The 102,575-nt window shown below is 37.6% G+C and overlaps 10 protein-coding genes and 1 pseudogene across 26 annotated transcripts; 8 read left to right on the top strand and 3 right to left on the bottom strand.

Moving 5' to 3' along the window:
- Positions 1 to 4,676: 4,676 nt before the first annotated feature.
- LOC140004146 (uncharacterized) lies at positions 4,677 to 8,547 on the top strand. 4 transcript variants are annotated; one of them, XM_072073306.1, is made up of 4 exons: positions 4,692 to 5,158; positions 6,496 to 6,993; positions 7,743 to 7,892; positions 8,208 to 8,547. In XM_072073306.1, exons 1-4 carry the CDS (start codon positions 5,054 to 5,056, stop codon positions 8,298 to 8,300), a joined length of 846 nt encoding a protein of 281 aa, XP_071929407.1. In that variant the 5' UTR covers positions 4,692 to 5,053; the 3' UTR covers positions 8,301 to 8,547. The 4 variants fall into 4 exon arrangements, with proteins under 4 accessions (XP_071929410.1, XP_071929409.1, XP_071929407.1 ...); XM_072073307.1 differs by lacking the exon at positions 4,692 to 5,158 and adding an exon at positions 5,523 to 6,420; XM_072073309.1 differs by lacking the exon at positions 8,208 to 8,547 and having other exon boundaries at positions 4,677 to 5,158; positions 6,496 to 7,117; positions 7,702 to 7,867.
- A 4,705-nt stretch (positions 8,548 to 13,252) lies between these two features.
- LOC113724892 (histone-lysine N-methyltransferase ATX4) lies at positions 13,253 to 22,715 on the top strand. Its single transcript, XM_027247772.2, has 23 exons — positions 13,253 to 14,914; positions 15,054 to 15,109; positions 15,193 to 15,406; positions 15,628 to 15,753; positions 15,839 to 15,907; positions 16,061 to 16,129; positions 16,235 to 16,326; positions 16,415 to 16,498; positions 17,207 to 17,342; positions 17,665 to 17,770; positions 17,871 to 17,970; positions 18,209 to 18,333; positions 18,857 to 19,002; positions 19,278 to 19,382; positions 19,623 to 19,687; positions 19,973 to 20,180; positions 20,452 to 20,544; positions 20,623 to 20,679; positions 20,769 to 20,858; positions 21,480 to 21,566; positions 21,691 to 21,765; positions 22,044 to 22,144; positions 22,302 to 22,715. The coding sequence occupies exons 1-23, from the start codon at positions 13,961 to 13,963 to the stop codon at positions 22,390 to 22,392; spliced, it is 3,249 nt and encodes a 1,082-aa protein (XP_027103573.1). The 5' UTR covers positions 13,253 to 13,960; the 3' UTR covers positions 22,393 to 22,715.
- Positions 22,716 to 23,091: 376 nt separating this feature from the next.
- Positions 23,092 to 29,002, top strand: LOC113724893 (probable plastid-lipid-associated protein 14, chloroplastic). 6 transcript variants are annotated; one of them, XM_072073313.1, is made up of 13 exons: positions 23,092 to 24,324; positions 24,404 to 24,447; positions 24,582 to 24,660; positions 24,746 to 24,862; positions 25,215 to 25,397; positions 25,503 to 25,589; positions 26,039 to 26,139; positions 26,225 to 26,330; positions 26,407 to 26,487; positions 26,573 to 26,649; positions 27,119 to 27,212; positions 28,100 to 28,171; positions 28,256 to 29,002. In XM_072073313.1, exons 1-13 carry the CDS (start codon positions 23,842 to 23,844, stop codon positions 28,889 to 28,891), a joined length of 2,160 nt encoding a protein of 719 aa, XP_071929414.1. In that variant the 5' UTR covers positions 23,092 to 23,841; the 3' UTR covers positions 28,892 to 29,002. The 6 variants fall into 6 exon arrangements, with proteins under 6 accessions (XP_071929414.1, XP_071929411.1, XP_071929413.1 ...); XM_072073310.1 differs by having other exon boundaries at positions 23,102 to 24,324; positions 27,077 to 27,212; XM_072073312.1 differs by having other exon boundaries at positions 23,105 to 24,324; positions 26,225 to 26,312; positions 27,077 to 27,212.
- A 79-nt stretch (positions 29,003 to 29,081) lies between these two features.
- On the bottom strand, positions 29,082 to 36,360 carry LOC113724894 (splicing factor SF3a60 homolog). 2 transcript variants are annotated; one of them, XM_072073315.1, is made up of 13 exons: positions 35,966 to 36,360; positions 35,742 to 35,855; positions 35,084 to 35,188; positions 34,601 to 34,743; positions 33,813 to 33,909; positions 32,996 to 33,169; positions 32,498 to 32,569; positions 31,712 to 31,870; positions 31,475 to 31,552; positions 30,780 to 30,908; positions 29,986 to 30,132; positions 29,468 to 29,632; positions 29,082 to 29,321 (listed from the first exon to the last, which is right to left on the bottom strand). In XM_072073315.1, exons 1-12 carry the CDS (start codon positions 36,137 to 36,139, stop codon positions 29,486 to 29,488), a joined length of 1,539 nt encoding a protein of 512 aa, XP_071929416.1. In that variant the 5' UTR covers positions 36,140 to 36,360; the 3' UTR covers positions 29,082 to 29,321; positions 29,468 to 29,485. The 2 variants fall into 2 exon arrangements, with proteins under 2 accessions (XP_071929416.1, XP_027103575.1); XM_027247774.2 differs by having other exon boundaries at positions 29,082 to 29,360.
- A 5,411-nt stretch (positions 36,361 to 41,771) lies between these two features.
- LOC113728268 (uncharacterized) lies at positions 41,772 to 43,266 on the top strand. The gene is made up of 3 exons (XM_027252821.1): positions 41,772 to 42,299; positions 42,437 to 42,668; positions 42,854 to 43,266. The coding sequence occupies exons 1-3, from the start codon at positions 41,772 to 41,774 to the stop codon at positions 43,264 to 43,266; spliced, it is 1,173 nt and encodes a 390-aa protein (XP_027108622.1).
- A 4,246-nt stretch (positions 43,267 to 47,512) lies between these two features.
- On the top strand, positions 47,513 to 51,758 carry LOC113724896 (uncharacterized). The gene is made up of 6 exons (XM_027247775.2): positions 47,513 to 47,732; positions 47,836 to 47,889; positions 48,778 to 48,851; positions 49,063 to 49,180; positions 49,649 to 49,707; positions 51,097 to 51,758. Exons 1-6 carry the CDS (start codon positions 47,634 to 47,636, stop codon positions 51,173 to 51,175), a joined length of 483 nt encoding a protein of 160 aa, XP_027103576.1. The 5' UTR covers positions 47,513 to 47,633; the 3' UTR covers positions 51,176 to 51,758.
- A 5,510-nt stretch (positions 51,759 to 57,268) lies between these two features.
- On the bottom strand, positions 57,269 to 62,294 carry LOC113724897 (uncharacterized). Of its 4 annotated transcripts, none has more exons than XM_072073317.1 (5): positions 62,009 to 62,294; positions 58,194 to 59,977; positions 57,896 to 58,100; positions 57,624 to 57,793; positions 57,269 to 57,530 (listed from the first exon to the last, which is right to left on the bottom strand). In XM_072073317.1, exons 2-5 carry the CDS (start codon positions 59,971 to 59,973, stop codon positions 57,409 to 57,411), a joined length of 2,277 nt encoding a protein of 758 aa, XP_071929418.1. In that variant the 5' UTR covers positions 59,974 to 59,977; positions 62,009 to 62,294; the 3' UTR covers positions 57,269 to 57,408. The 4 variants fall into 4 exon arrangements, 3 of the variants coding, with proteins under 3 accessions (XP_071929418.1, XP_071929417.1, XP_071929419.1); XM_072073316.1 differs by lacking the exon at positions 62,009 to 62,294 and adding an exon at positions 61,597 to 61,739; XM_072073318.1 differs by lacking the exon at positions 62,009 to 62,294 and adding an exon at positions 61,597 to 61,738 and having other exon boundaries at positions 57,944 to 58,100.
- Positions 62,295 to 72,333: 10,039 nt separating this feature from the next.
- LOC113724898 (glutamate synthase [NADH], amyloplastic) lies at positions 72,334 to 84,651 on the top strand. Of its 4 annotated transcripts, none has more exons than XM_027247778.2 (23): positions 72,334 to 72,509; positions 73,209 to 73,611; positions 73,736 to 73,855; positions 74,236 to 74,349; positions 74,460 to 74,612; positions 74,720 to 74,820; positions 74,908 to 75,004; positions 75,495 to 75,604; positions 76,386 to 76,489; positions 76,703 to 76,882; positions 76,968 to 77,311; positions 77,405 to 77,475; positions 77,569 to 78,038; positions 78,132 to 79,001; positions 79,133 to 79,287; positions 79,569 to 79,730; positions 79,869 to 81,470; positions 82,022 to 82,237; positions 82,350 to 82,618; positions 82,735 to 83,040; positions 83,123 to 83,390; positions 83,595 to 83,852; positions 83,976 to 84,651. In XM_027247778.2, exons 2-23 carry the CDS (start codon positions 73,210 to 73,212, stop codon positions 84,252 to 84,254), a joined length of 6,651 nt encoding a protein of 2,216 aa, XP_027103579.1. In that variant the 5' UTR covers positions 72,334 to 72,509; position 73,209; the 3' UTR covers positions 84,255 to 84,651. The 4 variants fall into 4 exon arrangements, with proteins under 4 accessions (XP_027103579.1, XP_071929420.1, XP_027103581.1 ...); XM_072073319.1 differs by having other exon boundaries at positions 72,395 to 72,531; XM_027247780.2 differs by lacking the exons at positions 72,334 to 72,509; positions 73,209 to 73,611; positions 73,736 to 73,855; ... (1 more) ...; positions 74,460 to 74,612; positions 74,720 to 74,820 and adding an exon at positions 75,067 to 75,210 and having other exon boundaries at positions 74,908 to 74,982.
- A 4,213-nt stretch (positions 84,652 to 88,864) lies between these two features.
- LOC113724899 (putative RING-H2 finger protein ATL21A) lies at positions 88,865 to 92,766 on the top strand. Of its 2 annotated transcripts, none has more exons than XM_027247782.2 (2): positions 88,865 to 89,701; positions 92,014 to 92,766. In XM_027247782.2, the coding sequence occupies exons 1-2, from the start codon at positions 88,996 to 88,998 to the stop codon at positions 92,466 to 92,468; spliced, it is 1,161 nt and encodes a 386-aa protein (XP_027103583.1). In that variant the 5' UTR covers positions 88,865 to 88,995; the 3' UTR covers positions 92,469 to 92,766. The 2 variants fall into 2 exon arrangements, with proteins under 2 accessions (XP_027103583.1, XP_027103582.1); XM_027247781.2 differs by having other exon boundaries at positions 88,870 to 89,701; positions 92,011 to 92,766.
- An 833-nt stretch (positions 92,767 to 93,599) lies between these two features.
- On the bottom strand, positions 93,600 to 95,672 carry LOC113728269 (rust resistance kinase Lr10-like; annotated as a pseudogene).
- Positions 95,673 to 96,901: 1,229 nt separating this feature from the next.
- Positions 96,902 to 100,374, top strand: LOC113724900 (rust resistance kinase Lr10-like). The gene is made up of 3 exons (XM_027247783.2): positions 96,902 to 97,893; positions 98,711 to 98,764; positions 98,940 to 100,374. Exons 1-3 carry the CDS (start codon positions 97,086 to 97,088, stop codon positions 100,046 to 100,048), a joined length of 1,971 nt encoding a protein of 656 aa, XP_027103584.1. The 5' UTR covers positions 96,902 to 97,085; the 3' UTR covers positions 100,049 to 100,374.
- Positions 100,375 to 102,575: the final 2,201 nt, after the last annotated feature.

Raw genomic sequence — 102,575 nt, forward strand, 5'->3', positions numbered from 1 at the left:
TGATCGATCAAGAAGCAATAATAGACCTGATCTGTTACTGTTGCTCGGACATGTTTGACCGTTCTCTTCTCGAACCGAAAAGTATGTAGTAATTAATACGTACAGAGCTAAACAACTAGAATTCCATCATCACAAGTTCGAACGCGCCCTTTTGCGTGTCTATATTAGGGATACAAGCGAGTCGAATCGAGTAGCTCGCGAGTAGTTCGGTCAACGGCTTGACTTGAACTCGGTCAGTCTACAAGTCGAGTCTCGAGCTACTCGATTGTAATTCGAGTCGAGTTTCGAGCCAATATTTTGAGGCTCGAGACTTGTCGAGTCGGGGGCATTTAAATAATATATTTATAATTTAAATAATATATATGTATTATAATTATAAAATGACCATTATAGGTATAAATTTTACAGAATTTACATTCGAATCGAGTCAAAAAACTTGATTAGACTCGGTTTGATAAGGTTTGACTAAAGTTTGAGCCTTATCGAGTCGAGTCTCGAGTTTCAAGCGAGTTCCTCGAATCAAGTTTCGAGAATCGATTTTTTATACTCGATTGAACTCTAGGTATATATGAGTCGAGTCGAGTCGAGTTCGAGTATAGCAATGCTCGAGCTTGACTTGACTTGATTACATCCCTAGTCTATATATACATATAATCTATATATACACACACACACACTGATTGCATTCCAAAAGTGGGGTTGCTGCCGCCCTCAGAACTGAGGAGCTTTCTTGTTCAGTAATTATACGGGAATACGAGTACGTGACTAGATCCACTTCATCTATCTTTTCCTCACCGTCGGCCAGTGTAAAACTTCTATTAAGTGGTTTCACAGTTTGGGTTTGGCTACAATTCTCTTCAATGGCATCGTCATAATTTTTTTTTTCCCTTTGAGTGAGTATCATACTATATTTATTTTATTTAAACATCAGAAGTTGAACCGTAATTTAGATTATATATATGTCGTGTGAGTCGTATGTCTATATTTTTTTCTTTAAGATTTTCCTTTCCTAAAATATCAACGAGATCACCTACATTTTGAGTTGTGGCTCATAAGCCAGAGAGTATCTCAATTTTGTTAGATTAATCTTCTGGTGCCTGACCACCTCGCCCTCCAAAAATATATGAACGATAAAGAGGCGACTCGAACACACTATCTCGAAATCTAACTAGACTATCTCGAAACCATCCATCCGAAGGAGCATTCCGACTTAACTTAAGAGGCATATAATTTGTAATTGACAAATATTGGATGGGAAATCTGGTATCACGCATGCATGTAGCTAGTTCGATAGTGCTACAGTAGTATGTGCTTTCCTGCACTTGTTCGGCTGCTCAGTGGAGCTGGGTGCCAAATGCTGTAACAAAGAAGCAACAGATGGAACGCAGTGATAGGACACAAGGAAATTTGGACACGACGGACCCTAAAAAGTGTGCTCATCTACGGATGATGAGTAGGTAGATTTGAAGCTGGTTGTAACGCTGAAAAGTACTTATTTCGTTTTTTTTTTTTTTTTTGTTTTTCCTAATGTGGGAATTTAAGGTATGTAAAAATACCCATCTGCCGTCGTGGAGCCATTCCAAAGTGCACATTTTTGGCTCCCGACATGTATTTCGTAGACCAAAAGTGGGCATATACTCCACCCTTCAAGTCTCTTCTTGTCTATTGGAGGAGCTTTTAATCATGTTTGAAATTCCTTCCGCCTTTTCCCCGCACTTTACAGCCGATCCCAATGCCCCCTCCGCCAGTCTCCATGAGTGTGTTTGGATTGTAAGTTATTTGAAATATTTTTACTGTAGCACTTTTTGTGATGTGATGTATGTGAGATAAAAAGGTAATTGGAAAGATAAAAAGGTGTATTGGAAATTGTAATGGTGATGTCAGCAAATATATTTGGCCAAATAATTGGCTGTCCAAACACACTCCATATTCTTCACCATTCATTCATCACACTCTCTGACTCCGTCATAATACTACTTACTGTCTTCTACTTCCGTATCTGGAATCCCTCGGTGGGCTTTTCCTATTTGAGGATATTAACTGTGTTTTTTCACTTCTTTCTTTTTGGCATGGAGGAGAAATTTGACACTTTTTTATTATTCGCATGTTGCCTGCAAATTCTGTGTTTTGCTCTGAGTTAGAGTGCTTCCTTTAATTAAAAAAGTTAAAACCAACAAATAGAATGTGTCAATGGGAGTGCATGGGGCTCTTTTTTTTTTTTTTTTTTTTTTATGCTCGGAAAACGACAAAAGTAAACTTTGAACCATTCACACTTTCAAGGTACGTGCATTTTCTTCCTTTCTTTTCGAGGTACGTGTAGTGTAAAACTGTAAAATGCTAATGCTACCACGCAAGGATATATTCTACACGTTTGAGCATGAACATGTTTTCATCCAGCTGGAGCACGGCGTCTCCTCGATTGAGAAATCGTAGTTGTCGTTTAATTTCTCTAAAATACTCTCGTTTAATGCAAAAAAAAAAACTGCATAATTTTATTCTTTGAACTTCATTTTTTTTCTTTTTTAAGAATAATAATGAATGAGTGCTGTACAATGATTGCATCCTCCATGACGTACGGAACTCCTCGGTAACATTTTTTTGATACATTTGTAGTTCCATGTTCATTGCAAGAATTAGGTTGAAACTTCATGTTGTGCTGGGCTTTAGAGCCCCGGCTGAACAGATTGCGGTGGTCTGCTTCCGCATCCACAGAGGGAAAGTAGCCGCGGTTCAATGTTAGAAATATATTTGTCCGTACAAGTTGGTTCGATCGCTTTGTCGTAAAAAAATCGCACGTTCATTCAACTCTTTCTCTGTTGTTAGCGTGAGATGTGTGTTGATTGATTTTTTTTGTCAGCAACGATACATTTGAGCCTAAGGAGGCTGTTGCAGGGACTAGTGGGCATACAGATTCAACTAGGGACTAGTGGGTATATAGATTCAACTAGATCAAAAGAGTGTTATGGCACAACCCTTAAATTTTTTTCGCTGCTGATAAAATTTAAACCCTCATTAACAGTCCAAGGAGGGACTTAAGTCCCTCCCTGGTGGCCACTGAGCCATTGGGCCAGTGGCTGAGATGTGTATTGATTGATGGACCAACAAATATCAAAGTTTGCACTTGCACATGACTGAGACAAGCCTCTTAAAGGAAAAAACAATCACAAAGAAATAATAATAATGCACGTACGATCCTACCCTACCCTCCCCCCCCCCCCCCCCACACAAATATATATGTATATATAATGCACGTATGACAGCCTAGTTTGGTGCATTAATCTGTGCAAGTACATTAACCCCTAGAAAATGCAAAATCCCAACACATACTATAATATTGAGCATGATGGGAGTGATGGGGTCGCTGCACATAGTAAACTGATGTTGATGTCCCTCTAGCTTTCGCAACAGTGCCCCATCTTTTCATCTATTTTTCATTCTTATATAGAATCGAATGCAAAGACAAAGTTCTAATAATGACAAATGGTTGTAGGGCTCATTTGTGAAGTTTGGTCACATTTACTTAAAAGTCCATTCCATCCTGCTTTGTTTACTCGAGGAAACCACAGACCGCACCCCCATTAATCTCCTCAATTAGGTCAAGTGTCAGATTATTTTATCAACTTTTTAATTTAATCCCTCGGGTTAATTAGATTAACACACCACAACGACCTTGACAAGTTTCTAACTTTTTGTTTTTTCAATTTAAATGATCTCGACAACCCTGTAGCCCTTAATTTAAGCAAAAACTTTTCGTGCTACTCTGCATCCGATATTATTATTTATTACATCACTAAGGGAACGAAATGTACCTTAGGAGCCATCTGATTATCCGATGATGAATCAATAATGTTTGCATCCTACGCCTTGTGAAATCTACATTTAAGTACTAATGGTAAGTTCATCAATGCTAATGATGCAAGTCATTGCTGTGTTTAAAAATTAAGGTGTTGAACTATATTGGAGGGCATGTAATGTATGCCCTCATTTTTCGAAATAGGTATCCTTTATTCGATATTCAAATAAAAGGGAATCTTTTTTGTTTTGGTTCGGTGTAAATTCACACACATTCAAATTAATCTCTATTTGATAACTCAAGTTAGTACTTAAATTTAATAGATTTAGACTTTAATATTTTTCAGACGTGTTTGATAACCAAAAGTATAATACCTTAATTAATTAAGTGACTCTAAATTGTTTAGACAAAACTCACTCAAAACAATAAGTGACGGGGCACCCTCGATATACCTTTGCATCAATCATGCTACAATTTTCACTAAGACCTGTGACATGTGAATTTAGAAGCATCCCATTTCTATTACGTGCTACATGTAGATAATGTACAAAACCAAATCTAGGGCTTTGTTTGAATTGCTTCTTTTCTACAATTTTTTTTTTGAATTTCTTGAGAATATTCTCATAATACATATTTTAACTACTTTCTTTTTTTTTTCTTAATTTTACATATACATCTAAAAAATGTATTATAGCGTTAATGACTAAAAAAAAAGCTCTTCAAAAAATACAACCCACAGGAGTTCTAAGTATATAAGAAGGATAATCCCTATTTAGCATCATCCAAAAATATAAGACATTTTTTAAGTGAGAGGTCTGAATATAATTCGCTATCCTCGCTTACGCCCCCTTTCCCCATATCACTTGGCCCATCCCTCCTCCCCCTAGAATATAAGAAGAAAGAAAATAAGAAGAAAAGAAAGGGATGGAGAGTGGAGCCATATGCGAAGTACCTGATTAAATTTGATATATTAAATTCTCTCACCTAATGAAGACCCCAAGAACCAACCAAAAGGAGATTCTTTTTCAGGCCCTCACTTTCTCTGTCTTCATTACGGCTGTCTCTCTCTGCAGCAGCTGCTCTCCTTTGCACTGCTCTGTTTTTCACTCTTGCTCGTTTGACATCTATAAGAAGGGCCTCTTTCCCCATTAGTGCTCTCCTCTATCAAAATTATGCATATCGGACAGGGAGACACAAAAGTTGTGATAGCAGACTACTAATTTTTCTCAACAATCTACAAAGAGGTGGGAAGGCAAACAAATGTACGCAGAGACTGGGATGATGTTCCCTTACTGTCAGAGCTACCCTCAAGAAATTCAGCAGCTTCCAGACTTCTATTTTGCTCAGAAACCCAATGTTTTAGCGGTATCCATTTCTGCCCTTTTCTTGGCCTCTTGGTTTACTGAATTTACATTTTTTCTTGCTTATTAAACTTTGGTTCTGGGTTGAAATGGGGCTCTATACCGCTTGCCTTTCTAGCCCCTTTATACATGGCTTCTTATTTATGTAAATGAGGCAAAATTAAGCTCTTTCTGGGTTTTTTTTGGCAATTTAAACAATGGTTTTTAGTTATTTTCACAATATTCTGTTTATTTGGTGCAAAATTTTGTTTTAGTTACTTTTGCGACATCGTTTACCTGGCGCAAAATTTGGGGGTTTTTTGGGTTGGGTTGGGGGGGTGGGGAGGGGACGAGGTGTGCAAAAACCCAATCTTGGTTAACACAGTTTTTGCCTGTCAGTCGATTAAAATGTCCAATTGTAGCATCTGGGACTTGTGAGTGACCAAGTAAGTTGATAGGATGCTTGAACTCGTTGAAGAAAGGCTTAAAAAGTGGATTCTTTCAGTTCGAAAGAATTGCTTATTTTGTATTCTTTTAGAAACGGTGGTGGAGTAATAGAAAGTACATATATAGAAAGAGTTTAAGTCCTCTTTTGTGTGCTGGATCTGTAAATATGGAAGAAAAGGAATGCAATGTATCACAATCAGAAGTTCCGTGCTCCATACTCCTCTTCCTTTTCTTCCCCTTAAAAAGACCTTATTGGCCACTGTTTCACTCCCCGTCGGCTTCTCTTTCTTAACTATTTTCAACTATTCTGATGCCTCCTTGTTGTTCAGGATTTACTTTTAACCGCACTTTATATAAACGAAAAGAAGCAAAAGTTGGAGAAAAAGCAAAAGCTAAAAGCTACCCCTTTTCATTATTTTTCCAGTGTCTTTAGTTATTTATCTTTGTTCCTTTGGAAAAGTCACACTGAACTTATTACTTGCTGAGCGTTGGAAGATTTTGTACTTCATACACCTTTTGAGTGCTTGGAGGCTGAGATTCTTTTTTCATTTTAGGGTGTTGAAGTCAACTACATGGCATTTGCTTGTTGAGAGAAAGATCTAGGAGAATAATAACATCAACTCAGTTCTCTTTTAAATAGGCAACTGACAGCAACAAGGAGTTATAGACGCTCGTATTCTCTGCAGTTTTGTATTAATTAGTTTTACAGGTCTAGTAACCAATATTTGGTCATAAGCTGGCTGGTAGTTGCCACCATAGCTTTTCCTTCAAAAAATGGTATTATCTATCGAGCAGTCGACATCTCCAAAATACCTGTCCAGCACAGGGTTGATACAAACGGTTTCTCCAATGATCTTGGTACTTCTTGCTTCCCATATGTCTCTACTGAATTTCTGATTATGAATTCTGATGCAGGGTAACCTGATTCAGTCATCCTCGATCTCTGAGTATGACCTTGGGGCAGAAGGCGATCTATTTAAGGCTCCAGAACCCATAATTGAAGAGCCAATTATGGGCCTTGATCCAATGGCAGCTGCAATTTCAATGATCTCTTGTGGTGGAGATGTTATTGCTTCTCAAGACCTCAAGGTGTCGGATATTGAATCATCAATAGATAATGGACAACTTCTCAGTGAGGTTTTTTACGAGTGCAAGAAGGACATTTTAGCAAAAGAAGCTACAGAAGCAACATTCTCTGAAGTTCTGGATGTCAAAGTTCCTGAAGAAAAGTTGATTGCAGGTGGAGATTTTCTTTCTCAAGGATCATTCCAGAAAAGTGTTAGTTCAGGGTGTCTAAGCTCAATGCAATGGATTCATGGTGCTCCAATGAGGCCTAATTTCCTTGATTTTCCTGGATTGGACCTGGGGGCTGTCTATGGTATGCGAAGAGCATACAGTGAAGGAGACATAAAGGTCAAGTTTAATTACTCTTTTCCATACTGTCTTCCTTCCAGTATTGATCATATCAAAATTTCCCCGATATTCAATCCAGTTGGAGTGAGTGAGGATGTCTAGGATGTTCTTCTTGGCAAAGAAGGTAAATAAGGTCGTCCACACTTCGAAATGGGATGGGAACATAATCTTAACTTAATGAATCAAGTAGGGCATTAGAAGCATAATTTGCACGCATAGCAATTTAATTGTCCTGGCATTGGTTATTTAAGACTGGCTGATTCAAGACCTTCATCTATTAGTCTTGCGTTGTTATTATTGCTGTTTTATAGTTATTTGATTCCTGCTTGCCAAGTGAGGGTGCTTTACTCAAGCAGTAACTGCATCAATGGCCTCATTTTTAATTTTGCTCATATAGTACCTGGAGGCTGATTCGTTCAACAGACCTGTGCTATAAGAAATCACCACAGCCATACTCTTTGCCCTTCATCTTTGACACAAATGTGTATAAGAAATCACCAGACCTGTGCTATTTAGAAGCAAATTTGTGTGTTGGACCTGGTATGGCTGGCTAAAATGGTACTTGTCTAGATTATCCGGTCCACCTAGAAATGGCACTAATGAAACTACTCCACTTGAATTCTGCTTATGATTGCTCCCCACGCATGCATTGCTTCCATGGTGTAGTCTACAAACTGAGAAATGTTTAGATGTTTCTCGCCTTTTCAGCAGGATGGGGCTGGGTCATTGATACTGAGTTTTTATGACAGACTCTTGGTAATGGCAGCATAAACCTATTCCATTCTCCAGCGGGACAACAACCACCAATCATTACCAGTTGCACATCTGAAGATCGCCAGGAAAAGCTCTCTAGATACAGGAATAAGAAGACAAAGAGGAACTTTGGGAGAAAAATAAAGGTAAGTTGCAAATAAATTTGACTGTTGTATTGCAATTAATGTCTGTGCTACTACTAGCAATTGACTTGGATGGGTATCATCAGCTGCAAAGCGTTCAAATCGGATGCGTCTTCTGCTAGACGCCTTCTTTTGGGTTGTATTTGTCAGGGGGGAGGAAAAAAACTTGGATGTCATCCGCAGTTTTGAGGCCTAGTTTAGGCATTTTCAATTCATCCTAATCCGTCTTTGAATAGTTTGACATTTGAGTTCCCTCCATCACACTATGTCTTGTACAGATAATTAATGTGGAGTGCGCTCATGATTTTTGTACTCCAGTACGCTTGCAGGAAAGCTTTGGCAGACAGTCAGCCAAGGATCCGTGGAAGATTTGCAAAAACGGAAGAAACAGATTCTTCCAAGAAGCAATAGCTGTTAATACATGACAAACTAAGAAAAAAGTGTAGAAAGGTAGCAGTTTAGTAGTTAGAGACCTGATGAAGCTATGAGGAGATTCGTTGTAATATTTTAGTAGCTGGTGTTAGATAATGTATGGGGAAGCAGGAACGGTTGGATCCTAAAATGTTTGTAAACTGAGGTGATCTCTTCCAAAGGTGAAATATCCTATTGAAGCTGTATATAGTTTGTTGAATAAAAAATCAGTAAAGTTATTTATGTATCAACGGTCCTTCTTTTAAAGCTTTGCGAGCTTTTCCCTCCTTATTAGAAGCCTTTTCGGAAGAGTGTGCGTATTTCTGCTACGCCCTCTGGAAAAGTTTGAGTCTTGGATTCTTTTGACTGCAGGAGGTTGGGTTACTTTTTTACGGAATTTTTATTTTGTGTGGTCTGGTCGTGTAGGCGATTATGAACTCTTATTTACGTTTCTCTGATTAACAAAAAAAAAATGCACCAGTAATTTTTCCTTGAGGTTTCGGTAGGTTGAATGGGGTGTGGAACTGATTTTGATTCCTTTAAATTGGAAAATTCCCCCCCCGCCCTCTTTTGGGTACAGAGGAGAGCCAAAGGCTCTAAAACATTTGTCACTGGTCTGGACGTGGTTGCATCATTGACAGGCTGCAAACAAATCGATACATTCGTGAGTCGATTGCGAGCGGGTCAAGTACGACTCGACTTGATCTGGTCAATATCGAGATCGAATTGAGTTTAAATTGATCAAATCAAACTCAAATTTAAAAATATTAAACTCCGAGTTCGATTATATATATATGTGTATATTTTTATTTTTTATTTTAATAATAAAATTACTTATATATTTTTATATTAAGAAAAATTATTATTTTATTTATTTTTAAAAATAAAATAATTATTTTATTTTATTTTTTAAGTTCGAGCTTGACATTTGACCTCGTTGAGCTCGAGTTCGAGTTTCGTAAAATTAAGTTGAGACTCGACTCGATTAGATTAAAATTCGATTCGACTCATTTGCACCCGTACTTATTGATTTAAGACTATTGCAGGTGCTCCACAAGCCGAATTCCAATTAGTCTCGAATACTCAGTGCTAAACGCAAAAAAAAAAAAGGGTTGGAACTTAATGCCCTCAGTTCTAAAATGTTTTGCTCCTCTTTGTCCTCCTCGATGGCATTGGCATCCCACCTCAAGGTTCAAATTTTCATACCCGATGCTGGTTTACGAGTCTTTAAGTCACCAAGGAAGATTCGTTCCCGGATAACTAAAAGTGAATTTCCGTTGGGAGTTGCATTACAAAAAATATACGGAAAATGTAACTATCTTTAAATTGGCTTGAGAGACAACAAAAAATTACCATGGTAAATGTGTGTGGATATCAAAGTTGGGCATGTGAATACACTATCATTTTCCAAAATATATAGCCCCCAAGACATGGCACTATCATTTACTTGTTCCAAAAAAGATGTTAGCACCTCAAACTTTAAGTTTCTCCCTTTTTTTTTTTTAGGTCCAAAGTCTCAAACTTAAGACCTATCACTCTTCCTTCCTCTTAGCACCTCAAACCTATTAATTACAACATTCCTTCCCCTTATACCATCCAACCTATCACTCTTCCTAAAAATTCTAGTTAATCTTTTCCTTATCTAAATTTTTTCATTTTTTGAAAAATTTTAAGTTAACGGTACCATTCATATTCAAAAACTAAATAAACCATTAAAATGCAAGATTGACTAGAGAATAATTCTTCTACCAAGAACCAGTCTACAGTCATGAATGAGTCTGTTTAAACAGTGAATTAGTAACATAAATTTATTTGCTTACGTCATTAATATATTTTTCAATCACTCTCTTATTTCGTATAAATTACATTAAAAATGTAGTATAATATTTTTTTTTAAAAAAATTATCTCAAATAACGTACCATCCAAATAAATACTCCCTTCGTCCCACTTTGATAGTCTTGTATTCCTTTTTTATCTGTCCCAAATTGTAGTCCACTTTCCAATTGAAAAATGTAGTTGTATTTTAATTTTTCTAAAATACCCTTATTCAATGTAAGTAGTTGTTACTATAAACTTATCCCATTTAATGAGAGTTGATTCTTTTTTACCATCAATTCAAGCTCCCATAAAGTTGTACCATATTTAATGTGAGGGTATTTTAGGAAAATAGCAATCTAAATTTATTTTTTCAATAAAGTTAACTACTTTTTCTTAAACTGTGTGAAAAAAGAAACAGGACTATCAAAGTGGGACGGAGGGAGTAATAAGGAGTCTGTTTGGATTTAGACTTTTCTCTAAATACAAATTTTCACCTAAATGCTACAACAACACACCCCAAGAACACTCCAAATATCTCACGAGTACACTTAACCAAAAAAAAAAAAGTCCTACGACCTCTTTCTTCTTCTACCCACCACAATCGCGATCGCGGCCACCACCCCCTTCGCCTCCTCTCTCATTACTCACCATCGCCCCTTCCTCCTCTCTCCTTCATGTTTAAAGAGCCTCCCCTCTATAGTTCTGTTTAAAGTGTCTCTGTCCAATGTCTATACTGGTTGTTACCTCCTCAGGGATGCAAAGCATAATAAATTCAACCCGTCGACTCTTTCTTCACAGTAATCTTTCCTAGTGCCAGGCTGCTTGGTTGTTGGGTTGTGTCAGCCTCAGCCTCAGCCTCTGGCAGGCCTCACTTCCTCACCATTACTGCAACTGGGCATTCCGGAAACTTTTACCACTACCTTGCAGTACAGTACTACTAAGTAGGAGTACCACGTTGCTACTAAGCCAGCCGCCCATTAGTAGAAGAAAATGGAACACTAAAATTATCCACAACATCCGCTTTCTGCATTAGTCTAAAGGCTGCTGCACAAATCTCCCGTTCAAAAGCAGTTGAAAATTCCCAAAAATAAAAAAAAAAACCCTCCAAAATCCTTTTACTGCCGATCTATCTGTAACCACCGCATCCCGGAATACATCTACCAACTACGGCTTCGCTCTACGGCTTACCTTTCTTCTTGTACTCCTTTTACAGGCTTCAGCCCAGAATCCGTTCTTTTGCTCAGACATCTCTCTGCAACCAAGACGAATTTAGTCCAGCACTGACAAAGGGCAAGCCACGGAAGAAGAAGAAGCGGTTTCACCCAGTCCCCGGCTCAATTATCAAAAGCCAGAGTCATCAGATATTACTACCATCATCCTCTGCGACCAAAAAAAAAAAAAAAATTTTTTTTTTCCAAAAAATTAATAATAAAATGTAAGGATGGATTAAGCAAAGAGACAGAATCCCCTACTAATCAATATTTCTGAGTCCTGGCCAAATCTACATTACAACTGGCCATTCGTCAGACGTACGGTTCAGCATTCAAGAACAAGAACCAAAGAAAGACCACCCCAACTTTAGCCACCATTCAATTTGGGGGCTGCTGCTTGCTTGGTGTCATCCACGGATTTTATTATCTGCAAGTTACCTCACCTGACCTCTGTAGAAATCATCCTCCATAGTACAAATCGAAATTACTCCCTCAAAAAAAAAAAACCTCGCTTCTCGACAAATTACGTAATTATTCATCTTGGTCAATAGCCACTTAATCTCATGCACGATTGATTAAAACTCGCACTCAAGTGACTCAAAACCACAGAAAACTCCGGTCAAAAGCGGAAGAGCCGCCCGGGTGGTGGCCCCTCCTCTTTCTTCAATACACCATCGCTTTATTTATTTCTAGTGCAGCATAAATCTTGGCTGTTACCGTAGACTAGTAGACCGCCACCATGGCCAACTTACAAGCCCACTAATGGCTAAGGAGGCTCTCCTGAATCGAACCATTTCCGCCCCATTAGACAAAATCAGAGCTTCTCCGGACAATTAAAATTATTAATTGTAACGCTACAGAGATTTATCTAAAGCACCTCCGATGCTGCTCCAAATTTCTAGACCAATGAAAGGAGACCATCCACGAGAAAACAAAATCGAAGGAAAAAAAGGGGGGTAATTCAACATCAAATTTTTTTGCTCCGAGCAGCAGTATCAAAAAGATTGATGATGATTTTACCTCGCCTTGGTCGTCCAAGCTAGTAGTAGTCTGGTGGCTGGCAACTTGGCACCATTTCTTTCTCAGACCGGCAGACACCAACTCCGGCATGATCCCATCCTATGCTTGAAGACAGATAGACAGATAGATGCCCAAACCCTTCCGCCCCAAAGAAAAAGACTGAAGAATACTCGAATCTATCGTACCATAGAGCCGTGCCTCTTTCCAACATGAATGAAAATGGTCGAAATAATTCCTCCATGTTCCTGGCTACTGGCACCCAACAGGCGTCTCTAATCCTCGTACAGAACACGAATTATTCAACATAGAAAGCTAAAAAAAAAAAGAACGAAAAAAAAAAAACCCAAACGAACCGATAGGATGAGTTTCCCGACAAAATTCGACGAGGGATCCAACCATAATCGATTGTCCAATCTACCCGACTCCATAATCAATCGATTCATGTCCTATTTCTTGTACGAATAAAGTTCATCAATTAAATCTCAAGAAACCAGAGAAGCCAAAGTTATTTATCACCACCATAAAGGAGAAAAGTTAAAACCCAAAAAAAAAGAAAGAGAAAGAGAAGCGGGAAAAATAAAAAAAAGAGGTATCGTCAAAAAAGAATTTGAAAAAAAAAAAAAATTAAGCATCCAAATATCTATCTTCCATTAGCGACCATTCTCCAACATCCTCGGAACATGCTCTCGAGCAATCCTCTGCAAAAACCGAAAATAAAAGAAACACACTCCTCCAGTCCACACAACCAAACTCACCACCATGTCTAACGTTAATCCCAAGCCATGTTTGCTACTGCACCAGAATTTGGTCTCACTCCCACCCCAACGTGGCACTTCAGTCGCAACATACCACAATTTTTGTCAGACTATAAATGAGCTCATCAGCCAGTCAGCCCCTCCCTCCTTCGATCAGCACCAACTCCAGGCCCAAATCCGTCATCCTCATTCCTCGCGCATATTCTTTTCTTTTCTTTTTCTGTTTTTTTTCCCCTTTTCAATCTCCCGCACCCGCAGCAGACTCATAGTAGGTGCATTAACATACACAAAATCTCTCTCTCTCTCTCTACATATATATATATATATATATATCACCCCTTGCTTTCACGAGAAAATCTTTCCAAAAAGAAAAGGAAAATTAAAATATTGCATCATTATTTCAATTCGAGTATACCAAGGCTACCTACACTTCCATTCGCGACAATTTATACATAGTATTTGTGTGTTTTTTTCGGTCTCTCCTTCTCTCACATGAGTAGTTGCTTGTTGTAGAGAGAGAGAGAAAGAAAGAAAGCTGCGCGGAACAGAGATCCCCTATTCAGACACACCAAACCTCTCTGCAATTGCGACGTCTCCCTCTATTCTTCTATTAATTCGAAGCCGATATTTTCACCCAGTTTCGATTCTTTAATTCGATTGCTCGTATTATTCTATTTGCTATTTTTTCCCCGAGGGAAATAATTCAGTGTTTCTCGCTTGCGAGCCAAGTTTCTCTGCTATATCTATATGCATATTCCAGTATTTAGGGTTCGAAGTATGGAAAATTAGGGCATCCGAGGATAGATTGGGAGTTGGAATTGGGGCCTGAACTGGTGATTGAGGTAATTGAGGAAGATGATAATCAAGAGGAACTTGAAATCGGTAATGCCGACTTTGAAACGCTGCCGAGTCGCTGACTCGGGTGCAGAGGACGACGAAAGTTCTGGGAATCGGAAGAAACGGAAACCTAATAACGGCTACTATCCTCTGCGTCTTCTCCGTGACGTTGCCGCAGGTGTAATTCCTTTCAGTGGATATGGTATCCAGAGTATTCTAGCACAAGGGCGCGTTGCCGGAGTTGCTGCTGCGCCCACGGCCGCTTCCTGGTGTAATGGAGGTTCGTTATGCCCGGCTGAGGCGGAGTCAAAATTGAAGGGTATTGACAGCGGCGATAGAATAGTGCAGGAGGCTCCTCGCCCGCCCCTGGTGAGGACTTCCAGAGGGCGAGTTCAGGTTCTACCTTCTCGATTTAATGACTCAGTTCTTGATAATTGGCGGAAAGAGAAGAGTAAAACTAGTGCGAAGGAATCAGCATTGGATCCTGAATTCAATCCCTATAAAGAAAGAGCCAATCTCAAAAACTCCAAGCTTCGTGGAGATACTAAGGATAAGGTTAACTACCGATGTCGTGAGGTTCCTCCATATCCGGGGGATGAAACGGAAGAATTGGGGTCTCAAAGGTCCAAGAGATACGGTGTTAGGAAGTGTTCTAGCTCGCGGAGTACATTAACTTCTTTGCATGAGCAGCAAGCAGAGATCGAGGAGGATGGAGAATTAGAAGAGTGTATATATTTGAGTGGCATTAATGAATACGTTAAGGAGGAGGTGGAAAAGAAACGCAGGATATATGGTCCCAATGACTTTGTTTCAGGTGATATAGTTTGGGCCATATCCGGGAGGCGTTGCCCTGCCTGGCCAGCTATTGTCCTTGATACGGAAACACAAACTCCTCAACAAGTTCTGAATTTCCGTGTTGCTGGTGCAATTTGCGTGATGTTTTTTGGTTATTCTGGTAATGGGACGCAAAGGGTAAGTTTATGCTTGTTATCTTATCTACCATATTTGGTGTGCTGAGTTTTTGCTCTTGGGCACTTGTATGTGTGTGTGGTAAGTACATGCTCTTGCTAGGATCTTTGTATTTATGGACATTGAATATGTTGATGAGCAGGATTATGCATGGGTTAAACGAGGGATGATATTTCCTTTTGTAGACTATGTAGATAGGTACGTGCTTCTTGCATTTGCTGATTCCAGTCGCCAACTAATTTTTTCATGCCATAATTGTGGTGGGATTTTTGTTGGTTTAGTTTTCAGGGACAGACAGAGTTGAATGATGGAAAGCCCAGTGATCTGCGTACTGCCATAGAGGAGGCATTTCTGGCTGAAAATGGATTTAACGAGATGTTGATGGTTGAAATCAATGCAGCAGCGGGCAATTTAGAATATCTCCAGTCTCTGACGAGAGGGGTATATGAGGCATCTGATTCAAACCAGGATCAGGAGTGTAATTCATTGAATAAGGCGAGTCCTATTTTAGTTACAATGTCACAGTAATTTCTGGATGGATGGGGAACAGTTGGTCTCAACAATAAAATATTGATGCCTTCTGCATTAAACTCTCAAAATTTACCATTTTTCCAGCACTTCAAAGCCAATTCAGCTTCTATTTGCCTTCATAGCAATGGTTTGATACAGCTAAATACTGCTCCTTCTAATTCTTAATCTTTACTTCCCTTGTGCAGGAGCGGCTCAGAAAGAAAGGGATAGAATCCTGTGAGGCCTGTGGCTTGAGTATGTCTCCTAAAATGCCAAAGAAACTGAATGATTCAAATCTTGGAAGCAGTCGTCTGTGTCCTTCTTGCGCTCGGGTTGGTTAAATGCCTTTGCCTACAGGTTTACAAAATTATAATTTGGTATTCTGTCTTTTCATGTGTTTTTGTTTCCACATGGCAGTTAAAGAAAATGAAGCATTACTGTGCCATATGCAAGAAGATTTGGAATCAGTCAGATAGCGGTACTTGGGTAAGACAATCAAACTATATCCACATTGTTCCAATTCCTTTCACGCACACGCACACAGAACATCTATAAATCATGCCTTTATATACTTTGTTTTCTTCATTTTCTTTTTCTTTTCTCTCTTATATCACAATTTGTAATTCCTTGACCAATTAGGTACGTTGTGATGGCTGTAAAGTTTGGGTGCATGCCGAGTGTGACAAAATTTCAAACAGTAGTTATAAGGTCATCTCTTCATTCACTGTCTCTAAATTTGCCCCTATTCGAACAAATTGGCAAATCTATCTGGTTCTCAATGAGAATTTAACATGTTTGTTATACTGTTTCTAGGATCTGGGAACCACCGAATATTATTGTCCTGAATGCAAAGCAAGGTTTAATTTTGAATTATCTGACTCCGAAAATCTGGTCTCTAAAACCAAGTAAGTCTGTGTTGTCTATCATTTGTATGTTTATGCATTCTGTAGTTTGGTCTCTGAACATCAAATGGGGATGTTGTTCTTGACTCAGACATAACAAGAAGAATGGTCTGCCTGATAAAGTCAGTGTTGTCTGCTCTGGGGTGGAAGGCATCTATTTTCCTAGCCTTCACTTGTAAGTATTTGTTGTGATCTCAAATTTATTTTGCTGGCAGTGGTTGTCGCCTTTCGATGCCTAGTTATTTCATACATGGAAAGTCGAATGTAAGTAATTTTATTAGAGCAGAAATCATAATGAAAATGTCTATCTGACTTGTCAGAAATGCATTTTTTTTCCTGGATGGTGTTGCAATATCATCAGATTTTGTTCAGATGTTTTCCAGTTTTTTTTGTCCTCTTTCGTTCTACCTTTTAAAGTCTGCTACTAAACATGGTTTCGAATATTATTTTCTCCATCCAAGGGAGTTTGAATGATTATAGGGTATTGCACCATACAATTGTATGGTCCCTCCCTCTGTTTAAATTGATTTTCTTGCTCCGTTTTGTTGATGATTATGCGTAGATGTGATCATAAAGAACTATTTTTGTTGTAAGTTAAATTGGATATTAATGAGGCTCTCGCATGCTTTATATGTTGTAACTTATGAAAGAGAAAGAAAGATGAGGAAGAAAGCAAGATGATAGAAAAAAGATTCAATGTGCTTGTATTGTACAAAAACCTCTAAATTTTTGAGTTGTTGAATGAAACTAACTACTGAAAGCAATAATGCGAAGCACTCAGTTACTGATTTCTTAGATATTTCAGAGCAGTCAGTGTGATATCTCTGATTTCTGTAAATTTTTATGATCTGAACTTTGTCAAATTTTTTGATCTATATTGTAGAGTTGTTTGCAAGTGTGGCTCTTGTGGAACTCAGAAGCAGGCACTAAGTGAGTGGGAACGACATACAGGTTGCAAAACTAAAAACTGGAAGACTAGCATCAGGGTGAAAGGGTCCATGATACCACTCGAGCAATGGGTTTGTATCTTATTGAATGCCTTAAATGTCATTTATGCTCTATGCTTTACTTGAAGATCAAGTGTGCCAGTCTGGTTCAAGCGCATTATTTCACTTCTTACATTTCATCGGTTTATTTAGGAACTTATGTTCTGCTTCTTTGATGTTAATGCACTATTGGGTTCTGTTTTAATGAACCTGAATCATCTCATCCGAAATGTGTATACATATATTTTCGTTTAAATCATCAATGTAAAATAAGCTGATACTCCCAGTGATTGATGATTGTTCATTCATATTATCTCTCCAATGAATTTCTAACAGGATCCATTTGGTTTTGCAGATGCTGAAGGTAGCTGAGTATCATTCACGCAATGTGGTTCCTGGAAAATCTCTTAAACGTCCTTCCATTAAAGTCAGGAGACAGAAATTGCTTGCTTTTCTTCAAGGTATTTCCTTTCCTGAGTAGTTAGTGTTATTCTTTGATGGAACAATTCACTTTGTTAAAATGAGGGGGTAGGATTTGACTTGTATTTGTAATCTAAACAGAGAAATATGAACCTGTTTATGCGAAGTGGACGACAGAAAGGTGTGCAGTATGCCGATGGGTTGAAGATTGGGATTACAACAAAATCATCATATGCAACAGGTGAGTGTTAAGGTAGAGCTTCATTTACTGAGGGCTAAATAGTCATATCTTTTCTTCTTCTTTATTTTTGCGTCCTGTGATTTGTTTGCATATATTTCTCCAAGAAGTTTGTGGGATTAAGCTAAGAAAGTTTAATGAGCAAAGTAGTGCTGATATGTGTATATAACTAATATTGCTTTGTATGAGCAAATAAAAGATGTTAGAAAGGTGTTGTTGATGTTCTTATGGTTTCTACCAGATGTCAAATAGCTGTTCATCAAGAATGCTATGGTGCAAGAAATGTTCAGGATTTCACTTCATGGGTCTGTAGATCCTGTGAGACACCTGATGTTGAGCGGGACTGCTGCCTCTGCCCTGTCAAAGGCATGAACTCTCCTTAAATTCTCATCTCCAGAGTTATTGTGGTTTTTGAATTCTGGTATCGGGAAAAATATGTTTTTATGCACTTGTTTTGTTTTATTACACATTGGATGAGCTAGTAAGCCGTAAAAGATCTTCTGCTAAAAAATTGAGGGGTCAAGAAGATTTTTATTTCCCTTTAAATGGTTAACCAAAATTTCCAGATCTCTGAAAAATATTTTATCCATTAGGAGTTGTTAGTCATTGCTAGCATCGCTACCTCATTCTCTTTGTCAAATGAACGCATGTTAGTACTGGTGAATCATGCCTCATTGTGCAGAATGTGTTGAGTTGTCCTTTCTACTCAACTTTGATTTTACAGAGACTTGCATAGGGTGAAGCATGTTTTGGGGTATCAAAAGTATGTGCTATCATGGGAATAGGCTAACTGTCAGTAAAAGTGCTTATAATGGATCACTGGGGACTCTGTTGAATTATTGATATGAACTTTTATTTCTCTTAACTCATAACTGCTTGGAAAATGTAGGTGGTGCTATGAAGCCTACTGATATTCCGCCTCTATGGGTTCATATTACATGTGCTTGGTTTCAACCGGAAGTTTGTTTTGCAAGTGAGGAAAAGATGGAACCTGCCATCGGCATCCTTAGGATTCCTTCAAATTCCTTTGTCAAGGTAGAATAATATTTTGCTTAAATTTTGCAGAAGAACACATCTAGTTTCTGCTTGACATTCAAATTTAAAAATTCAACCATTCTACTTTAGTTGATGAACTCTGACATTGTTAACTAGGGCTAGGTTTTTTAGAGGGACTAAGTTCTTTTATTTGTTGGTATGTTGCACCAATGAAGGCTTGCTTTTTGCTTATATATGTCATAGTGTTATCTGATTCAGTCACACGAAGCTTTTACTGTGAGCACTAGAACTGGTATTGATTTTTTATCTTCCAGATCTGTGTAGTTTGCAAGCAAATTCATGGCTCCTGTACACAATGTTCCAAGTGTTCCACTTATTACCATGCAACATGTGCATCAAGGGCTGGCTATCGCATGGAGGTGAGGTTATTTGTACCAATTGTTGTTAGAGCTTTGTCATATACTACTCTTTTATGGGTTTGAGTACCAAATAAGACAAATTAGTGTGAAATGTGTATTAAGAAAGTTCAAAAGGTTGAACATGATAATCAATCTGATTTTGAAGCATTTAGATTAAAAGCTCTAATAGATTGTGCTCTTTTTTTTTTTTTCTTGTTATCAGTACCAAGGCTATAAAGTCTTTATTTTCTAAACTTGCAGTTGCATTGCTTGGAGAAAAATGGGAAACAGATCACCAAAATGGTTTCCTATTGCGCTTACCACAGGTACTGTTCTGGAGGCTGTGCAAGTCTTAAAAAGGAAGAGGGGTAAAGGGTCTTCCTGCATTACATTTTTCTTATCTGAGGCATCCTTGGCATATTAAGCATCATTCTGAAAGCAGTAATAGGAGGGAATGTTTAGCACAGTTGGATGGGTTGACCGGTGTCTTTGTCAAATTAATTAGAATCTCATGGGTGAATTGTAAATGCGAGGGGAATGGAAGGATGGATGGGGGGTGGATAATGTGATTTTTCTGTTATTTAGCCTCATGGCTATACATTTTGGTACAGGGCTCCAAATCCAGATAATGTTTTGATTATTCAGACTCCTAAAGGTACTTACTCTACAAAAGGTCTTCTCCAGAACAAGAAGAATACCTGTTCTAGGTTAATTTCATCAAACAGATTGAAACTTGAGGAAGCCCCAAGTACGGAGGTTACTGATGTTGAGCCTCTCTCTGCTGCAAGATGCCGGATTTACAAGAGATTGAATAATAAGGTACTTAAAACATTCAAATCACAGAGATGAAATCATTTTTCTGTCGTTTGTTGGTTTTCTGAAACCTTGAAATGACAGACCTTTCTGATGAGTAAATCATGTGTTATAGTGTTTCTATAAATCATTTAATGATGCCATTCCTGTCAGGATACATGGTTTTCACTTACAATGTGCTATGCTATTGTTATCTTGTACAATTGTTTTAATGGTTGAACAATTGCAGATTTGTAACTTGGCTAATCTTTGACCTTCTTGATCTCTGCTTTGCCAGGGCCAGAGAACGAGCGAAGAGGCTGTTTTCCACAGAGTAATGGGACCTTGCCATCACTCTCTAAATGCAATACAGAGCCTGAATATCATCAAAGTGAGCTTCTTATCATTGTTTTGCACATAGGAATCTAGAGTTTATACTTAAATGCTTAATTCTTTCTCCGTCTTTCAGGAAACAGAAGAGCCTAAGACCTTTTCTACTTTCCGCGAACGTCTTCGCCATTTACAGGCAATTTTTTTTTTTGGATTTCTTACTCAAGTGGTTATGAGTGGCTCGATTCAAGTTCTCACATTATGATAGCTAATTTACTACTGTAGAGAACGGAAATGGAACGTGTTTGTTTTGGTAGATCTGGAATCCATGGATGGGGCCTCTTTGCTCGTAGGAATATCCTAGAAGGAGAAATGGTATGTGTTTTAAACATCATAGAAAGTTGGTTGTTATTTTCATGAAGGATCTCTATTTGGCACACATTGGAACAATGGGGATATGTGGATGCTTCTTGGGTAATCTGTAACTTGTCTGATGATTATCTAGAATGGCATCGATATGAAACGAACCTATAACAGTGATTGGCAATAACTGCATACCAGTATGGGTACGAGAGTACATGTCACCAGAGTTTGTGCTTATTCTGAACTATAAAAAGAAGAGTTCAGGCTAATGAAACTTGTTAGGGACATTTAATGAATGAGTGTCTAGGAAGCATCTGCTTTTGCAATTGATCTCCGCATGTTTAACTCCTTTGAGTTGGTTTCAACTTATTTCACTGGTCAACACAATTTTGTAGTCATGTCAAGAATTTATTGTGTTTCGTTCACTCATTTGGTCTGAGCTTATTACTTCTTCATTGACATATCATATTTCGGTCCTTTGATGATTGTACAGAAGCCCATCCTTCTTGCTTTAGACTTGCTTCATAAATTCCATTATGTGGAGGACCTTCTTTTGACATGATTAAGTAGTTGTATTTCTCGTATTTACTATGTTTTAGTTGCTAAAAACGATATGTGCTGTGTTGCCCCCAGGTTCTTGAGTATCGCGGAGAGCAGGTCAGGCGCAGTATTGCAGATCTGAGGGAGGCCCAGTATCGCAATAAGGGCAAAGATTGCTATGTACGCGAATCTACCACCATTGGCTTACAGTGCTATGTTTTCCATTTTTTTGAATATCTTTGGTAAAACCTTTGTAGTCAACCCTCTCAAACTTAAAAACGGTTGTGACAACTCTCTCATGCAGCTTTTTAAGATCAGTGAAGAAGTCGTAGTAGACGCCACGGATAAGGGAAACATTGCGCGGTTAATTAACCATTCAGTGAGTACATTTGGGCTTTTTCATATATACGGTGCAATGAAGAAGGAAAAAAAAAAAAGATTAAGAAAATGCAGAAAGGGTTTATACGGTGAAACTGGTAGGGGATTAAATGGAAGGGAAAAACAAGGAGAATATGAAATACGTGAATATGGTTTAATTAGATTGAAATGGAATATGAGTAGATTTACCTTGGCTGGGAGGGATCTTATCTGTCTCTTGATTAGCAGTTATTATAGCTGATTAGCGCTTAGTCATTTGGGTTTGCTTGGTGGGAACAGTGCATGCCGAACTGCTATGCAAGGATCATGAGCGTAGGTGATGACGAGAGCCGGATAGTGCTTATTGCCAAGACAAATGTCTCTGCTGGTGATGAATTAACGTAAACTCTCTCTCTCTCTCTCTCTCTCTCTCTCTCTCTTTATGTGCGTGTCTGTGCGGGTGTGGTGGTGGTGGTGGTTGTGCGCTTGATACATTGTAGAGAGGAGAAGAAGCAGACTGACCAGCTATGAATTCTTTCTTTGGCCACATTGTTGCAGGTACGATTACTTGTTCGATCCTGACGAGTGCGATGAATTCAGAGTCCCTTGTCTGTGTAAAGCTCCAAATTGTCGAAAGTTCATGAATTAGTTTTGTAGTAGACACAAAAGTTACAGGCATTATATATATTATTGTTTCTCCGCAAAGGAGCTCTAACCATTGGTTTCTCTCCTATCGGACCTCACAGCTGGATCACTATTTTTTTTTTTTTTCCTTTCCGGTCGAAAAGGGGAATATATATTTTCTTATCCCTTTTCGCTTTTAGTCTTTTCACTTTTGGTAGTCTCTCCAAAGTGTAATAATTGCTCTGACTTCCTTAAAATGGTAGGTTAGGCATTGGGCAGCTTTTGTATAGCTTTGGATAATACTTACAATCTAATGCTTTTGTTTAAATCCCAAATCAATTAACTTTACTTTGGTATTAGTAGACTAATTATACCAGTTGGAGATAGTCAGAGTCTACATTATTTTGGCAACTCAACTGCTTCTTCTTGCTGTGTTTGTCCCTCTTCAATTTCTTTATATATATATATATATGTATGTATGTTGTGTAGAAAAAAAAATTTTTTTTTTTTGCTTTTCTCTCACCCTGTGTTTTGCTTAAAGAGAAGAAAGAAAATGAAAGCTATAGAATTGGGAAAGATGTGGTTATTTTGATTCCATGTGGCTGTTGTATTATACATTAATATGTTGTTCCAGACTTCTCACTTATTAAAAAAAAAATAAAATCACTTTCCTTTTCTCCAATTAAAGAAAAATTAAAAGCACTTAGAATTTGTTTGATGCTTCAAAATTCAGGGGAGTGGTTTTGGTTTGGTTGGATGGATAGGGGGAGGAGTTGTTGGGCATTGGGATGGGACCCCCTGACAGGGATGTAATACTCCTCTAGTTAACTAAGAAGAGAGGAGGGAGGGGTGTGGGCGTTGCGAGGAGACCCGTGCGTAGACGCAGCAAATCCTCCTCCACCACGCTACTCTCACGCGTCACGCTTCCTTTGCCCGCCTTCTCTATCCGGCTATCCCTATGCTATAATATAGGAATGAGAATGAGTACGACTCAGCAACAAGACAGGACTACAGAATCATTCATTCGAGTCAGAGAGTTGCAACAACCTCCCTCCGGCTCCTCGCCTCGCTCATACTCATATTTCACACACGCGCACGCGCGCGCGCACTACTACAGGTAGAAGAGGTACAGGTGAAAAAGACGACTTTGTAGTTTGTATGGATGGATGGATCATTTGATGATGGCAAGTGAATCCGTTTAAAACATGTGAAGAAGTGTATGTTGTGTGTGGCTAATCCAATCCGCTCTGGAATTTTTGGTGTTCGTTCATGGACATATGCAGCAGCAGCGCCAGTATTGCTAGCCAGCACATCGATCGACACCGGCACTAGCTACTGCACCCATCCATCCAACCTTCATTTCTTTTTATTTCCTTATTATACTGCAGTTAGTAGCAAGCGATTATTCAACCAAAACCCCTCTCTCTCCCTCTCCCCCACCCCTGTGGCTCTTCTGTTGGTGGATGATGAATAGATGACACAGATGATGGAGTTGATTGGAATTTGCTGCTCAAGTCTGAGTCCGGAATGTGCTGTTGAATTACTACCCTCGCGCTTCAGCTTCATCAATTCGTCCCCAACACCTAGCCACCACCGCCGTCGTCATCATCATCATCATCTTTTCAGTCGGCCTCCCATCCACGCTACAACTTACCACTCCTTCCGTAATCCTCCTCCTACTAGTGCTACCACTTCTTCTACTTGTTATACGCCCCGGCGGCGGAGCAGCAGATCAAAATTTGCCTGTTGTTCTTCGCTGCCTAGACCACAGCCTCCTGCTGCTGCTGCCGCCTCGGAATTCCAGGGGGACAGCGGCAGTGCTTCTAGTAGTCCCGATGATTCCTCCGTTGCTGCTGCTGCTCCTGCTGCGGAGGAGGACGATTTTAGTCACGTCATCAAGTTCAACATGTCCGACTTCAACATCTCTGACCGCGTCAGCGTTGGCCTTACCAGCCGGGTACCCACTCCCCTACCCCGGTCCTCCTCCACTCCTCTTTTCTCTCAATTACCTAATATTTTTCCCTTCATTCATTCAGGCGGACGAGGTTATCTTCGAAGCTACTGTCAAGGATGTTAATAAGTAAGTAGATTTTCAGCTACCACCCACCACCTTGTAAAGCAATAAATCGAGGAGGTTTCCAATTTTATTTGTTTGTATTATTTTCTTTTGGACTTGTTGTTTTAGGTTTTAATATACATTTTGTACATTTGCAGTCCATTACATAACACCAAAGTTGTGCTTCGGAGGCTCACAAGTGCTCACGCTAAGCGCAGAGGACGGAGAGCCATAGAGGTTGCTTGATTCTTGAAAACCGCTCCAATTTCATTTTACGCTTTGTTAGGCGCTAGTCTTTAATTTTTCTGCATTCTGATTTTAGGTGTTGAGGAGATTGGCTCGTCGTAGATTAATGTACCATTCTTACTCGATGCAAGTTTATGGATATGTCTCTTCGTCTTCCACTGGTGACACTGGCGCATTTACGCTAGTCCATGGGGTAGGTTGCTTTTTGTTGAGCAATTGTACGTGTTTTTATAAACCTGCACTGCTTGTGGAACTAAGAATGCTGCAATCAAGTTATTTAGTGTTCTCAGTTTAACCCCCCTTTGGATTGAAAATTTGTGGAGCTCATTCAAAATATGAAGTAAGTTCTTACACAATGAGTATGTTTTTCTGCTAACGATTGTATCTCCCATGTCCTTCTAAAGGAGACCAGATGCAGTTTTAATGTGCAGACTGAATGCTGTCATGCTCTTAATGACTTGATCTTTTAGATGCTTTTGACTCAACTGTAAGCCTCTGTGTCTGACTTTGTAACAATATTCACTCTTGGTCTTTTCCTTTTTCAGTATCATGGCAGTTTTTCTTTGAGACATTGGCTCCAACAATCTGACTGGTTTCCCACTTTGGAAGCTACTCTTGCTCTAGATGAGGAGTCTGCAAGGAAAGTGGGTGACGATACTATTGGTGGGCCTGCCGTTTCTCGACAATTGCGACTTATTCGGGTTTTGATGAGGGATCTTTTGATTGGGGTGCGTTATTTGTGCACTTTTTGTATTATCCACAATCACAGTTCAGTTTGTGTTGCTTACTCCATTTCTATGTTAATAAGTGCTTTTATTGCATCCCCACCTCAGGTCAATTACTTGCACAGCCATGGACTTGCCCATACAGAGTTGAGACTTGAAAATTTGCATATTAGCCCTGTGGATAAACATATCAAAGTGAGATTATGCTCTTTTCCTCGTTATACTGGTAAAGAAGCTAAGAGCTTTAGTACTGTATTTCGACTTTTACTGACGTTTATGAGATTTTAGTTAGCATGTCTGTGCACTTGCACCTCTTCGGACAAGGACTTTGGCAAGATAACTATTTAGTATTGCTGAACTCTGGACTGAAAATGTGAAAACATCCAGTTCTCTTCTAAGCTTATGTAGACTACTTGGTTCGCTGTAACCACGTAAACATTCGTGTCTTATATATGAGCATATACATATTTGTGCATTCCTCGAAAGAATACCCTTAGATATGGACATAGATACCTATATTGAAAGCCACCACAGTTGTCATGTTCTTAAAAATCACCCAATTCACAAAGCTTGTTTTCAAGCATTTTCTTCTATATCTTAGTAACCTCCTGAAATTATATATTGCCCAATTTTATTTTTCTTAGGTGGGGATACTGGGAAATGCTGCTGATCTTTATGAGAGCTGTTCGGAGACATTAAATAGCAAAATCGATCGGCGAGAGATGATGATTGCATTTGACATGAGGTAAAACAGCTCTGATGCCTTTTGTCATTTTTTGTCAGTACAGGCATTTTCATGGATTTGCTTTTAATTTATCGGGATTTTTTAGGTGTGTCGGGTACATTATGGCTAAAATGGTGCTGACGGAACTCATGGATTCATCGGTATTTATGAAGTTTAAAGCATTCCTCACCAAGGTACAAAAGGCTTTCATGGTAAAAACTCTTTAGACAATGAATTTCTTTTTTTTTTTACTTTCATTCTTAGTGATAAATTCCCATTCCATGTTAGGGAAATGATTCCTCCTGCTTGCGTGAGTTCCTATTGCCTACTATCTATAGGAATTCCTCATCTGGAAATACTGGACTCCAAGTTAGTTCAATTCCCTTCTCCAAAGTCGCTGCACTTCTGCTCTTTTGCACCCTGAGAACAACGTGCTAAAATATCTTTCTTGCAGATACTTGATAGAAATTGGGGTGCAGGTTGGAACTTACTCTCACTTCTCCTAGCAACCAAACCTTCACAGAGAATAAGGTAGGCTAGCTTATAGAATCTCCAACGTTTTCATATTGATGTTAGTTGTGAGGGAAGAAGCTGTAAAAATAATTATTGGGATCTTATAGCTCGCATCTTGCTTTGCCACGAGGACATCAAATGCTTTTCTCATCCAGCTTTACCGCTGCTGTGATCTCTGTGGAGGACAGATATATATAGGATATCATGGAATAGAATTGATTTTCGAAGTAGGATACAAGACTATGACCAGCAGCATTTCATATTTTCTGCTATACTTATTTTGTCAGTAGTTTGAATGGGGATTCAGTACCATCACTAATAGCCATTCCATTCGCTCTAATCTAATTTTTCTAATTAGTAAATGATTATCAGTAATCCCCTTGCCTAGGAGTTGAACGTTTTTCATGCCATCTCATGGTACTGTTCATTATATACTGTACAACAGTTGCTTAAAAGCCTTGAGACATCCTTTCTTATGTGGACCAAGATGGAGGATAGACCCATCAATGGACATTATCAAATGGAACCTCGGTTCAACTGCAGTTCGAATCACAGAGGAGTACATCTATAACCAGCAGCAGGTCTGTAATATTTGTTCCTCTGTGACTCATCTTAATCTGTCTTTGTCAGGTGTAATCTTAAAGTTTCTTCATCTCTGAAAACGTGGTTAATATATGTCTTTATCTTTTAATCAATTCATGATTAGATCCTTTTAGAAATTGTGTAAATGGAGAATCTGAGTCTTGATCTGCAAATCATGATGACTGATTATTTTGGAAACCCACTTTATACCCTTAAAAACACACACCTGGATCTATATATGTCGCACAAAGATTTGCTTCATTGTACTTTCTCAAATTATGATTTGAGTTGCATTGTTATTACATCGGCTCAAGGAATTGCCACATAAAACAGTTTCAGAAATTTCTTACCAGCCATTTCAGCTTATTTTTTTATTGCAACGTGATTGTTGGAAACTGCTATCAGTATAGCAGTCAAACCAACCCAATTGTCACACTTTGTACATTCTTTTTTTTTTTTTTTTTTTTACACTTTTTACTTTCCAATATTCACTGTAACAAATAAAAGAGTAAAGTATATTTGTTTCTTCTAGGGGGATGGAGTTTTTGTTTTTAAATTGAGGAAAACAAGAGGTCTTCTTTGACTTTTGAATAGAAATACATTTGTTTGAATATTAAATTATTTTAAATAATACTTCGCTTACATTATAATCACATTTCCCAATTCATCTTTTTATTTTACATGCATCACATCACAAAAAGTATTTCAAATAATACTTTATCCAAACAGTTTTCTGCGAAGGACATTCACCTGCCGGGAGTAAAATATTGTCAGCAAACAAGTGCTTTCCAATATTAATTGTTGATAGTCTTACCTTGTGCATGTTGGGCGGGTACGACTTTAAATTTGAATTTTACTGAGAAGTTGCGTCTTTTTTGTGTTCCAGCGGAGAAGGCTTGCCCATTTTATCGAATTAATGGAGATGTTGAATCTGCATTCAAAACCAAGGGTAACTTGTGTCCGTCATCTTCTTACCATTGCAATATTGAATATCTCTATTGCTGTCATACTAATTACTGATGCAATTTCTGTCAAATCGCAGCATTGGTTGGAATTACTTCCTGGAAAATGGCGATTTTTGTACTCCACTGGTCGGCACATTGGCTTGACCCTTCGTCAGCCTCCTAGTCGTGTTCTTATTGGCGATGTCCGCCTTACAGTGTCTAAAGCTTCAATGCCAAACGCAAACTTCTCAGTTGTCTCTGATGTTGAATTTACTGTTATGGTTGGCCGTGATTGGCCACATAACAAGGTTGGAGTGAGTGGAAAACTGCAAGTGGAGTCCCTCTTTAGATTAAAATCTGGGAGAAGGATGTACTTGGATGCGGAAGACTCTCCAAAAAGATTTCCATCATTAACAGGGAGTGCTGAGGGTTCGGTTCTGAAAATTTTATCCAGTAAAAAGTGGAAGAAGATCATTCCGATAAAGGAATTTCCTTCCAGCCTTCCAGTTGTAAAGCTTGTGTCTGGTGATATTGGGCTGACAATGATGCTAAATGGCCCGTTGGGAAGTGATGTTGAAAAGGCACAGCAGGTAATACATGAACTGCGCACACAAATTCCGCCTGAAATATTTGATCTTTCAAAAATTGTTTGTGGAACATACGTGGATTCTAGGTTGCTTATTCTCAGGAGTGTCAATGGGTCGGCCTTGCTCTTAACAAGGTCGTGTAAATGATGAAATTCACCATTAGGCCACATGTAAATGTAAATATAGTTGTATTTTGTTTAATTGTGTTAAAAACTTTTCTCTTTCCTCCGTAATGCAGCAATCTTCCCATTGTTTCGAGTCGTAGGAGACCCGATCAACTGACTCTCGCACATCGAACCAAACAAATAAAGCCAAATCTCAAAGTGCTAAGCCGGGCTCGCAAACAGAGAGATGAATTTTAATGTTATATAGTTGCTCCAATGGAATTGCGACAAGCCTACTAACAGTAGTGAACCACAAAGATAACTTGGCATGATAGGCCCACAAGACTCTCGGCATCCTTTTTTGACGAGCTATGCTTCTTGTTCATGTACCGATAGCACCTGCAACGCAATTTCCTCGAAGAGCTTTCTGGAGACCTAAAGCATTCCGTCCCCGCAATCTTGTAGACACAAGCCTTTGATAAGAATGGCAATGGAGACACCAAAGCACCACCCTTCAGTTGAAAGTGATGGACCATGTGATGATCAAAATAAAAAGCATCCACAGTTCAACAAATCTACATCTACATCTGAAAAAGGATCCAAGGATTTCAACTAAAACCTGGAAGCATTATGTTATCTAAAGAAGACCCTGGCGTTGCAGATCGGTGTATGTCTTTTTGTTGTAGATGTTACCCTCTTGATCTTCATATTCTTCTTCAAGATCAGGGCGCCACTTGTTCAATCCCTGCCTTTGCTGGATTCTCTCCCAAAGTTGCTTAGCTTCCTACACGCCCAACAATTGAAAAAAAAAAAATGAGCTGCAGACCAGAATACGAGTACCACACAGCAGAGAAAGCAAAAACCCCTTGTAATACACAAACAAGCTATAAATTATGGCACCAATCTCTAGTCTACATTTCGCCCTTCAGTCTGAATACAAATCCGGAAAAGATGAAAGACGCAAAGGATTTGTCCCTTTTTTTTTGGGGGGGTTGGGGGGTAGTGTTGTGTGGGGGTGGAGAGATGCATGCAGATGGTTACTAAAGATGCAACCACTCACACTCCCAGACTTTTATTTCCTTTTTTTGTTTCCATGTTACTATGAGATGACAATAAAGAAAAAATTAAGGCACTGACCTCAATTGATGTGATCTCATTGAAATTTTTTGTATTTGGAATACCAAGGCATCTCATTCCATGCTGATGCCTCCATTCCTTGAAATGCCGCTCATATGCTCTGCGACCCCAGTAGCTGTAATTCCCACAAATCTCACATTTGAATTCCTGACAAAGGATTCAGAAGATGCAATTAGAACTTACCACACGAGTATTAACAACTGACTAATAGATATGGCACAGGCACATTATGTAGACATTGTTGTGTTGTAACTACCTTAGCAAGGTAATGCTGTCTCTTGTAAAATATGATGTGCAAAGTTAAGCCCATTAAGGAGTCCATTCGAGGAAAAAGCCAATTCTTTCCAGTTCATGCTTTAAGACTCTGTTTCCTTTGTTTTACTTTTCCCTTAAGAAAAGATTAACACTTACAGTTGGCATTGTTTTTGACTCAGAAAAAAGAATGCATACTGCAGAATTGTACATATTCACCATATATAACACATCAGAGCTATTTAAACTTCATATGGTTCTAATATTTTCAAACTCATCTTAAGGACCTCAAAATAAAATGGACAAGGCCACAAATAGCAAAAGAGAAGGAAACAACTCATGGTAAATACAAAATGTAAGAAATATGACACCTCAAAATGCGACCAACTTCTGATTAAAATATTTAACATTTGCTTGATATGTCTCGTATGTAATAACCATTTAAGGACCCTGTAACAGGGGATGTTCCCCCCTTGATTGGTTTCATTAATACGATGATCATTAGAAAAAAAAAAACATTTACCAAACTTCAGAGAAATCACCTGACCAAGCCCGTGAAGTTTATATAACCAGTATGGTATAGGTTTCCCATCCCAACCCATGGGCAGCTTGAGTGGATTATAAATCTGCTGTTCCTCGTCATCACTTTCAGATTCTGCTTGTACCTCCTCCTGTTTCAAAAGTTCAAAACAAGTTCAATTTTAATTCAATAGGAAACAACTAAAAAAACAGCAAATGGATACTAAGACTAAATTACTTGACCAAAATTAGGAATTGCAACTCAAAACAGCAATTCAACAGAAAACATAGAGAGGGAAAGCATCCCTACATGACACTTAACCCTTTGAAAGGGGAACCAGCTAATGGTATTTAGAAAGAACTGAAAAACAATGCTGAAAGTACACAACATACCACAAAAGAATAAGAAGTTCAAAAACCTAAGAGGAAAGGCAACTTGAGAGCAAGAAAGTCACATCATGTCAAGTTTTAATCATATAGAATAAAACCCCATGCACTATTCACATTGTAGTTGGAACTGATAATAGCAATCCACATGAGTTTATAGTAGATCTAAGGCACTCATCGTCCAACCAAATTAAGAAGATTCGACACAATGCCCTAGTTAGCAAAACTAATAGCGACTGACAACATCTCCGTCAAACAGAACAATGGTATCCAGATCCTAAAGTTTACTTTTGAAGGGCATAAGGGGTTGAAGCAAGAATATATGCATTACCTCTTCACGTTCTGCTTCCATTTCCTCGTATGTCAAAGCCTGCTTTTTCACTACATTTTCTTTTGTCCGTACAATATTCTGCACAAGTTCAAAAAGGTATTACTAGTACTAGTAATTAAAATACTATTCCATTCAAGTTAGAAAAATGATGTACTAGCAAGTCAACAGCTTAATCACAAATAATACACAAAATAAGAGATGACGTGCTCTTTACTCAAAGAAGCAATTAAAACATACTTCATCCAACAAGTCACAGAGCTTGCTCACTTTGGCTTCCATCAGCGCAATCTCTTTGGCATCTTTACCTGACAGTGGAGTTGAAAGAACACCATTCAGATCTGATTGATGAGAAGCTTTGGCAAAATTTTTCCTGTCCAACTCTTCAAGAGGCTTATCCTGCAACATGAAGATGTAAGAAAACAACTTTAGCAATCAAAACTGAGATAAAAGGACAAAATAATATGCAACTATTTGTATCTTAAAGCAAGGCCAGTTTCTCTCCTCTATGACATTTGTGAAATAGCAGTATATTCTGACTTTTTTTCTGAAATAGAAAGTTAATAGGAAACCTCTACTTCCTGAAAGAGCTAATACACAGAGACAAAATTCTAGAACTTTTATCTCCTCTTTTCCTTTTCTTTGACCTTCTCTTTCTAGTTAGTGACTGCAAGAATTTCTAAGTGCAGGCATAGCTTTAATGTCAAGCAAAATAGTGGACCTTGAAATAGCGATGAACATTTCTGAGACTCGACATGTCACTTCTAAAACTAAGCTTCTTAAGCATTTGACATAGAGAAAACAATATTTATTACTTTCAATAAGGAAGGTTATATAATCATATGCCTTGCACCAAAACAACAAGCCTTTGACAAGCGCAAACCAAATACATAGCATAGGACACAGCAGATTAGAGCATGACAGCAGGAATGAAAACAAAAATGAAGTCGGGGCATTCGCCATGCTATCATATTCAATTATTCATAAAAATAGAACTCTATAAGGAGAAATTCACAGCACGCTCACCTTGGTAAGGAAGAGCCTCTTTGCACGCTCCTCAACTGTACCTCCTGTCTTCAGACCCAGTGCAGCCAAGGCCTACAGTGAGATAATATCGCGCTATCAGTTGGACTTGATATACATGTATACAAATCATATCCAGTTATAAAAGCAGAAACAAAGGATTTTTTTGGGGTTGCGGGGAAGAGGAGGGGGGAAGGGGAATACAAGTTTGAATTTTGATAGTCCACTGGAGAATCACAATAACATTCACTTTGCATGTAATGACCTTCATGGGATACTCAAACCATATTATGCTTGTCAAAAGCAAATTGAAAAAGACTACCTGCCACCCAATTAACCCTGCCAATTAACCATGCATGACATTTCATATCAAAACATAAATGCTTTAGTTTTCAAAACCAGGTTCTAATCCATCATTAACATTAATGTAAGAAAGAAAATCAAATAATCCAATCAAAGCATTAAAAACCATATAAAAGTCATCCAGCTATCTTCTCATACCTTCTTTAACTTCTCAGGTCCCACTTCGCTGTCTCTGATCAACTCTTCAACTGTACTATATTTCCCAAGATCAATCACAGGATGCTCGTCTGGAGCGTGTCCATTTTCTTGACTCTCATTCTCCCATCCTTCTACATTGCCACTTGTCCATTGCTCTTCAAATTCTGTAGTAACCTATGAGAAACTAAAAACTTCAGGAAACAGAAGATATGGAAAATTGCAATAAGATAGAGGGCAATCAACTTTCATCTCTAACTGGAAGTCGACAAAGCCTAATCTCAAGTGACTGAACACTCTAAGGTGTAATAAACATATGATTCTAATTAAACACGTACAACAATACCACCCGGAAAAAAAAACTCATTCAGATATTGCCACTCATCACCAACTTGAACCCCTAACCTTTGTGTGATGCTTCTTGGACTGCCTTGATGATGCATTGAATTGCATTGCATAGGAAACATCATGTTTAGTACCTAGAACAAAGCTCTCAGCTGTAGTAAGACTAATCCTCCTCCATGTTTTATTAATCATGTGTGCATTGTAAGCCAGCTCTTTAATGCTTTAGACGAACTGAGTATTGTAACTTGCACACATCTACTAGAATATAGTCCATCTCAACTGTGAAATACTAATGCCCTTATCAATCAAAAATCTCACTTAAATAATTAGTGGGTAGCCAAGGAGATAAGGGGTCAGAAATATGGTGAATACAAATCTCATGCCAATGTTAAATCCATGATCTCATAACAACCTTCTCAATCCAAAAGAGTTACAGATTCCCAAATATGTGTTATGTGAGGGAAAGAGAGCATACCTTCGAAAATATTCTGCCAAGATCTTGCAAAGGTTCCGTTCGCTCAAAAAAATACACAAGGTACTCTAATAGTTTCTGCAAATATTCCCTGTATTGCCTGTGCACGAGGTCAAGACATATTAACCAGATTACAGATTTACACAAAGCAAAACATAGGCAAGGGATGTAAGTAAAAATCACACATAAGACCCCTAGCCAAAAGAATGTGGCCCATAAAACAACCAAGAAAAGGTTGTCATCCTAAAGCTACTCTAATAAGGTTGCCAAAGAAATTGACGACTTTTGCCAAATAAACAAGGGCAGAGTAAGTTCCAAACCATGTGCACTGTCAGATTAAACACCACAATGTCCTAATTACTAAACCAGAAGAGTTACCCTTTCTGTATTTATCCCAGAATACCCAGAAAATATAATTAGGAACCATAACATTGACCCATTTATTTTTCCTTGGCACAATGTCTAAGCCTCAAAAACCACTTTTGATGCTACATCTTAAAAGTTTATGTTAGCTGGTATTGCACCAAAATATAATTTAGTTTCGTCAGAAAATTAGTTATTGTATAGAGTGTAAAATGATGATTAAAAGCATGTGTTACAAGAGAGGACCTCTCACCCCAACAAGGGTAAGAGAGTGAGTTTGCTGTTTCGCTACCATTCAATTCATGTTCCTGTATTCCAATATTCAGAGAAATATATCATGTCAAAAATCACAGGGGACCTCAACTAGAATTGATAAGTTAAACAACAACAGATACAGATGTAAAACAAATGAAATACAAGCGCTGTACCTCATAAACTTGAGCTTCTGAGGAATCTTATGTGGCTGTGAAAAAACATCAAGATAAGCAGTGTATTCAATTCTCTCTCCAAATTTAGAGTTAAGATAATCATTGTACAACTCGTGCAAATCAAGGTATCGTCCCGAAGCTTCCTGGAAAACATAACAGGCATTTACTCAATAAATGGCAAACATAAACAAGAATTGTCATACATTTCATTTTCAGTAATTCCTATCACTGAGCACTCCACTTATATAAACAACATTTATTTGAATAGTGTACAATAATAATTTCATGTTTCTGGAACCAATGGAAAGCCTGGCAACTACAAGGTTTGCAGCTATAGGCATGTTCCCCGTCAAATGAAAACCTTAATTATCCAGGGATTTAAACACTCTGATTATATGCTCTACAAGAGGTGCCCAATTCTTCTTCCCCTCCACACAAACACACACACACCCTCAAGAAAGAAAGAATAGAAGAACAACTTACCTCCCCACTAAACTCAATTTGAGGCTCTTCTCTGAGAATCTGTTCATACTCATCATTGGCATCTATAACACGGGCAGCAGGATGCCGTCTATGGTATTCGCGAATCTGCATAGATAAGAGACATAGACTTCAAAGTCAAGACCACTTACAAAACTATAATTGAGGTTTAGGACTGTCCCAAACTAAACGTAGTCTCGGTGCTTTAATATCATCAAAACAACAAATTCTGTTATGATGCTTACATCGCTGACCTCCTAGGTTAAAATGGAATATAGAGGCTCAAAGCCGCTACAGTTGAAGGATCTCCATGAAAAACGTGTAATACTAAATCCACAGCCATATCTTCGTCAAACTTAAAGCAACGCGTTTTTCTTTAAGTATCGCTTGTTAAAATGGCAAGAGAACAACGTCTCCACAGGATCTAAAACACTAATGTAACAACTTTTCCATTGATTATAAAAACAAAGAATCTCTGGATTTCTCGACACTAAATTGTCTCATGGTTCAAACAATTCTCTTATAAGGTAAATGCAATCGTCTTCAGGCAGTTGTTACTGTTAAATTTAATCCGTTACCAAAAACTTGTATACATTAATCGTGGCACATAAGGTTTTCAGTGAGAGAATCTAAAGGGAGAAAAAACGCTAAAGAGTTTTACCTCTTTTAATCTATCATAGAATGCACTGAAAACGTTAGTCCCAGTCGCAGTCTGGCCACCAAGCGCCGCAATCTCATCCTTCCTCGCATTGTCTTTATCTTCATAAATCTCAACCTATTACAAAAACCGCCGAGCACGAACAAACTCATTCAATTTCTCCAAAATAAATTTTACGAAATTGCGGTGAATTTGCTTGAAGTAAAGAGGAGGTTTAGAGAAATTACAAGTTTGTTAGTGGTTTCAGTAATTTGTTCGATCATATTGCGAACGCGGTGGCTCTGGTAAAGGCGTTCCCTGGCGGTAGGCGGTTCCGTCTGGAGATCCTTGACGATAAGCCTTTCTAACCGTTCCACCTCCTCGTGCGATGCACGCGTCACCTCCAACAAGGTCGATGACATTCTTGTGTTGTCCTCTGTTCTTTAAGGTGTTAATTCGGCAAACTAGGGTTTTGCAGAGGCTGTCAGAAGAATGGAAAAAATGGCTGAATGCCTAAGAAATCGTTGGATGCGGCGTCGTTGAGTTAAGAGCAGTAATAAGGACACAGTTGCACACTTGCACGATGTCGATGATCTAGTCTCTTCTCACTACTAATAGTACCTAGTTGTTGTGGCGGTCACCAGTGTTTCTGACGGTTGAAAATTTTCCCATAGTACCGCAATTTATAGAGAAAAAAAAAAAAAAAGACCTTACCGGATCATAAATTGTAAAAATATTTCAAATGAGTTTTTTAAAAATAAGTAATTAACCAACTCTTTATTGTTTCTGTTTTCTGCTTATCTAATAAAACTCAACGAGTATAATCCTTTTGACATACGAGTAAAATAGAATTATGATATATTAGCTTGCTTTATTTGTAAAGATATGCCTCACAAAGCTTATGCTCCACTAAACTTTGTAAATATAATTTGTTTCAATTGACTCAATTAGGTTCTATCCATTTTTATCAATTGTAAATGTTTTCAGGGGTCAATTGTAATTAAACAACAATTTGTTAAAGTAATATACCGAAATGAAAAATATACTTATTCAATGACATAATATATTTACTAGTGCTCAATGCACACCCGTTGTATGCGCAATCAAAAAATACATAATATGTTTGGTCATGTATTTTAAACAAAATTTTTATTACTTAAGCAAACTTTAATCTTTTAAATATTTTTCATAAAATAATTTTATATTGGTAGTTATAATGTTTAGGGGTAATTATGTTGAAAATATTTAGTTAAATAGTTAAAAGTAAAAATAGTCATAAGTAATTATAGATAGTTAAAGTAAAAAATAGTTTTATAGGGGGGGGGAAAGAAAATTCATAAAGTCATGGTAAATGTTAATCCCAATGTTAATTTCAAATCCCTTTCTCGGCTTTTTATATAGTATAGGTACTCTATATAAAGAAAAAAAACTTTAGACTTTGTATAAACAAATTTTTGTTAATTCTTAATTTTTTACTTTTATCATTACAAAAATTAAATTTTGCCTCCACAACAATCAAATTGTTATCTAAACACCAAAGCACACATTGCCAATATAATTACCCATAAACATTGTAACTACTAACATAACTATAGTTTTAAAGGAAAGAAATCTTTAAAAAATCATATATTCACGTAACAATGAAAATTTTATGTAAAATAAATTCATACAAAACTATTTTAATTTAAATCGCAAACATACTAAGGCTCTGCTTGGATTGCATTTTCCATCCGAAAATGCTATTTTCTGCAGAATGGGTCCCACAAATTTTCAACGGAAAGCATCCAACATTTTTCACAGCGTCGGAAATTACCCACCAAAAAACACTTGAACGTTACTACTGTAGCAGACAAGACATATAACTGTGAAAGCCTCACTTTATTTCCTTTCTGCTAAACGGTCAGGAATATTGCAACATCACCCATTTGGCTTAACTTTTGAATCAAAAGATAGCCTTTGAACCGTATTGCTTCTCTGCATCTAATTACTTTCCTCTTTGGAGATCTTGGCATCATTCACATCCCAAGATTTGCCTATCCAAATGCATCAGACTAGCAACCATTAAGCTTGGTCGGCTGTAGATTGTGCCGGGTGGAGCGTACTGAGATTCTCGTGCGCTTGCTGCTATTGCTCATCAAACGTTGCTACGTGACGGCGGTGGCTCAAGGCTGTTTCTGCGGCGGAGATACTACATACTAGGTAGGTAGCCCTTTTACTTCCATTAGATCGAAAACCTTCATTGTTGCTGAAGAGAATTACAACATTGCTGCACAAAGTGCATTCAGTAATTGTGAAAACTGAATGGGGGTGTAATTTGGGGTTAGGTGTACGGAACCACCGAAATTGAAGGTCATGCTTACCTTGGTTGTTTGGCTGCAAAAATTGACGATCCGTTTAACCAATGCAATGAGATGAGATCTTTGTATTTGTGGGTAATTTGGAGTGCACATTGTACTGAATGCACCTACATTTATGCTATTTCCCTATTGGTTCGTGAAACAAAGCTCCCCACCCTGCTTAATCCCCCATAATTTTTGGTTAGTTTGTCGATTGGCTTGGGTGTACATATCAAACTGTGGGAGGGAAATTTGCTGGTTTGCTCTGTAGTAGCGCACGATAAAACTGAACCTATGTTTTGTTGTGGCCATGGGCTCTGACATACGAGTACCCCTTACGCGAGTGTGGTTACGGGTTGCAATTTTGTCTATGCTTTTCAGTACGAATCTTTTTGTTACAAAACACAGATATGAAGCTTGATACGTAGAGTAGATTTGATGCCTTTGTTTGCCATACTCTTGCTTCTGAACACTCCAATTAATGAGGTAAATCATGTTTTGTGTATTATGTGTGCCATGGATGTCCATTATTACTATCAATGCTTGTTAGCAAGTGTAAAGTAATACAACATTTTCATATCCTGAAATGTTAAAAAAAAATTAGCAGGTTTGAACTGTGGATTCCGTTAGTGGATCCAGTTTAAGGTATTTTACAAAGTTTTTGGTTTATTTATCCAAACCACTGTGTAATGCATATCGAAACAGGCCAGATGGTTGGTTAATACTACCAATGACGTCTTTTGTTTGATGCCTTTCGGCAACAGAAAACTTTTTTGCAACATCCTTGTTTTGGTTGCATTCCTTCCAGGCATTGGCATACCCTCTGATCTGTGCTGCATCTATTTCGATCGCCTGCACAACGTTTGATGTCTTCGAGTCCCCATAAAATAAAAGGTGAAATACTTACGTTTGCCTTGTATTCATTGGATGGGATAATTAGTTTGCTTGTATATAAGTCACTGCTTTGGGTCATATTTACACGTACTTAGCCTTATTTTTCCTAACAGTACCACCTATAATTTAGGAACCTCCCCTACGCCGTGTTCTAGTACGAGCATTTCTTGTCAATCAGAGAGTGGATCAAACGATCTTGACGGGTGCTTGAAGTACTATCACAATCGTACTTTAGTGCAGGTGTTTTAAAGACTGCCCTATTTGATTTGATTGATTTTTTAATGCCTTTGCATATTGCCACTAATGGTCGACTGATTCAGCTGTATTTGGAAATTACGTGTTAGATGGCCCGAGGCAAGACTAATGATAGTGGGGGTTCTAGTGCCATTGCCAAGTGAGAATACGAAATAGAGTGCTATTATGTTCAGTTGTTGCAGGAACACAAGGAAGTTGGCAACTTGTCCAAAAATAACATAAATGCCTGTGTGTTTGAGGATGTCCGGAATAGACTGAACATGAGATTTTGCCATAAGTCATACGACTGTGACCAAGTCAAAAGAAAGTACTACAGTTTCATGAGGGTTGCACGGCTATTCAAGGAAGTTGGTAACCAAACTGGCGTAGGGTGGAATGAAACATTAAAGTGCTTCTCTGCACCAGATTATGTTTGGAGATACTATGGCCAAGTTAGGGACTTGCACTTAGTCAATCCATTTTATCAAATTGGGCAATTCATCGTCTATGTCCTGTCCAAAAGTGTCTTAATTTGATTAATTACCATTTACGCCTAAGTTTCCACTTATATTTTGTTTAGGACAAAGATATAAGTCTTATCAAGAATCGGCCCAGCGACCATTACTGGAATTTGGTTGAACTTTTTGAAGATATTGGCGCCCTAGGAACTTACGGCCAGTCTTCCAATGACCCACCTGTAACTGGGGAAGAGGTCCAATCAAGGCAAATGAACTATGGTAGAAATGTCGGTGACTGCACAATAGGTACTGAGAGGTCTACGCCAGGGTTGGAAATTCCAATTGATGTAGACGCTGAGAACTGCGATGCAGTCTCTGACGAGGAGCCACAACGCCGGGGTGGCAAGAAGGGGAAGCAGAAGAATAGTCGAGGTACATCTTCTGTGCAAGAGGGTTCAAGGTCTTTGTCTGACAAGAGAAAGCGTGATGAAATATATGATCGTGCTTACGAGGAGTTTGGCCTTGTAGCTAAGGCAAAGCGTGAATACTACTCCAGTAAGTCTGGATCATATAATTCTCCTGACCCCAATTCTCAGGACTCCGCCGCCAACTGTGTTAAAGAAGTGGACAAATTAAAAACCTTCATTCTTGAAGGCCAGGCCAATAAGGCATACGGTTTCTTTAAGGAAGATGTATGGAGGCAGATGTTTATAGCAATGTCCCCTGATCAGAGGATTTCATGGATTAATAGCTTGTAACGTGATCTTTGAAATCATGTTATTCTCCAGACGGAACCAGTTTGGCATTGTACTTGAGAGCACTTGGTCTAGTTTTTAAATAGTCTGTTGTACGCTTATGTAGAACTGTCCCACGTACTAATTGGTGGTTTAGTCCAAACTTAGATGTTGTCCGAAGTTATTGTTCATTGCTTTGTATGTCAAAACAAAAGTTTTAGAATTGGCAATGAAAGAAACAGAAGGATGGTATCTTGTGGTTAACTTAATGGCATGACATGTTACACAATAAATACTTCTATTACTAATGCGCAGCTGACCTAATGAACTGGAGATGTAATGAATTTTTTCTTTTTTTTGGAGTTGAAAGTCCTTTCAACATTGTAACCAGAATATTATACAACAGTAGGACTTCCAAGAATATCTCTTCTTCTGGTTTTAAAAAAATCAGATAACTTCTACCTCTCTTGCCTCTAGCTCTCTTGGCACCGGTACTTTATGCTGTTAAATCACCCAAAACTTTGCTGAAGCTGAGGAATAGAAAGTAACTATTGTTACTATGAGTATGCTAGTGCTTAAGTAAAGCTCAGAGAGTTAGTAAGGATATATCCCCTGCCGTACAAGACAAACAAGAAAAACTGGTCCTATCATATGAAGTCTGGGCAAATGCTGATATAGATCCAGTGATTTTAAGGCCCAGCATTACAAGCTTAATATAATTTTCAGACTCTGTATACAAACAACTTTAAGGGATACAAAATAGTACTAGTTTACATGAGCTTGGTTGGTTCCTCAATTTGCTCGCTTCCATGATTTATAGGTTAGATTCAGTAGTCAAAACATTGTTAGATTTAGTTGGAATTAGGGACCCCGCATAGTTTATTTGGGTACTTAGGTAAAGACTATCAATATGACCAAAAAGAATAAACTTAGGATGCAAAATCTGTGTTCACAAATGGGTTGAGGCAATAGGACAAAACAAACTGAATAAAGGACTATATAACCGACTAAGGGTTGCAAGTTAACCACAAAATGTAAAGGACCACAGCTAGTACATTTCACAGTCAGTGGGGAACTGATTTTGATCCGAGCTACAACTATATAACTAAATGTGCAAGCTGTTTTCACATGTTGTTGCCTCTAGCTCTCATGGATTGCAATGTCCACATGTTGTAGGTTTAACTTACATATAAATAAATGTCCCACGAACTTGTTTTTATGGATTTCAGCATTGTCAGCTTGTACACTGGGTTTCCCTTTGTGCCTTATTTGTTCATCCAAAAACATCTTTTCATCTCTCTCGGTTGGATATCCTTCATCTGTTGAACCTTCCAACGCGTTCTGTTTAACTTTGTAGATGATAACCGGAGACCATATTGTTTGCAGATAAAAGCCACAATGCAGAATATAGTTGGAGAACAACATAGTGATTCATCGTCCGATGATGAAGAACTTGAGTTCTTAGCTTTGTTTGGTGTGAATGCACCTTTGAATGCACGCTACAATGTAGCTAGTGTGGGTGGCGAAAAGCGTCATTTTTATGACGGGGCAAAAAGTGGACAGGACTGGATCGATGAGCTTAAAGCAGGACATCATGACAGAATGCTAAATGCCATGAGGATGGATGTTCATTCTTTCTTAAAGCTATGTGAAATTTTAGTCAACGAAAATTTCATTAAACAAGATTATCGCAAAAGGGTTCAGGCTGAAGAGGCTATAGGCATGGCTCTACATTGTGTAAGCCATGATGAACGGCATCGAAATCTTGCCGAGAGGTTTCTCCACTCCACTGAAACGATCCACAGGAATATTAAGGAGGCATTGCAAGTTATTGTGCGTTTAGCCCCGATTCTACTACGGCCGAGGAATGAAACTGGTGTGCATCCCAAGATATACAACAGCAATGCCTTTTATCCATGGTTTAAGGTTAACAGCTTCTATTGTCCTTCCAATACCTTTTGTCCGTAGTCTTGCAAGCAATTGAACAGGATACTAGATTGTTTGTCTGTTGTTCCCCGCTTCTAATACTAATATACACTCTTTCACTTGTTTTCACATGGTAGGACTGTGTTGGCGCTATAGACGGAACTCTGATTCCCGCCAGTGCGCCACTAACTCGGCAACGTGCCTTTCGTAGTAGAAAAGGCGAAATTTCACAGAACGTGTTAGCTGCTTGTGACCACAACATGCGATCCACTTATATTTATGCTGGTGTTGAAGGGAGTGCTCATGATGCTAGAGTTTTTCAGCATGCTGTGTTGTCCCCTGATTCTTCATTTCCAATGCCGCCTGCAGGTTAAGTTATCCTTCCTAATGTTTGTCCTTTCTCAATACGAAACTGGTTTAAGTTCAACTGATTGTGTAAGCTCTCCGGGCCTAAGCAACATGGTTTCCCTTCATCTATGTCCTCAATTAGGTAAATACTATCTTGTTGACTCGGCTTACAAGAATATGCCTGATTTTTTTGGCCCCGCATAAAGGCCACAGATACCAACGAGACCAGTTTGGCGGGGGATCTGGTGGACCAAGAGGCAAGTATGAGCTTTTCAATCACCGTCACTCGCAACTCCGCAATGTCATTGAGCGGATCTTCGGCGTGCTAAAGGCTAGATTCCCAATCTTGAAAGGGCCAATGCCAAACTACTTGATGAATAGACAAGTAGAATTGGTAATTGCCTGTTGTGTATTACATAACTTTATCAGGGATGAGCATCCGCATGATGAGTTGTTTGCAAGGGAGTCCGGGGAAGATGAAGAAGATTATGCCGATCCGGGTGCACAACCCCAACAAATTGACTTATCTGCTGCGGCACAGCGCAATTGGAATAGTTTCCGGATGGCCATAACCGATCACATGTTCGACCACCGGAATGGGAGATATGTTCCACGCTAGTATGCTTGTGGTGTGCCAGTTTGATGCTCAAACTTAGCTTCAAGTGTTTCTGTACTATATGAAATATTTGTACGTAATGGCTAAAACTGTAACTTTCAACTGATGTGCCTTTTGCATTCCAATTTGACTTTATTTTGGATATTCTGGACTGATCGCTATGTCGTCGGGGTGTTAAGATATGTATTTTTCTCTGTTTACACAAGCCAAGTGGGGCGAAATGGACACGAAAATTAGTCACAAGCTATAATCTTTGTTTTTAGATTATTCTTTTGTAGCTAATGTGCTAGGCATATGTTACAAGTCTAACACAGTTGACAAGTCAATATATTGATTTGCTATATGACATTAGCGAGTAAAGGAATGTTGGTTATGAGCTACTGCATATCCTTGCTTTCATTTGTAGCCTTATAAATAGAGTTGCAATTTTACTCCGTACTATGGCCAGGTGTAGAATGTCATGATGCAATGGCTGAACCTAAGGTATGAATAGCATACATTGTTATTTCAATGTAGGTGTAGACACCAAATTTTTGGTTTCGAATTTTATTAGTTTAATTTTAGATTTTTTTGTTTCAATTTTAGGTTTATTTTGGTTGTTTCCTGTTTCATGTCTCTTATTGTATTTTAATTAGTATACGAGCATTTATTTTATCTACTAATTTGATTAAAAAAAGAGAGAGAAAAAGAAAAGAAAAAAATGAAAATGAAAAATGAAGGAAAAAAGATTGAAAAATGGCAACTTTGTTGTTTTTAGTTTGTATATTTTGATGTGATGTTACTTAAATTGTTGTTTTTTATTACTTAGTTTTATTATTAATTTTGTTAAATTATTATTCCAAAAAAAAAAAGGAAAAAATGAGAAAACCCGCATGCGGGTTTTAGGCAGTTTTGAGAGATCCTGAAAGAAAAAAAAAAAAAAAAAGCCGCATGCAGCGGCATAATAAAACAGGAAAAATGTGGTTGGCATCGGAGGGCTCTAAGATGCCCAGTAAAACTACCCTATTCGCTTGGCGTGCCATTGTTTTATGTTCTGGTTTTCATAAAAGGCTCATGCAGGAGAACTTGGATGCTGATTTTAATTTACTGCCCTCGTAGCCTTCACCTTTGCATATTATAGATCCGGATCATAGTCCCAATTCTCCTGACCGTTACAGCTTTTTATGTCTATTTTAAATCGCTTGCCGAGACTATGTTTCAGATAAGGCAGTTGATTGCCTAACCAACAATTATTAGGTTGGCGCCATATTTTCCAGTGAAATTTGCAGCAATCCAAACAACATACTTGAACAAGTGCAATCCAAACAAGTTTCCATGTTTTTCGTCAGAAAACAACAGTGATTTTCCATCGGAAAATCGCAATCCAAACGCCACCTAAGTGTGCCCTTAACACTGATAAGTAATAACAACAAAGTTAGCATCATTCAACTTTCTAATTAGGGGTGTGCAATCGGTGCAAATTCAGTAATTCGGTTATTTGAATTCGATTTTTTCGGTTATTTCATTTGTAAAACTCTAAACCGCTTTCAATTTCGAATTGAGAATAACCGAATTCATTTAGTTACCGAATTGAATTCGGAAACGGTTATAAAATCGGTTATAACCGAATTGGATAGTAATTTTCACATAATTAAATGGGACTCACTTGTGTAGTTGTATATACATTTAGTCACTTATAATTTACTAATGATGTATTGCATTACACTTACATTTATTTTTTTAATATAGTTTAAATGTTTAATTTGCAAATAACTTGATTGTTTTCGACGGTGAATGCTAATACACTAATATGTTGATATGCAATTCATATATATTCGCTTAAACCGCTTAATCATACTGTTTAGTTGTTTTCGTTTAAACAATATTAGTGATTAAAGAATATAAATTCACATATTGTATATGTAATGTAAATTTAAAGTATACTAATACTTGCAAGTTAAACATTACACATTCAAGTATTTAATAATCCAAACACGAATGATGAACCAAGTGTAAATTCTAATTACTAGTTATGTTTAATATTTAGTACTATACTTATATTTATTATCTAATTCTAGTTATGTATAAAGAGGTAAGTATTATAGTTATGTATTATTGTATTATTATAATCATATAGCAAATACTAAAATAGTATATTTTACATCATTATATATTTTTATTATTACAGGTACATGATAATACTATATATTATCTATTATTAATAGCCTTACCTATATAATGTATGAATAGTAAATAGCATTTATCTATATAATATATAAATTTATAAACTAATTTGGTATTCGATGTGGTAATACGGTACTCTGTTTTGTTTTATCGAATTTGAATTTGAAATCGGTTACTACCAAATTGATAATTTCATTACCTATTTCATACCACATTAGAATTCGGTGAATTTGGTAAATACCGTTTTTGTACCAAATTACCAAATACCCGATTTTAAATTACCAAATTGAATTTAAAATTAGGTATGAATTCGGTTTTTACCAAATTTGCTCACCCCTATTTCTAATATTTGACTGCGACAATGACATGAGTGCATGACTTGTGGAGGCAAACCGAGAATTAAATATTTAAATTCCAATTCCATGGCATTGTTACTTTTAAATCTGAATTGTTGTACTTATAATTAGCTTAGGAGATGAGATTCAAGCAAAAAAGAAAAGAAGGGAAGAGAGACCTAAGTGTTTCCAACGTTTGGAAGTTTCACAAAAAATCTTATGTCAAAAATGGACAAAAAATGAAGGAAAGTTGCAAAAAGCACACACAAAAATTTTAAATTACTCATTTTATTCTTAAAAAGTTATTGAATGAAATTTTATTGACCTATGTGTTCCAAAATCATGACCTTTCTTTCATAAACTCCCAAACAATTTAGTGTGTTTGGATTGTAAGTTATTTGAGATATTTTTACTGTAGCACTTTTTGTGATGTGATGTATGTGAGATAAAAAGGTAATTGAGAAGATAAAAAGGTGTATTGGAAATTGTAATGGTGATGTAAGCAAATATATTTGGACAAATAACTTACAATCCAAACACAATATTAAAATATTTTTCTTCTTTTCTTATCGTTTCTTTTATCTCATAACTTAACCTTTCTATTATTTTCTTTGGTATCCTCAACTTTTTCCCTTTTTTGTTGTGTGCCAAGTAATAATGGAGTATTTTTTAGTTTTTTAGCAAATTAGACAATGGTAGGGACTAGGGAGCGCTGCTGCTATTTTTTACCGTAAGGTGGACGCTTGAATTAATAATAGAATAAGGGGCTAATTATAGTTTGCTCACTTGAATTTGATTCTTTTTATCACACTGCCCCTTTTAACTTTAAATATATACACTTTACCCTTTTCATTGATTACGTCAAATGTAATGATAAATTCTCCATCCAAAAATTTATTAAAATAACGTTAATGTCCTTACATAATAGTTATAGAATAATGTTATACTTTTAATTGAAATATGAAACATTTTATTACAAAAAACACAAAGTCATATGATTTTTAAAAAATAAAAAAAGATGGTATAATACCAAAGAATTGAAAATTTTTATTGCGGAGAAAAAAGAATTTAAAAATTCAAAAAGCATCTACACAAGTTTTCTATTGCTTATCTTTCTTTATTTAATTTGTAAATAGATTAGTTTAGTAATTTGTAGCTTTCACAAGATTTTCATGCATTAATAATATGTTATTTGGTAATTTTATACCACATTCATACCTTGCTTTGTATTTTGTTTGCATTCTACAAAAAAAAAATTAAAATTCTCTAAATATATATTTCAATACATTTCTACTTTTAATCATGTTTTTATCAAATATAAAACACATTAAAAAGTGTCATAATAAAAAATATAAGCAAATAATTTTCATTCTAAATTCACTATTTAATATTATTTTATTTATAATAAGAATTGCTATGGAATTGAGATAATCACATGAGTTACTCAGAATTCTTTTTTGTGAATTATCTAATTAATTTTAGTGCTAAAACATCAAAATGCTTAGTGTAATTGTGTTTAAATACATTTGTTAACTATTAAAGAAATATATATTTATTATGTTATAATTATTATATGTGTTTAAGAATTAGTTAGGGATATTTTGGTTATAAAAAATTTAACTTCATCTTAATCCTATCAAAAAGTTGATCACAAGGGGTAAAGTGCATATATTTGTAGTTCAGGGGCAAAGTGTTATAAGGGTCCAAGTTCAGGGGAAAAAGTGTAATTAACCCAAGAATAAGAACATGATTCCCCGTCCAAAATCCCAGCACTCTGAACGCCCCTGTACCGCCCTTGTCTCTTCCAAGCGGTCATGATCTTTTTAGGGAGGCTTCAGCGATCAAGATAGCTAGCCGAGCCGAGATCCAAGAATGTGGAAGTCTATTTTAGGAGGAGACGAAGAGCAGCAGCAGCTGGAAGACAACTTGTTGGATGAACCTGAAGGCCTATTTTCACTTTCCCCCACGCAGGTCCGATCACCTGCCTTGTTATTTATCTCCAAATTTAGCACTGCTTATTCTTACCGGAAATCCGTGTTGATTTTCTTTTTCTTGTCGGGTTTTGGACGAACAGAGGGTCTACGCATTTGCTGCCTGTTTACTAGCTGGCTTGGTTTGTATGTTCCTGGTATATACCGTACCTTCAACTTTAATTGCCATGATAAATGTTTTCAAGCCCCGGAGCCGGGTGCCATGATAAGCTACGCAGTTTTCTTTAGTCGTCTGACAGAGTGCACCGAATAGAGTTAATTGCCATTTTAGTCCCGAAATTCTCTCTTAAAGTTAGAAAATGGTGCAAAACTAGTAGCACTTGAACTCATCGTTTAGCTAGATAGTATTGGACTTAAATTTGTGCAATGCCATCTTTTATTTGTTCATTTGTGCATTTGAAGAGCCTGAATTCCCTGGCGATAAAAGGATGCTCACGATTGGCTAAAGGACTATCATAGTTTCCAGTCATAGTAATGGTCCCATTCTTAGACTTTGCCAAGTACGTTGACATTTTCATTCATACTTGGGAAGAGGCTCTAATTCGATGCATAGGATAATCCGATGATTTAATTACTCTATTCCTACATTACATTTTGTTAACATTTTGTAAACCTACAAGTATGACATGTGTACTAAAATCACATTCGGAAAGCATATCTGCATATATAAAAATGTGTGGGAGAAGAGGAGTTTAATAATCACAAATACATAAAGTACACCGACTCTCATATTGAGAGCAGCATAACTCTCGGCAGAATTGCCCTTACAAAATTTTCCTCTCGCTGTTCTCGACTAAAAATCATAACTAGATACCCTAATAACAAGACTTGGTAATTAGGGAACTAACAAGAGAAGAAACTACTGAATAATCATTCTATACCTTAACCAAATAAACTACTAGAGTTTCAATAGACTTGAACTTCTAATTTAGAAATAAGAAACATCAACTATTAGGAAGTTTGGTTTAATTATACCAACAATATGAAATTTTCACTGATTTCTATTGTCTCATTCTTCTTTGCAGTCTATGATTGTTTTTGTCAAGCCCATCAAATTCGCTTTGCTATTTACATTTGGCAACATGTTAGCTGTTGGAAGGTAGGTTACTGCTTTCCTTGAATAAACCAGTAGGTATTAATTTGTCTAACAATTTGTACTCAGATAAGAAGTTGTCGCGATGCAATGCACTTTTACCAAAAAATGCGCCAGGATTGTTCACATACGTAATACATATACATGTAAAACGAACTCTATATGTTTCTTCTTGTTGTTCTTTGCGGAGATTCTTAATTGGGACGTACATTGGCAGCACAGCCTTCCTCATTGGACCTGGGCAGCAAATAAGGATGATGCTTGATCCTGTACGCATTTATGCTACAGCCATTTATGTTGGGTGTGTTGTTGTAGCTCTAATCTGTGCTCTTCTGGTAAGCTGGATGCTTTGACTGACGCATATCACAACGTTGATGATTTTCTGAGAGAAAAGCTGCATAAAATCATCAAGTGTTCACTCATAGTTTTGCAAAATTCTTATTGTTGGTTTGGAATCATTGTTAACGCAGCAATGCAATCACTGTACTACATTTTCATTTCATACAAAAAGTTAAAAAACTACATGTTATGGTCTTTCGCTATTTTATTATCTTTAATTGCCACAAAGAGTATGGGATTTTAGTTATTTATCTTTCTCATTGAGCTTAAGAGCTGTTGTCCTTTCAGCATTATATTTGGACATTAACTTGAGTTGGTAACTGGGATTTTTGCTTACTTTTACTAAGATGGTCTAACTTACTACACAACAGGAAGAAGAAATAGGCGGATGCAATCTGCTTCACTTTTCCTTCTTTTCTTCTTCATAATAGCATTTTTTTTTTTATCTTGGTGATACCTTGCAGATCCACAGTAAGATTTTAACGATAATAGCAATCATATGTGAGATTTGTGCCCTTGTCTGGTGAGTTTGTTTCACATCATTCTTCTTACAATAGTTTTGTATCTGTTCTGTTTTCCATCAGAATATCCTAGTGCATTTTTGCTATGAAGAGAAGTAGAATGGCTCTGAAAAATAAAGCTTTCTCATGAGTAAAAACTTGAAAGTAAGAGAATTCTGCAGGCCTATAAAATTTGCAGTTTAATATATTGCTTTCATGGGACAGGTAATAATTCACAGTGCACAGACTGTAAAATTTAAATACCTAACTGAATGATAGTCATTGTAGTTGCACATCTATATTCATTTTACTTTTCGTTTAATACTCAATTCAGCATGCTAGATTACATTTATCGCCAAAAAGTATTGGAACAAACTTTTGACATTTAAAGAAGATTCTTGACAATTATGCATTTTGTGGATCTTGAAGAAACAACAGGGCTTGAACTTGTTGCAGTTTGATGGGCCATAATCCGTTGACATTAGACGTTAAAACTACAGAAAGTCATATTAGAAATGAAAATTTTCTGGACTCTAATAGTTCACTACTATTTTTGCATGTCATCTTACTATAATTTAAGACGACTAAGTACACACTTTTGATGAGGAGAAAGATGAAAGCCTTGAAGAGCATGTGATGTATAGTGGCTAATGCTTTGTTGTGTGCAAATAACATTTTGAAAACTAAGAACTACTATGGACAGGAGGAGCTCAAAATTGATCTCTTACTTTTTTATCTGCGGGTTTTCCAGGGGGGCAGTGCGACATTTTAATTGATAACCAAGTCCTAATCCCACTTTTTTTTTGGCTGGTGAATGCAAAGAGTTGGACCTCTAGAACATAATTTTATGATAGAAACACAAAACTTGCACTTCAAGAGTGACTAAAACTCTGCTTGGAATATGATATTATTTTTCTATCAACTCTAAAGACCATCAATATCTCCAGATGGACAACTGCTCCCATGAAATGTCTTAGACTTTGTTTCTGGTTTCTGGTTGGGTTGGGGAAGATGATCATTGGTTGGGGATTTGGATTGTTGTAGGTTGGGCTTTGGAAGTGTGGGGAGATTTGAATTCACAAACTAAACATAATTTTGTGTCAAATAGGAGATACACTAGAGGTAGCCTTGAGTATGGCCCATGGTAACCCAATATTTTGAGCACTGATGCAATTGGCCCAATTTCACTTGATTAGAGAAAGCTATCTTGTCAGTGGGCTGATGTAGCAGAAAATGTTAATGGTTGTTTTGAGGGATCCTGGAGTCTAAATACTTTTCTCAGGTGTCCCATTGCGAACCATGCTATGTGCGGTGTGAATTATTTGGCTTGCTGGTACCATATATTTGCCTGTTTTAGTGACTCTAAATTATTTCAAGACGGCCTTTGAGACCACCTTTGTTTGCCATTTCAGGTATAGTTTAAGCTATATTCCTTTTGCTCGAAGGATGGTTTCCTCGGTGACGATCCGTCTATTTGACACTGAAATCTAAACAGTTCAACATACAAATGTGTGTTTGTGCAGCCATTGGCCAACGAAATTCTCTACAGAGTTGATTTACTCCAATTCTTTCTAATGAGAGTCGATTCTTTTTTTGGATTGCTGTGAAAAAGTGTTACCAACTTGGCTTTGATTTTTGGGCTGTTAAACTTTATGACGACTGAAATGCTACAATCTACATGCGATTCAGTCTCATCAAAGGGCAGTTACTCTATATATATATTTTTTGTCTACACAGAGGTATCTGGGTCCATGGATTAGTTACCGTATGACCCAACTAATCCTCTGCAGGTCGGGAGAGGCTGCCCAACATCACCAACCGTAGCACTCAGGATTCGAACCTTTGCGGTGGTACTCACCTAACTAGGCTACTACCACCAGCTCTAGCCCTGGGGGGGCATCAAAGGGCAGTTATTATTGATTCAACTGTCCTTTTGTGTTGCTGTTCACTCTGGTTTTAATTTCGCTGAAATGTCCTTTTGTGTTGCTGTTCACTCTGGTTTTAATTTCGCTGAAATACCATTTAAGTAGTTGTCTTCCTATATCAAATAATTATATCATTGTCTTTCAAAATGCCTTTCATGACTGGTGCAGATGCTGCATAATTTCGTGTTGGACTACTTTTTCTTCCCTGGCTACCTACCTACCATTTAAGCCTTTTTCCCAACAACCAAAATGGTGGGAGTGGCTAGTAAGCTTTGCCATTATTCTACCTAATCAGTCAGCATCCTCACCTCAAATGCCCGTCGATGTCCTAATAAAACGAGGTATCTTGACATGCTCTGAGATTCGGGTCTTCTGTTTTGCCTTGTTTTCCTGCTTTTTGGCAAAGTGCTGCTATTTTTACTTGATTACAGATTTAAAAAAAAAAAAAAAAAAAAAAGTAGCAAGTTAACTTATCATAGAACAATTCGTTGACTGTGTTGTTGTCAAGTTCGAGTTCAGACGTATCTTTTGTAGCTTCTACCATATTCAAGCAGAGGCCGAAACTGAATTACTTCTTAATCCAATTGGATCCTCCAGGCTAAAGTAGGAGTAGGAGTAGTATAAGAGTTGACAATTGACCAATATATATACAGAGAGACAGAGACAGAGACTTGTTCGGTCCTTAAACTTCACTAAATTTTGATGGGTCATCTCATCGACCACGGTCATGTGCTACATGACTTTTTAGCAGCTTAACGAAAAGATATGGGCCTCTAGCTGTGGACCCCAAGACAAAATAGGTAAAAGGGTTGGTGTGGGCTTGTGGCTTCACCAACTCCCGAAGGGACGAAGGAACCAATTTCAATACGAATGAAAAGGAGAAAAGCCTTTGTATATGTGCATTTATACAAGTTTGTTTTTGGTGGGGTTTTCTCTATGCCCCATGGGGCAGTACTTAATACTAAAGGTTGTTTGTCAGTATTAGTATTAAATTTAGATAAGCGTGTATCCATTGAAGACATTAATGAAGCTCAGCCACTCTTGCACGCACTTATTGTGTCATCATTTGCTAGCAAGTAGGTGAAGAGCCTGGGTTGACTTAAATGGCTGAAGTCATTATTCTCTCTCCAAAACTTGGTAGACCCGATCTTAAAAAATCCTATAGTGTTTGAATCCTTCAATTTTCAAAAAATAATTTTTTAAATATTATAAAAAAATTTTTAAAAAAATACTCTAACTGGTATTTTAAAAAGTAATCTAAATTTTTTAAATATTTTAAAAATTCTACTATTCTTAAATATTTCAAAATATTCTCTAAAAAAAATTTTAAAATATACTCTAAAAATTCTGTTGCAATAAAATTTTTCAAAAATACTTTCAAAAACATCTAATCTAAACGGAGTCATTATGATCCGAATTCTGCCACCTTATTCAAAAGATTCAATAATCATTGAATCTTTGAAAATTCATCGAATCCCTAATCTCTTTGGCAATATTTCAAGGTTGAACTCCCTTTGATACCCATGCAAACATCGTGACTTCTTTCGCAACGACGGATTTGGGACACAAATGGTTGTCAAGTCAACCATTGTGGCCAAACTTAGTTGGGTGGGTTGGTTGGTGTTTACGTGTGAATCAATAAATATTTTAGTAATTGAAAGCATTACAAACAATAGTAGTGTTTAGGGTAAAGGAGATTGGATGACATTGGTACCAATCAATCAGATTAGAGGAAGTGTTAATAAAAGCAAATAAGAAACTACGCAGTACTACTTGCAAAGTGCAAACATATACGAGTAGCAACTACGCAGTACTACTTGCACCGCTGTGAGAGAGAGAGGGGGGGATTTGGGAATCAAGGGTTAAATTCCGACCCTTTTTTCTCCGTGCAGCAGATAGTCACCCTTTGGAATCAAGGAGGAGTCGCAGAGGAGAGACTCAAGGACCCCTCCAATCATGCAACAGCCGCTCATCTGACCTCAATTCTTGCTACTCAATGATTCACTGCATCGGACCTCCAATTTAATACCCTCTCATTTTGTCGATCTTCGTCCTCCAATTAAATCTTATATTGCACCGTGAAGCGTAAACGGCAGGTTGAACGCCTAAACAGCCGCCGCCCGTGGATTCCAGGCTCCACACGCAGCATGACGTTAAATTACTCAACTTGCATCGTTGTTGCATGTGTGGCGTCTATAATTTCAATTACATCACGGCCTTGTTCTGATCTGACCCATTTTTATGATGATCAATGATTTTTTTTTTCTTTATTTTGCTTTTTGGTTTTGATTTTCTCGCCGGATGAGTTCTTGAAATTTGTTCCAAAGTTTGAACGGATTATATTTTCTGATCGGGCATGTCGTTGAGTCGTTCGTTCTGTCAACTAAACAATAGAGTGCAAAATAACTAAAGCTGATTTCCTCGCGGCAACCTGAACGGGTGACGTCTCCTGGTGATTTATAAGGTTCCTCCGTTAATCACTTTTTCCCCCCTTTAATTTAACAAAGAAACAAACTGTTGCCTTCAATTAGGATGCACAACCAAAAGAATTTGGCAACGTTTCCTTTTATTTTAGACGAGTCCCCTTGGCATCCATCCCGCCACCACCGTGCAAGTTGCAACAAGCCAAAGAAAATTGCTCCATTTTCCCAAACATCCTTCTCAAAACTAATATTCTATTTTAAAGACGCCCTAGTTAACAATGAGAATGATCTTTTAAATCCCTCATTCATTTGTGCATTACAAACTCGCGCACAAACCAACCACATTGGGGCTGTTGGCTAGGGATATGGTATTCTGTCTGACAGACTAGGGTTCGAACTTTATTGTTAGGTTTGGGAGTAGGGAGAGATTAGGGGAGGGAGGGAAGGATTAAAAAAACGAAAAAGTTCAATAAATCTTAGTGTCACGTTTTTTTCATAAAAGCGATGGTCTTTATTAACAATTTTTCACAATTTATAAAAACTTGTTATGAAGATATCTGCATTTGGACTGAAGGATTTAACAAGATTTGAAATCCGTTAAATTTTCTTAAGTTGTTTGAATAACTTGTAATATACCAATTATTTTAGTGTTTAAATACATCTAAATAATTGATGGATTGCAAACCCAATTACCTTCTAAATAATTCAAACAATCTAGAGTATTTGGGAAGATTTCAAATTTTTTGTCAAATTCCTCAGTCTAAACATGATGTCTAAACAAAAAAAATTAAATACTCTGACGTTAGGTATGACTAGAGGTCCAAGATTCAAATCTCCTTTTCCTACTTCTTGTTTCTTAAATCTCTCTCTTTTCTTATTAGAAAAAAAATAAATATTAGGAAAAAAGTATGACATGAAATACCTAAATCCCCCTTCTTTTTTTGCCATCGTGCACCTTTTTTTTTAAAAGGTTTGGTAAAGGGTTAGACAACCCCATTACATAGTTAACTAGTCTGGGTCTGGCAACACTTGGACTTTGCACTTAGCCGGGCACAGCAGAACGCTACCCGTCAAACGGAACAATTTCTCGAGGCGCTTCTGTTCTTGAAGTGCCCCTTCCCCTTGCATCAAAACAACGTTTTGTTTAGTACATCCATGGTCCAACCACGCTTTCTCCGCTCTCAAGAGACTCCGTCACAGATTCTTGTCGAGGGCAAAATGCTTCCAATCAACCCGATTTTGTGAGTCCCTCCTATTTCCGGCTTCGTCATCTAGCTTCGTAACAAACAATACGACAGTATAAATTCCGCGATGGCTAGTAACGTACTACTTGCCGGTTGCCATATTCAATTCGATTTTTTTTTCAAGCCATTAAATCATTAATCATATACCGCAGTACTCTATATTCTACTCAATAATGACTTCCTTAACGTTTTGCAGCTGTCATACTCAACTCTAATAAACAAACAAAAGCGCCCAACCGATTCTACCATCCAACCATTGAATACTTTTTATTTTTCACTTTTTTGCTAGGCTAGTAGTAGTAATTTTTTTTTGTCTTACTGTCCGTCCTTCAGGCTTCAACATCAATTGACAAATTAAACTAATTTCACGATCGATTACTTTACATAATTTCACAATATTAATTCTGTGACGCTCGGTCATTATTCAAGTAAACTCCATATATAATATAATAATTGCGTCCCCTGTTATCATATTTTACAAAGTACTAATTAATAGCAAATTATAACCTACTAATAACATGTTACGTCCCATGGAAACCACTAACTAATTGTGCTTACAATTATTCATGTCCCTTCCCGCCGGCCAAAGAAGCTTTAGATAATTACCGCTACTGCTTTTCTTTTTAATTTATTTGACAATTAAAGAATGAAGAGAGCTTACTTTAGTTTCTCTTTCCTTGTCGATTGTGTGATGCAGCACTTGACTTTATTTAGCGAATCAACAATGCCACGGAACGGATTCCCTTGTAGGAGCCATTACCAAAGCTTGGGTTCGGGATGATGTTCGTGTCAGGTTCGGATATTCACGAGTTTTAATACTTCTTCCCTTCTTTTATAACTGACGTTTAAGGTTTTGCACATCAATTAAGAAAAAATTTTCATTGTTTAAATCTATAAACTACTTTCCTTTTGTACCCTCATTAATTGTCCAATTCACTCATATTTTCTCTCACTAGAGTATTAAATGGTGCTGTTTTACTAGGCCAAAAGTAAAGAGAGAAGTAATAATTACTAGGAGTAGTAATTAAGAGCCATGTATTGGTAAAGAGAGATAAAAGGGTAAAATTGTGAAAAAATAATTAATGTTGCATGGGATAATACAACGACAGATAAAAGTACTTAAGAGCAAATTTCTTAAACGTCAGTTATAAAAAAAGGGAGGGAGTATTTTACTTGGGGAGAGAAGATAAATGCGTAAATATATATTTGGACATCTCAATAATATTATCCTCCCTTCATCTCACTTTGATTTTCCTTTTTTATCTGTCCAAAATTGTAGTTCACTTTCCAATTGAAAAATACAGTTATATTTTAATATTTCTAAAATACCCTTATTAAATATAAGTTATTGTTACTATAAATCTACTCCATTTAATGGGAGTTGATTCTTTTTTTTATCATCAATTCAAGTTCCCATAAAGTTGTAATGTGAGAGTATTTTAGAAAAATAACTAACTAAATTGATTGTTTCAATAAAGTTAATTATTATTTTTTTAAACTCAGAACTATCAAAATGGGACGGAAGGAGGAGTAATATGGGGTGTGTGTTTTGCGGTTGCAGCCGGGTTAGGTATGTACCTGTCCGTAAGGCCTAAGATGAGAATTTCTGTGGTTGGTTTGGTGGGTATCTCGCCCAACTTTTTGAAAATGATGCGTTTCCTTCCATAACCAAATATTGGTTTCCCCTCATTAATTACTTACGACCTATGTTTTCAAACTCGGACCGGGACTCGACTCGGCAGAGGTCGGGGGTCATGGGTCAATGGGTTCGACCGGGGTCGATAGGGGGTCGACTCGGATGACGTCATATATACGTCATATATTTATATATATATATATATATATATATATATATATATATATATATATATATATATATATATATATATATATTATATACACACACACATACCTGCAAATCAAATTTACAAAATATAACCAAAGAACCCAATTATCTAAATTTATATCTAATTCATCAAACAATTCACCAAATTCATCCAAACTCACAAATTTATAAAATAGAAATCCCATATATGTTCAATCATTAACAAATAGCAATCCAAATAAGGTAACAAGTTCATGTTCAAATGCTTGATAATATCAATCTAAATAAAACACCATGTTCCACAGAACTATCTAAGCCATTCTTCATCTTCATCCTCATCATCCTTATCTCCAATTTCATAACTTTCGAAGTCGATATCATCAACATCATCCTCATCATCAAGTTGCACAATATTTGTGTCTTTCTTATCTACAAATCATTTAAATACTCATAAATAAAAATATTCAAAAATAGACACAAATTAAAAAGAAACTTAAATAAAGTTAGCAAATATAAACTTACGTGATTGAGAGGCTTCATTCTCGCTAGTTTTGGGAAATTCTTCTTCAATCATTTCTTCTAACTCATCATAATCAAGCTCTCCTTCTTGTTCCTCATCAATTACCCAAAATTCAACTTTATCAATAGTTTCATAATCCACCGGATCATAAGACCTCTTTTTATATGAAAGCCTACAATGAAAAAAAGAGCAAAAAAAATAAAAGAAGTAAGTAATTTTAAAAAAGTAATAAATTTACAAAAGAAAGTAAGCATGTATAATAGTAATTCCATACCTATTCTTCAAACGTAAATTATAATGAATATAAACAAGATCATTCAACCTTTGATGCTCAAGTCTATTTCTCTTTTTGGTATGGATGCGTTCAAATACACTCCAATTGCGTTCACATCCCGAAGAAGAAGATGTTTGGCTCAAGAGTTTAATTGCCAACTTTTGTAAATGTGGAGCATCATTACCAAACAATTTCCACCACTCATCTATATTAGTAAGACATAATTAGTAATCTTTTTTTAAAAAAACCAACAAAAGTAATTCTTAACATAATCAATGTGAAATTAGAGTAGGCATACCTGGACGGGCAGTTTTGTGAGTATTTTGAGCAAATTCAAATCCAAAACTTTGATCCTTTGACCTAAACATTGATATTTCATCCATCATATATTGAAGTCCATCCATTTTTAGCTTTTGCATGACTTCTAAAACACTTTTCATAATCTCAGGCATGTGACAAGGGCTATCCTTATCATATTGAAAGGCCGGATTCAACCAAAAGGCAGCTGCATGAAGATCTTTTTTCAACATATTATCCCACCTCCTATCAATTATATCAATGTATGGACCATAGAACTTTTTCTTGTTCTTAAACAGCTCTTTAATGCCATTAACAACTCTCCACATGCCTTCATATACATAACCCAATGATGGTTTTTCATCAGAATCACAAATGCGCAACAAGCGCATAATTGGACCCATAATTCTCACAATAATCAAACAATTATTCCAAAACTTCCCATCAACAACAATTTGTTTGACTTCTTTACCTTTTTCATTTTTCAACTCTCTCTTGTATGCACTAGAAGTCACTAAAGCCTCCAAATGTTGTTTCAAATCATGAAGATTCTTCAAAGCAATAAAATTAGTACCAAATCGTGTTTCCGCAGGACGAAGAATCTCTCTCCAACCAGGCCTTTTTCTTAACCAACTAAGAATCCACTTTCGATTATGAACATACACAGTGACTCTTGAAGCAAGAGTAATTACATCTTTCACATGAGTCATTTCTCCAATATCTTTCATAATTAAATTCAAACAATGTGCTGCACAAGGAGACCAACTAATTGTAGGATATTTTTCAGAAAGTAATCGACCGGCAGCTTTATAATTACTTGCATTATCTGTGACCATGTGAACAACATTACTAGATCCAACAATCTCAACAATTTCTGAAAACAGATTGCACAAATATTCAGCATTAGACTCAAAATCTGAAGCATCAACAGATTTGATAAATGAGATCCCACTAGGACAATAGACCAAAAAATTGATCAAACTTCTTTGCCTATTATCCTTCCAGCCATCACCCATAATTGTGCAACCAGTTTCAGCCCATTTACTACGTAGATTGTCAACAATTAATTCAACTTGCTTCTTTGCATCTTTCAACAAAGTTACCCTTAAAGCATGATAACTAGGTCCTTGATAACCATGACCCATACTTGTTATTTTTCCAATTGCTTGTTGGTAATAGGGAGAATTACAAGCATTCATTGGAATACATGCATCATAAAACCACAAAGCTATAGCCATGTCAGTATCATGCCATCTCTCTTTACTTTGCATACAAGACTTGATACTCGGTTGAGAGTGATCAAGAGATTTACCTGTCATATAAGATTCAATGCCATGTGCCTTTCTTTTTCCCTTATTCCCACTCATGTTAGTTTGAGTCTTTGTTTTTGGATGAGGAATTTCTTGAATATCATCATCTTCAAATCCCGCTACACTTCGGCCCAATGGATTTCCAATTTCAAATATCCCTTTTTTCTCTTTTGCTTTTTTAACATTTTCGTTCAATGAATCTTCCATTATCTGCTGAACATCATTTGGCACATTTTTGCATGGAGCCACATTACCCTTTACTTTTGCAAGATGATGCTTCACTCGATTAATACCTCCCCCTCTAAAAATACTACTGCACCATTGACATATCAAAATTCTTCTACCTTGTGAATCTTGTCCTTCTATAGCATATCTCCAAGCTATATCAGTTTTTTGCCTAACATTTTCAGAACTTGACTTTGATGCCGATCCTTCATTTGTTGGTGTGGACTGTGAATCGGTACCTTCCATTGTCCTACATTAGAAAGAACATTGAAAATATTAAATAATTTAAAAAATCTCCTATAAATGAAAATCTACAGCAATTATGCATAGCCATATATGCACAGACATTAGCTATCATTAGCCATATGTGTACAGCCATTGAGTATGAGAAAAGAATATCAAAGCTAAAAGTATGTTGAAATTGAAGTCCGCAGGAACTATATGGTTTTTCAAAGGCTTGTTGGCAATGAATCCTGCTTGCTATGAATCCTGCTTGTTGGCAATGAATCCTGCTTGCTATGAATCCTGTTTTCAAACTCTATGAATCCTACTTGCTGCCACATGTAATAGATAAGCTTTACTTTTCTCTCTATTTGCCACTTGCATTATTCAATTCTGTTTAGGCCCTCGAGAAAGTTTTCATTTTCTGGTGTTCTATAGCCTATCAGAGGATGTGTTCTCCACTTATATAATTCTCATTAGTTTTTTCCTTCCAAAAAGAAAAGCAATTGTCTTATTCATTGTCAACTACTTGCTTTTCTATACTTAACTTTTTTTTTCTTCTCTATTCATTCAATTCAGAATGGGTTTTTCTATATTTACTTTCTTTTTTCTTCTGTATTCATTCAATACAGAATGGGTTTCCAAATTTAATTCTGATAAGGTTTTTTTTTTTTACATCAATCTTGTTCATTGTCAAACGGTAGCCGAAGTAGCTCAAGATTAATATGATAGCAGTCTCTGCAGTAGTATTTAAACATTCAATTGAAAGAAGGAATTCATAAAATGCGAATGTACTTTAGAGTGCTCTTAATGATTCGAGAAAATATGTATTGATAATTTAAGCAAGTGTCATGAAGCATTTCTTGTTAGATTTTTTCCACCCAAGAATTGCAATACAAAGTATAAACCAGAATATGAAGTTAAATGTTCAAATATCAAATACATATATAAACTAGTACCAGTTCACTTTCACTGTTAAATCATACATGTTAGTGATCGTTCACATTAGCTACTCATTGGGGGTTTTGCTCTTCCTAAGCCAGCCACATTGGATTTCTTTTTCACTCTTTTAAGTGTGATAAAACCCGGCCAGTCAACAAAACCTGATGGAACGTGGTTAAAATAACTGGGATTAAAGGTTGGGTTTTCTTATCATTTTGGTAAAGATGTTCCATTGATTTTTCCCAGGCTTAAGCGCGAACAATATGATCAATTGTTCTTTTTATCCTTGTTATGTTGCCATTCTTTTATCAAGTCTAATGAAAGTCTGAAAAGGAGGATGATAGATGAGAAATCGATCACCAAACCTGTGGAACTCCCTGTCCAGTAATATTTGTTTAAGCAGAAAAGCCTAACAATGGTGTCTTATGGCACGCAACCTGGAAACTTCCAATCAGTAACGGGGAAGGCCACATTTTGTCAGGCCAAAGTTTATATACCTTATTCCTATAAGCTAAGACAGGGTTCAGATTCATAAACCAGTAATGTAAAATCTCCAATTTAACGAAACATAATCAGTCAACATTTTATCGTTTTATAATGGATAAAACCATTAAAGCTCATGGTTAACAAAAATAGAAGGTCTAGCTATTAAAATGTGCATATGATTGGGGGTGCTAAATTATAGGACCTGGAGGTTTATCATACTTGTCTGTCCTCTCAAAATCATCTTCCATTCAAAGTAATCCTCATCCATTTCATCCCTTCCATGTAATCCTCATCCATTTCATCCATGTAAAAATGGTAGAAAGTTTTTAACATACGCCATAATAGTTTAGTTTTTGAAAAATCACAGGCGTCATATTCGGGCAACAATAAATTTGCAAACTGATACATTTGTCTTTCATCTAGGTGATTCAGTTAGCTGGAAAGGGAGAAACGTGCATAAAAGAAAGGGAGAGAACTGAGAACAGAGCACAACAGTTGTGGCCTTCGTATTAGTTTCACACCCGCAATATCCAATCCCGAAGGCCCAGCATAATGAATCAAAAAATTCCAGCCACATATCAACTTTAGCATAACAAATCAGCAATAATAGCCTTCAGATTGGAAAAATTACCAGATTTAGGCTTTAGCTTCAGTTCACCCGCTTGCTAACTACTTGTTTCTCTTGAAATCTGAACGAACTGGTGGTGTTGCGGCGGTGGAGGCCAGAGATTGAAGGCTGTGGATCTCAAGAGCGATGGAGGCCAGAGATCGGCGATGGATCTCAAGAGCGGCGGTGGTGGCTGAACTGCTGTGGTTATCGGCGAGGTTATTGCCTATCGGCTGAAGAAGAAACACTCAAACAGAAGCTCACGAAAGCTTTTGTCAATTTTGCTCTATTTTTTCAGTCAATTTTTAGCGTTTTTAGTTGGTCAATTTGTCAAAGTCTGACCCAAAAAAAGGCCGAAAATGGAAAAAAATAAAAAACCGGAGTTAACCAAAAATTCCGGTTCACCGGTCCAACCCGAGTTATGACCGAGTTTGACCGGTTTTTTAACAGCCGAGTTTTTTAGCTAGCTCGGACCGGATGCCTGGCCGGTTCCCGATCCAACCGGTCCGACCGGCCGGTCCGGTCCGAGCCTGAAAACACAGCTTACGACAACTTAGGCTTATTACCATTAATGGGGCCTTCTGGTGTTGCTTCAAGCAAGGTGAGATTATCATTGTTCAAATTCATGCTCCACAATCCCGGGTAATTATGTAGAGTATTTCTTCTTTCGAGTTTGGCTGGAGATATTATTAATTATGTATTTCTCGTTGTGCACGAGATATTAAGGGTGAATTGTCAGCAAATTGAACCCTGTCCATTAAGGGAGTGCAAGTAATGTAGATTCGACGTCGAAGATTCTAATTCTGTGCAAAGACTCTCCATAATTAAATAAATCTACTGACACCCATTTAAACTCTCTGTTTCATCGAATCTGAGTTGACGACTGGCCATTGAAAGTAGTGCTGAACTGAACAGTCAACAACGCATTGCAAGCCCCGTATTTGCATCTAAATAATTGATATTGCATGGTTTACAGATTAATGATTTCAGTCCTTGTTTTTTTTTTGGGAATACCAGCTGTGTTAGGTGGGATTTCCTTGTCGTTCTTGTGCATGCCGTTGTTTTTTAAAGAAAAAATTTGAATGACTTCGATTTTGATTATCATTATAGGTCAAGGGCATATTTTTCAGAATCGTAAGTTCTTTACAAAAATTTTTATCGATCACTTATCAAATACAGTTCTCGTATTGATAACGAGATTCGAATAAACGATCTTTCGTGACCCGTCCGTTCCAAGGTTAAGGAGCATGTGGACCAAGACACTGGCATTTCCATCCTTGACTTGTTCATCCCATCTCCCTTGATATGTGAAGACTACTTTTGCTAAAGCTGAATCCAACCACAACGGAAAAACGACAAAACAAAAGAGGTGAGCGCATCTTATGATATCTCACACCCTAAGCACGCTGTTAGTCTCCTTGTTGTATAACTGGAGATCCCATCCGCGATTCGTCCATTGCTATTTTTCCTCAAACGAAATTCGGAAGAATCGTGGGTTTGTTTGGTTAGGAGTTTATTTGGATGATTTATTTGAAATAATTACTGAATCACTTTTTTTGATGTGATATATATGAAATAAAAAGATTAAAAAAATTTGATTGAAATTTATGAAGTGAATTATTCTATCTGAAATCATCTCGATCCAAAACAAGTCCATCGTATTGTGGTAGACTTCAATATGAGCAGTAAATGGTCCCTCGACGTGAGGGGATCCCCATCCCCCTCACCTCCTTGGGCAGAAAGAGACACAAGGTTCCGCTCGTTAGAATCATGTTCCGCTAACTTTTTACTACTAATTACTCCATAAAGCTATTTTTCTTGAACGCACAAAGTTGCTTTAGTACAAGTCCTATTACGTTTGGGGCTTCTTTTAAGACTCAAAAAAGATGCTGCTCGTGTTGTGTGACTCGTGTCCTCGTAATGTCGTCCAATATGAGGAATACAATTCATCCATCATGATGCCCTTGGAGCATCAAATCAACCAATGACTCTCCTCCAGCTGCACATTGTTCATGCGATACTCTGAAAACCAGAACGGCCTTTCTCCGTGAGTACATCCTTGTACAACTATATGCAATAGCAAACAATGACAAGAAAATTTCAAATTAGTATATATATATTTTCTATTTTTAAATTTTTTTCGAGCGGAAAAGTGATGAGATTTAACAAGCAAAAAGGGTGAAAAGGAGAAGAGAGATCAGAATTCAAAAACTCTAAATCTTAACCCAAATATTTAACCTTGCGTTCATCTTTTTAAACTATCACTAAATAGAAAAGTGACTCCAGGGATTTGATTTCGTTATTTTACCGGGTAAAGATGTGCATTTAGTAGAGTCTACTTTTTTTGGCCATATCTATCTACTAATAGAGAAAAAGGCAAAAAGCACACAGGGAAAAAAAAAAAAAAAAAAGAAGGGGCAAATCTTAAAAAATGGGTCCTTTTTGCCAATAAAAAAAAAATGTCCTCTTTCTAAATCCCATCTGAGGAAACTGTAAATTAAAAGGAGTATTTTTCTCCTTTTCTATGGAAAGGTCGTTGTCCGTATCGGGGTAGATGAAACCACTTACCAGAAAACGACTTGGAAGTCGTTTCGCGTTGTCGGACGAAAGTTTTATTGGAGTTTGGACTGAAGTCGTCCACATTGCTCCACTGAAACGGTGTAGGATCCTGAGTCCTCCTGACAACGTTAGCAGTTTCGAAATGCCAATCTTTTTTTTAATTAAATTCGGAACACGATAGGGTGGGGTAAATGGCTAATGCCAATTTATTTGACAACATGGCCCCTCAGAATTGATATATATATATATATATAAGTATATCAATAAAATTTTTTGTTTTTGATTCCTTGAGATAATTGAAATTACTTTGGAAAAATCAGTATTGTTAGACCACGAGAAGGAAATTGCGAGAATCTTATGCTACTTGGACATGAGATTAATTCAATAGCAAGAGCAGGGGGGAAAAAAGAAAGAAAAAAAAAACGCGGGGAGTCACAGGTATGAAGGCTATAATTTCAATTATTTGTTAGCATAAGAGTCAAAAATTATATTCATATAAGTAAATAATTTTCCGATTGAACTTTTAGATAATTCAATTTCATTTGTATGCGTATTCCAGTTCAGTAGGGAAGGACGCGATAGAGGTGCATAGTCAATTTTCTCCATGGAATAATTTCAGAAACATCCCTTGAGATTTCTAACAATTTCACTCAGCTCCCCTTAGTTTCACATAATTACAGCAACCTCCCTTGATGCAACAAAATCACTAGAATGTCCTTCACTTAATTGGGTGATTCATAAAGAAAGATATCATACCACTGCAACCAGCAAAACATTCTCAATTGTCATATCATCTGCAATCGCCTCCTTTCACCTCTCTCTCTAACTTCTCTCCTTCGTCTCATATTATGTATCACTATATTCATAACAACCACCTAAACCACCATGCTCACCACCATTCCTTCTCATTTCCAATGTTTATTCCAAATTCTGCTATCTCTTTTCTTCTTATTTTATTACTTGATTCATTTTTTTCTTCACATTCTATTGCAAATATAGCAAATGCTAATTCAATAAAAAGCAAAGAACAGGGAAAAGAATTTCTTCATTATCAAATTAAATAAGGAGAGGATGGCAAACATAAAGAATTAATTTGAAACTGATAGCTGAAAGTAAGAGGGACCGGCTGATTGGCATATTGTTGTGTCTATTTATTCAAAAAATTTTATTAGATATCCATAAAAAAATTAATAGATGTCCATAACTGCATTTGTTGCCGAAAAAATAAAAAAAAAAATGAAAAATGCATTTTTCTATTTTTTATTTGCAACTGTGAATAGTGGTTTTTTTTTTTTTTTTTATGGAGATAGGATTAGTCTCTAATGGAGATTATGGAGTAATAATGGGTTATTCTTTAGGTCATGGTGGCATTGCTTTTAGTATCCATATATGTGGTGATGGGCTAGATTATCTATTGCTAGTGGGTTGAGAAAGTTGTAGGCAAGCTTTTACATTTTTAAGTGGGGTTATATTTGATATTGTAGTTTTTAGTGAAAGCCTTTGGGTAGCAAAATGATCATAAGGCCGCGACTATTGTTAAAATCACTTGAAATGGAGACTGAGTTATAAATAATAGTTTGCTCGTTTGACTTTATATGGTGGCAGGTTTGCAGCGGTTTTAGAAAAAGAAAATGTACATGATTAAACTAACTGTTTCTCTTTGTTGTTATGTCAATAAGGTTATATTAGGATTTTTGAATAGAAATGTAGTGTATTTGGTCTATATAGTTACCTAAATAATAAAAGTAGTGGAGATATGTGTAATTTTTAAAACTTAAGGGGAGGTGACTACAATTGTTATAAACCTTAGGAAAGATTTGTGAAATTATCCCTTCCTCAATTACCTACCTAATTAAGAATGTGAAAACATCTCCATTGCAACGACCATTCAGCTCTCACTTTTTGTTGCTTCTCCAACTTTGCAAACACACCATGGTCCGCTTTTTTTATTTGTAAAAGAAATAGCAAGGTGGACCGCCGATACAGGCCAGTTGCCACGGCGGCGGATTTCTTATTCTCGTTTGCTTATCTTGTGAACCGGTCCCCGTTGTGGAAAAGGGAATGGTGAATTATTTTGGCGAAGAAATAAGGAACTGCCGAGTCAAAATGTCTTGACACGACTTGCAGTGAGGGAAGTTGCCTAGTCTATTGCCGGGAAGTGTAGAAGTGAACTCTGAGGTATAAGGGCTGGGCCGGATCATCAGAAGGCCCGTTCCTGCACAGTTCATGGTCAGAATTTGGCCACAAAAGAATGTATGGTTCAAATCACGTCTTGTACCTCGATTTTCACAATGTGTGTGGGGTTCACAAAATTTTATTATAAAATTACACGTTATACAAATAAAATTACGCGCGCATGCAAATAAAGTTACGTAACGTGTAAAATACACAAAACCGTCAGAATTCCTGCCCGTGGTCCGAACTCTGAGCTTTCTGTGAAGGGTCTATGGTTGATACACAACACATGGGGATGAGTTAAATTTGAGGTTTTGTATTAAATGTGAATTTAAATTATCAATTTAAGTTAAAGATAAAAGTTTATACTGAATTTGACTTTTAAAATATCAAAAAATGAAGAATTTTTATGGAATGTGACTATTAGGAAATTGCCTTGAACTAAAAATAAGTTTTTTCTACTATATGCGACTTAAAAAATCAAATTAAGTTCCAACCATAATAGTTTCACTCAAATACATAATAGTAGTAATTGTCTCCGACAGAGAGATATCACAGCCTATTTTTAAACATGGAGATTAGGAAGATGTACGGCGAGGAGTATTATTTAAAATATAATTTGAAATAATTATTTGAGCATTTTTGTAATATAATGTGTGTGAAATAAAAAAATAATAAAAGATAAATTAAAAAATATGTTTACTATATAAGCGAAATATTATTTAAAAAAAATTAATATCCTAACACTACGTATAAATTAAATACGGAGACCGATCCCAATTGAGCATTTTGCAGCGGACAAAATTCTGTGGAAGCAAAATGACAAATTTGTACAACAAGATAATTAGATGAGATGAATGCTGTCGGAAGTCGAACCGTGTCCGGAGTTGCCCATAGCACAACTACGTATAATAATCATCTGGGGACGTGGTTGATTGAACACCGCCGGCATCGATATGTCATTGGCTGAATTAGTGCGCACGTTTAGATTTTGTCGAACGGCAAGGCCGCGGAGAGAACTTTCTACACACACGAGTATGGGAGTGCTCTTTAGTATTGAATTCGTACGTTTACGAGCGCAAGACAACATCATGAAGAAATTATTAACAAAAGGATTTATGAAGGATCAACAATTGAAGGCAATACAAGATTGGAGAACGAATTCTTTTTTTGGTTAAAAAAAGATAAAGATACTTTAAAAAAAAAAAGAGCAGAAACTACGAAAAAGAAAGAAAAAAAAAACAGAATGATAAACTCTACAAAGTCCTATTTTGTAGTTGGCTAAAACATGGACCAGTTCCTTGTAATTTGCCCCCCCCCCCCCCCAGGTTTTATTTTGTCAATTGCCACCAGCCCACAGATCAATTGCTTGTTTATTAAGTCGATTTATTCGTTAATTTTTGTACTTAATCTAATTAAGTGCGCGTGTTTATTTTGAACTCCGGAAAAAACACCGGCCCACAGATCAGCTCGGAGCGTTTTTTTATTTTTGGTGCTGGCCATACATTTTAACCGTACTATCCTAATTACTAGCACTACTTTGTCGCAAATAGGTCTTGTGATGTTTCTAGACTGTCATCTTCAAATCATTTTCCATTGCATAACAATTACATGAAGGGACTATGGCTTCATCAAGATGGGAAAAAACGACAAAGAAGTTAGTGGTCCAAAGTCCACCCAGGCAGTTTTGAGTTTTCTTCAATCGATCGCTCCAACTAATGAGACGTTCGATATTATCAAGTTGTCTAAGGTCCTTTTTTTTTTTTAAAGGTCCTTAAGGAAGCATTTTATTTCTCTTCGTGAACCAAGGAGGAGGGGCTTTACGGCTTTACCTTAAATGAGAAAAAAATACTACATAGAAGATGGAGAAGCTACATAGAAAGTGGAAAGCAAAATCCTGTGCTCATTTGATATAGCTCTGTGCATAGGCCATAACTAAAGGTGGATAGAGCTGGATAAAAAAAAACTTTGCCTTCCACTTAGGGGTGCAAACGAGCCGAACTCGAGTCGAGTTTTGACTAATCGAGTCGAGCTCGAGTTAATTTTGTGAAGCTCGAACTCGACGAACTCAAAATATCGAGTTCGAGTTTAAAAAATAAAAAAATAATTATAATTATTTTATTTTTAAAAAATAAAAAATAAATATTTATTTTAAAAAATGAATAAAATAATAATTTTTAATAAATAATAAAATATTAGGGATATATATGTAATTTTACTATTAAAATAAAAAATAAAAAATATAATTGAGCTTGCGAGCAACGAATTTAATGTTTTTGAGCTCAAGATCGACTTAATTAACTCAAACTCGATATTGACGAGCTCGAGTCGAGCAGCTCACGATCGGCTCGCAAGTGGCTCGATTCGCGAAACACCCTTACTCCCACCAATTACTATATTATGTGACTTTTTAAAAAAAAAATTCAGATGAATGCATAGTGCAACTGTCTGATCTGGTGGTAGTTCAATTTTCGCCGTCCTCTCTAGACTTAGTTGGATCTATCCTTAGAGTAGGATAGTGTATAATGCTATAAATAAAGTGATGGTTGGCAAAAAAAAAAAAAAAACTAGACAAGAAAACAATTTTCGGGAGAAAAAAAAAACTGGATAAGAAAATAGTCAATCATCTGATGATCTATCTAAATCCGACGTTTGGACTTTTTTCGGCATACGTGGCGCTTTTATGGCCAGGACTCCCAAGAGAATTACTCCGTACAGGCTACAGCTGGAGTTTCCACTTTTCATTTTTCAACAAAATTGAAATTTGAAATCAGTAAATGTATGGCTCGTTCTTTCGCGATCGCCAGGAAACGCTAGAGTCCTTGTCTGTGTCGGGTCTGATTACTCTCGTAGGCTTGCAGCCACAGCCCACAGGTTCCATTTTCTTCCTCCCTTGTCCACAAGTTAAATCGTTAATTATCCCACTTCCTTCTCCAATGGCACGAAATTCAGACGACACATCATTGCTTTGTTGTAGAATGAACTGTCAAGTTTCTAATTCATCGATTGACTAATTTGGCAATTCTTTAATTTTCTAGTTTGGCAGTTCTTCAACGGGACCATTGCCAAAGTATGCCCATTGATTGAATTGAAAGCGGGGAAAAGTACGTCACGGACCATCAAATTATTCTAGATCTCACATAATCCACCCAATGAAATTTTGCCCTTGAAAATACGAAGACTGGTACATACAGCACATACATAAAGAAAAATATTAGTATGAATAATAGTGCCATGTCAAATCCCGCATGCCACCGAGTACCAAATTGCATGCTGCAGTTATGTGCTATTAGTATGAACAATCTAATATATATATATGTGTGTGTATGTGTATATATCAGTAAATTTATATAATAATATAGCATTCTATGTCATTATAATTAGTACCAAATTTTTCAAGAAAATGAGGAAAAGTAAGGGCAAATAAATGAAAATTTTGATGTGTAATTGTGGAAGCAAATGAAGTTATGAAAATATATAGAAGTGGTTGATAATAGTTACTTCTTTGAATTCATAATATTGCATTTAATTTCTTGAATGTTAAGTTTATTATTTAAAAACAAAAATTAGATAGTATTTATATTACTTTTAAACTCTATATATTTTTAAAATAAATTTTCTTAAATTCCTCATTGTATGTTTAGAAAAATTATCCGTTGAATATCCAAATCCACAAAGATTCGCGCATGAGTTTATCAATAGGAGTTCGAATTTGAACGTGAATCTATTTAAATTTGATGGGTCTAAATCTGAGTCAAATAAATCCAATTTAAACTCTATCCATTTCATAGGATTGTTTATGTGAGTTTATCAATAGGAGTTCGAATTTGAACGTGAGTCTATTTAAATATGACGAGTCTAAATCTGAATCAAATCAATCAAACATAAACTCTATCCATTCACATGCTTGCTTCAGTCCATAGGTTTGTTTCTAATTATCTCCCTGACTTATTATTACTATTAGTAAAACGAACCACTGCAGCTCCTTTTTTAACTGCCCTTTCAGTTCTAGACTTCTAGTGGATTTCGAATAAAGAACTGTTGGCAGTTACAGTTGGCCGCGTACATTGCAGTTTCGAATATGGTAAAACTGCTGGCAGTTGACATCACTTGTTTGTTTTTTTTTCCCCTCCGGAGAGGGCAGTTGACGACTTGATACCACTTAAGCCTGTTTTCCGCGTCTCCAAGTGGTATTTTAATACCGCCACACCATTTAGCATACCATTAAGAAGCTCCACTTGGTAAATACTGCCAACTGTATATTGCGTAATAACCCGCTAATTTCGTCACTCCAACCGTCACCATGTGCGTATCACCTCACGGTCAACTTCCCACCTAACCTCGGTTGATTATGTTCCGTCCCTAGAGATGAGATCTACAACAGACTATTTGTCCTTTTTTATTTACTTACATTATTAATATTAAAATATTTTTAATTATTTTTTTATTTTATATACAATTAATAAAAAAATGTTACAATATTTAAAAAAAATCTAAAATAATCAACTATCAAAATACTACCGCTCTTTTCCCCATGTATTTGTAGAATCAAAATTTTTATACATTATCCTTGTAAATTTTTGTATTTTACACAAGCGAATTTAGATGAATGTCACGTCACTATCATTCAAATTTTAAATTCATTTTTTGCTCATGTATCATATATCTATATATAATTATGTCAAAAAATTTCACATAGATAGTGCATGTAACATTAAAGCTTTTAATTTGTATAGCACAATTAATATATGGCTTTCAATCAATTGATATATATATATATATATATATATATAAATAATCTATTTTTGCTTCAAAAATTAATATATGGCTTTCAAATTTAAAACTTAATAATATTTTATAAAATTTAAATTAATTGTCACTCATCTAACTTTAATAGTATATATATTGTCAACATATAGAAAATTATTTTTTATTTTATTACACGCTACAACATTATCACAAAAATGATATTTGCGCATTAACGTGAATTTGTATGAAAGAAAAGCAATTTGGAAAACTTGTATGACGTTGAATAAAATGGAGAAGGAAAATCTTATTGTAAGCAATATATAAAAGAGGTACAAATTAATGATGGGTCGCCTGTTAATTTTTAAAGACTTATATATGTTTACCACTTTGTATTTGTGTTTATCATTTAGGCATATCCGTATTTGCACGTGAATCCGATTAAGAAACAGCGGATTTGACAATTTACCACCTGCTTACGCTCCATAGTGAAAATAATTCCTCACAAAAGAAGTAGGTGTTTTTGTTTTTTTGGGCCGGGCCGGGGGGGGGGGTGTTTCTGGGAACGGATGATAAACAGCCCCATCAAGTAAACTGTTAGGAATTTTTTTTTTTATAAAAGTTATTCAGTAATTTTTACCAGCCACCCAGAGCCGCGGAGGCTCGGAACCGAGCCTAACGGCGGCTAACCAGCCTAGGATGCATTATTCTATTTTGCCCTCTCAGACTCAACAAAGTTAAGATTAAATTTAGCGGTTGTCGCCTGCCGCATAGGCCACCGATAACACGTGGCAACGGTTAATAGCTGTCACGTCATTGAGAAAAAAAATTTTTTTTTTTGGAAGGGGGAAGCTGGGGACATGGCCCCCACTTACGGCAGAAACCACCATTTACTCACTTATATCAGAAACCCTGGTAGAGACTCTCTCTATAAATCCCCTGACACACAGCCCTCGCCTCGCTCACTTGCCTTTGTGCTAATAAGAAGAAGAAGAAGACTAGTAGTGTTGCAGCAGTTCTCGTCAGTCCATTCTTCTCTGCTGTGGTCTGGTCTTTTATTCCCTCGTGTTCGTCTTCTCTTTCTCTGTATTTATTTCCCCCCAAGAATCCCCGTAGTAATTTTGCTCTGTTATTGTTGCTCTCGGAAACTTAGGTAGTTTAGTTGTTGCCGTATTCCTTCTCTTAGCTCAATCTCGTCGTAAGCTCCGCTGTGGATAAGGACACCGCAATTCCCACCCCCCTCCCACCTCACCCACTCGCTCAACAACCCCATCTTTTCAGATTTAGATTCCAGCGGAAACAAACAAACCAGCCACAGCCTCCTAATTATAATTAAAAGTAAGGAAAAACAAAAAAGAGAGAGAAAGAAAGCAGAATAGAGTTAGAAATCCTTCAGCCTCTCATCTGGACCGTATTCGAGCGGTTTTCTTACTATTTCAATTTCAAAAATTTGTTGAAAGTCGATTGAAACCGTTATGGATCTGGTATTTTAGGCTCAACCAACTATCTGCTTTGATATTTGAATTCGGGATTTCCTTTTGTTTGAGGGATCAAAAGAGAGAAGGAGGGTCCGATCTCCGTTCGTGTTTATTCATTCTTTCTTTCCTCGTTGCCGCGAAACCCGAAAGTTAAATTAAATCCCAAAACGACGATACTACTAGCACAGCTTCTCTGCTATCTATAGCTGAAGCAGGAAGGTTGTTTTGTTTTCTTTGAAGACTGATTTAATCGATTATTTAAACAGAATGTCGGTGGCCTCGGGAACTGTAATTCCGTCGAAAAGTGGCCGCGGGGCCGTCGGATTGCCGTCGGTGACGAAGCCCTTTGCGAACAATCAATTGAATGTAGTACCTCTAAGTCGAGTGGTTGGCATTAGGTCGGCGGCTGGGAGGAGGAGTGGATGTGGTTTGGAAAGAAGTAGTAAACTTTTTGGAGCTAGGTTACCGCGAGCCCTAGGATCGGAAAGGTCGCATCTCTGGCAAACCGATGGGCCGGGTCGACCCCCGAAGCTTAGGGTGTTCCAGCTACGATCCGCATTGTCTCAGATCCCAGAGAAGCCGCTCGGTCTTTATGATCCTTCTTTTGATAAGGATTCCTGTGGAGTCGGCTTTGTTGCTGAACTTTCCGGCGAAAGCAGCCGTAAAACGGTATGGATTTCACCAATTTTTTTTTTTTTAAAAAAAAGACAAAAAAGAAACACACACATCCGCGCACGAAATCTCTACAGTCGATGAAGAATCAGTTTGATGTTTATTTATTTGACGCGTGTAGGTGACTGATGCGATAGAGATGTTGGTTCGGATGAGCCACAGAGGTGCATGTGGTTGTGAGACTAATACTGGTGATGGTGCTGGCATTCTTGTGGCTCTTCCTCATGATTTTTACAAGGAGGTTTGTTAGCAATTTGCGATTTTCTTTGCTATTTCTTTTTAACCCTTGTTGTAAGCTCTGCTTAGCTGAAAATGGAAACTCCTTTTCTCGTTCAAGCAATCATTTTGAAGCCTGCAATTAAAAGTTTATGGTGGCAAATTTGTTTTTCCTTGATTTTGTTTTTGTTTGTGGTCAAGTATTTATGGTACAATCACAGAGGTTCTTGAATTGTTTTAGTATTTTCTAGTATTATTTGTCTTTTTATTTTTAATTGAAGAGAAGTGGATTAGGTGTTGGTAACTTAACTTACTTTTGATGTTAGTTTTGCTTGAAATGTTTAATAAATAGAATTGTTGAATTTTGATTGGTGGTGGATTTTATGCTGGGTCTTGATCTAACAGGTCGCAAAAGAAATGGGCTTTGAACTACCGCCACCTAGGGAATATGCGGTGGGCATGTTGTTCTTGCCTACATCTGAAAGCCGTAGGGAGCAGAGCAAAATTGTATTTACCAAGGTAGTTTCTGAAGGAAGTTAGTTGGATTGTTTTCTTGTTATTTTGGTATGATAAACGAGTTCTTTTGGACTTAATCTGATTCCAAAATGTTTTTTTATCTCTACTTTTAGGTAGCTGAATCACTCGGGCATACTGTTCTTGGATGGAGGACTGTTCCAACAGATAACTCCGGATTGGGCAAGTCTGCTTTGCAGACCGAGCCTGTAGTTGAGCAAGTATTTCTTACACCCACGCCAAGGTCAAAAGCTGATTTTGAACAACAGGTTGTTTCCTACTGTCATTGTTCAGTTGATTTACTTTCTTTGGGTTGATAAAGCATGCATACTTTTGTATCTTCCTAATTTTGTCTTTTGCTCTTTTCCCCACACAGATGTATATTTTAAGGAGGGTTTCAATGGTAGCTATCCGAGCTGCTTTAAACCTCCAACACGGTGGTGTGAGGGACTTCTACATATGTTCTCTTTCCTCCAGGTTTGTCTAGTCCATGATTGGTTATGGTTGTCTGATATTGACATTTGTCTTGCTCAAAAGCCTTACTGCTTCTGGGCTGTTGTGTAGGACGGTTGTCTACAAAGGTCAGTTGAAGCCTGCTCAGTTGAAAGAATACTACTATGCAGATCTTGGCAATGAAAGGTTTACGAGCTACATGGCCCTGGTAAATATTTTTTCCGTTCACTTGTTATTTTGTCTGCTGACTCCATACTTCACAACCAACAGCATTGGATCAACCAGTTAACTGAAGAGATGCAAGGTTGAGGAATGACTTCTGAGGCATTGAAGTATGAATGATCTCTTAAGTTCTTCCACACCCTTGATCAATATATGAGTTTGGATGCCAGATTGGATACTTTGGATGAGTTGGTAAGGAACCTAATTGTGAAGTAAATCATGTTTGCAGAACTTGGTGGCTTCCTCCCCATGATCAGTTTTAGAGGATGAGTCCTCCATCTTAATGGTGTGAAGAAAATTGTGTTTGGTCAAGGTAGTTTAGGGTTTTCAAGATGTTTTGCTGGCAATGACATCTACTAATTTTCCAAGTGCCCTGAACACAATTTCAATTTGATCTTGTGTAGGAAGACCACTTTTATGAATCATCTGAAAGGTATTATTGCTGATTATGTTGTTCAACTGAAACTTTCATGCAGATACACTCCAGGTTCTCAACAAATACATTTCCCAGTTGGGACCGTGCTCAGCCTATGCGTGTTTTAGGTCACAATGGGGAGATTAATACACTTCGAGGCAATGTGAACTGGTTAGTCAATTATTAACGTATATGAGCCGCTCATTATCTTCTGAATCTTTTTTTTGGCTAAATTGTTATGGAGAGAGCTCCATGTTAAATCCTTTATTGTGGAAATCGAAAATAAGCTTGGCCCTTGGTTGATTTTGCCCTCTTATCTGCTTTACGCTTCTTTGTCAGGCCAATACGTCTGCCATTGAATGATACACCTTTTCAGCTTTGTCAAGATGTAACAAAAAATTTTGTTTCCTTTTTTTTCTTTTGACATATCTTGATTATTTTGTAAAACCAAAAAAGTCTAGTTATCAAGTGCTGTAGCAAATTAGATGAGATTCCCTGATATAAAACACATATTTGGCTAAGCTGGTTTTAGTGTCAGTACAACCTAACTGTGTATGTTATGTTGTTGCATAGAGCAGTGAAGTTTTTATTTGTCTCTGCTGTTTGTTAGTCTCTAAATTGGACTCTTAGTGTAGGTATCCACTTCTTGGTATTATAAAAAGGAAAACTTCCATTTGTACTGCAAGTCTGATGTTTGTTTTATTCCGGGCATTTAAATTCATTTTTTGGCATAGTATGGGAGCAATTTGCTGACTATTTAGTTTCCAGAAGATGTTCCATGGCTCATTTGGATTATTGTACCAAACAGATGACCTTTTTTGTAACCTTTTTTAAAGGGGGGGGGGGGGAGAGGGGAGGGGGTTGCCGGTGGATTTTTGCATACTGGATCTAGTTTTGGGCCATTTACTTAGAAGTGACAGTGGATGTACTTTTTCTGTTTTCTCTTTACCAGGATGAAAGCTCGTGAAGGTCTGCTAAAATGCAAGGAGCTGGGTCTTTCCAAGACTGAGATGAAGAAGCTCTTGCCTATAGTAGATGCTAGTTCATCTGATTCAGGTTTTAACTTTTTCCATTCCCAACATTCCTCAATGTGCCTGTACATACTCATGTTATATAGACCTGTAATTTCTTTAGATTGGTAAGCATCATATGTATCTTTCCCATGGAGATTTTGTGCGCTTGGGAGTGCTAAATTGTGTACTTAACATGTCCATCCTAATTTTCCCATTTGGATTCTTGTGTAACCGGTAGTCATTTCTCATGTTTCAGGAGCTTTTGATGGTGTACTTGAGCTTTTAGTTCGAGCCGGTAGAAGTCTTCCTGAGGCTATAATGATGATGATTCCTGAGGCCTGGCAGAATGACAAGAATATGGATCCTCAGCGAAAGGCCTTGTATGAGTATTTCTCAGCCCTTATGGAACCATGGGATGGGCCTGCACTCATATCGTGTACGTGTTAAGAAGGATCCGGATTTTGGACTTGATGTAGTTAAATAGGATTATATTCTTTGCCCTTACATCAAGTTTCTTGCAGTTACTGATGGTCGCTACCTTGGAGCAACACTGGATCGGAATGGGTTGCGTCCTGGCCGCTTTTATATCACTCACAGTGGCCGGGTGATTATGGCTAGTGAAGTTGGAGTGGTAGATATCCCACCTGAAGATGTATCTAGGAAAGGAAGACTTAATCCAGGCATGATGCTTCTGGTAGATTTTGAGAAGCATGTTGTTGTAGATGATGAGGCATTGAAGCAGCAGTATTCGCTTGCAAGGCCTTATGGGGAGTGGCTGAAGAGGCAAAAGATAGAACTAAAAGACATAGTAAAATCTGTTCATGAATCTCAAAGGGTCTCTCCAGCTATAGCAGGAGTTGTGCCTGTGAGAATCCTTTGCTGTTGCTGACATTATTTTCAAGAATTTGATTACCAACTTCTTTTTTTATGATTCTGGTTTATGTTTTGCAACTTTTAGGCATCAAAAGATGATGATAGCATGGAAAACATGGGCATTCATGGGTTGTTGGCGCCTTTGAAGGCTTTTGGGTATGCATCTATCTTTGTCATGCAGATGCTTGGACTAGGCTAGGCCTTTCCATTTCTGTGGGCTTTGGATTTAATTTCATGTTTTGTTTGCAGTTATACCGTTGAAGCTCTGGAGATGCTACTACTTCCAATGGCAAAAGATGGTATTGAGGCGCTTGGTTCAATGGGAAATGATGCTCCCTTGGCGGTGATGTCTAATCGAGAGAAACTCACCTTTGAATACTTCAAGCAGATGTTTGCTCAAGTTACAAACCCGCCTATTGATCCCATCAGGGAGAAGATTGTTACTTCCATGGAATGCATGATAGGTCCAGAAGGTGATCTGACAGAAACCACAGAAGAACAATGTCACCGCCTCTCGCTGAAAGGGCCTTTATTGTCCATTGAAGAAATGGAAGCAATCAAGAAGATGGACTACAGAGGCTGGCGCAGCAAGGTCATAGATATCACCTATTCTGTTGGCCATGGTAGGAAGGGCTTGGAGGAGACCCTAGACCGGATATGCTCAGAAGCACATGATGCAATTAAAGAGGGTTATACAGCACTTGTACTTTCCGACAGAGGTACCACCAGTTTCTACTCCTTTCCTCCATCTCACTTCATATTGTTATTTGGTGGTAAAAATCCACTAATTTTTCATTCTGTGATCTTTGTAGCCTTCTCACCAAAGCGTGTTGCTGTAAGCTCTTTATTGGCTGTCGGAGCTGTTCATCATCATCTGGTGAAAAGGCTTGAGAGAACACGAGTTGCACTGATTGTTGAATCTGCTGAGCCTCGTGAAGTGCATCACTTCTGTACTCTGGTGGGATTTGGTGCAGATGCAATCTGCCCTTATTTAGCTATAGAAGCAATTTTGAGACTACAGGTAGATGGGAAGATTCCACCCAAGCCAACTGGTCAGTTCCATTCCAAGGATGAGCTCGTTAAAAAATACTTCAATGCAAGTAACTATGGCATGATGAAGGTTCTTGCTAAAATGGGAATATCAACTTTGGCATCTTACAAGGGTGCCCAAATATTTGAGGCAGTTGGCCTTTCATCTGAAGTCATGGAGAGGTGCTTTACTGGGACTCCAAGCAGGGTTGAAGGTGCAACTTTTGATGCACTTGCAAATGATGCTCTTGAGTTGCATGAGCTGGCATTTCCATCAAGGGTCTTACCTGCTGGCAGCGCTGAGGCTGTAGCCCTCCCTAATCCTGGTGATTATCACTGGAGGAAAGGTGGTGAAATTCACCTGAATGATCCTCTTGCTATAGCAAAGCTTCAGGAAGCTGCCAGATCTAATAGTGTGGCTGCTTACAAGGAATATTCGAGACGGATACAAGAATTGAACAAGAGCTGCAATTTGAGGGGACTTTTGAAATTTAAAGACGAAGTGATGGGGGTTCCTTTGGAAGAAGTTGAACCAGCCAGTGAGATTGTAAAACGATTTTGTACCGGAGCAATGAGTTATGGATCAATATCACTGGAAGCACACTCAACCCTTGCTATTGCTATGAACAAAATTGGGGGAAAGTCAAACACAGGTACGTCTCTCTCTCTCTCTGTGAAGGCACTGAAGTTGGTGTGATCTAAATGAAAATATAACGAGGGATGAGTGTCTTTTTACAAAAACATTTTAATGCATACATAACTTTCCTTTTTTTGGGGGGGACAGGTGAGGGGGGTGAGCAACCATCTCGCATGGATCCTCTGCCAGATGGTTCAATGAATCCAAAGAGGAGTGCAATTAAGCAGGTTGCAAGTGGAAGATTTGGTGTTTCAAGTTATTACCTCACAAATGCTGATGAGTTGCAAATAAAAATGGCTCAGGTACAGCTCCATCCATTTCAAGAAATGTCATGTGATGCTGTCCAACTGTTCATGTTCTTTTATACCTTTTATTCCCTGTGCCCCCACAGTGCATAGGCTCTTGTTCTTTATGAATTTATGTTCATAGGCAGATGATGCCCCATCTTCAAAGCACCTGTTGGTGTTTTTGCATCTTTTAATTGATATCTGCATTTGGATGTGGTGAGAGTAAAAGTGATCTAAAACATGCTTAATTCTGAAAAGACAGGTTTATAATCAATGTTTGGTTTCTTTGATTGCAGGGAGCAAAGCCGGGAGAAGGTGGCGAACTTCCTGGTCACAAGGTTATTGGTGACATTGCCGTGACTAGAAACTCTACTGCTGGAGTGGGGCTGATAAGCCCTCCACCCCATCATGACATATATTCAATTGAAGATCTTGCTCAACTAATTCATGACTTGAAGGTATATCCCCAAGTTTCATGGTAATTTTGCTCATGTGATTAGTTAATTTAGTTCTGGAGCATAGACTCTACTTGAAGGTAATAAGTATACCTGTTTCATTAGACGTGATTTTGCCTGATGTTTTTCTACAATTTGCAGAATGCAAATCCTGGTGCACGTATAAGTGTGAAGTTAGTTTCTGAAGCTGGTGTTGGGGTAATTGCTAGTGGTGTCGTAAAGGGTCACGCTGATCATGTCTTGATCTCGGGTCATGATGGAGGTACTGGGGCCTCAAGGTGGACTGGCATCAAGAGTGCAGGGCTCCCATGGGAACTTGGTCTGGCTGAGACCCACCAAACCTTAGTTGCGAATGACCTTCGTGGCCGAACTGTTCTTCAGACTGATGGCCAGCTGAAAACTGGAAGAGATGTTGCAATTGCTGCACTTCTTGGTGCCGAGGAGTTTGGTTTTAGCACTGCTCCCCTCATCACTCTTGGCTGCATTATGATGCGGAAGTGCCACAAAAACACTTGTCCAGTGGGGATCGCCACCCAAGATCCAGTTCTTCGAGAAAAGTTTGCTGGGGAACCAGAACATGTCATAAACTTTTTCTTTATGCTAGCAGAGGAAGTCAGGGAAATCATGTCTCAGCTCGGATTTCGAACGCTTATTGAAATGGTTGGTCGCTCAGATATGCTTGAACTCAATGAAGACTTGGTCAAGAACAATGAAAAGCTCAAGAACATTGATCTCTCTTTATTGCTTAGACCTGCTGCTGACATCCGGCCAGATGCTGCACAGTACTGCATACAGAAACAGGATCATAGTTTGGACATGGCTATGGATAACAAATTAATAGATCTGTCCAAAGTGGGAATTGAAAAATGTGTTCCGGTATATGTCGAAACTGGAATTTGCAATACAAATCGGGCTGTTGGAACCATGCTTAGCCATGAAGTAACAAAGCGCCACAGCATGGTGGGACTTCCAGCAGATACAATTCACATCAAATTCAATGGTAGTGCTGGCCAGAGTTTTGGTGCTTTTGTTTGCCCTGGCATCACATTGGAGCTGGAAGGTGACAGCAATGATTATGTGGGTAAGGGACTATCTGGTGGCAAGATCATTGTGTATCCTCCCAGAGAAAGCAGGTTTGATGCAAAGGAAAATATTGTTATTGGAAATGTGGCTTTATACGGGGCTACTGGTGGTGAAGCTTACTTTAATGGGATGGCTGCGGAAAGGTTTTGTGTGCGAAACTCAGGTGCCAAAGCAGTTGTGGAAGGTGTTGGTGATCATGGATGTGAATACATGACTGGTGGAACTGTTGTTGTGCTGGGGAAAACTGGAAGAAACTTTGCTGCTGGCATGAGTGGAGGAATTGCTTTTGTGCTTGATATGGATTCTAAGTTCCAATCTCATTGCAACTCTGAGTTGGTGGATCTTGATAAAGTAGAAAACGAAGATGATATTCTGACTCTGAAAATGATGATACAACAACATCAGCGCCACACCAACAGCAAGCTAGCGAAGGAGGTTCTTTCAAATTTCGATGATCTTTTGCCTAAATTTATCAAGGTCTTCCCTAGAGACTATAAACGGGTTCTTGCAAGCATGAAAGAAAAGGAGACTGCCAACATTGCTGCTGAACGAACTGCAAGAGAAATTGAGGAGCAAGAAGAGGCAGAGTTGATGGGGAAAGATGCTTTTGAAGAGCTTAAAAAGTTTTCAGCTGGATCCTTGAACAAAAAAGCCAATCAGGTAAACTTTTCTGGGTAAATTACTTATTGGGAATGATATTTGACCACACCAATAAAGTTCTTGTGTAGTCTGATTTTTTAAGAAAAACGACAAGCATGTATAGAAGGCAAAGTACATAGTAAGGTTCTACAAGAAGCTTTTTGTAGAGGGAAAATATCATTTCCCACAGCTTAAGCAGCGTGTTATATGTTTGTAATTTTTCTGGAGATTTCTATGGTTAGTATTTCAGTAGTTCCATCATCTGAAGAATTTAAGTAAAAGAAACTTATTCTACGTATAGCTTTTACTCAATCAACACCAACAATTCACAAAAAATATCTTTAACAGTGGAAACTTTTAATTACACGCCTACCGTAAACTAGTAAATTGAACTTTATAAAACCTGTGTTTAATTACCTAAGCAGGTGAAGATTGCATTTAGTTATTGATCATCTGAGTTGAACTTGAGTTGCTCCTTTTTTTTTAAATTATTCTTTCCTCTTTCTGGTTTTAATAGAAGTCTATAAAGCAACATTATCTTGAAATTTCTCATGAGTTCTCATCATTAACAGGTAGAAAGGGTCATTTCAGTTAAGAGGCCTACATGTGTGGCTGATGCTGAGAAGAATGGAGGTTTTGTTCGATATGAGAGAGAGGGTATTTCATATAGGGATCCCAACAAGCGGATCTATGATTGGAAAGAAGTTATGGAAGAACTGAAACCTGGTCCACTTCTTACAACACAGTCTGCTCGCTGTATGGACTGTGGCACTCCTTTTTGTCATCAGGTAACACTTCCCTTTACAGAACCTGGTACTGATATTTACTTTTTGTTTTTCCTATGCTGATTCTTTCACTTATCAATCTTTTTAATCATGTATGTCTTTGAAAATAATATAGGAGAACTCTGGATGTCCCCTTGGGAATAAGATACCTGAATTCAATGAGTTAGTATACCAGAATAGATGGCGGGAAGCATTAGATAGGCTTCTTGAGACCAACAATTTTCCGGAGTTTACTGGCCGAGTCTGCCCTGCGCCTTGTGAAGGGTCTTGTGTGCTTGGTATTATCGAGAATCCAGTCTCCATCAAAAGCATTGAGTGCACTATCATTGACAAAGCCTTTGAGGAGGGATGGATGGTACCAAGGCCTCCACAAATGAGAACTGGGTATGCTCTTAAACTCTTTTATCTTCTGGGAAATTTGGCTTCTTCCACTAGTAGAGAAGTGCTTTTCGGTGTAGTTCAATTTTGCCGTGTGATAATAATTATTTTTGCTCTTACAGGAAGAGAGTTGCTGTTGTTGGAAGTGGACCTGCTGGCTTAGCTGCTGCTGATCAGTTAAATAGGATGGGTCATGCTGTTACTGTGTTTGAGCGTGCTGATCGAATTGGTGGTCTTATGATGTATGGGGTGCCCAACATGAAGGCTGATAAAGTTGATGTTGTCCAGAGAAGGGTTGATCTTATGGAAAAGGAAGGTATCAACTTTGTGGTTAATGCCAATGTAGGCAAAGATCCCTCATTCTCCCTAGACCGACTTCGTGAGGAACATGATGCAATTGTTTTGGCTGTTGGAGCCACAAAGTCCAGGTGAGTAGATGTATATGGTAGATGAAATTCACTGGATCCCTTAACTATGTTTAATGGTAAAAACTTGTTATTGATAATGCAGGGACCTTCCTGTTCCTGGGCGTGAGCTTTCTGGAGTGCATTTTGCCATGGAATTTCTTCATGCTAATACGAAGAGTTTGCTTGACAGCAATCTTGAGGATGGCAATTTCATTTCAGCTAAGGGCAAGAAGGTAGTGGTTATTGGTGGAGGTGATACTGGTACTGACTGCATAGGTACCTCTATTCGACATGGTTGCAGTGGTCTTATAAATCTAGAACTTCTTCCTCAGCCTCCACAATCTAGGGCCCCAAACAATCCCTGGCCACAGGTTTGACCAATTTTTGCCTTCATTTTATTGTTGATCTCATAATTATCTAGCTGGTTTCTTGCAATTGTGTGCATATCTTACTCTCTATCAGCTTAAGAAATTTATAGTTTCCTGAGATATGTGCGTTATTTGGTTCCATTATTTGTTGTAATTATTTCTTTTGTTTGTTAATGTTTTTCTTCTCTCTCTGTTCCTGGTTGACAGTGGCCTCGGGTATTTCGCATAGACTATGGACACCAGGAAGCTGCTGCCAAGTTTGGCAAAGATCCAAGGTCCTACGAGGTATTAACCAAGCGGTTTGTGGGCGATGAGAATGGAGTGGTTAAAGGACTAGAGATTGTACGAGTCCAGTGGGAGAAGGATCCTAGTGGGAAGTTCCAATTTAAGGAAGTGGAAGGCTCAGAGGAGATGATTGAGGCTGATCTAGTTTTGTTAGCAATGGGCTTCCTTGGTCCTGAATCGGTTAGTACTGTGGAATTCTGATTTGTAAAACATGTTTTTATGTTATTGGCATTGCAATGGAGTGGTAAAACTAGTTTTGATGTCTTTGATTTGCCAACTGATTTCTTTTGTTCTCCTCGCTAGACCATAGCGGACAAACTTGGATTGGAGAAAGACAATAGATCGAACTTCAAAGCAGACTATGGGCGCTTCTCAACGAGTGTGGAAGGTGTATTTGCAGCTGGGGACTGTCGGCGTGGCCAGTCTCTGGTTGTATGGGCCATCTCCGAAGGCAGGCAAGCAGCTGCACAGGTGGACAAGTATCTCATGGAAGACACAACAGGCCTTCCTATTGATGGCAGAAGGCAAGAGGATATTGTCAAGAGAGAACAAGATAGCAACAGACAGACGGTAAGGACATAGACTTAGAAGCCGCAATTACTACTAGCGTCTGAACGCAGGCGTGTACTGTAATTACTGTATGTGCAAGACACCATTTTTATTTGGTCGTCTGCTGGCGGTGCGCGGAGGATCATCAAGGAAATAAGCTGCAAAGAGGCTTGTCATCATGTGTCAGACACTAAAAGTCCGAGTGGAAGCATGACAATTTTTGGTGTTAGCTTTTGTGTTAATGATGCCAATGTAAGCTTCTTTCTCTGTTCTTCATATTTTGTTTGTGTTAATTAAGTTTTCAACTCTGTATTTGGCCGAAAGGTGGCCGTGGCTCACTGTGTGTGCTAGTATCAGCAAAAATAATGTACAGTTTAAACGATTTATTTGCGACCCAAATAAATGCATGGGGAGTCCTAGTGATTGTTTACTCTTCTCCTCGCTCGGCCTGTACGGCCAACGGGTGAACCCATCATAGAATCGAGTTAGGTTACTAATTAAATCGTTTCAATAGCAAATGTATTGATCACCCATCATAGGATCGAGTTAGGTTACTAATTAAATCGTTTCAGTAGCAAATCTATTGACCACCCAGCAGACGGACGAATCGGCGAATTGAAAAAAAATTGCTGGTTAAACCGTAAACGTAAAAATTTTATTATTTTTATAATTTAAGAATTATTATTATATTATGTAATAGAGCTAATATCAACATGATGTTGGAGTTTGACTCTTGATCCAATGACTCGATCAGCTCTTCAAGTCAATATTTGGGTTGAATTTAATGACAATAATGTTTTTCTTTAGATTAGAGCGGACTGTGGTTGTGGTTATAGTTGCGGTTTTCACTCTTGAGTAAAGGCGTCAAAATGAGTGATTGGAGTGGATTTGAAAAGATAGATGGGTTATATTTATTCGATAGATGGGTATTGATACATTAAATTATTCATTTATAACTCACTTAAAATTATACTTTAAGTGATCCGGATCATATCACATATTCTAAAATTTAAATTTAAATGTATAATAATTTGTAAATGGGAATAAATGGATGAATCGAGTCAATCTATTATCCATCAATTAAATGAATTTAATTAGGCATCCATTTAGATTCATTCAAAATTTATTGCATACCTAAATTCACTTATTAACGAATGAGTCAATATAATTAGATTGTTGTTGATACTTTTACTCTAGAGACCTTCAATATGAATATTCTTAAACAATAGAGCATAGGAATAGGAAGGGCAACGAATGGTCCTCTTCAGTTCGAGGTGTACTCGAGTGGATTCTTTGTTATGGGGAAGTAGCTGAGGACATTTTGTTCACTTATTCGGTTTTGGTATCTTCTTTCTTCAGCCCGCGCATTTGAAAAGATAATTTTGATTGGTTAAGTGTGCTTTGGGTAAATAGCTATACTGGCATGGTTTATGCCGAGTCTTTGAATTTGGTACCCGCAGAAGACAAGAGGAGAATGAGAAGTTTTTTTCATAGACAGAAGAAACACATACACACAATTAGATTAGAAACGCTCAGAAGTCATCGCCAAATTAGGTCCAAAGACCAGTCTAAGGGGGATCCACAAACCAACACCATCCAGTCAATTGGAGAATGAGAAGTTAAAATCTCTCTGTAAATAAAATGTGAGCAGAAAGTTTGGCGTGGAAAATTTGTGTTGTGATTTGTTATTCTAAATGTATTCTTTCAAAATTTATCATGATATACTCGCACCTTTATCCCTACCAAACTTCCTATTTCCATAATTGCTCCCGCACCCTTCCCATGTTAGGCCTTTACTATTTAATAGCCTACTAATCAACAAAAGCACCAATAACCTCTTTTATTTGGAAAAAAAAAAAAAAGAATCACTCCCATCTATAAGCCTAATAAAATTTTCAATAATCATCAACAAATTATTCTTTTTCTTTTACTAATATTTTTTAATATGCACACGCATAATGTGTGCCTTTTCATTTCATTATATACGCACACACACACATATATATACATATAATATAATTATATATAATATTAAATTGATAATATGATTTTTTTCATGATAAGATAATATAATTTTACTTAACGATAATTTTATTATATTAATGTGAAAAATGTTTTGAAGGATTTTTTCTAATAAGAAAGATGGAGAAATGGACTCATAAGATCATTCCAAACTTATTTCTGGTGGGCCATGCCTCTGGGCTTCGTGGCGAGAAAAACCCCTTTTAGTCCACCGGCTTGGGGCGGCTAGCCAGACGTGGCAAAATCGCCGCCCTGCCAAAACCAACACCATCCCCGACCGAATTAGTTAAATTGAATGGGCGGGCGGATGGCTTTTCTCCGTTATCCTCTTTTGGTAATAGAAGGGTAGGGAAATCAAGAAGAAGAAGAAGAAGACTTGAAAGGAAAAAAGTGGTGGCACAGACACATGATGGCGAGGAATCCAGGCCGTCTATTGGCATCAATCATCATCCAGCAGTCGAATCCTAAATTGGGCATACGGTGGCCCTACGCCGTCTCCGAGTTCAACTCACCCACTCGACTCATTCACTCATCCACTCCCTACCACCACCTGTCCCAACCTCAACAACATCAAAACCATCCGACCAAGCACCAAGAAGAAGAAGCTCCGGCATCAGAGACTCAGCAAAAGCTTCAGAACCAAAACGACAAAGACAACGATCAGGTTGATGACGATGATGAGGTGGACGTGAATAAAGAGACCGTTGAGGTTGGAGGTCCCCGAGGTCCCGAGCCCACCCGCTATGGCGATTGGGAACGAAATGGTCGCTGCTACGACTTTTGAGCCTTTTTCCCTTTTTTTTTTTTTTTTTTTTGCCCTTTTAATCTGGAATGGCTGTCTTGAATATTCCTTTTTCCTGTTCTTTTTTTTTTTTTTTTTTTTTAAATTTTCCCCATCCTGTTTGTGTTGTAGGCGTCTGAATAAAGAATATAAGATGTTATTGTTTTATGACCTGTGTGAACACCTCCTGTTATTTATTTATTTATTTATTTTTGAATCTTTCTTCGTGATGCTATATATGGCCTTAATTGAAATCAGCAACCTTGCAAAAGACCTGAGATTTTGAATCAAGATCAAAACATACATGCTCTTTAATCGGTGTTTTTGAGATACGTATTCGAGTGTGATAATCTGGTAATGAGAAATTGTCGCATTGAATTGGTCATATTGAATTTTTCTTAGTCAAATTTTCTCATGTTTGTTGATAACGAGTCTAATACAAAATAAAATAATTGGTCTTGCTTAAGCAGTGTTTTGTCGGGGGGTAAACAGGTTGTTTAAACTTTAAAGTGGAGGAGAAAGGATTTATCGTTCTAGATAACTGTTATTGTTCAGCAGGAGAGATTGACTGGTTACATTTTTCCCCCCTTTTGCCTGTTTGTTCTTGACCGCGAATTAGAATCAAGGACCATTAATCTGATCTGGTAGCTTTAACTTTGATCAACCAAAATCTTTTCTGGTCTGACAGGAATAGCCTTGGAAATTTGGTACAGCTTTAGATTTTTGTTTCATGTTCTGAGTCAGTAATAGCAGGTAAGGAGGGAATTACTGCAGAGTTGTTTCGTTTCTGTAAACCGTCCCCCCGAAAGAAAAAAAGCCAATGTTTTACTGATTGTTTTTACTTTGATTTCCACTGAGTTTGGAATAGAATCTTCTATGTTATTCATATTCCTGGTTTTGGGACTTGGACTCTCTCTGTATCTCTCTCTCTTTGAGCCACTCGTCTTAAAATGCTGGATCACATTCTTAGGGAAAATTCTGAGCGTGCTGATCAGTGAAAGACTGAAAGTAGAAGATTCATGCACCAGTTGAAATCTGCCTGCGGGTTGTTTACAAGAGAAAAAAAAAGAAGAAGAGACATCTGCAGAGTTAGGGAGAGCAACCCATTTATGTCCGCTTTAAAACTGTCAAATTGGGGGCCGATCAGTTAATATAAATCAGGACAGTGACACATCCATTGCATTCATGGTTCAAAGCCGCCGTCCGATCAGTTAATATAAATCAGGACAGTGACACATCCATTACATTCATGGTTCAAAGCTGCCGTCGCGGTTCAGACCGTTCTACATTGGTGTCGGGATCGCGAATTCGGCGAGATGCAAATTTTTAAAATATTTGATATTCTAAAAATTGTAAAAAATATGATACACAAAAATAATTTTAAAATAGTATAAAATAATAAAAATTTGAATTAACTCGGGGCGACTCGATCGTTTTTATCCGTTTTGGACGAGTTTTGGGCGATTCATTATCTCGAAATTATCTCGTTCCGATATTGGATCGGGAAGCTCCGTTCCAGTGACGACTCGTCTCAGTCTCGGCCCTCGGCCGAGTCTTTGAACCATGATTACATTAGGCATCAAGAGGACATGGGCTTCCTTGCCCTTATGCTGCATTCCGCAATCAGTGTGTAAACTTGGATGGGTAGATGGTGGCATTGTCAATTAATTAACCAATTATAACTGGCATTTGGCTTTGGGGTTGACTAAGTATAACGAGTTGTACACTTGACTCAGAAACTTGAGAAATAATAATGCACAGCACAGCCAATCAATGGTTTGAAAATCTCGATCCTTCGGCCTCCGCAGACTAGTAGTGGACCCGGGTCTTCTGCCTGCCACAATCAATACCTACAACTACTGCATTCGTATTCGTCTACGAAACCAATTCAAATAATTTATAGATGTTCAACTACAAGGGAAAATTTTATACTGAGCAGCAGCCTTGCTTGAAACTTGGGAAGTTTCCCCAATGGATGATATGCAGCAAAAGCTTATTGCTCTGCTTCTCATTTCAGCGTCAAGCTTGATTGTCCTAGTCGTCTCATCCCCAGAAATCTGCACCGTCTCAGCATGTTACCCCAACGAACCTACGATTCGATTCCCCTTCCGGCTGCAGAGCGTCCAACCAAAGGAGTGCGGCTACCCAGGCTTCGACTTAACCTGCGACAGCACCATTCTGATTACATCTCTCCAGCTCCAAAATGTAAATGCATCGCCACCTCAGAGATTCAGCGTCCAAGCCATAGACTATGCCTCCCAAGAAATATGGCTAAATGATCCCGGCGACTGCCTTCCTCAGCGTCTTTTAAATTTGAATCTTTCGGGTTCTCCTTTCACGGCCGTCTCCCATCAAGATTTTACCTTGTTTAATTGCTCCATCCATCACAGACTTCACAACTTCAATCCCATAGCTTGTCTTGGTGGTTCTGGCTACAATATTGTTGCTACGTCTTCAGAGAGAGCTTCCAGGATCCTAGCTTCTTCGTGCAGCGTCGTATCAACCATTCCCGTCCCAGTTCAGTTGCCGTATCATGAGGAGGTTTGGTCCTCGGATCTCAGCGAAGACATCAGACTCACTTGGGATTCACCCCATTGCGGCAAATGCGAGTCAAGGGGGGGAAGATGCGGGCTCAAGAGCAATTCCACTGATCACATCGAATGCAAAACTCAACATGGTAACTTCTTCTTAATCATCAGCCTTTCTGTTAATTAGTCCCATTATGTAAAATACATCAGCATGTACCTACTACCATAAGCCCACTCGATTAGCATACTAATGGCCAGTCCTGAACACACACACGTAAGGGTCGATACGTAGCTGTAGCTGATTTAATCTCAACAACAAAAAAAAAAAAAAAATCCAGCAATATCTGACTAATTAGGTCTAATTTTGTTTCAATTCGAATTTAGAATTTCGTGCCATAACTGATGGTTCAACAACTTTAAGTCGAGTTAAGACTAAAGAAGGGCCGAGCAAAAGGATTAAACGCAAATCCGAATTTTGGTCAAACGTTCCGAAGACAGGTCATCTTTTGATCGGCCAGTAAAGACCAGGCTATTTTCCTTTTCTTTTTTTTTTTTTTTTGGTGGGGCCTTCATTCAACGTCGGCTAATTCTGCGTTGACACGAAATAGATAGCCTCCCCACAGTCTCTCACTCATAAACTTCAAAGCAGTTGGTGCTTTTAAACACCGGCATCATTTTGGATCACTATAAAGTCTCTGTGATGCATGCATGATAAAACGTGAACAATATATAATAATCAGTTGCGACGCTTTTTCTAGCTGATTTACTTCTTGTTGTTGACTTTAATCTTCTTATTCATACACTAGCTTCTTTTCTTAAATCTTTTTTTTTTCCTCGTGATTTGAAGATCAAGATGATGATGATGTTTGCGTTTCTAGTTTCTACTAGTGTTTTTCTACTTTGGGATGGCTTTTGGTTGGGGCGTAACTTGAGCCTAATCCACTCGAGGTGCTCCAAGCAATCATGCATATTATTTGATTCAGTTGACTTTGAAATTATTGCACCGACTGGGTTGTTTGATTTTGACAATAGGCGACAAAGATGCCGTCGCCTATTTAGAATCTAGAAAGCATGGTAAAGAATGAATCCGTATAGGAGGAAAACCATGGTAAAGAAAGGATCTAATAAAACTCTGGATTGTGTGTTTGTGTGTTTACTTGTCTCACCGTAGAATGTAGAATGACTCGTTTTTAAGTAAAGACAAATTTGCGTACTCAACTGCATGGTTGAACTCATTCTACTTGGAAAATGATATCAGCACTAAAAATATATATATATATATATATCTCTCTCTCTCTCTAGCACTCCATCCCCTTCTATGCTTTTAGAGGGAGGATGGACGTGTTGGATACTTTATTAGGAGTGCCAATAACATCTCCTTTATATACTAGCACTTTATATAGTTTGGATTTGAAATTATGTACTCACATGGCTAAATGCTTCCTCTTTTTTTTTCATACATACATATATATATATATATATATATATATATATAAGTAGAAAGTTTTGAACCCATAACGTTCTACTTATAATTCATCTCATCTTTACTATCTAACCCAACCTTCCTCCTTCTCCGTTTAATGCTTAATACCATAGTTATTAAACCCGGTCCGATCCGACAGTTCAATCGGTCAACCCGGTGAATCGGCCATGAAACCGGACTGGGTTTGTAATTGGATCGTTTGTGCACCAAATCCGTTGACTTTTTAATGGATCGACGGTTCAATTGGTCAACTCGTTTGAACCGGACGGTTTGTAAAGAGGCCGATTTTGGGATAAAAATGATTAGAAAATGCTCCAATGCTAATTCAAACCTCAGACTTCAAGCATAAAAGCTACGCGCACTCACCACTAGCCTAGCAACTCACTTGACGCTTATTCACTCCTTCTATATTATATATTAGATTTTTATTCTTATTTTATTTCTTCAAAACAATATTTCTTTGGAATCTTTTAATAAAATTTTATTATTCTCTAAATTCTATAAATTATGAAATGGATTTAAAAAATAACATATTACACAATTCATTTTAAAAACAAATATTATTCTTAATAACCTTTTGTGCTTAAAATTCAAAAATAAACTAGATAATTACACTTAGATAAAATTTTATACTTGAAGTTTGGTGGATTACTAATTAAATTTAGGTTTTGTTAATTCTTAGAAGAATTAATGATTCTATAATAAATTGGACTAACTGAATATTTACTATAACATAGTTTATTATAGTTTTAACCATATAAAAATTATAAAACATAATATTTAAATATATGTAGTGACCCATCGGTTGGACCATTCACCCACTGGTTGAACCAGTAACCCGTTGACCCACCTCTTTCATCGGGTTCCTCTCTGGGTCGGGTTTAATAACTATGCTTAATACTGCATTGTTTTTTTCTTCGGTAGAATAAATACTACTGCTAATGAATATGCATTAAAAAATTTTCAAACTTGCAGCAGGGCTTCCAAGAGGCGCTCGGTATGCCATCAGCGTGGGAGCAGGAGTGCCCACACTTTTGTTCGTCATAGGGCTCGTCTGCTTCGTTTGCGGAAGACTCAAGGCCTGCCGCAGACAGCCCTACCCAGTCATTGAGTTCTCCTCCACCGTGGCACGTCAGCCCACTTTATTATCCGGCCTGGATGGGGCCATCATAGAATCCTATCCAAAAACAGTCCTGGGTGAGAGCAGACGCCTTCCCAAGCCCAATGACACCGTTTGCCCAATCTGCTTGAGCGATTACAAGCCCAAGGACACGCTCAGGACCATCCCTGCTTGTCAGCATTGCTTCCATGCAGATTGCATTGACGAATGGCTTCGGTTGAACGCTGCCTGTCCGGTTTGCCGGAATAATCCAAAGCAGTCACCGCCGGCGCTCGAACCAGCTTCGGCTCCAGCTTCTGATAATAATGTTTGATGAATTATGATCCTTCAGATCTGCATATATCACATGCCAAGGATTGTTGAACACGAGGAGACAAAAATGAGCAACTCTGGATTTGATGGAAAAGTTTTGGTTTAATAGTTAAAATTAAATGCACAATAATTAGAGATTTTAAATTTAAATCCCTTCTCATCTTTTTTAAATCCCATCCCTCCCTTTAGACATGGCCACTATTCCATCGGTTCTGGTTTAAAACCGACAATTCTAGTCATTCTAAAATGTGGAGCCAAATCCAACTCTTATAAGAATGGTCACGGTACTTTTTGGTCTAGTTTCGGTTTTGATTTTATGTCGATTATGGTTTAGTTTTTTCGATTACGGTTCCGTTTCTTTTAATTATGTTTAGACACTTGTTGTTATAAAATTGATTTTAAGAAAATATGAAAATGAATGTAGAAAAAAAAAAGAACTTTATTATATTATTATGTGCAAGGGGAAAAATGATGCAAATTTTATTTAAAAAAAAAATCTCATTGTTGATTAAATTGAATTGATTTTATATTTAGATTAGCTATGGGGTTTAGACAAACCAATGGGATGGAACACTGAATTGTTGGGCCATTAATGAGACTGTTAGTATTGGATGCTGACTTTTGATATTGAAATCAAATTTGGCCTAATAAATTTAGATTAAATTGGAGTATTTTTTTAGATGGTTTGAATCGATCCAAAATCACCGACTTTGGTTCCTATTCATATTTGGTGAATCTGAACTTGAACCTTTAGTTGCGATTATTGTTCTAATTTCAGGTTCAAAATTTCGATTTCGACGCCAATTCAACAAACCATCGATCCGATTTTCTATTCAAATTTGGACTGTAGCAGCCCCTATCTTAATTAACTGCATAATCTTTATGAAAAACTGGCTACCATTATTGGGCTTTGCCTATGATAAAATCTGACGATGAAATCTTTATGTTAATCAAAAGATGATATGTTTCTACAGATTTCAGTGGTAGGAATTGACAATTTCTGGACAGTTCCAAATGATTCTTACAAATTCGGGTGAATAAATCCACAGATTGAGCGTTTAGAGTAAGAAGCCAAGGATGAATTTGATGTGTGCTATTGCAAATATAAGTACACTTCTCCTATCATTGGCATTCCACTACTGAACGATTAATAGTGTACAAAGATCTAATAATTGCCTTCACTTGCTTCAGAAATGCCATCTCCCTCCCAGTCCCCGCTCAAAAAGCCGTCATCAGTCTTTCCATTTTTTGAGGAAGCAAAAAGGGTTCGGCGGCATGATGGGCAAGTTTTCTCCTTCAAGCATTTGAATCACAGCTTTCATGGAAGGCCGGTCAGCAGGATACCACTGAATGCACCAGAGTCCCACGATTGCTAATTTCTTGAATATGTTAGTGTGCTGTGTTGTTCATCATCGGTTTGGATAGCAATGTTTTCTCCTTTCTCCAGTTGATTATACATCCATTCTGGATAATAGATTTGGCTGCTATCATCAGCCCCATCGCGGAAATTCTTCCTTGCTCCAACCATGTCAAGCAACGACATGCCAAAACTCTAGACATCAGATTTGTAAGATACATTACCGTAGTTTCTGGAGAATACCTCTGGCGCAATATAGCCTATGGTCCCTCGGGCTGCAGTCATGAGCACTACTACTACGATTTGCTCCTTAGAACATAAATTAATTTGGCCAGGCCAAAATCAGCAACTTTAGGACTGAAATTCTGATCTAGCAAGATATTATGAGGTTTAATGTCAAAGTGAAGGATTCTTTGATTACATCCCTGGTGAAGATAATCGAGCCCTTTGGCTATGCCAATGGCAATTTGTTCCAGCTTTTCCCAACGTAGTAGCTGCTTTCCGCGAGATATGAACTTCTCAAGGGAATCGTTCGGCAAAAACTCGTACACAAGCGCCCGTGTATAGCCATCTGCACAAAATCCAACCAAGCGGACCACATTTATATGGTGGATTCTCCCAATTGTACCTGCTTCATTGATGAATTCTTCGCCATTCCCCTTAAAATTGCTGAGGACCTTAACAGCAACCAGAAAATCATCGGAGAGCTTGCCTTTGTACACTGTTCCATAACCTTAATTTCTCCTTAAATTGATCTGTTATTTTCTTTATATCAGCATAGTAGAATCTTATAGGTCTCAGGGCTTTGTACACTGCTCCTCTCTCTTTCTTTTTTTCAATATTAAAATGACACACAACAGAAGGAGAACTATGAATACAACAGCCACACCTGCTATAATCGCTCTTTTGTTGGATGAACCTGCAGCATGATACCCAATATGTTGGTCAAACAATTCTATTTATGGCAATGGCGTCCAAGAAGTACTAGTGCTTTCATTTCATACTGAACAATTATATGAAGCACTACCTAATTCTACCTAAATTGGTGACGAATACGTATCTTAATCTGTATAACGACATATGGAAAAGTATGACGAAGATAAGTACCGTCTCCAGGCTGTCTAGGAATGTCAACACATTCTGTTTCATTGTTTGCGCCGTTGATCTTCAATCTGCAATGCTTCCGTTCGCCTCACAATTTGCACATGATGGTTTGGACCAATTAAGAAGAACGTAATTGTAAGTCTGATTATATTGCTCTTGCAGGGTAAAAACAGCCGATGGAACATAAGAAATACTGTACATCTTTGCACAAGATGACGGGGAAGTCGGAAACACCAAAGCCAGAATCCAAGTATCGGACTTGGAAATCAGGGGTACTAAGGCAAGGGATGGGCCATCCATTTCTGGAATCACTCCCATTGTTGGCAGAAGTAGAACAGTTGAATAAGCTGAAGCCACCACCAGTACTGAACACAGTAACGACCCCAAATGGAGAGGCAGGTGAATTCACGTGAGGAAGCTGTCTGGGGAGGCAATCATGAACGTTCATTCTATCACTGCTCAACACCTGGGATTTGTAATCAATGTCATTGATCCCAAGTTTAACGCGTAAAGGGTTGCTGTTACTGGGTACTGGAGCTCCATCTCTGTGGTGTTGCTGGGGGAGCAAGTCAGTGCAAAGCCCGGATAGCCTCAACGATCCGTCTGATGTCCCTTTAGCCAGAAGGGGAAACGGATTTCATGGCCGTTGCCGCACCTGGCGGGCAAGCAATCATCTTGGCCTGCTGCAATTTCTGCTCTTGCAAGGAATGATAAGCAAATGAAGCCGAAGACCAGCATGGCCATGGCCTTACGAAAAACTTCCTCTCTGTCGTTCTACTTATTTCAAACTCTTTTTTTTTTTGGGGGGGGGGGGGGGGGGTTGGGTTGGGGGTGTTGGTGTGTTTTACCCTTAAATTCTTTACCAATTCAGAATTGAAGGTAATGAATTCTTTACCCTTAATCTCTGGATTCAGATTTTGGAGTTGATATCTGCTGATGAAGTATTGTTCCAGCAATAAGTAATTTCTTGGATCTGGAAATGCAAATGGCTGTAGTAAATTAGTAGCAGAAGGTGGACACTGGAAGCAAACGAACGCGCGTGGAACAATTCCACGTACCTTTGTACGTCTTGCTTCGAAAGTATAGATCGCCCATCATTTGACACTTTGACCATTCAAAATTATCATATCCATTGGGTCAACCAGAGCCTTTCTTTGGAGTTTGAACTTTGGAGGACTGCCGAAGCCCACAACTTGCATGATCTGGCTGCCCTGCCCTCCGCCTGCAACGTGATGCCTAATTGCCCACAAGCTAACAAGCTTGACAGAGTATTAGTTGAAATATTATTTGAAATAATTACTGTAATATTTTATAATATAATGAATACGAACTATAAATATGATTAAAAATATAAAAAAAATGTATTTATGATGTAAGTAAAAATATTATTTGAGATAATTTGCTATCGAAACACTCTCGGTGTTTCGAATGGTAGATTATTTTTCCTTAAAAAAAAAGGGTAGATTATTTAGGATGATTATTTAAAAATAATACTATAGCACTTCTTTTTTTTTTTTTTAAATATGATGTATATAAAATGAAAAGATAATTTAAAAATGCATTGACAATGCAAATAAATAAAATTTGAAAATAATATACTATCCCATTAATAATTTTTTTGTAAAGAGGACGTACATGGTTAATTAGGACATAAAAGGGAGAAGGATTCTTCAACTTTCCATGCATAAACTAGTGCTAACAAGTCATCTATAGTCTCATGTTGGCTATCACTTTCGTTTTAAATAGAAACAAGACATAAGTTAAATTGGTGAGCAGTCAACATTCCTAAATTTGCCTATACTTCATCAATCATCATGAGCGGTTAGCCCCCACAGTGCCATATATAATTTGATAATCTAAAGGGAAAAAAAAAAAGGGGAAATTTTATAATCCGTCAAAGCATATAAAGCAGCAGCAGTTATCGATGACCGACGTAAGAAAAGTAAGCCAAATTGGTCAAACTTGCGCGTTTTCCCAGCCCCGCAATGCAACTGCCACTTGAAACAGAGAATTGATCATTCCACTATCTGTAGAGTAGACTGTAGAGTAGTGATTCTACTAGAGCTCCATATCCATTACCCAATCCATGGCTATATAAAAAACTTCCATGTCAAAACTTCCTCCCTCCATTTCCAGACGTACTAAGCCCATAAAGATATGTCAAAGCTGCAAATCCTCTGCATCTCTTTTCTGCTCTTGTTTTGCTGCCTCATAATCAAAGCCCAGAGCACTAGTAATAAGAATTCCGATCATGGCTGTGTTCCATCCTCCTGCGGGAATATAAAAAACATAGCCTACCCCTTCCGTTTAAAAGGTGATCCCAAGAATTGTGGTGACCCGGACTTCGAACTCGACTGCCAGAACAATCGCACCATTCTAACCTTGAATTCCAAGAAATTCCATGTCCAGGCCATCACTTACGATAAGTTCACAATCAGAGCAGTTGACCCGGGTGTAGACAACGATGATTCCTGCTCTTTCCCCACTTATGCATCCATCCGATACGATGATCTTCCAACCCTCGTGTACAACAAATTCTTTGATTACAACATCCCCGTGGCTTACATCAACTGTCTGAAACCCGTGAATGCTTCCCGATACCTGGACAATACTGCCTGCAGAAGTGGGAGCGCCGCTGCCGGTAGTAGTAGTTCCGCATTTTCCAACTCTTCCAGGGTCCACAGTTACATTGCCGTTGGGGAAGATTTCAAGGTATCGGATTTGGAGGAGTCTTGTGGGGTTGAGATGTTCACCAGGGTCTCATCCCGTGGACCCATGAAGGATATCACGACTTCTTTGGCAAGCGTTCATGAGTTGTTGGCTTATGGGTTTGAGCTCTCGTGGTTCAGGGTGTTATGTCAAGAATGTGAAGCCACTCATGGGTCTTGCAGTCTCCAAGATAACACTGTTACTTGTCGCCATTATTGCCCTGAAGACGTACCACTTTCACAGCTTGGTTTTCGCTGTAAGTACGATTCGTATATTTCCCCTAATTTTCTTAATTGGTTTCCGGATGATATAGGTGTTTGATAGTACTTTTTACTACTACTCCACTCTACTCTGCCTGCAGTCTGAATTCTGAACCTCAGATAGGTTGAATATTTGGGGGAAATGATCTTTTTTTGGTAAACTACTTTACCGCTGCGATAATTCTCTTTCTGAGAAGGATTGGTTCATTGGTTTCGTACTCTTACAGTTGTTTCAGATTCTGATAATCCATTTCAGTCTAGATTAATGACTAATAATCTATTCAGAACATATGAAACAGCTTAGACATTGGAACATATGAGAGCACTAATTAGTATAGTAATTAGCTGACTGAAAACAATAAGCCTAATTCAGAAAAGTAGTGAGAGACGGATTGAACTCAAATATTGGCTTTGAGCACAAGAGTGACTATGAAACGACTAAAGTTTTGTGTCTGTCTTATCTTTTTCAATTTTAGTGCAAAAACAGAAGTTCTGTAATTCCATAGTTGCTCAAATGGTTGGCTCTATTCCACTATGTTCCTCGGACTTGGCTACCAAGTCCTGTCGACACGGCTACTCTAGTGGAAATAGAAGAGTCGGTCACAGGTATGGTAGGGCAAAGTGAAGAGTCTGAGTAACATAGCTATTCCATAAGATGCTGGCCTCATTATGTTGCTAAAGCTTTTGAAGTCGTATGCTTGTCTTAGTTGTCTAGCTTTTTTTTTTTTTTTTTTTAGGGTTAGTACTTATTAGCAGTATTTATGAAATTCTAGGCTTCCTCATTCTGCTAAAGCTTACTCGTTGACAATGCAGGTCAGTTCGAGTTCTGGGGTGGTATTATTGCACTCATTTCGGCCATTGCTTTAGGTAAAAATTTGATCCCCATATACATGACATCTAGCTAGTTTTCGTCAGATAATAACGTGTATAAAGGCAAAGAGGAGTTAAAAATCAAATTGTTCCAAAATGTGGAACTCTTTGTATTCCTCAAGAACAGCCATTACCATTTTTCTCATTATCTTCTCCCTCCAAATTTATGCAGGAGGACTTGTGGGACTGCGATTTTTATGTGGCATTACGTGCTTAATAGCATTAGTGGTGTATAAATGGAGAAGACGACACTTATCAGCTGATGAAACCATTGAAGAGTTTCTGCAAAGCCAAACTGGCCTTGCACCGATTAAGTACAGTTACTCTGAGATCAAGAAGATGACAGAGAACTTTAGGGAGAAGCTGGGCGAAGGAGCCTGTGGATCTGTATATAAAGGGAAACTTCGTAGTGGGCCTTTTGTTGCAGTGAAGATAATAGAAAACTCCACCACTAGTGAGCTAGAATATGTGAGTGAAGTTGCTACAATTGGTAGGATTCACCATGTAAATGTGGTGCAGCTCATTGGTTTCTGCACTGAAGGATCAAAACGTGCTTTAATATATGACTTCATGCCGAATGGCTCTCTTGACAAATACATTTTCCCAAGGGGACAGTCTGTTTCCTTGAGCTGTGAGAAGATGTTTGAAATTGCTCTTGGGGTGGCTCGTGGGATTGACTATCTACATCGAGGTTGTGACATGAGGATCCTACACTTTGATATCAAACCCCACAACATTCTTCTGGATGAGAATTTTAATCCCAAAATATCTGATTTTGGGCTTGCTCAATTATGTCCAACCAATGAAAGCTTTATATCCCTCCCAGCTGCAAGAGGAACAATGGGATACATAGCTCCGGAGTTGTTCTATAAAAACATTGGAGGGGTCTCGTATAAGGCTGATGTGTATAGCTTCGGAATGCTGTTGATGGAGATGGCAAGCAGGAGGGAAAATAGAAATCCAGGTGCTGAGCATGTCAGCCAGATTTACTTCCCTTCTTGGGCTTATGACCATCTTCATGCTGGAAAGGACATAGATATGGGATGTGCCACTGCAGAAGAAAGGAAGCTGGTGAAGAAGATGATTCTGGTGGCTTTGTGGTGCATACAGATGAAGCCAGCTGATCGACCACCTATGAACAAACTCGTTGAGATGCTTGAAGGAGATGCTAATCTCGTGCATATGCCTCCAAAACCTTTCCTAGCTCCACGCGAGATGGCTGAGGAATATGGGACAAATACAAGTGGAGGATCATCATCTTTGGTACTATCTATCCATTGAGACCACAGATTATGCTGCTAGTTAGCACATTCAATTGGGGAGAATTACTTTTAGGCAAGCCTGTAGTTTTTATTTGTTTATTCTTTGGACTGGAAATCTGCAAGGTGAAAGCTTGAAATCTTTTTCTTAAATTCTGTGAGTAAATCTTTTGTTTCTTTGGGTGGAACTCCGTAAGTTGAAGCCATCGCTGTTGTTATTTTGGTTGAATTCTTCAATCAAATTCAAGCTTGGTAAATGATACTCCTGCACATCCACTTTTCCATTTGCCTGATCTCATATGTAAAGTTGGAGCTTTCAAACACATTTTCTTCTCCCTCTCTTTTGTATTTGAAGATCCCTTCTGGGCTATAAGTATGTGGAGTTCAGATCACATGCAATTGAATGTTGAATCAGATGGTAGCAAAGAAACAAAAAGACAGAGCACGAAAAGGCCAACGAATTTCTTCCAACAATACTGCAGAAGGCAACTAACGGCAGTTGGAGATCAATCAAAACTTTGAAAGGCCAATAAATTTCATTAAGAGCCACAGCCACATAATTACGGCGATGTAGGATTTTGTTAAAAAGAGCAGTAACATGTTGGTGATGTGTAATTTTACGCAAGAAAAGTCACGTGGCGTTTAAATGTGCTCCGCCTACGTGATATGTGCATGTCGGGCCAGATCAACTCCAGAATCTCCTTGGGATTAAAGGTGTCCGTTTTTGTAAAAGTATAAAGTCACTGTTTATGTAGATGCGATGGATAGACCCGTCCAAGTTTAAAGGCCGTAAGTTTCGATGAAGGGATGCAAAATGGTCCAATGTGTCCAAACAAGCCACCCTGACTCCCACCCAAGTATGCAGTGTCTGCGTATCTGGCATATATGATATATCTGTTTGGATTGTAAGTTATTTGGGATTATTTGAGATATTTTTACTGTAGCACTTTTTGTGATGTGATGTATGTGAGATAAAAAAATATTGGGAAGATAAAAAGGTGTATTGGAAATTGTAAAGATGATGTAAGCAAATAAAATTGGAAAAATATGAAGCAATCCAAACAAACTTAAATAAGTTATGAAACTTAATAAGCAATCCAAACTTTTCGTTATGAATTCTATTATTTGTGTGGCTACAAATTCCTCCCGCATGGACAATTAAACACAGGGAGTTGGTACCCTTCACTATACATAGATAGATATATATATATATATATATAGAGAGATAATATCAAAAACCTCCCTTGAGATTTTTTCTAATCACACCTAAGTCCCCTCAAGTTTCTAAAATCACACTTAATACCCTTAGAATGACAACCTTTGTAACATGTCAGCCCTTTTATGTAAAAATAATATTAAAAAATATATTTGGTAGAGGGACTATAGTATTCTTCCAATTTTGCCCTTTTGTGAGTTGATTTTTGAATTTTAGAAAATAAAAAAAAAATAGGACTGCAATATTTACATAGAAATTAAGGGGGTGTAAGTACAATAATTGTTGAATTGTATAATTTTTGTTGATTCATATGACCGTTATAAGATTTGTCCCAAAGTTTTGGATAGAAAGGAAATAAAATTTTTTGGATACTGTTTGTAAACCAATTTTTCAAAAATTTTGTTTTTGATAATTGAATACCATTATAGGTATATTTAATATGCATTTTTTTCATGATTTCTACTATATTCTAGTCATTTTCTTCACTAAATGAATGATTTTAACATATTTTTCTCTCACCTCTTACTAATTAAACTAAATAATAAGATAAAATTGTAGTTAAAAAATATATATATTTTTTATATTTAGATTGTCTAAATACTTCAAAACCTAATCTTCGGTTGCATATGCGAGAAAAAAACAATGCCCAACTCCAAATTTTATGGCATTATTGTTACTTTATTTTTGCATAATCAAACATAAATATTTTTTCCCTTTTTTCTTTCCTTTTCTTGCATAAGAAATATGAAAAAGAGCAGAAAAAGAATCAATTTGTTTTTATTTTCATCTTCTAGTATTCAAAAATCAACTTGCAAAAGGGTAAATGTAAAAGAATATTATAGTCTCTCTCCTAAATACATTTTTAATACTATTTCTACCTAAAGGGGTTGATATGTTACAAAATTTGTCATTCTAAGAGTGCTAAGTGTGATTTCAAAAACTTTAGAGGTGCTAGGTGTGATTTAAAAGACCTCAAGGGAGGTTTCTGAAATTATCCCATATATATTTGACACGGACGCGGGGATTTGTTTGCTAAGATGTCAGGTCCTTTCATTACATTCAATTTTCACCCAACCCCCTATGCTGGGTGGGGTACGCGTTTAGTACGTTGGGAAAGTGACGTCTCATATAGCACGTGATTTGTGAATGAACTGGATTAATTCATAGTACCTTCTGATCTACGAAACTCGTCAGAGAAATAAGCCGCAGGCTATAACTAATTAGCTATTAACGAGCCTGAGTGGAGCTCGAGCATGCGATAATCGAGCTCGACTCGAACCCCTAATCGAGTCAACTCGAGCTCGCTCAATTAATAATTCGAGCTTCACAAATT

This window comes from Coffea arabica, chromosome 2c, assembly GCF_036785885.1.
Source record: "Coffea arabica cultivar ET-39 chromosome 2c, Coffea Arabica ET-39 HiFi, whole genome shotgun sequence".
Taxonomy (NCBI): Eukaryota; Viridiplantae; Streptophyta; class Magnoliopsida; order Gentianales; family Rubiaceae; genus Coffea; species Coffea arabica.

Bases quoted from the DNA above. Each gene is read 5' to 3' on its own strand.
- LOC140004146 (XM_072073306.1), top strand. From the start codon at position 5,054: ATGTACGCAGAGACTGGGATGATGTTCCCTTACTGTCAGAGCTACCCT. The intron at 5,159-6,495 runs GTATCCATTTCT...ATTCTGATGCAG, and splicing joins AGAAACCCAATGTTTTAGCG to GGTAACCTGATTCAGTCATC. The intron at 6,994-7,742 runs GTCAAGTTTAAT...TTTTTATGACAG, and splicing joins ACAGTGAAGGAGACATAAAG to ACTCTTGGTAATGGCAGCAT.
- LOC113724892 (XM_027247772.2), top strand. From the start codon at position 13,961: ATGATAATCAAGAGGAACTTGAAATCGGTAATGCCGACTTTGAAACGC. The intron at 16,327-16,414 runs GTAAGTCTGTGT...TTCTTGACTCAG, and splicing joins AATCTGGTCTCTAAAACCAA to ACATAACAAGAAGAATGGTC. The intron at 17,343-17,664 runs GTTTGTATCTTA...TTGGTTTTGCAG, and splicing joins TGATACCACTCGAGCAATGG to ATGCTGAAGGTAGCTGAGTA.
- LOC113724893 (XM_072073310.1), top strand. From the start codon at position 23,842: ATGACACAGATGATGGAGTTGATTGGAATTTGCTGCTCAAGTCTGAGT. The intron at 25,590-26,038 runs GTGAGATTATGC...TATTTTTCTTAG, and splicing joins CTGTGGATAAACATATCAAA to GTGGGGATACTGGGAAATGC. The intron at 26,650-27,076 runs GTAGGCTAGCTT...ACTGTACAACAG, and splicing joins AAACCTTCACAGAGAATAAG to TTGCTTAAAAGCCTTGAGAC.
- LOC113724894 (XM_072073315.1), bottom strand. From the start codon at position 36,139: ATGTCATCGACCTTGTTGGAGGTGACGCGTGCATCGCACGAGGAGGTG. The intron at 34,744-35,083 runs GTAAGTTGTTCT...TATGTTTTCCAG, and splicing joins AAATTGAGTTTAGTGGGGAG to GAAGCTTCGGGACGATACCT. The intron at 29,633-29,985 runs GTCAGTGCCTTA...TTGGGCGTGTAG, and splicing joins ATGAGATCACATCAATTGAG to GAAGCTAAGCAACTTTGGGA.
- LOC113728268 (XM_027252821.1), top strand. From the start codon at position 41,772: ATGCAGAATATAGTTGGAGAACAACATAGTGATTCATCGTCCGATGAT. The intron at 42,300-42,436 runs GTTAACAGCTTC...TTCACATGGTAG, and splicing joins CCTTTTATCCATGGTTTAAG to GACTGTGTTGGCGCTATAGA. The intron at 42,669-42,853 runs GTTAAGTTATCC...CCCCGCATAAAG, and splicing joins ATTTCCAATGCCGCCTGCAG to GCCACAGATACCAACGAGAC.
- LOC113724896 (XM_027247775.2), top strand. From the start codon at position 47,634: ATGTGGAAGTCTATTTTAGGAGGAGACGAAGAGCAGCAGCAGCTGGAA. The intron at 47,733-47,835 runs GTCCGATCACCT...TTGGACGAACAG, and splicing joins TTTCACTTTCCCCCACGCAG to AGGGTCTACGCATTTGCTGC. The intron at 47,890-48,777 runs GTATATACCGTA...TCTTCTTTGCAG, and splicing joins GCTTGGTTTGTATGTTCCTG to TCTATGATTGTTTTTGTCAA.
- LOC113724897 (XM_072073316.1), bottom strand. From the start codon at position 61,625: ATGGAAGATGATTTTGAGAGGACAGACAA. The intron at 58,101-58,193 runs GTATGCCTACTC...TTACTAATATAG, and splicing joins TCACAAAACTGCCCGTCCAG to ATGAGTGGTGGAAATTGTTT. The intron at 57,531-57,623 runs GTAAGTTTATAT...AATGATTTGTAG, and splicing joins GAATGAAGCCTCTCAATCAC to ATAAGAAAGACACAAATATT.
- LOC113724898 (XM_027247778.2), top strand. From the start codon at position 73,210: ATGTCGGTGGCCTCGGGAACTGTAATTCCGTCGAAAAGTGGCCGCGGG. The intron at 76,490-76,702 runs GTTTTAACTTTT...CTCATGTTTCAG, and splicing joins TGCTAGTTCATCTGATTCAG to GAGCTTTTGATGGTGTACTT. The intron at 82,619-82,734 runs GTATGCTCTTAA...TTGCTCTTACAG, and splicing joins CCTCCACAAATGAGAACTGG to GAAGAGAGTTGCTGTTGTTG.
- LOC113724899 (XM_027247781.2), top strand. From the start codon at position 88,996: ATGGATGATATGCAGCAAAAGCTTATTGCTCTGCTTCTCATTTCAGCG. The intron at 89,702-92,010 runs GTAACTTCTTCT...TCAAACTTGCAG, and splicing joins CGAATGCAAAACTCAACATG to CAGGGCTTCCAAGAGGCGCT.
- LOC113724900 (XM_027247783.2), top strand. From the start codon at position 97,086: ATGTCAAAGCTGCAAATCCTCTGCATCTCTTTTCTGCTCTTGTTTTGC. The intron at 97,894-98,710 runs GTAAGTACGATT...TTGACAATGCAG, and splicing joins TTCACAGCTTGGTTTTCGCT to GTCAGTTCGAGTTCTGGGGT. The intron at 98,765-98,939 runs GTAAAAATTTGA...AAATTTATGCAG, and splicing joins CATTTCGGCCATTGCTTTAG to GAGGACTTGTGGGACTGCGA.